At 44.9% G+C, this 121,896-nt stretch overlaps 2 protein-coding genes across 2 annotated transcripts in view; one reads left to right on the forward strand and one right to left on the reverse strand.

Annotated features, from left to right (window-relative positions):
• PTEN (phosphatase and tensin homolog) overlaps nt 1-10,363 on the forward strand; it is a 52,806-nt gene extending 42,443 nt beyond the window's left edge. The window contains exons 8-9 of the mRNA XM_059477620.1: nt 4,921-5,145; nt 6,765-10,363. Coding sequence (XP_059333603.1) covers nt 4,921-5,145; nt 6,765-6,950 — 411 coding nt within the window. The 3' untranslated portion in view covers nt 6,951-10,363. The remainder of the gene's footprint in view (nt 1-4,920; nt 5,146-6,764) is intronic.
• A 50,593-nt stretch (nt 10,364-60,956) lies between these two features.
• Nucleotides 60,957-119,748, reverse strand: RNLS (renalase, FAD dependent amine oxidase). The gene is made up of 7 exons (XM_059477308.1): nt 119,637-119,748; nt 119,421-119,517; nt 118,220-118,362; nt 117,430-117,588; nt 69,399-69,572; nt 64,521-64,696; nt 60,957-61,269 (listed from the first exon to the last, which is right to left on the reverse strand). The coding sequence occupies exons 1-7, from the start codon at nt 119,746-119,748 to the stop codon at nt 61,078-61,080; spliced, it is 1,053 nt and encodes a 350-aa protein (XP_059333291.1). The 3' UTR covers nt 60,957-61,077.
• Nucleotides 119,749-121,896: the final 2,148 nt, after the last annotated feature.

Genomic DNA, 121,896 nt, shown 5'->3' on the forward strand with positions numbered 1-121,896 from the left:
CCTCACATATTGACCAGTCTGCATTTTAACTTTAGCATAATAAAAAACCTGATAATATCAATTAAAAGTGTAATTCCTGATCCATTCTAAACCTCAGGCTGGAGAATAGCTGTGTCCCATCTCTGGAGATGAAGAAAATCTTTGCCCTGGCTCTGGTTTGATAACACTGATCTCAGCTGAAGTGCCCCAGATTCCCTCACCTGTATTTGCTCCCAAATTTCCCAATCCTTAAAAACATCACATATTGACCTGTGTGCATTGTAACTTTAGCATCATAAAAACGTAGGAATATCAATTTAAAGTGTAATTCCTGATCCATTCTGAGCCTCAGGCTGGAGAATGGCTGTGTCTCACCTCTGGAGAAGAAGAAAACTTTTTGCCCTGGCTCTGGTTTGGTGTTTGATAACACTGATCTCAGCTGAAGTGCCCCAGATTCCCTCACCTGTATTTGCTCCCAAATTTCCCAATCCTTAAAGACATCACATATTGACCAGTCTGAATTGTAACTTTAGCATAATAAAAACCCAGGAATATCAATTAAATAATATCAATTATCACCTGTATTTGCTCCCAAATTTACCAGTCCTTAAAGACATCACATATTACCAGTCTGAATTGTAACTTTAGCATAATAAAAACCTAATAATATCAATTAAATAATATCAATTATCACCTGTATTTGCTTCCAAATTTACCAATCCTTAAAGACCTCACATATTGACCAGTCTGCATTTTAACGTTAGCATTATAAAAAACCTAATAATATCAATTAAAAGTGTAATTCCTGATCCATTCTAAACCTCAGGCTGGAGAATAGCTGTGTCCCATCTCTGGAGATGAAGAAAATCTTTGCCCTGGCTCTGGTTTGGTGTTTGATAACACTGACCTCAGCTGAAGTGCCCCAGATTCCCTCACCTGTATTTGCTCCCAAATTTCCCAATTCTTTGAAGGACAGCATTATCTGCAGAGCTCTCTGTGAGGAGGGCCCTCCTCAATTTTGGATAAAATCATTGTCCATAAACCAGACCAAACCTAAATGACTGCAAACACCTAACAGTGCAGAGTCGGAGTGAGATTTAAAGCAGCCACGTGTTCTTTCTTTTAATGGCAAAAGTTAATTTAGGCAAATTCAGTGGCTTTTAGGAGCTGACTTCAGCCACAGGATCATTGGTACAGGGCTGACAGCCTTGAAAAAGTTCATCCCTTCCATGGTTTCTGCCACCTGGCATCAGTTAGGAAGTCCCCAGCTCTTGATCTTTTCTTGTCTAATCAAGTTGTTTACTTTATCCTCAGACTGTTTCTTCAGTGAGCTGTAGCTACTTCCTTTCAAGAATGAAATGCATGCCCACATGAGAACAAAATGGCTTGGGGCTCAAGTGCTGTGACTGTGGATGAATTTCTGATGGGTAGAAGTTTGTAATTTGGGAGATTTTCTTTTTTGAACATGGCTTTTTCTTGTAGCTTGACTGTTCTTCCATCTCAGACTGCTGCTGTAGTTTTGCTGGGGTTTTTTTGTAGTTTTTCCTCTGGTTTTGCTTCCATGGATCCCTGCAAAGCCTTTTTCTTCCAGTTATTGATGTTGACATGATAATCTGAAAGTATTTCAGAGTATCCTTAGATCACTCGGTTCAATGGGAGCCTGTTTAAAAATAATACAGAAATCTCCTCATCTTGCTGCCTCCAGAGCCTGGGGCTGGAGGAGACCTTTTTTTGGGAGTCCTCCCAGTAGAAATGAGAGGGAAATGTTGATGAGGGTTTAATTTGTGAGAGTCAGTGGTGTTTTATCCCCAGACTCCAGCGTGGGAGGGCTGACAGCATTGTTTGAGCAGTTGCATTTCATCTCTCAAGCCTAGAGATAAGTTCTGCTGCAGAGTTCAGCAAGACTTTGGGCAGTTGCTGTTTAGCAAACGCTGAGGAATGAACTCTGAAAATGTCAGAAGGACTCAGTGTTGATCTGCAAAATGGTACAGGAAGTTCCATCAGGGGAACAGGCTGAACCAAGATCCCATTCTTGGAGAGCATCCCCAGCCCCTCAGCGGGTGCTGCAGAGTCACTGGGACTGCCTGGGGATCTCTGCAAAATTCAACTCTCAGCAGGACATGGGAACTCCTGATTGATGCTTAAATCTTGGATTTGGATCCCAGTCTGCAGCCAGAGAGCAGCTCTAGAGTGGAGAGTGTTTTTCTGTCAGTCTGAGACACTGCACAAGGTGGGGACAAGCATTGTGGGATTAAATCAGCCTCTGTCTCAGCTGATACTGCACTGGAGATTTATGGCACAGATTTGGTTATGGGAAGAAGTACATCTGTGGTTTATTTTTTTTTTAAGACAGATGTCTGTGATGTAACTGGAAGTGAAGCAAAACACATTGAAAAACAGTCTCTAATACTTTTTTTTTTTCAGAAGTCTATTCATTAACTTGTGTTATGTGAGCACTTGGTCTGGTATTTTGATTTGCTATATAAAGCCTGAGTTCAGTTCATGCCTTGATTTTTAAAATTCCTATCTTTGGCCCATATTACATCATCTTTCCTCCTTGTCTCTCATGAAATATCTTGGGTCCTGATGCTTCAGCTAAATCCTCACTTTGAATAATGGATTTGCTCTTCAGTGAAAACAGTGACACACTTATCAGCCTTAAGAACTAATTCCAAAAAACATGACCAAGACTTCCCTTAATTTGAGTGGCCATGCCATGTTCCAAGACCCATGAACTCAGTTTATTAGGCTAATTAAGTTGTGCAGTGGGAAGGAAAGGAAAACAACTTGATGTTTTAAAAAGCTGGAGGGAGATAAAAGGAGAAATGACCAGCTCAGCTGAGTTGTAGTGTTTGGTTTGAGTCCCTGAGGACCTCTGCAAATTTGTCCCAAGGAACAGAGATTAAAAGCTGTCTAGGGAGAGGTTTTGAGTCCCCCCAGCCCTTAAAGTTCCAAGTAAATCCCTCCTGGCTCTGCACTCATGGAGCTGAAGGTGAGGCATGACAGAACTGTGCCTGCTGCTGGCACTGATCCCACCCAGGGGCCTCTCCTGTGGCACCAGAGGGGTTTCAGCAGCAAAGTGCTGCTTGTCTCTGCTGTGACCTGGGCAGGAGTGAACCTCTCACCTCTTTGGAGTTCTTTCTGAGGGACTCACTGTGTGGGTGAGGAGAAACCTGGGTTGGGGTACCCTGAGCTGGTCTTCACAGAGATTTTGTCTGCTGCTTCTTCCTCTGGGACAGAGACATCAGCAGAGTGAAGCCAGGATATTCATCCTCAACCCCAGACCCAGGCAGGGCATTTTTAAGGCTTTTCTTGGGGAAAGAGGAGGGTGTGAAATTTGTAAGCAAGAACCTGCTAACTGCTGCCTCCCATGGAAGGGCTCCAGCAAGGCTTCTTCAGAGTGGGGTGGCTTGGAGGGACTCAGTGGCACTGGGAAACATCTCTTAGACTCCCCAAACAACTCATTTGCTAGATTTGATTCCCAAAGTGCTGGAGAGAAGTGGGGAACTCAGCTACCAGAAGTGTTCCTGGCTGGATTTTTAATTTCTGTCCTGGGGTCTCTCAGGTGCTTACAAAAATGCAGACAAGCTGGAAGTGGTTTGTAGGCTTTACCTAAAATACTGAAAATGAGTCTGCTGACCTTTGGCAGAGAGGGACACTTGTGAATTCCCAGTATCCTGCTGAAATAAATTTTTGAGGAGGATGAGTGTGAGTTAAGTAGTCCAGCTCCTCCCTGCCTTCTTTCATTGGCTCAGGAAAATCCTGTGGTATTTTGCTGGTGCCAAAGTGCCTTCAGCAGGAGGCCTGCCTGTGTCACACACACTGGAACCACTTCTGTTCCACCTCTGATTTCCCCCCTGCATCCTTACCAGCAGAGATGAATGGGAAGATAGGGCAGGATGTGAATTTTCCAGTAAGAAACTGGAATTAGAGCTCCTTGGTAAACCAAAATATGTGAGTTAGCTCAGAAGGAGTGAGTTTGTGTTCTGTGTAATACCGAGGAATGTTAGGTTCTGCAGTGGCTTCCTTTCCCTGCAGCTTGAGCAGCAATAGTGACCCTTGTGGGAAGAATTGACCATTTACACCTTGGATCTTGAGCCTGAAAAGGCACATCAGAGTGACAGAGAAGATTTTGTGTGTAAAGAGCAAGTGGAGGTAGCTCAGTGTCAGAGGGAGAGGTTTGGTGTGGCAAGGAGAGCTGACCTTGTGCCAGTGTCAGAGTTTGGTGTGCCAGGGAGAGCTGCCCTTGGAAACAGCAGCTCAGGGCTGGCAGAAATCTTCAGGATCTGTGGTGCAGTCAGGGCTGTGGCAGAGTGGAGACTCAAACTGCTCAAGGTCATCTGTCAACTTCTGCTTGGGCTGAACATCCTTCAGCTGCCTTGGCTTGTCCCTAAAACCTTCCTGCTGGCCAGCAGGCACTGGCTCTGCCTTGCTCTCAGTGCTGCTCAGCAAAGCACCCAAGAATCCTTGGCTGATTTGTGGTTTTGCTCAGTTGTAGCTATTTCTGTATAAAAACAAGAGAAGCTTTCTGTTACAGGGGAGATTCAGTATTACTCACCTCAGCTGGTTCACACAGGTTATTTCTTGGGTTTAGGAATTGCTTGGCAAGTTGTGAGCAAAAAAAATCTAAGTTTAAGTTTATTGAATTTATTACCGTCTGCTTTTATTACAGGTATGATAGTTTTAAGCTTAGCTCTCTGAGTGACTTCTAAAAGCTTAATTGGTAAAAATTGAGCTTGATGAATGCAGATTTTTGTGTTGTGTCCAGGAGATGTGGTGAAAATGTCTTTGCATGCAATGTAACAAATGCCATACTGTTGTCCAAGCAAGTTTTGCCTGATATTCCAAATCTGTTTTTGACCAGATGCTGATAGCAGTCTAATTAACGTGCCATTAGTGAATACTAAAACAAGCTTGTTTTCTGTCTTCTTCCTCCCCCAGGACAAAATGTTTCACTTTTGGGTAAATACATTCTTCATAGGACTGGATGAAAATTCAGACAAAGTAGAAAATGGAAGTCTAGTTGCAGATCAGGAACTCGATGGTATTTTCAGTACAGAGCGCTCAGATAATGATAAGGAATATTTAATCCTTACATTAACAAAAAACGATCTAGACAAAGCAAATAAAGACAAAGCCAACAGATATTTCTCTCCAAACTTCAAGGTCAGTATATTTTATGTGTGAACAAAGCTGAAAAGCTGCATGATTTGTTTGTCTTGCCTTTGGAGGGACCATGTGAAACTGCTGTGTAGAAGCTGAGTTCATGTGTTGGTATTGCCATCAATTAGCAAAGCTTTGAGCTTTGTGCTTTTATCTGCTTTTTGGGGAGTTGATGCATGTTGAGAGGCTGGGGTTGAAGTCTTCAGGTTGTTCCATGTTTGTCAAAGCCATCAGAGGTTGGGAGAGCTCTGACCAGGTGCCATCTTCCCTGCCTGAGCTGTGGTCTGGGCACACTGAGCTCCTGAGCTGGTTTGCAGCTGTGCCTGTTCCATGGGAAGCACAGGGGGACACAAGGATGATCTGGGGGCTGCAGCATCTCTCTGATGAGGAGAGGAGCTGGGCCTGGTCAGTCTGGAGCAGGGAAGGCTGAGGGGGGATCCCAGCAATCCACACAGACATCTCCAGGGACTGGCAGAGGTGGTGCCAGTGACAGGATGAGGAGCAGGGGCCATACATCACAAGTTCCACCTCAACATGAGGAAGAACCTTCCATGGTCCTGGGGACATCAGGAAGGGCATGGCCAGCAGGTCAGGGAGGGATCCAGCCCCTCTGCCCTGCCCAGTGAGGCACACCTGGAGTGCTGTGTCCAGCTGTGGGCTCTGCAGCTCAAGAAGGACAAGGAGATGCTGGAGAGGGTCCAGAAGAGGCCACAGTGATGATTTGGGCTCTGCAGCATCTCTCTGATGAGGAGAGGCTGCAGGAGCTGGGCCTGGTCAGTCTGGAGCAGGGAAGGCTGAGGGTGATCCCAGCAATCCACACAGACATCTCCAGGGGCTGGCAGAGGGTGCCAGGCTCTGTTTGTCACTGCTCCAGTGACAGGGTGAGAAGCAAAGGCCGTAAATTAAACACAAATTCCACCTCAACACGAGGAAGAAATTCTTCCCATGAGTGTGCAGAGCCCGGGAGCAGCTGCCTGGGCAGGGTGTGGAGTCTCCCTCTCTGGATTCATCCCAAGCTCACCTGGAGGTGCTCCTGTGCCTGGGCAGGGGCTTGGACTGGATCATCTCCAGAGGTCTCTGCAAGCCCAGCTGTCCTGGGATTCTGGGAATGCCTTACTAACCCTGGCACTTTAGCTCTGGGGAGTATGAGCCATTGCCAGCAGTGTTTTAAACATTAAAAGGCATTTGTAAGAATTGCAGCATTTTCTGACTTCCTCACAAAAGATCAGCCAGAGCTCACTTGAAGGTGATGGTCACAGCTGTTTGGAGTATTGCTTGGATCAGACTTCCCACACAGGAATCACCCATTAGAGAGGGTTTTGTTCATTGCTGTGCTCTCTTGCTGCAATCTCTGGTGCTCTGGGAGGTGGGGAAGGCAGGAGGGTGTGCTGGGCTGTCCTGCTGCTGCAGCTCAGGAGCACCTGAGCGCTCAGCCAGACACAATTCCTGCAGCTGGGCTGGAAAACCCTGCTGCTTTGCCAGGGTGGAATTGAGAGGCTGGCAAACCTCTCTCTGGGGAGAGGAGCAGGGGTGTGACTCAGGGTAGCCAGGACCTGTGCTGTTAAAAAATTGCTCAGTTAAATCCGGGTTCCCTTTTTAAATGTTGTTTTTTCCTTCCCCAGGTGAAGCTATTTTTCACAAAAACAGTAGAAGAGCCATCAAATCCAGAGGCTAGCAGTTCAACTTCTGTAACACCAGATGTTAGTGACAATGAACCTGATCATTATAGATACTCTGACACCACTGACTCTGATCCAGAGAATGAACCTTTTGATGAAGATCAGCATACGCAGATTACAAAAGTCTGAATATTTTTTTTATCAGAGATAAAAAAGAACCATACAAAAACAAAAAACCATGAAGACAGACAAACTTGAATAAACTGAAAAAAAAAAAGAGGACCTTTCTAAATGGCAAAAGGACATAGTGTCAGATTACCAGTTATAGGAACAATTCTTTCCTGACCAATCTTGTTTTGCCCTACAAATCTACAGGGTTTGACACTTGTCCAGTCGGGGGGGTTAAAGAAAGGTTACGTAGCTCTTATGTATATACCTTTTTGTGTCAAAGGACATTAAAACTTCAATTAGGAACTATAAACATGGCACTTTCCCATTTTATTCCAGTTTTATAAAAGTGGAGACAGACCTAATGTGTATGCGTAGGAATTTTTCCTTTTGTGTTCTGTCACCAACCGAAGTTTCAAAAACCGAAAAGAAAAAAAAAAAATATTTACAGGTTCACATCCTGCCCCTTTTTTTGCACTTGTGTGGCAACAGAAAAGTCTGCAGTTGGCTAAGAGATGTTTCTAGAAGGTTTTTCCTACATTCTAATGCATGTTTTTTGGATGGGGGCTGGAAGGTGATGCTCGGAAAGGAGCGTGGCCTGTGTACCGTGTCCGGCTGTTCCATGCACCTTTCCTCAGCATGCTGCCCTAATTCATCCGGGACAATGGGTGAGGAGTCGCCGCTGTCACTGCTTGTTGTTTGTGCATTTTTCATTTTTTTTAAGTGTAATGGTGCTAGAAAAGGCAGCTAGAGAGAGTGATTCTGTCTAGGGGTACAGGAATGAACCTTCACGACACCCACGAGACCCGCGCTATGAAGGGAGACAAGGAATTGGGGTCACGAGAAACAAAACAAACAAAAAAACAGCAAAAGGAAACACAGCAACAATGACTTAACCATACAAATGTGGAGGCTATCAACTAAAGTAAGAGCTTGAAACAAAATGGTTACAAAATTAGACAATGATTTATTGGGATTTTTTTCTGAATTGTAGTGGCTGCTCCATCTCCTGTGTAATCAAGGCCAGTGCTAAAAGTCAGATGCTCTTAGTGCAAAAACATCAGTCAACATCTTACATTTATATTAGTAGTTTTTCAATCATATTCCTGCTGTGAATACTTCATGTGCTGCCTTGCAAGCTTTATTTTTTTTTTTTCCCTCTCATGAATATAAAAAGATTTTGTAATGGTGCACAGGAAATGTCATTGGAGATTCTCCAGGTTAGTGTTTGTTTGGAAGATTTCTGATGCATTTATTCAATCAAACCTCTGTCAGCCGTTCCACCCCTTTGACCTTACACATTCTATTACAATGAGTTTTGCAGTTTTGCACACTTTTTTTTTTTTTTAAGAGAAAAAAAAAAGTCATTAACTGTTAGGGAATTTTACTTGAATACTCATTACCTGCAATGTTTAAAAAACGGACATTACACACCAGAGACAGGAAACCAGTGTTGCAGTAAATTCTCAACGCTGTAAATGAAGATTAAAAAGCAGAACTTGTCCCAAATACATTACTGTCAAAAACAACCCCTCTCAACCCACCCAACCTTGTTTTTCTAAGCCAAGTGGCAGTGTTGGATTATTTGTTCCTAGGGTAGGGCTCAAAGTTGGCTTCTGGTGGATGATTGGGTGGCTCAGGAGTCCAGCTGCTGGCACATCCAGATGGGAATGGGCCATGAACAGCTGACCCCAAATTGATGCTTTTTTTAGGGTGTACTACACACATTCCCTCTCTTAATTAACTTCTTGGTGCTGACATGGAAGTTCATGAGCTGTGTTCTCAGCCAGAATTGTGAATGGGATCTGTCAGAGCCCTGCACAGCAGCATTAATGGTTGGAATTTGAACCACACAAGGCAGGGCTTCCACTAATTACAATTGGTAAACCAAGGTGTAAAGGGCTTTTAAAGAATTATTTTTTTTCTTACCTGGTTTCTGTTGGTCAATTCTGCTCCTCAGATTCACGATTCTAACTTGTAACAAAGCTGGTAATACGTTCTGACTTACAGGTTTAATTAGACTTTAATGGATCAAGGCTCAGTGCTCATTGTGACGAGCAGGAGGTGGTTTTCCCTTGGGAACAGGAATTTTAACTCTTACCCTTCCAATCGTGTTTTCACCCTGTCTGGTTTATAACAGTTGAAAGTTGTCTTGTGCTTAAATCAAGCCAAGTGCTCTGCTTGGGTAGAGTTGGGATCTTGGCAGTGCTGCATGTCCCACTTTGGATAATCAGGATTGGATGGTGCAGCTCCAGTCGGTGACGCCGGATCGGGAATCAGGACGCAAGGATGGGCTTTTGCACTGTTCTTTTTCCTTTGGAATGTGAAGGTTGGAATGAGGGTTTTTGGTTTTGTTTTTTTTTTTTTTTTTTTAATTTTTTGTTAATGTTTCGACGTCTTTGAGAAGCCTTGCTTACATTTTATGGTGTAGTCATTGGAAATGGAAAAATGGCATTATATATATATATATTATATATATAAATATATATTATACATACTCTCCTATACTTTATTTCAGTTACCACCCCCATAGAAGTTGACAAGAATTGCTATGACTGAAAGGTTTTTGAGTCCTTACTAAAACTTTATTTATGACAGTATTCATAATTAGCTTGAGCTGCATTCTGTAGGTAATCTTTCCTTGAGTTTCCAGACTGTAGGCTTCAGCCTGTTGGGATGTGCAAGAGCTTACGTGTCTGAAACTACTTGAAGGCATCACTTTGGTAAGAGCTTAACTGTAAAGGCCCTGAAGCATCCCCTGGGCTTGGGCAGCCCCAGTGGAAATCTTTGCCACAGCTCCTCCAGGGCAGCTGTGCAAAATCAGCCTCCAGATTCCTCCCCGGGGCACACATTGTAAACTGAAGTGGAGTTTACATGCAGCATCGAAATTAACTTTCCAAATTCAAAACAAAACAAAAAAAAACACCTTGAAATAATCCAAAAAGAGGATGCTGGTGTGCAAGTTCCATGTTTAGTGCTAGCAAATGTGTGCAATATGTTAACGATGCCTGTGGTTGCCACGAAGTGCCTCGTTTACCTTCTCAATACTGTTGGAAAGTGTCGTGCATGCAGATGGATGGGGTGGGACTGTGCACTAAAAGGGGCTCCAACTGCAGCGTTCTGGCAGAGCTGCCTTTCTCTGCCACTTCAAATTTTCCAGTCTGTTTTCATATAGCATATATATATATAGATACTAAAAGAAAAAAAAAAAATCAGTCTGTTAAGCAGCCTTACTCTGATTCAGCCTCTTCAAATACTATTGTGCTGTGCAACAGTGGCTCTGTGTGTAACTGAGAATACACAAAAACCAAGTATGACATGTACAGGATAATGCCTCATACAAATCAGATGTCCGTTTGTTATTGTGTTTAACAACCCTTTATCTCTTAGTGTTAAAACTCCACTTAAAACTGATTAAAGTCTCATTCTTGTCACTGTGTGGGTGTTTTATTGCAGTGCTCTGAGCTTGGCAAACAGCTGAGACGTTGTAAAGCTGTGGAATTTGGAGCCAGGGGTGCTCCTTGTGCATGCAGGGATTGGAAGGAGCTGCAGCTCCAAAGGCTGCTGTGTTCCAGAGGTTTGACCAGGGCAGCAGTGGAACTCCAGATGTGTGCAGGGATCTCAAACCCTCACTGTGGTGTCCTGCTGAGGGGCAGGGGCACCTCCTGGGGCAGCAAACCACGCAGGCAGTGTGGTGGTGCCTGTCCCCCGTGCTTGAGAAGCTGCAGGAGAGGTGGACTAATGACAAGGAAAAGGGGAATGGATTCCCACTGCCAAAGGGATACTGGGAAGAAATCCTTCCCTGGCACAGGGTGTCCAGAGCAGCTGGATCCAGCAGGGATCCCTGGATCCCTGGCAGTGCCCAAGGCCAGGCTGGATTTTGGACCTTGGAGCAGCCTGGGACAGTGGAAGTGTCCCTGCCATGGGACTGGATGAGCTTTGAGGTCCCCTCCCACCCAAACCATCCTGGGATTCTATTTCATCTCCAAGACAACTTAATTAAAAATTCACCTTGTAAATGAGGTAATGTTGCATCTGCTGCATAATGAGACCTGAGTCACACCTGAGAATTCTTTTCCTGAGGTAGCTTTACATTGACGAGGAGATGCATTTTCCTTATAGAATCAGGATTGTTGAGGCTGGAAAGGCCCTTTGAGATCATCAAGTCCACTCTCAGGACAGGTCAAGCAGGTGATTCTGGGGTTCTTCTGCTTGTTTGGCTGTTTCCAAGCCAGATTTTAAAGTGGCATTCCAATCCTAGGTGGAGTTCCCTGATCCCAGGGTTACCCTGGGCCTGCAGGAGCGTGAGAGGGATGGGGAGGTGACTTCAGTTGGCTCTTGTCACTCCTCCTTCCTTCCCTCTGCTGCTAACACCAGCCCTGGCCCACATTTGGCTGAGAATCTCCAAAAATCTCCAGTTCTGGTGGGACAGGGGAGGTTTGGGGTCATTGTTGGCCAGGTGGGGCTGAGCCCACAGGTGAGGGTTTGCACCTCAGCACCTGATGCTGCCCAAGCTGTCAGTGCATGTTGACATTGACAACTGAGCTTGGTTTGCATCCAAAAAATGAAATTAGGGTGGGAAGATGCAGAGGAAGGGCAGGAAGCTCAAAGGAGAGTGGTCTGAACAGGGTTCAACATGATGAGGAGTTTCTGTAAATTCAGACATCTCTCTATGAAGGGATTCTGCTCAGGAGACAGAAGTGCTGTGGACAGAGGATTGTATTTACTTGACTTTTACACTCTTGTCCCATTGACTGAAAGTCCCATGGCCCAGCCCCCATGAGCTAAATGTGATTTCTAAGCAAAAACGCTCATTTTTCCACTCTGGTGACTCTTGTGGTGACAGAGCTTCCCAGGGAGATGCTGGGTGCCAGCCCAGAGGACAATCCCTGTGCTCCATCCCCGTCCTGTGCTTTCCATGCCCTCTGAGCCCCTGAGCTTTCCCAAGCCCATGGAGCAGCAGCTCAGCTCCTTCAGGTCCCTTTCCATGTGATTAATAATTAATTGTGTCTTCTTTTAAAGCTGCAGCAGAGCTATAAATTGCACTCTTTTAAGAAGGAAAGTCAATGTTAGGAGAATTTTGAAGTGTTTTTCCTGCAGCTGGTTGGTTCTTCTTTGGCTTCTTGTCACCCTTATTCTTTGGTGTCTTCTCAAGCCTCATCTTTCCACATCTGCTAATTCTCTTTTTAAATTATTTATTTATTTTATTTTATTTTTTGTTTTTCCTACACAGTGCTGTGCTAAGCAGATGAGAAAATCTCTTTATTTTGAACTGCTGTGCCCACTAAAATCAAAACCATCACTTGTTTCTTTGCCTTGTGCTCTCTGCTCTTTGTGACTTTTCCTAGTTGGGCTTTTTTATGGTATTTCATTATTTTTTTGCATTTTCCCATGTGTTTCTTCTCATTTCCCACCTATCTTCTGTACTTTCAAACTTCTCAGCCACTGCTCTGTGTTGCAATATAGGACAGGTATTTATTTTCTGCATGGGTTTTTTTAGGGTTTTTTTATTTGTTTTGTTGTGGGTTTTTTTTTTCCTTTTTGTCTACCAACATTTATTCTGAAGGCATGGCAAGGAGAAAAACTTTTAGGTTGCTTTTTTTTAAAGAAAACAAGAAAGAACTGCTCTGAGAAGCATCAGGGTTGTGCAGGTTCAGCAGATGTGTTTGCCTTGGTGAGCTCCTGGTGCTCTGCACAAACCTGGATGGGTTTATCTGCTCTAGTGGGAACAATGGGACTTGTGATGAGCAAAATGAATTTAAAAATTTGCTAATGAACTGCTGGGCTACACCTTCCAGCTGCAAATGTTGCTGTATGGGCTGTACTGGCTACAAAAATATTTTAAAAAGGGGTTTAGTGTGGTTTGTTTTTACTTTTTGAGGGCTCCTGTGCTTGGTAATTTACTTTGTCTCCCATGGCTAAGCCCTGATATAAATTCATGATTTTTCTTCATGATTTCCTGTTCAAGCTGATAAAAGTTGATATTTCAGAGGCTGAGCTTTGTGCTTTAAATTACCCTTTGTGTAATTCAGGCTGCTTCAGGCCCTGAATTTTTGGTGGTTTTTTGGCCTTTGACAGAGTAATGGTGGCATGAAGGTGATGTGGGCTCTGGGAGAGGCTGGGAAATGCCGGATGGAGGAATTCCAGCAGCCTGCACAGAGACATCAGGGCTGCCCCATGGCAGGCAGCAGGAAAAAAATGGGAAGGGTTCTGTCATGGAAATCTGGAATGGGCCTTTAAAAGGGAAATTAATGAGTCTGGAGGAGAAGGCAGCAAAGGCTTTAATGTAAAGCAGGGTTTGGTAATGGGAGAGTGAAACCTGGTGGGTGGAGGCATGGAACTTGTGAGGAAAGGGGTGATGGCACATGTTTATAGAGATTTGCTGGGCTCCTGCAGGGATGGGATGGCATGGAGCAGCTGATGAGGGGTGGCTGAGAGGCAGCTGGAGGGAGGGAGATGCCTTTGGGAGGTTGGCTTGGGGATCCTTTGCTTTTAAAAGTGTTGGAAACTATGGAAACAGGAGGGCTGACAGCTCCAGACTGGAGTTGGGACTGCAAGCAGCTCAGGAAAACGTTGGGATTTGCGTTGGAGGATGGGAAGGATCAGGCAGCAGTGAGAGGAGACTGATAACAACCACTCACACACAAAAAGGAATTCTGGATATTCCCATTCCCTCAACAGCAGCTCTTGGGAAGGATTTGGTTTTTCCCTGACATCTGAATGTGCAGAAAAGCAGCTGTGGCCATGGTTTCTGAGTGTCTGAAGGTTCAGGGGTTCTCAGGCCTCACTCACCCTTCAAACCAACCTGGGGAGGGCTTGGGGCTTCCTGGAGAAGCTGCAGCCCCTGGGAAAGGGAAGGGCTGGAAGCTCCACTGAGCTGAGGAGCACAAAGCCGCGATAAAAAGCCAAATAGGAAGGTTGGAATGATTTTCACCCCAGCTAGCCCATCCTCTTGGCTTTTACTTTGTCTCTTTTGTGTCAATAGGAAAGAAAAGCTTTGCATGAGAGCTCTCAGCTCACATGTTAGTGCCTTGGAGCAGGAGAAGGGATGGCACCCAGTGTGTCTGTGTCCTTTTCTGGGGATGGGGCTGTGCTGCAGCACTCCAGGGAATGCTCTGCCTTCCCCTGAAGGTTGGGGCACAGAAAAAACTCTGCAAGGAGAATTTGCCACCTTCATATCTTTGTCAGATCCCCCTGACAGACTTCATTCCCTGAGAGTGAGATCTGGAGAGTTTATTGTAGAGGAGCATGAGCAGAGCTGCCAAACCCCGACATTCACACAGGACAAAGCTCTACCTGTGGGACAAAAGCTGAGCTCTGGCACAGCATCTCCTGGCCAGGATCTGGAGGTGGGAGTGTGAATGACCCCGAGCCAGCCCATTGTCCATGCTGTGTCCTTTGTGTCCCTGCTGAAGGTCCCAGCCTGTGATCAGGAGCTTGCTCAGCTTTGCAGAGGTTGCCTCCATCCATCCATCATTCATTCATCCATCCATCCATCCATCCATCCATCCATCCATCCATCCATCCATCCATCCATCCATCCATCCCTCATCCATCCATCCATCCATCCATCCATCCATCCATCCATCCATCCACCCATCCATCCACCCATCATCCATCCATCCATCCATCCATCCATCCATCCATCCATCCATCCATCCATCCATCCATCCATCCATCATCCATCCATCCGTCCGTCCGTCCGTCCAATCCTCTATGCTCTGTCCCTGCAGCTCTGGGTGGCTCTGGGGATTTCAGCTGGTCACAGTGACTTTGAGATGTCTTAGAAAGTCTCTTTTCCCAGCCTGGCTGTCAAAGAAGGAGTCAGAACTCTTCAGTTCTTGTTCTCAAGGTTGTTTATTGTTTCTTATCTATAAAATTCTTTCTCCTGGCCAGCTGAGGTCTGTTCAGCAGGACAGGCAGAGGCACACTGGTGTTATCTTTTTATACTAAAAACTACTTGTACATTATTTAGTTACTTTCCAATACTCCAATACCTATCATCCATGTTGGACAGTGAGCTTCAACCTTAAACCAATCCAACAGTGCCACCATCACCCAGAAGATGGAGGCCAGGAAGAAGAAGGAGAAGAAAGGCTGGGCATGCCCAGATCCCTCCATCTTGCCCCCTGAACCATTTGCCATTCTAAAAACCCCAAAAAATCTATTTTTCACCCCATGACAAACTAATAATTATTCTACTTGGACTTTTGTGGCTTGCAGATCCTCATATAAGGTTGGTAACTTTTTTCATGGGCCACAATCAGTCACAGGATGCAGCTCAGTGATGGAAGCAGTTGCACATCAGAGGGTTTGGTTGATGCCTTCTGCCTTCTCCAAGAGTCAAAGCAAGCTTGGCTGGACTGCAGGCAAGAGGAGAGGTGAGCAGTCTGGAGCAGGGGCTGTGAGGGAGGTAAAAGGAGCTGAATGTCCACATAGCAACATCTGAAGGGAAACTGAGAGGAATTGAATGGCCCAATGCTGAGTGCTTGCTTTGGGTGGTTGGTTTTGTGGTTTTATTTAGCTCAGTGTCTTGCTGTAAAGCCTTAAAGGGTAAAAGTGACAGTTTTGAATGTACAAGTGCGTAACTGCACAACTGTTTGGGGTTCTGGCTCACCAAAATGGGTGTCCTGCCCTGTGGCTGGGGGTGACTGCTCAGGGATGAGTAAGAGCAGGGGATGCACATCTGAGAGCAGCCCAGAACCAGCTGCTGGCCAGGGAACCAGAACCACCTCGTGAACCTTGGGGTGGTTTTTGTGCTCAGCAACCTCCAACACATTCATCTGCAAGGCACTGCTCCCATTTTCCCTCAAACTGATGCAGAAACTCTGGGCATCCTCTTGGGACAAGGTGCTGAGGGAAGTGAGGGAACATCTCCTGAATTCTGTCACACACTCCCAGTCCTTGTGCTGCAAGAGGCAGTGGAAGGACAGCCCTTCATCATCATCATCATCATCATCATCATCCTCTTCTTCCTCCTCCTCCTCTTGGAGATCTCTGGCAAAGCCACCTCCAGGCTGAAGTCTCCAAGCCTGAATCCTTCAGACATCTCCAGGTTTCCTGCCATGGCAGAATCCCCCTTGCAGGAGCCAGGCCCCCTGGTCCCTGGCACAGCTGTGGCTGCTGCATCCCCAAGAGGTCACTCAGTTTGTCACCACGCTTGTGACACGAGTTTGGTGGTGACACAGACCAGGATGGCTCTCCCAGGGCTTTTGTCCCACGTGGCACAAACGCTGTGAGGAACCCCTGAGGGAGCTGGGGGTGCTCAGCCTGGAGAAAAGGAGACTCAGGGGTGCCCTCATCACTCTGTACAGCTCCTGAAAGGTGCCTGTGCTCAGGTGGGGCTGGGCTCTTTCTCCAGAACCAGAGGACACAGCCTTAAGCTGTGCCAAGGAAAATGTAGGTTGGATCATAGGAAGAAGTTTTTTACATAAAGAGTGACAAAGAACTGAAATGCCCTGCCCGGGGAGGTGGTGGAGTCACCATCCCTGGATGTGTTTAAAACCAGACTGGGTGTGGCACTGGGTGCCAGGGTTTAGTTGAGGTGTTGGGGCTGGGTTGGACTCGATGATCTTGGAGGTCTCTTCCAACCCAGTGATTCTGTGAATTCTGTGAATTCTGTGATTCTGATTCTGGGATTCTGTGAATTTTGTGAATTCTGTTAATTTTGTGAATTCTGTGATTCTTTGATTCTGTGATTCTGTGAGTGCCCCTGCCCTCACTGCTGGAGCTCTTTCCCTCCCTGCCCTCTTTGTGTTGGATTTCAGATCACGAGATCAAAGTCAGCACTTTCTATCTCCAGCATCTCCAGCACGTGTTCCCTTTCTTTGAAGCCCATTAAGTGGTTTAATTGGGAGACAGGAGCTCTTGGTTGAGCATTTGGAATTAATGAGCTGCTTTATCCATGCTCATCCCTCACAGGGATTTTTTACCTCCCATGTCAGTCGCTCCTCACCTGTTTTCTCCCTCTTTGCTGCATTTGGGAGGTGACCAGGCTTCCATTCCTTTTGTGTGGCTGTGGCACCGTGCAGGTGGCTGGGGAAGGGTTAATCCCCCCTTCAGGGGTGTCCTGAACAGGGGTGATGTTTGTGCTCTGCTCCCAGCTGTCAGCTGTCACAGACATCTTCCATGAGAAATCCTTTCCTTAGGATTTTTCCTCCTGAGAAGCTGAGAAGTCTCAGGAACAAAATGTAAACATTGATTATCTGCTGCTGTGGAATGCAACGGGTGCATCTGGGATTGGTCTCATGTGGTTGTTTCTAATTAATGGCCAATCACAGTCAGCTGGCTTGGACTCTGTCCGAGACACAAGCTTTTGTTATCATTCTTTTTCTATTCTTAGCCAGCCTTCTGATGAAACCTTTTCTTCTATTCCTTTAGTATAGTTTTAATGTAATATACATCATAAAACAATAAATCAAGCCTTCTGAAACACAGAGTCAGATCCTCATCTCTTCCCCCATCCAAGAACCCCTGTGAACACCGTCACACTCGGCCAAGCCCCAGTGGGGATTTTCCTCTCTGTGTCCCCAGAGGAGCTCAGTGCTCTGGCAAGCAGGCTCTGCACAGCCTGGACACTTCGGTCTCACCGGGGCTGCAGCTTTTCTGTCTGTCTGTCCCAGCTGCTGCTGCCAGAAGCTGACTTTTATCTGATCTGTGGTCTTCCACCACGAGCTGATGTGGTCCCACTCTGATTTGTGCCTCGGCGCAGGTTGAGCTGTGGTCTCCCAGAGATGAAGTTTTCCTTCAGCCTTTGCAGCACAAAGAAATAAAAGCAGAGCCCCTCAGTGCCACCTGTGCTGCTCTCGCCCTGCTCACCTCCACATTTATCCCTCTGGGGCTGCAATCAGCTGCACCCCTGTGCTCTGACCTCTGCATCCTCAGCTTGAGCTCCAGAATCTTTTTAAAGGTTATTTTTCCTCCCTCTTTTCCCAAATATGCTGATATTGGAGCATTTCAGCCTGGAGGTGGCAAACACCTGGTTTCCATCAAAAGCCATGAAAGGCTTTGAGGTTGAATCCAGCAGCTGTGGGCATCAACCCTGTGCTGATCCACAGCAAATCCCAAATCCACAGGAAATGCCAGCAGCCTGGCTCTCTCCTCCATGGACATGCCTGTTGAGCACAGGGTTTGTCCTTCTTGATGTGGCAGCAAAGGCCCCAAAACGAAGCCACTTCCAATTCTTGCTGATCTCCCACCACAGGGTATTTATACTTCCCAAATTTTGGTGTCCTTCCCATCTTCCCCTTTGCTGTTTTTGATTGAGCTGGATTCCTGGTAGCACACCATCATTAATAATTTAATGAGTTAGACCCTAAAGAAGTGGCCTGAGCTGAATTTTTTTTCTCCTCTCCCTGTGACACGCTGTCAATGACCCCTCTGCTTGCACAGAAAATCCCTGTTCAAATGGATGTTTTCCCATGAGAAACTCTTGCCAAATCAGTGATTTTTTTTTTCCCCTCTCCATCAAAAGAAAAATAAATCCTGGTCTGGAAAGGTGGAAAGATTCCTCACCTGTTCTGCTCAACAGCAGTGAGTTCCAGGCTGTGCTGTAAGATCTGCCTACAAGTCTATTGAACAGAATAAGAGAATTTATTTTTTCTCCCCAGTAAATGGAGATATTTTCAGGAGGCATTTGGAGGCATTTCCTAGTCCACTTTTTATCCCAGATTCAGCTCAGATGAGGAGGGACCAGAGCGTGCAGAGCACTGCCTGCAGCCGAAGGGAGCTGATGCAGCAGGAGATTATTTGGGAATTAAATCCCCCAGAGTGGCCTGAGGGGACCTGGTGCTGCTGGAAACCACAGGGGTTTATCCAGGCACATCTGCCTGAGCCACTCTGAGCTCTCCTGGCCAGGCTTCCAAGGCTGCTCCTGCTCTGGGACGTGGCAATGCCCAAAGGTGGGAGCGGTGCCCAAAGGTGGGAGCTGTGCCCACACCTGGGTCACAGCTGGGATCCTTTCCCCCTCCAGCTGCCAGGGGAGGATTTTGCTCTTCCAAAGGTGAGATATTTGTGCCATGTGCTTGTGAGGCTCTGCCCAAGGTGTGCAAATCGTGCCTGAGGTTTTCCACGCTCCATTCAGTCTCCAGTTCTCCTGAGAACCCAACCTGCCTGCAGGGGTTTCAGAGTAGCTGGGGGTCAGTGAAATTTGGGATTTTCCCTTCCTCTCCCTCTCAGAAAAGAGCCCAAAGGATCCCCAAACACTGCAGATGTCCTTGAAAACAAAGCTCCCCGTTTGCCTTGATGCAACCCAAGCTCATGTTGCAAAACAAATTCAATTAAACTGAGAGCAGCTCCTAGTGAAATTCAAATTGGGTGATTTGTGACGGACTGGAACTGAGTATTTTCAGTTGTAAATTGGGTGATTTTTGATTGACTAGAACTGAGTATTTTCAGTTGGAAGGGACCTACCATGATCAAATTGAGTATTTGAAGTTCTCTAAAAAATTCCCTGAAAGTTTTTCCTCCAAAAAAACCCATTGAACACGGTTTCATAATTATATACAGTTTTGTTCACTATTATATATAGAATCACTCTTATAGGTAACTTGTGTTGCATACAGCCAGGTGAGATACTGTATGAAATATTCTAACAGGAAATCAAAAATGCTGTTTTTTACCTTGGTAAAAATATCAGTGTTGCTGACTGTGCTTAGTGAAGGCTTGTGCTCTAAACACCATCACATTCTAGCCGGGAGGCATTTTCTCTTTAAAATAAAAAATAAATAAACAAATTGAGAAGTCCCTGTGGAGAGCAGCCACCCTTTCTCATGGAAATCAGAAACAGGCTCCTCACTTCTGATTTCACCCCCAGAGTGGGAGGCAGAGGGATCCCAAACACTTTCCTGCTTCCCAGGGCACCAGAGCAGCTCTGGGATGTCACTGGTGTCTGTGAGACATCTCCTGACCAATGCTATTTGTCTGAATTCCCAGGAATGCTGCTGCTTGTTCTGCAGAGCGGAAAAATGTTCTATTTTTGGCCTTGACAACTTTTTTTTTTTTTTTAAATTCTGGGAATCAAATGATTCAAACAAAGCATGGCAAGGGTTTGTATAGGTCTGAGTGGTGTGGGATGGGGCAGAGCTTCAGGCAGGGACAGGAGGAATCCATTAGTGCTCTCCTCCCAGTTTAAGTGGATGGTGATGGAGATCCTGGCGTGTCAGAGCGGAGGCAGACGTGGATATGTGGGAAAATGTCTCTTGGAGCAGGAAAACAAAAAAAAGATCAAAACAAACGGGTAAATAAACACAGGAGCATATGTCTCAAGACTGGGGGAAGGAGGAAAAAAAAAGATTGGATTAAAATTCAGAGATTGAGGTCTGATGGGGGAGAAAAAATGAGATTGGATGAAAACTCAGCATCATTCCAGAGCTTGAGGTGGCCCTGGGTGAGCAAAGCACTGCCAGGAATTGTGGCTGCCCTGGATCCCTGGAGATGCCCAAGGCCAGGCTGGACAGGGATAGTGGAAGCTGCAGGGGTGGAATTTTGGGTCTTGAGGGTGCATGTCAGCCCACACCATCCTGGGATTCTGTGACTTTATAACGCCCAAAATTGCTTTAGGCTTTGCAGGTAGAACAGAGTTGGAATCCTGAGGTAACATTACTGGGAAGGACCAGCCTGGATTCCCCTTTAGGGAAGGATTTGGCTGATTTGGGGCTTTGCTGCTTCCCTCCCCTGTGGTGGGTGATGCCCTGTGTTACAGTGGTTTGTAGATGAACTTTTCCTGCCCACTTTTTAAACAAAACCAGCACCTGGAGAACATCGGGCGCGTTTGGCGTCGGTGGTGAATGAACCCCAAAAACCTCTCTCCTCCAGATCTGCCCCGTGCCAGCTCTGCTCTGGGAACCCTCAGGAACACTTTGAAGTGGGGCTGGAGCAGGAAGCTCACTGGAGCTGCTTTCATATGTCCCAGTGTGTTTGAACAGCTGCTCTGGAGGCAGCTCCAGCAGCAGGAGCGTGGTGGGATTGGTGCTCCTCAAAGTCCTCAAAGTCCAGCCTGCCCCTGCTGGAATTCCTCTGTGTGTCCTGGCATGGCTGCTTTCCTTCTTTCCTGAGAGCTCAAACTCACTTTTGTGGGGATCTGGGAAAATGAAATGGCCAAACTTTACTGATTGTGGCTTGTAAAACTGGTAATAATAATAATAATATTTTAAAAAATAAGTCTCTTGGTGCTGGGGTGTTGCAGCCACAGTCTGAAATTTCCCCGTTTCCCACTTCTGTTTTCAGTTGTCTTTCTCCCAAGTCCTCCAGCAGGCTAACATTTTCCATGGCTTGCTCACATCTAAATGACTTCCCAGGGTATTTTAAAGTGAAGTCATTGCAGTGAAGAGGCTCAAGCTGTCTCTTTGTGGTGAGGAACCTCTGAAAAGCCCAAAAGCAGAGGTTTTGACCCATTGGTCCCCCCTCTTGGGGGAGAATCCTCAACTGAACTCTTGCTGTGGTGATTAATGCTTGATTGGCAATGTGCTGCTCTGTCATGGAAAATGAACAGCTCTTCCAAAGGTTTTCCTCACTGCAGCTGTAACCTTTATCCTCCTTTTGGTTGATCTTCATTTTTGTGACTTGAGTTTTGTTATGTTTGTTAGGTTTTTGGGTTTTTTTTTTAAGCATAAAATCGTGGAATGGTTTGGGTTGGAAGGGACCTTAAAGCTGATCCCATTCCACCCCTTGCCATGGGCAGGGACACCTTCCCCCATCCCAGATTGCTTCCCTCAGTCTCAGCCCACATTGGGTTTATCCTAAGCAAGGCCAAGTATGGATTTTAAAGGAAAAATGAAATTATTTTGGTGGCTGGAGAAAGCAAAACAAATCGAGCAAATTAAAACAAAGGGGTTTCCAGCTTCCCACCTCTTTTAGCTCAGTGGATTCTACCTAAAATTGGGGAATGCACATTTGGGGGTCACAGAGTGGGACCTAAAACTGGGGAATGCAATCTGATATATAATATAATATAATATAATATAATATAATATAATATAATATAATATAATATAATATAATATAATATAATATAATATAATATAATATAATATAATATATGATGTGATATAACATAACATAACATAACATAACATAACATAACATAACATAACATAACATAACATAACATAACATAACATAACATAACATAACATAACATTATAATCGGTGGGTCAGAAAGTAGGATCTAAAATTGGGGAATGCACATCTGTGGGTCACACATTGGGACCTGAAATTGGGGAATGCACATCTGTGGGTCACACAAGGAAAGCCATGACTTGCTCCACCATGGAAGAGTGGGAGATATCCGGGCTTTCCCATTGCTCCTTGCTCTTCCTCTCTGGGCTTTGTGGGAGCTTTTAGGAGAATGCCTGGCCCAGGCTGAGCTGTAAACACGGGGCAGGCCAGTGGAGGCCGTGGATTTTTGGGTCTGTGCTGGAGTTTTCCCAGTTAGCAGTGGCAGAGGCCCTGGGCTCACAGGGATCCACAGGACCAAGGTGTGTCCCCATCCCTGGGCAGCCTTGGAGTGTTTCTCCTGGAAATGCCTCCTGAGGTGGGGCTGGAGCACAAATCCCACCTCTGGAGCTTCTCTCTTTCCCTCTTGGATCCCTCCTGCAGGCACTGGAGCAGCATCTGCTCTGCCCATCAGTGCCTCTGCCCTGCTGGCCCCCAGCCCACCTGGATTAAGGACAATTTCCTTCCCCAAGCTGGAAGCGCAGCCTGGATGGGGCTGAGGAGCATGGAGGATGTGTGTGTGAATGCCAGCCCTGGCAGGAGCCCTTCTCCCTCTGAATTTGGGATCACCTTCTAGGACAATTTACTTAATGCCCCTGCACCCCCCAAATCCAGTTCTTTCCACACTTTCCTCCCATTTTGCTCCTGAAGTCATTCAGCAATGACTTAACTTGCCTGGAGCCACTTCAGTGAGGCACAAATCCCCCCTGGAAGAGGCAGGATCTCCTGTCTGGCTGCTATTCCTGCCCAGCTATTCCTGGAGCCACAAATCCTCACACCTCGTTTGTCACGGGCCGTGGCACTGGTGTTAATTACTGTGGGGAAATTAAGGGATCCCCAGTAACCAAAGGCATGGTCAGGCAAGGGGTTTGGGGAGGAATGTGGAGTCTCTCTGTGCTGCCTCTTGGAGCAGATGCTTCTTTTGGGGGTGAAAATCAATGCTGCTCTTCCCAAGTGTCCCTGGAAGCTGCTGTGGATGCTCTGGATGGGCTCCAGCCAAGGCACTGCAGGGTGTGGGGGGGAAAAGGCAGGAAAATGAAACCCCTTGGAGCTGATCATCTCACAGAAGCCACCACTGCTGCTCCTGCAGCCTTCAAACTGCTCTTTGTTGCCATTAATTAGGAGCTCTCTTTGTTGTGCTATTTGTATTTTGCAGGAATCTTCACTGGAAAAGGAATGTCTGTCAGAATTTGTGAAACGTTTTTCTTCCTGGAAAGAGAAAGAATTTATTAAAGTCTAACTTGTTTTTTAAATAAACAATCTCTGGCACCTTCAAAAATATTTTTTCACCCAGTGCCACAGTACTGTGACCCCTTAAATCTCTAGGAAACCAGTTGTTTTCAGATGGTTCTTAAATTATCAGATGATTTTTAAATTATTGAGGAGTTTTGGCACATCCCCCATGAAGGGAGAGAACAAGAAGAATAATCTGGTGAATTGTCCAGTGCAGGAGAGGATGGGGCTCAGAATCAGAGAATAATTTAGGTCAGAAGAGCCTGCTGGGGGTCTCAAATCCAAATTTACCCAATGACATGCCAGCTGTGGGGCCTCATGGTGCCAGTGCTGCAAGGCTGTGCTGTGCTGTCCTGGGATTATTTGAATCAGGAGGAATGGTTTTCCTGGGATTATTGGGGTCAGGTGGGATGGTTTGCCTGGGATTGAGTCAGGTGGGATGGCTTTATTGGGATCAGGTGGAATGGTTTTCCTGGGATTATTGGGAACAGGAGGGATGGTTTTCCTGGGATTATTGGAGTCAGATGGGATGGCTTCCCTGGGATTACTGGGGTCAGGTGGGATGGCTTTGTTGGGATTATTTGGGTCAGGTGGGATGGTTTTCTTTGGGTCAGGGGGGATGGATTTCTTGGGATTATTGGGGTCAGAAGGGATGGCTTTCCTGGGATTATTGGGGTCAAGAGGGAGGGCTTTCTTTGTGTCGGGAGGGATGGTTTTCCTGGGATTATTTGGGTCAGGAGGGATGGCTTTCCTGGGATAATTTTGGGTCAGGAGGGATGGCTTTATTTGGATCAGATGGGATGGGTTTCCTGGGATTATTTGGATCAGGAGGGATGGTTTTCCTGGGATTATTGGGGTCAGGAGGCATGGTTTTCCTGGAATTATTGGGATCAGATGGGATGGCTTTCCTGGGATTATTGGGGTCAGGTGGGATGGCTTTCCAGTGGCATTATTGGGGTCAGGAGGGATGGTTTTCCTGGGATTATTGGGACCAGGATGGATGGTTTTCCTGGGATTATTTGGATCAGGAGGGATGGCTTTCCCCCTGCTGAATTCAAAGCCCTGCCTAGAAAGGCACTTGGCCTTCAGGATTCTGCTTCTTGCAAATAGAGTCTGTCACCAAACCACTGGAAATGTGGAGAAGGAAGGGAGAAAACCCTCTCCAATGCCTGCAGGTCAATGTCCTTCCAGGAAAATAAAAAAAGGGAATAATGGAATTTGGCTCAGGCTCGAGAACAAACACGAAACCTCCCCTAAATTGCCATCTGCAGGAGAGGGGCAGGGGAGGGCATGTTTACCATGGCAGGCTCCAGGGTGATGCAGGCTGTCAGCATTATAAAATATTCTTGGAATTGCTAACTGTTGTAGACAGTAATTCCACCTCGGGACGTCTCCCAGTGCAAATGAAACCCATTAAAGGAGGGCTCGGCACCAAGAGAGCCTGGGCACTGCTGCAGGAATTCGCTGCTCCTTGGGCCCAGCTCGTGGGGAAATGCTCAGGGAGGTTCCAGGGGAAGCTCCAAGGCCTGGGCAGCAAGGCTGGGCTGGCAGAAAAGCTGGGCTGGTGTGGAGGGGAACACAAGAGGGTTTGAGTTGCCTTCAGAGTGGAAATCACAGCCTGCAGGAGATGGAAATGGAAATAGGGAGCGCTGGATGGCAGTGGGGTCAGACATCAGGAGGGAGAAACTGCTTGGGGATATTGGGAATTAGGAATTGTTCCCTGCTGGGGCTGGGTGAGCCTGGGATCCAGGAGAGAGCCCAGAATGAGCAGAGGGATGGAGCAGCTCTGCTGGGAGGAAAGGCTGGCACAGCTGGGGGGGCTCACCTGGACAGGAGAAGCTCTGGGGTGACCAAACTGTGGCCTTGCAGGGCCTGGAGGAGCTACAGGAAAGATGGAGAGAGACTGGGGACAAGGGATGGAGAGCCAGGACACAGGGAATGGGTTCCCAGTGCCAGAGGGCAGGGCTGGATGGGATATTGGGAATTAGGAATTGTTCCCTGTGAGGGTGGGCAGGCCCTGGCACAGGGTGCCCAGAGCAGCTGTGGCTGCACCTGCATCCCTGGCAGTGCCCAAGGTTCTCGGGTTTCTGTGGTTGGGATGAATTCTGGCGTATCAGAAAGTCTTTTTTTCTCAGCCCTGTGACCAAAGAAGAAGTTGAGATTCATCAGTTTTACTTTTTGTTTATTTTTTCTTATTTATTCCATTCTCTCTCTGACCTGCTGAGATCTGTCCAGCAGGTCAGGTTGTGGTACAGGCCGTGCCTTTGGGGTGGTGTTAACTTTTTATACTACGAACTATGTGTACTTTATTTACAATAATTTTTCAATACCTATCACTTATGTTAGACAGTCTGTCTTTAAATCAATTAAAAAGTGTCACCATCCCAGTAGAAGATGGAGGACAAGAAGAAGGAGAAGGACAAGACACACCTAGAGTCCTCCATCTTGCCTCTTGGACTCCCATTCTAAAACCCCAAAACTCTACTTTTTCACCTTGAGACAAATTAACTATCATTCTACTCAAAATCTTGTGGCTCGTAAATCTTCACACAAAGTTAGTAATTTTGACTCTGAGCTTCTTGCCAGGATCTCAAATCACCCAGGGTGCCCAGAGGAATATCCTGGCTCCCACACAAGGCCAGGTTGGACTTTGGGGCTTGGAGCAGCCTGGGATGGTGGAAAGTGTCCCTGACATGGCAGGGGTGGCACTGGGTGGGCTTTAGGGTCCCTTCCAACCCAAACATTGTGGGATAAATTGATCAGGAAGATGTTGGAGGCCTTTGAAGTGAGAAAAGTCTCCTTTGGGAGGCTGTGGAGGAGCCTGTGGGCAAACACTGGAATGCCCTCCCATGTCACCACTGGAATGGAAACCAGCCCAAATAACACCTCTGGCTTTGGACAAGGAGATCCTGGCAGCTCTGAAGAAGGCTGAGGAGCTTTTGGAGAGGGATGGAGGGAGTATAAATATATAATATATAATATATAATATACAAAAATATAATATACAAAAATATAATATACAAAAATATAATATAATATAATATAATATAATATAATATAATATAATATAATATAATATAATATATTTATATATAATTTATATATAAAACATATATTTATATACAAATATATCTATGATATGTATATATAAATATAAAAATTTTAATATATAATATATATTATCTATTTATATATAAATAGATAATATATATTTATATTATATATTTTTTATATAATCTAACCATCAGAATCCATCCACAAACTACTTCAAAAACAAAAAAATGTAACAAATCAAATTAAAGCAGACAACGAATCATGATTAAACAACTTATTTAAACAATAAAATTTCACACCTTAACTTAAAAAAAACTTCACAAAATAAATTTATATGCATTAATTATGATAATAATATTAATAATAATACCTTATAAACTTCACTATGCACAGCAAACAATAAACAAATCGATCAAAAATGGTTTTTTCACTCAAAAGAAAAAAAAATTGGGCAGGGAGGATCCCTTAATGCTGACCTGGCATCTCCAGCAGGTGAGTCCTGAGGGTGGAGATCCCCCTCTCCTGGAAACCCAGCCAAGGGACAAATCCCTCTTTTCCAGTCCCAGGTAATAACAAATCAAGTCAGCACTTCAATTTGTGGTTTATATCCCACAAAGAGGTTAAAATTCCTGCTTGAATCTGTCCTCCCTTTGTGAAATCAAACCCAGCTCATGGAGTGGCAGCGCACGACCTTGCTGAGCTGGGATTCCCCAGGAGCGCCCAAACCACTAATGATGGACGTGTGGTTGTTTTGGGATGGGGAGTTCCTGGGACTTGGTTTGTTTTCATTTTTCTTGAGTGGATTTGGCCATGGTGATAAGTTTTTTGCTGGATTTGATAACAGGGACCAAATTGAGGCACTCAGAGCTTCACTGTTGAACCAGCACACTGAAATATTTCCTCTCAGAGGGAATTTGGGGCAAAGTAAGGGTTTGCCTTTCCAACACAGTGGTGATAGGGGATGGAAAATCATGGAGAGCTACAGACACACAGAAAAATCACAAAATATTCAGGACATTTATAGTAAATCATAGGCTGGCAGCAGCAAAAATCTTTGCTAAAAATGTTTGCTAAAATCTAAAGGGGCTAAAATCTAAAATCGAAATCCCTCTGGCTTGGTTTTGGCACTGAGGGTTCAGACTGGACTTGCTCTCCAGGAAGCTTGCAAGTCTCAATTCCACTGAGATGCTCCCAACAGGAGTTTGTCTTTAGAGGGAAAGCTGACACCATTTCTTACAGACAGGCTGGGGTGATGTGCACCCAGGGAAAGGTGGCAAGGGCATGGGGCTCACATGGGAAATATTGACAGGAAAAAAAGGGATGGGGAGGTGGTGGGAGGAGGATGATGCTGGAAGGTATTTGGGATCCCAGGGGGGAATCACAGAGCCATGGAACCCCAGACTGGTTTAGACCTTAAAGAATATTCAAGGTCTAAATGGCAGGGATGCCATTAGACCTGGTCTAGGAGGTGGCATCCCTGGATGTTGTCCAGGGATGTCACCCCTAGGCCAGGTTGCTCAAATTATTCTCCCTGCTCATCATGGGGATCCACATCTGGATCCTGGGAACATTTTAGTGCCCCCAGTACCAGAGAGGCAAACTGGAGCCAGTCCAGTGTGGGGTCCTGTGGGAATGGGGAGGAAGGAGAGCAGCCCAGGGTTTTGTTTCAAGGGAAGAGTAAATGTTTGGGGGGTTAAATTTTCAGGTAACAGGTCACAAGGAAATCCTCCCTGCAACACCAATTTCTCCTCCACAGAATCCCAGGAACCTGTAAATGCCCTTTTCCCCCTTTGCCATGCCTGGCAGAGGTGCCTGCAAGGATTTGTGCACAGCTGTAGAGTGGAGATGCCTCGTGGGCTGGCTGCAAGCACGGGGCTTTGAATGACTGATTTTATTTAGAAAGTTTCAAATCCACTTACTTTCCAACTGTGCTGGTTGTGCTCATTTATTAACTTCCTTCTCTACCTCATTTACTGCCTGTCAGATGTTCACACCCAGGAAATGTGTGCTTGCATAACTGAAACTTTTGCAACCTCAAGGTTCAGCTTAAGCTTCTCGTTATAATTTTTTTTTTTTCAAAAAAGGTGAGTTTTGCAGCCTCAGCCCTGTGTGCAAACCTGTAGTAAGTGTGCTGTTAGTTCCTAGGCTGAGTAAAACAGACCCAACAGGCTCTGAAAAACAGCAATGTGTGGCACAGGAACTTTCTGGTGGCTATTTCTTTTTTTTGGGGGGTGGGGAGGGAAATGCAAACAAAACTTTTTGATCAAAAATGTGAAGCAATGACAGGGTTTGTTTCTGATGCGGGTTTGTTTCTTGCACTCACTTGTTTCGTTTGTCTAAACACCACGGGGAAGTACCTGTGGCAGGCAAGTGCTCCTTTCAGCATCATTTACTGAGAAAAAAACCCCAAAAACAAAACAAAAAAAATATTAGTTCAATGTTTTTCACAGTTCTCAGGGAATGACCTTGCCCATCATTCATGTGAGGGTTTGGAGGGTGCAAGTACAGGCTGTGCCTGGCATTCTGTGCAGTTTTGCCTGTGCAGACATCAGGATGTGGGGAGTTTCATCTCAGCAGGCTGAGACAAGCCTCCCTCATTGGGGATACCCTAATTGGGAGGCATTTTTTAATATGGGCCCTGTAGGGTTGGGGGGCTCCACTTCCACATCTTGGTGAGCACACAGGACAGACCTGGAGAGCTCTGTCCATGAAGGAAAGGTGGGCACAGAGCCCAGGTCATGCAGAGACCAAGGGGATCTTTGTGATCTTTGTCCCCTTTCTCTGCTTGGGTAGAGGAAAATGCCACAGCTGCTCTGATTCTGTGCCAGGAGCAGACTCTGATGGTGGGGAGGTTGCTCAAGCCCATCTTGGGGCTCCCAGGCTGAAATTTGCTGCTGCCTGGCCAGGTTGGATTAAGGAGCTGTAGGAAAATGTGTTGTAGGGGAAGGTGTTGTTTGCCTGTGGATTTAGGGAAAGAAGGCATGGCGGCTCTCCAGGCAGGATGAGCGTGCTGTGGGAGCTCCAGAGAGTCACCAGGGAGGACAACTTCAGCTCCAGGCGGAGCAAGGGGAAAATCTTCTAATGGAGACCTGGTGTTGCTTTGCCTTGGGCAGCACATGGAGAGAGAAAGAGGCTGTAACCAGCTGCTCCAAGGGTGACACTGTGGTCTTCTACTGATTCCTCCCTAACCCAGGGAGCAGAGCAGATGCTCCCCCATGGACCTAGCTCATTTTTGGGAAGGTTACAGTTCTTGCATGCCATAAGAGCAAAATTATTTCTAAATTAAACACGAGTTAGTCAGAGCACGCAATTCTTTCTTTTTGCTTGGCTGCAATCTCAAAAGAAGAGATGGCCACAAAGATACAGGGTAAGATTGTGATCTAGCAGGGTGTTGAAGGTGTGCACTGGTGAGAGAATTACATGGACTGCACTGCCTTCTGTGTTTAACAGTTGGACTAAATTTGCAGTAATTTATCACAGATGTGGAGCATGGGCAGGCCCTGGCACAGGGTACCCAGAGCAGCTGTGGCTGCCCCTGCATCCCTGGCAGTGCCCAAGGCCAGGCTGGATGGGGCTTGGAGCAGCCTGGGACAGTGGAAGGTGTCCCTGCCATGGCAGGGGTGGCCCTGGATGAGTTCAAGTTCCCTCCCAACCCAAACCATCCTGGGATTTCCATGGTTCAGCACCAGTGCTTTGCTTGGAGAGCAGTGTGGGTGTTGCCTGCTCACGTCACACGCTGGAGAGCTCATCTGAAACCACAAACCAGAATTTGTGCCCTGGCCAGAAGAATGTGGAAACGAGAGCTCATGAAACCTTTGCTGAGGTGCTCAGGGTGCAGCGCTGCGCGTGTGACGCACGATGGGCAAATGCCATGGCGAGAGAAAACCACAAAGGTGCAGGGCTGGGACCAGAAACACCACTGATAACCTGGGCTGGGTGCAAAGGAATTAATATTGGTACTAGTGATGCCTTGAGAAGGCTGCCCTAGAACAGAGGCCAGATAGAGTTAAATAATAAATTAGGGATTTATTAAAAGGATCTCTTCAATGGATCCACCTTGGGCAGCACAAGAGCCCAGCCAGGGCTGCACCCAAGGTGAGCCAAAATGGTCACAAAATGCACCCAAGATGAACTAAAATGGTCACAAAATGAACCCAAAATGAACCAAAATGGTCATAAAATGGAGGAGTGGTCATGAAATCTCCCACTTTAATAAGTTCTGCTCCATTTGCATTTTGGAGTTCATTGTCCAATTCCAGCTTTAGCCCATGCAGTCCCATCCTGCTTGTTTTTCTCTCTTCATCCTGCTGTTATTTGTGCTCTTGGGCCTGAGATTTGGATCCTTGGTCCCCAGCTAGAGCAGGAATTGTTTTGTCTCCCTGCTCTGTGCACAGAGCTCACCATCCCTTAGTGTGAAGCCCAGACCCACACACTAAAGCAACACAGAATTTGAGAAATATAAAAGCTAAACCTGAGGCATCAGCAAGTCAAGGAAAAGTGTCCTCCAAACCATCCAGGTGAGCAGGGACAAAACAATTCAGTGTAAGCAGTTTCCCAAGGAGAAGGTGCAGAGCCTGGTGGGATTGACAGCGCTCTGCAGATGACAGCAGAGCCTAAGGGATTGTGAAGTGGGGCCACAAGCTGGGAAGTGAAACTGGAAGTAGGATCGCCAGCCAAAAGGTTTTGGGAACTTTCCCTGTGGTGATCAGAGGCCTCACAATGTGAAAATCCTGCGAAGGGAAATGTCTCTACCACCGGGTCATTTCACCTTGCCAAGCCAAATAATTTAAATGCAACCACAGGCTTCAAGAGGGGGTATCTCAGTCTGGGAAGAAGAGAAGAGAACCCAGAGAGAAAATATCCCAGATCAGGTATTAAACTGAAGGTGGAAAATCTGGGTTCAGATCCAGGGGCTGAATAATAGGGGGAATTCAAGTGTCATCCCAGAAGGCTTCCAAGCATCAGGGTTGTTTCTATAGGCTTCTGTGAAAAGCTTCAGTTTTAATACACATAAATTTTTGGTGTAAAAAAAATCCTCCAAAATACCTGAAATCATAAACTTGTTAAGGAAAAGCATAGATTCTTTCTAGAAGGGAGTGACTTCTAGCTAGAATTCAGTGGGTTGTTTTGGTGTGAGAGTTTGTTAACCTGGGGCCGTTCTCAGTCCTCACAGGTCTCCTGGCCACTTGTTTTGTAGTTGGGTTGGTCTGCTGCCTTCTCTGGAGATTTGTGAACTGCTCTTATCCTCCTCAGGAGTGTTCCATAAATAACCTTTTTTTGTTCATGTTGTTGTGGTTGGGTTTTTTGGGGGTTTTTTGTTTGTTCATTTGTTTGGTTTGGTTTTATGGTGAGTAGAGAAAATGTCTGTTCTCTCCAGAGAAATCCCAACTCTGGCTGATGTTACCTTGCATTTCTCCCTTATTGAAGTTTCTCAAGCTCATTTTGTGGTCCTGTCAGGGCATCTGGGGGTTGGTAGAGCACACACATCCTCTGCTTCTGAGCTGAGCTAACATGGAACCATGGAATCCCAGGATGGTTTGGGCTGGAAAGGACCTTAAATCCCATCCAGTGCCACCCCTGCCATGGCCAGGGACATCTTCCACTGTCCCAGGCTGCTCCAAGCCCCAAAGTCCAGCCTGGCCTTGGGCACTGCCAGGGATCCAGGGGCAGCCACAGCTGCTCTGGGCACCCTGTGCCAGGGCCTGCCCACCCTGCCAGGGAACAATTCCTAATTCCCAATATCCCATCCATCCCTGCTGAAGCTGGAGGGATTGGAGCACATGTGTGATGAGGAGCAGCTGAGGGAGCTGGCAAGGGGCTGAGCCTGGAGCAAAGGAGGCTCAGGGGGCCCTTGTGGCTCTGCACAACTCCCTGCCAGGAGGGGACAGCCAGGGGGGGTCGGGCTGTGCTGCCAGGGAACAGGGACAGGACAAGGGGAAAGGGCCTCAGGCTGGGCCAGGGGAGGCTCAGCTGGGACAGCAGCAGCAATTTCTGCATGCAAAGGGTGCTCAGGCCTTGGCAGGGGCTGCCCAGGGAGCTTTGCAGTGCCCAGCCCTGCAGGTGTCCCAGGCAGGGCTGGAGGTGGCACTCAGTGCTCTGGGCTGGGCACAAGGTGGGCACTGGGCACAGCTGGGACTCCAGGGGCTGGCAGGGATTTTCCAGCCTCAGTGGTTCTGTGATTTCTATTTATTTGGTACACTTGTTAATTTTTGCCTTCCCCCCTCCCTCCTTTTCCTTTTGCTGGTGGCACTTTGGGGCTGGTTCCTTTCTCAGAGCTCTCTGGGGTCCATGGCAGGAGGAGCAGCCTCTGCAGCAGCAGCTGCCAGGGCAGGGAGATGTCCCCAGCCCGGGGAACACGGTGTCCTCCCTGCAGCACAGAGCCTGCCCCTGCTGGAGCTCGCTTCAGGCGTCTCCACGTGTGTAGGTGCCACCAGTGACTCACAGATGAGCACACAGCTGAAGGCTCCGTGCACGGGGTTGATCTGAGGTGAGGAGAGAGGGAGGAAGGAGAAATCTTGCATGACTCTCTCAGCTGGTTCTTCGAGGCTGCTGGGGAAGGCACTTGCCTGTGAAATTCTCTCTCTGGCAAAGCAGCTTTGCAGCAGATCATTCCCAGAGGTTCTTCAGTTCTCAGCAACCACAGACAGGACACAGGGAATGGCTGGAGCTGTTCCAGGGGAGGTTTAGGGTGGAGATCAGGGAAAGGCTCTTCCCCCAGAGGGTGCTGGGCACTGCCCAGGCTTCCCAGGGAATGGGCACAGCCCCGAGGTTGCCAGAGCTCCAGGAGAGCTTGGACACTGCTCCCAGGGTGGGATTGTTGGGATCAGGAGTGTGATCAATGATCCCTATGAATCCCTTGCAGCTCAGGATAATCTCTAAAGCTGGGAAAGCCAAAATGACCGACACATCCAGCAAACAGAACCTTTCCTGATGTGTGTTTGATTTTATATTATTTAATGAGCCAAACTGCTGTTTGAACCACTCCAAAACAAGAATTAGGCCTGTGCATCCAGGCCATCTTGCAGAAACTTATTTATGTCTACGGGAGCTCTGTCTTCAAGCTTGTCCTACTGTCTCCTGCTCACATCTCTCTTGGAGGATCCAAAGGGTTTTGGAACAGGTGGATGTGGTTCCTGTGGTTTTTAGAATCAAAGAATCCCAGAATGGTTTGGGTTGGGAGGGCCCTCAAAGCCCATCCAGTGCCACCCCTGCCATGGCAGGGACACCTCCCACTGTCCCAGGCTGCTCCAAGCCCCAAAGTCCAGCCTGGCCTTGGGCACTGCCAGGGATCCAGGGGCAGCCACAGCTGCTCTTGGCACCCTGTGCCAGGGCCTGCCCACCCTGCCAGGGAACAATTCCTAATTCCCAATATCCCATCCAGCCCTGCCCTCTGGCACTGGGAAGCCATTCCCTCTTGGCCTGGCACTCCATCCCTTCTGCAGAGTCTCTCTCCATGTTTTCTGTAGCTCATTCAGGCTCTGCAAGGCCACAATTTGGTCACTCCAAAGCTTCTCCTCTCCAGGCTGAACAATCCCAACTTTCTCAGCCTTTCCCTGAAAAATGTGATTGAATAAAACCACATAAAAGCTCAAGATTCCCCAGAGTCCTGTGGGATAATCTTAGAAAATTCTACCTGTTCTTGCAGCCCTGCATTTCCCAGGGTCTAAAATTCCCATTTTCCTGCAGTGGCCTGGATCTAACCTGGACACCAGCTCCCGCTTTGTCAGGCCAGGCTTTGGGGATGGTGTTGCAATGTCCTTTGGGCTGTGGGAGCAGAGAGCCCTGGAAATCTGCATGTTTGAGCAAGTCCAGTGCAGTTGCCTCTGCTGGAGCCTGACTTCCTTCCTTGGAGCAGGCCCGAGGTCTGTGGGCTCCAAGAAGGTGGCAAGTCACCAACTTGGCATCCATAGGGACGAGGAGGGTGCGGTCCTGCTCCCTTTGCACAAAAATATCAGGGACTGCAGAGAGGAGATGAAGGTGGAAGCAAAACCTGGTTTATTTTCTTTCCTCCCAAAGCCTGTTGGGTTTCTGGCTGCTGAGAACCATTCCATAAGTGCCAGCATACAGGGAAAATTTTGGGTTTCTGGTAAAGAGATGGGGTCTGAACCTGTGGTGTTGAGGGTGGGGAATTCCTCTTGTGACAAAACTTGTTGGCATTTTAACACCGGGAGCAGAGGGGAGAGAGGCTCGTTGTGGTGGTTGGCATTGATTTCTTGGTTGAAGGAGGTGTCTGTCTGTGGTCACCTCTGCCCATGAGGTCACAGGCCACAGAGCTGGCGTGAGATGGGTCCTCATCCCTGCCAGCCCCAGGGTGATGATCTCCAAGGACAAAATTCCTCCAGCATGGGCTGATCTTTGTTTTCCAGCTTCTTGGCACACTCAGAGCCATGTTTTTGAGCCATCCCCAGTGGCCACGTGGACCTTTCCTTCTGACAGCAAGAATGGAGACTGGTGCAACTCCTGGTTTTCTTAAAAGGAGCTTTAAAACAAACCATCAGGAGTGGCAGAACTTGTTGTAAAGCGGAGGCTCCATGTTCTACTCATTACCGTGGCTCCAAACGTCAAAGCAGCGAGCACTTCCAGCATCATTGTCACAGTGCTCTTCCCTGGGAGGAGAAAATGCCCTGGCTCTGCTGGGAATGACAAACAATGCTGGCACAGGGAGAGGCAACAGGCCTGAAATCAAAATGCTTGTGTTTATAATAACTGCTTTTACAGTGGTCCCTGTAAGGCTCAGGGTCCTGTAGGGTGAGGGGCTGTTTGGGTCATTAAATAATATAAAATCAAACACACACCAGGAAGGGTTCTGTTTGCTGGATGTGTTGGTCATCTTGGCTTTCCCAGCTTTTAGAATCACAGAATAAAACAGGAATAGAACAGGGCATAATCCCAGTCCCCAAAGGGTTTGAGGGCTGTCAGGCTCCTGCACCAGCCAGACTGACACCACCACGCTTGGAGACCATGTCACAGACTGATTCTAATTGGGGAAAACAAAAAAGAAATTTATAGGCTTCTTTTTCAGCTGCAAATTAAATTTCTTCCGTCTTGTCAACGGCTTTTGGATGGCCGCTGCGGAAGGATCCTTCTGGTGAGACAAAAAGGCTGCAGAAATAATAGAAATGAGCGTCTGCAGCTGAAGAGCTTGACTGAGACTTGAAAAGTTTGCTTTGGGTGGGAGCCAGGTCCTGCTGAGGTCTGCAGGAGTTTTGCTCTTGGCCTCGGTGGGGCCGAGCTTTCACCCTCAGAGATCATGTCCTGAGGAAGAATTTAGTCTAAAATAATCCTCAAAACTTGTGTTGTTTGACTCCCATCCAGGGGTTTTTTTGGAGGCTGAGTGGCTTTGTGTTTCTGATTGACTCAGGTCACTCCCCTTGGCATCTCCCAAGGATGGGCTCTCAATAGAGAGCCAGGAGGCACAAGGGAGGGTCAGGCCTCAATCTGGGTTCCCAAACCAACAGATTCTTTAATTTATGGGGTGTAGGACTTGTTGAGTGTGCTGAAGCTGCACATCTTTGGAGGGAGAGAGCCACACCAAGGTGACAGCCAGGACCTGGTGGCACCATTGGGGATGGGGGATCCTTCCCTCCCCTCTGCTGATTTGCCGTCAAGCAGGCTTTGGAAAGAGGAAAGAGGGAAATGGTAAGAAGCAGTTGGATTCCTACTCTATGTGCCTGCTGTTCTTGATGATTTTCCCCTCCTTTTTTCAAGACATGGTGGCAGGAAAAGCAGCTTGTCCAGTTCACAGCCCTGCTGGAGATGCAACCCTTTCCCCCAACCTGCTATAGTATCCCACTTAAATCATACATAATTATCAAGATTAAAGTTTTCCTCCTGAACTCGATTGATTCCACAGCAAACCCTCAGAAATTAATTTCTTTTTATTTTTTTTTAACTGAAAGAGGGTGTGAAATTATTTTAACAGATTCCTTTTGGAAAACCTTGAAAACTGTCTAATAAATAGATCTATAGTGTATAGGCTTTCTTTGGTTGCACTTGAAGTTGTCCAGTGTGAAGTGCATGACTTAGACTCAAAAAATAAATTAATCTGTGAATCACTGACTGCAATACAGGGACTATCAGCCACCAAAAGGCTCCTTGAAATCTCTGCTGAGCTGGCCTCTCTGAAAACCGTGGCCTTGCGTGGGGAAGAATAACAAGAATAAAAGGAAATCTGAGAATTATTTGTCTTGCGATTATTTTTAGAAAAAATAATTTCTCTTTTTTTGCTGGGAGAACTTTCATTTTTCCCTGCTCTCAAATAAAGCAGTGAGATGGTCCTGCTGTGCCTCAGGCTGTCCTCTTAAAATAAAGGAAGGGCTAAAAAGATGGACCATCTGGAAGCCTGTGCAGAAGGAGCGTGCCAGAGCAGGCTGACGTGCAAGACCATCCTTTGGATGTATTTTTGAACACTGGTCAATCCACTGAGGGCTTTTTTTATAGTTGTTTTTTTTTTGTGATGAGTTGATGGCAACTTCTCAGAGGCTTTTGCTGCATGTTGCAGCGCTGGTGGTTATTCCATGAGAGGCTGAAAGGGAATTTTGGGATGCGTTGTTTCTCCCTGGAAGCAGCCTATGACTGGCACCAAAACCTCCCCCAGCTGAGTTTTGGGCTGAAATTCCAGCTGGGACTGGCTATTCCTCCAGGTCAGTGGTCTCCAAACTTCTTTTTATTATGCTCCTCTCTGTGCAAAAAACATTTTTAAGCATAGACCTCACTTGTGTGTGTGTTTATAAATTACATAATGTGCTACTGCCATCCAGGCATTTCCTCCTGCTGCACTTTGGATCATCTTGTGCATCCTACTTTGGAATCACTGCTTCAAGGGATGATGGCACAACCTTCACAATCTCCTCTTTACTGACACCTTCCTCCTCCTCCCATTTTGTTTTTTGTCTTGAGAGGCCTGGTTCCTGTGACTCCAAAGGGTGAAGTGGGAAGTTTTTCATTCTGCTGGACTTGCAGGACTGATGCATTAATCAGCAGGCTTTGCTTCATTTCTGCCCTCCAGAGATGGGCAGAAATTTGACCATATTCCTGGGAAAAGGGATGAATCTCTAGCACAGGCAGCACTCTTCTTCTTAGGTTGTGTTCTCAAGTCTCAGCCCTGGAGTTGACGCATCCCTAGGGAAACAAGGCAAATTTTAATATTTATTTTTTTAGGAAATGTTGGGGAAATCTGTTTTCTTATAATGCTGCTGGTTCTGGATTGATGGTTGACCTGGACAATCATAAAGCTCTTTTCCAACCTTAATGTTTCTATAATTTTTGGTGGAAATTTTCATGCCAAACTGAAATTTTGGTGGGAATTTTCATGCCCGACCAGCTCCACCTCCTCAAATACTCCCAGTGCTCCAAGCAGCCTCCACAAGGAGATGGTTCCTGCTCCTTTGGAGGGTGGTGGAGAGGGGCATTTGAAGGCTGGTGATTTTTTACAAGGACAAGTGATGGCACTTTCCCTCCTCTCATCGTGGCCCCTGTAGAAAGTGCTGAAAGACTAAAGGGCATCACAGTGTGGGGGCACTTGTGCTGTTTGTTTCTCCAGCCATATGTACAGCTCAGTCCTTTTTATAGTGCCACATATAGCACAACCAGAACTCAATTTTTCATCAGAATTGATCTGACCTGTATCATCCTGTTGGCTTTAGCAGAGCTAATTCCAACAGTCTGAGATTAGGACTGAAAATATGGCCCATTTAGTGGAGGTGCAGATTCTTTGCTTCTTTTTTCTGCCAAGGTCAGGATTAAATGTGTGAGATGGTATTTCTTGTTTGAACTCAGATGTTTATTAGCTCTTATCCATGTTACAGCCTCACAAACCCTGAGTTCTACAGCGCTTCACTCTAACAAACTAAAAATGGAGCTCCATCTTTCTCTCTAAAAGGCCTTTTAAGGATAAACTGTCCAATTAAGAAATGACACCTGAATTATTTTTACTTCTAACCCAATACCCAACCACCCATGGCCTGCAATGTGGACTTTTTATCCAATTACACAAAACCACCCAAACCCATGGAGAAGAAGGTGAAGAAGGAGGAGAAAGAAAAGAAGAAGAAGAAGAAGAAGGACCAGCCTCTGCCCTAAAACCTCCATCTTGTTTATATATATTACTGCATTCTAAAACCTTAAACTACTAACTCTTCCACCACGTGATATCACACACTTCTATTCAAACTCCACACCCACAATCCCAGTTCTACCATTCCATTTTGGAAGCTTCTCCATGGCCTCAGGTCAATGCAGTGTTCTCTTGGGGGTCAGGGTTTGTCTAAAACCTTAAACTCTGAGTTTCCCACCATGTGATATTACACACTTCTATTCAAACTCCACACCCACAATCCCAGATCATGGCAAGAATTGAATTCTACCATTCATTCAGATAGAACTGAATTCTGTTATTCAGTTTTGGAAGCTTCTCCACAGCCTCAGGTCAAATGCAGCGTTCTCTTGGGGGTCAGAGCCTGTCAGCACAGAAAATCTGAAATCCTCAGCAGCCAGGGCTCCAAGAACTTTGCCCAGTTTGTGCTATTCACACATGGCACGTGGTGGAGGCTTGGATTGCTTTTGTCTTGCATGGGATGTGGTGCAGGGGGGCAGGTGGCTGCCTCTGCCCACAGCAGCCAGGAAAGCAGCTCTGCAGTGCTGGGGCTGGTGGCTCTGGCTGTGTTTTATGGCAAACAGGAGGCTGAGGGTGCAGCAGTGGGATGCTGAAGGCTCCTGTGTCACACAGCAAACTGGGGCAACAGCCATGCCAAAATCACTGCAACCGGTGAGCTAAGCCTGCCCTTGTGCTCAGAGGGGGGAAAAAACCCTTTTGGTGGTCTCTAAATCTCCCCTCACTACGGCCAGAGCTTCTCCCTTCATCTTGGACTCTCAAAGGAAGAAACAGCTCTGATGGGCTGCTGACAATTTGAGAAGATTAGAAACTGTCCTACAAGATTAGGAAGCTGCAAAAAACGGGCTGTAGCTACTTTCTTTCCCAGTGTTCTCAGCTGCAGCTGAGAATCTAGACCAGACTTTATTTTTGGCAAGGGGGAAAAAATAAATCTCCTTTGATACTGTGCAAAAAAAAAAAAAAAAAAAAAAAAAAAAAAAAAAAAAAGGAGGAGAAAAAAAAAGCAAGTAAATGTTAAGCCTTGTGCCTTGAGCAAGGATCTCTTCTGCTGTGCAGCAGCAGCATTTTTAGAGCTGAAATCCACTTGCTTTGATTGCTGATGGGAAAAAAAAAAAAGACATAAAAGGGATTTATTGCAAAATAATGGATTTGATCCCTGGTAATCCTTTCTTTGGGATTAGACTTGGAATATTATTTTTGTGATCTCTGGAATTAGACTATGCTGGCGTAACAAACCAGAGCATGTGAGTTGCTCTGCAGGATGAGGGTGAGCTGTGAATAGAGAATTACTTGCACAGAACAAAGCAGATGATGAATTTACAGTTCTATTTTTGATTACTCAAGGCCTACAGGCAAGTCTAAAACCCAGCATAAAACCAGCCCCAACCCAAGGCAGAAAAGACCCAGACCTTCTCTTCTTTGCTTTAATTGTTGGTTAGAGCTCATTTTTTGAGGATTTTCCCATTCATTGGGATTTAGGAGCTTGTACCCACTCCTGTTGGTGTTGCTGTGGACATGAGATTAAAAATATCACTGGAAACCTCCTTGGTGCAGGTTCTAGTGCATGGCCACAGTGCTCTCCAGAGAAATTGGGCAAACTTGGCTTTCTCTGCCCAAAGGGTGAATCACAGGTAAAGTGCTGAGAAATCTCCCTGGGCATGTCGTTTATGGGGCTCTTAAAACAGAATAGGTGCAAAATGTGCTGTGATGCCTTGATGTGGAACTTTGAACTCCCAAATCTTTCAAAGGAAGCTGTTTCAAGGAATTTATCCCAGTTTTTCTGCCAAATTTCAGCTTTCTGCATTCAGGGGTAGCTTTTAAACTGGGGGGAAATTCTTAAGTGTTGGGGTTTGAAACAACTGATATTAAAAAAAAAAAACACAACAAAACCACCAAAAAAAGCTGTGGTCAGAGAGGAAGCTGTGGAAAGGAGAAATATTCACTGCCTGCCCCATTCCTGGGTGTGCTGCTGGAATTGCAAAGGTCATTTTGTCTCTGAACTTTGCCCAGGCTCCCAACCTCACCCTCAGCTGTGATCCCAGGGTGGCACAAAGGCATGGCTGATAAAGGAAATGAGCTCTGGAGATCCCCTTGGCATCAGGGGCTGCTGCTGTGGTGCCCTGTGCCAGCTGCTTCTCCAGGGCCAGCTCCTCTTTTGGGAGCTGTGGAGAGCCCAGCACAAGTTATCAGCTTCCCCAGCACTGTGTTTCCTGGCAAAATGTCACCTCCTGGAAGTGCTGGGGGTGGGATCGCTGCGCTGGCTCTGTGCATTTGGGGAATTATTCATGGAGTGCTCGGATGGGGATCCCTCCCAAAAACCACTTCTGGGCAATGTGATCCCTTAGGAAGCAGTCAGTGATTACAACTCGTTTTCCAGAGGTAAAACAGTCTCCTGTTCCCTCTGGGGGATGAAAAATGTGCTAATCCTTTCCATTTTTGGCTCAGGGAGGGCGAGCTACCTTTCCCAGCGTTATGGATGAGGAGCTTGGAGCCCATCCTGCTTGGCTGAGGCTCAGGAGCTTTCCTGGAGCTCTCCGTGTCTGGAGGTGGTGCTGACAGCCCTGGGCACAGCCTGCAGCTGGCACCACTCCCCTGGATCTGGCTGTGCCACCTGGATTCCCCAGATCCAAGGGCTGGCAGCACAGCAGCTCCCCTTGGAATGCTCAGGGAAGGATGATTCAGGTGGGAATGGGATGGGGGGTGTGGTGGTGACTGTTTTGCCTGCTGGCACAGAGCTGGGGGCTTTGCTGGGGATGTTGCTGCTGACGGGGAGTGCCCAGCAGGACCCTCATCCTCACTACAAACCCTGGTGGTGATGCCTTTGGTTTTAACTTTTAAATTTTTATATTTAACTTCTATATTTTTCAGATTCTGTGCTGCTTTAGTGTGTGGGTCTGAGCTTCACATTAAGGGATGGATTTGTCTCTGTGAAGAGTAGGGAGACAAAACAATTCCTTCTCTAGCTGGGGACCAAGGATCCAAATTGTCATGGACGTATTTTATGAAAAATCCTTTTGCTAGGATTTCTTCTCCTGAGAAGCTGAGAAGCCTCAGAGGAAAAGAAAACAATAATTATCTGCTGCTGTGGAATGCAACAGATGCATCTGTGATTGGCCCATGTTGGTTGTTTCTAATTAATGGCAAATCACAGTCAGCTGGCTTGGACTCTCTGAGAGTCACGAGCTTCTGTTATCATTCCATTCTATTCCTTTCAAGCCTTCTGATGAAATCGTTTCTTCTATTCTTTTAGCATAGTTTTACTATGTAATTTTCTTTTAATATAATATATATAATAAAATAATAAATCATCCTTCTGAAACATGGAGTCAAGATTCTTGTCTCTTCCCTCATCCTGGGACCCCTGCAAACACCACCACACAAATCTCAGGCCCAAGAGCACAAACAACGTGGGCTGAAGAGAGAAAAACAAGCAGGATGGGACTGCATAACCTAAAGCTGGAATTGGACAATTAACTCCAAGATGCAAATGGAGCAGAACTGATAAAAGTGACAGACCCCGTGACCAGGTGTCCATTTTGTGCCCATTTTGGTTCACCTTGGGTGCAGCCCTGGCTGGGCTCTTGTGCTGCCCAAGGTGGATCCATGGAGGAGATCCTTTTAATAAATCCCTGCTTTATTCTTTAACTCTGTCCAACCTCAGTTCTAGGCCAGCCTTCCCAAGGCATCAGTGATGCTCCAGCTCTGCCTGTCCCCCTTCCTGTCTCTCACTCCTTCCTTCCCTTGCAGCCCCCTGCATGGAAAACCACAATTAAGGTGATATCAGCTCTAACTCAGCAAAGGATCTCAGCTCCAACCTTCATTTGCTTTCTAGATTTGGACTCCTTGATCCTAAATTCCCTGGCAGCAGAGTGGTGATGCTTGGGAATATTCTTGGAGGTGATGGCAGAGTAGCCTGCCTGCATCAGGGGTTTGTGCCAAGCCAAGTCACACCTGAAGGATCAGCAGCTCATGGTTTGGGCTGTCTGGAGTAGAGACCACACAACTATTTACAAGAATGTGTAGCAATAGGACAAGGGGGAGCAGCTTCACACTGAAAGAGGGGAGGTTTAGAGTTGAAATTAGAAAAATATCCTTCCCTGTGGGGGTGCTGAGGCCCTGGCACAGGGTGCCCAGAGGAGCTGTGGATGCCCCTGGATCCCTGGCAGTGCCCAAGGCCAGGCTGGACAGTTTATTGGAAAGGGTTCCTGTTCACAGCAGGGGTTTAGAATGAGATGATCTTTCACTGATCTTCTTTACTTTCAGGGAGGGGTGTGTGTTCGGGCTATTTGTGGGCACACCCTTGCAGAAAACCACCTGCCTCTTGTGCTCTGAGCTCTGAAAAATTTTTGAGAGCTGAAATCTAGAGAGATTTCTTTTTTTGAGAGCTGAAATCTAGAGAGATTTCTTTGGTTTCCAAAGAAACCTTCACCTCTGGCTTTTATTTCTACCTTCACTTGTTTGGCTCTCAGAGCTCCTCCCAACAGTGGCTTGAACCAAAACCACAGACTCCAGAAAAATCCTAGGAGAAATAGCACTTCAACATCACTATTAGATCTCTATTGTCTTCACTCTCTAAGTTCTCTTTCCCTTTCACTGGATCCAGGAGAAATAAAATGTTACAAGCAGTTGCTTTGTGTTCTTCCCATTCTTTTTTTCCCTTCCTCCCCTTCAGGGTGAGTCAGGGTGCTGAGGTTCTCAGAGAGGCTGGGAAGAGGAGAAGAGGAGAGTGCCTGATTTCCAGGGGCATACAGAGATGTGTGACAGATGCCAACATCTGGCCACAGCTACAACAAGCAAAAATTACAGGTGGTGTTTGTGGTTAGGAAGAATCTCCATTTATTGGCCATATGAGGCATTCATGGATCCTGTAAGAGAGAAAAAAGGCTCAGTTTTTGTTTTTGTTTTTTGGTTTTTTTTATTAAAAGTGTTTGTTAGAAGAATAAACCCAGACCAACCCCCAGGGAAGGACACTTGTTTTCCAAAATCAGGCCCAGTTCCAGCTAGGGATGGAGATTTATGCCACAAACTGAGGTTGTCTTGATCCTGTGATCTGAGGGTTGCCAACCTTTGCCATCTCTCAAAATATCCATTAATTTCTTTTTTATAATATTTTATTTATCATTATATTTTTTATTTCATGATTTTTTAATTTAACGATATTTCATTTATTGTGGGTTTTTTTTATTTATCATTATATTTTATTTATCACACTGCTTATCTGGGTTGGTGAATTGTTGAGTATTATCCCATTATAAGTAAAGGTAGGTCTGGCTCCTACTCTGGAAACACCCAAAACAAATTGCTTTTAATTAAAAATGACCTGATAGAGAATGAGTGTAGACATTGTCCCACCTGTCCTCATCCTGTGAATGCCTCAGAGCACAGGATAAAGAGGATATAGGGGAGATAAAAAAATCCTGTCAGGAAGACTCCATGGCCATAAATCCATTGATTTAGAGTCAGAGTCCTCTTTAGCATCAGCTGAAGAAAACCCAGGTGAAGGAAACAGACTGCAGACCACCACGGCTGGTGGTCCAAGCTCTAAGCCCCATCTAGGAATTATAAAAAACCTCCCTTAGCTGATGGTGCCAGGCTGCAAAATGGTATCAGCTTCTGCAGGGGCAGAGGAACATCTGGGTGCAGATCTCCTCCAACCCCCCAGGCTCCTGGGCAAGCTGCTCCTGCCCTTGAGGGTGTGTTTCAATAACTGATACTGAAAACCCTCCATGACAAGGAGAAGCTGATGGGAAGCGTTTCTTCATTCTCACAAACCATCACCCCCCCCAAGATACATTTTATGAAGTGTGGGAACGCAAAAAGCTGAAGTTTAGTTTCCATTGCTCGTTGGTTGAGTTTTGCAGAGTCATTTTTCTCGCCTAAAAGTGGAGCAGTTCTCTGCTCAAAGCTGTGCTACAGACCTGATTCCTCTCTGTGGCCTGCTCACCTTGCAGGCAAGGGCAGAGCTTGCTGATCTAGCAAGCCCTGACTGCTGCCTTTCCCCACCCCATCACTTGAGAGGGTTTCTCAGACAAACCTGTGTCATGACCTTGATTTTATAATCATTCTCATGAGGGGGTTTTCACAGGGAGGAGGAGGAGGGGAGGTTCTGCTCCTCTCAGCCCCAACCACAGCCTGCAGAGCACCCAAGGCTGCTGAGGAACCCTCAGCTGGTGGAATGTCAGAATAATGGCACAATGGAAGTAAAATTACTGATTTCTGAGTGAGCCCTTTCCTTTGGAGTAACACTGCCCTGCCAGGGGAAACCTTGGGGTTAAAACAGGGGATGTTTCACAGGAGGGACCTGGAGCTGCTGCAGAGAGCCCAGGGCAGGCACCAGCATGGGCAGAGGGATGGAGCAGCTCTGCTGGGAGGAAAGGCTGGCACAGCTGGGGGGGCTCACCTGGACAGGAGAAGCTCTGGGGTGACCAAACTGTGGCCTGAAGGAGCTGCAAGAAGCATGGAGAGAGATCCTTTAGAAGTGATGGAGTGACAAGGGGGGATGGCTTCCCACTGCCAGAGGGCAGTTCTCTTCTGTTACCTGGGCAGTTTTCTTTATCTCTTCCACACCCAATCCCCTCCAGGAGATCTCTGCTGTTCATGGGCCATTAATTATTAGTTATCTTCTGTTCATAGGCCATTAATTATTAATTATCTCCTGTCCATGGCCAGTGAGTGTCCCTGCATGGCTGATCCAATCCCACCATCCCATGGGGAGATGCTCCGCCCAGGGGAGGAGCCAAGCATTCCTGCCTGGATCCAATCTGAGCTTTGGGACCCCACAGCAGCCTTTGCCCCCTGCATTCCCAGAGGAGCAGCTTTCTGCTGCCCTGCATTGCCAGAGGAGCCCAGGCCCATCTCCAGCAGCCCTGGAGCTGCAGAGGAAAACTCCCCCTTGTGCAGGATCCCTGCTGCAGCAGAGCCACAGCTGGCACTGCAGGAGGGCTGAGCCCCCCTGGGATGGGGCTGGGACACCGCCCTGACACACAGGGGGCAGGGCATGCTCTGGCTCTGTTTATCTTTTTGTACTATTGCATCTGTATTTTAATTTTCCTAGTAAAGAACTGTTATTCCTATTTCCATATCTTGCATGGGAGCCCCTTAATTTCAAAATTACGATAATTGTGAGGGAGGGAGTTTACATTTTCCGTTTCAGGAGAGCCTCCTGCCTTCCTTAGCAGACACCTGTCTTTCAAACCAAGACAGATGGTCTCTGGAAAGAACTAGTCCATTGCTCAGGACCATCCAAAAGAAGCCAAAATGCTGTGAGGAATCACCAGCAAAGGAAGGGAGAGCACCACGATGCTGCAGCACAAATCCACCACGCCCTGGGAGCAGTTTTAGTCTCCCCAGCTCAGAAGGGAGGAAACAGAGCTGGGAAAGCTTGGGGAAGGATGGAAGAACTGGAATGGCTTCTGTAGGAGGAGCTTTTTAAGCCAAGTTGCCTATGACTGTCCTGCTGTAAGAAATTGGAGTGTAGCAGGTGGCACCAACTTCAGCTGGAGACAGGCTCAGATTGGGCAGGAGAAGGGTGCTGCTCTCAGGACACACATTTCCCCGGCAGAGTCCCCTGGTTTTGGGGATGTGAAGAGTTTCTGTGAGTTTAAAAGGGTGATGAATGAGTTAATGAATGAGCAGAGTGCTGATGGCTTCCAAAATGACCCACTTCATAAAACCCCTGAGCAGCAAAAGAAGCCGCAAGAGTCTCCAGGTGAAATTTCCCTGTTTTCATGTTTCCCTTGTTCCTACACCTCTCCCCGGGTTTTTGGGCAGAGTTCAAGGCAGGGTATGGCCTCAGGGGATCTGCAACAATGCAGACATTGTCACGCTCTCCTGGCACAGGAAATCAAAGAGACCTTCCCTCTTGAGCACGGATGTGATGAGCAAGTGATTTCTGCTTTACATCCTCATTCAAGCTGAGCACCTGATGATGAAGCCCAGAGTTCAGAGACTGAGGGATGGAAAAACTCAACTCCCCCAAACCATTCTGTTTCAGGACACCTGTGCCACCAGGTTTCTGAGTAAAAGAACTACTCACAGGCTGCCTCAGGATCCAACCACGGAGCAATGTTGGCAGGATAAAAGCCAAGTAAACCAAAATGCTGAATAAGCAGAGAAACCTGTGCCACTTGCAACGTGTTCTCAGCTTCTTTTGCCAGCAGAAGAGGGTCCTGGGCTTGTGGGTGATTCACTTTGTGTCACTTGGCTCCACCTCAGAGGTGAGGGTTTCAGAATTACTCACAGCCCCGTGCTAACGGAGCGGATCGGGTGATGCTGCTCAAGTTTTGCACCCTTTGAACCCAAAGAGGTTCTGAGCAGGTGACTTCAAAACGAGACCTCCACGTTCTTTTTTTTTTCCCCTCCCCCAGTTTGAGGCAGGTTTCATTCCAGTGAGTCCTTGTTTAGACTGGGTGGCTGGTATTGATTGAGCCTCAGCACAACAATCTCTGTTCTTCACTGGGAAGGGACAAGTGGGCTTCAATTATGGATGACAGAGCTCTTAACCATTACCCAGGCATCACAAATTCATTTCCAAAATCCTAGAGCCTGTCTTTTCTAATCCAACTCACACAAGGAAGGAAGGATTCTGCTTTGGTACAGACTGCTTGGAGGCCTGGGCATGATCTGGCAGAGATGGAACCAGCTGGAGTGCATCTAAAAAGTACAACCCTCTTTTGACTCCTGAGATTTTACCTCCCTTCCCTCAATTTCCTCCCCAAGGAAACTAGAATCTAACACACAGGAACAAAAGAGAAAAACCCCCAAGCCTTGCTTAAGCCATATATCCAAAACTCTTGTAAATGGAAAGTTTGGAAGCCAGAGAAAACTGTTTGTTGTGCCAGATAGGGCTATTTTCAAAGTCCCCAAGTGTATTCCTTTGCCCTTCTCTCATTAAAAAGCTACAATGGACCCTGCACAGATGTGTTTTTAAAGGTGTAAAGAGCTGCCCAAGTAGCTGGAGGGATCACAGATACTGTTGTGAGGACTGTGGTGCCTCAGCCTGGCTGGGATGCAGCTGTAGGGGAAAATACCCACCTTGATCAGAGTAGATGGACTTAGGAGGTGACTGCAATTGTGAATTCTCCCTCAGCTTGTGCTTTCTGCTGAGTGGAGGCTTGTTTTATTTTCCCCCACTTCTCAACTACATGGCCACCTTTGTTTCAGCCATGAAGCCTCCTTGGCCAAACAAATATTTTTATTAATACTCATCAGCAAAATTATAAACAGATACTGAGAACCACGGGCTCAGCTCTGATTGTTTGACCTTTAGTTTCTACTGACAACAGCAAAGTAAACAATTTCTGTGGGGACTCAATGCTGATTTCTGCCACAAATAAATTAGAAAATGAGATGAACATAGTGAACTTTAATTTATTAAACAGAGACATGAAGCCATTGAAACTGGGAGCTGCCCTGGAAGAATTGATACCTGTGGAGCCATGAGTGTCCCTGGCAAAATGCTGCTCTTTGCTCATCTGGCAGGTTGGATTAGGATGGATCTGCCCAGTGGTGTGGACTTGAGCTTAAGTGGACTTGAGAAGTGTGTCTGCCCTCCTGAGTAGTGCTCAGGGTGGGTTTTCAGAGCCAGCAGCTCCCTTGGGGAACGTGAATGGGCAGGGAAGTTCCTGCGCACAGTTCTGGTGTTCCAAGAAAAGGAGGATGTGAAACTGTGGGAGCAGGTCCAGAGAAGGCCATGGAGCTGCTGAGGGGGCTGGAGCACCTCCCTTGTGGAGCCAGGCTGGGAGAGCTGGGGCTGTGAGAAGGGTGTGTGGAGACCTCACAGCCCCTTCCAGGGCATGAAGGGACACAGGGAGGCTGGAGAAGGACTGGAGGGACAGGATACAGGGAATGGCTTCCCACCTCCAAAGGCAGGGTTGGATGGGATATTGGGAATTAGGAATTGTTCCCAGCAGGGTGCCCAGAGCAGCTGTGGCTGCCCCTGCATCCCTGGCAGTGCCCAAGGCCAGGCTGGATTTTGGGGCTTGGAGCAGCCTGGGACAGTGGAAGGTGTCCCTGACATGGCAGGGGGAGGAACTGGACTGTCTTTAAGTTCCCTTCCAACCGAAACCATTCTCTTCATCTGTACTTTTATGATCCAAGCAGAGCGTGGAAGTAAAACCCCAGATCCCACTGCTTTATCGCCAGATAGGAAAACGCTGAAACCTCAAACACAGACGAACCTGCAGAGAAAGTAAAAGGCAAAAAGCCCTGTTTTTAGCATAGCTCCTGCCCTCAGCAAAGAGCAGGAGGCAGGTGGAGTGCTGCTGAGGCTGTGTGGGGATGGCTGGCCCAGCAGGCAGCCCGGGCCTGCTGCAGTCACAGGGTTACAGCAGCCCCATGAGCCGTGCTGACCTTTTGGGAGCTCCCATCCCTCCCCCACAGCCTGGGACAGCTGTAAACATCCCCATCATAAAGACACAATTGTGAGATCCCATTTATTTGCCATTAGGAGCTGGCCTGGCACGGCCCTGGGTTGCCCGAGGGGCTGGGCAGGCCGGGCCTGTCCCTGCCCTCCTGCCATGGCCTGGGACCATGGCAGGCCACAAACGCCTCTGGGCTGTCCCTGAGCCCCTCCTGGCGCCAGCCTCGCTGGGACAGCTCCTGCCAGATGGAAACAACAGCCCAATTCCCTCCTGGCCTCTCACCAGCTCTTCCCATCCCTTCTGCTCCCCCGGGTGCAGGCGCTGAGGCTGGGGAGGAGGGCAGGAAGTTGCTGACGCGGGCGGTTGGATTTGGGTTTGAACACCATCCAGAAAGGAGCACCAAATATTAGTAAACAGATCAGGAAGCGTTTCCGTGTTGGGCAATAACTCTGCTTTTCCATGGCAGCCATCTTCTCCAGTGGTTTTTCCACCAGAGAAAAGGACCCCACTTGGTTGCTTTGCTCAAACATCAGCGGAGCGGATCGGGTGATGCTGCTCAAGTTTTGCACCCTTTGAGCCCAAAGAGGTTCTGAGCAGGTGACTTCAAAACAAGACCTCCACGCTCTTTTATTTTTTCCCCCCTCCCCCAGTTTGAGGCAGGTTTAATTCTAGTGAGTCCTTGTTTCAGACTGGGTGGCTGGGTTCACTGGGAAGGGACAAGTGGGCTTCAGTTATGGATGACATAGAACTCTTAACCATTACCCGGGCATCACAAATTCATTTCCAAAATTTCAGAGCCTGTTTTCTTTTCTCCTTGAGCCCCTTTAGGTCCTGCCCTTCAAAGCCAGGTCTCTGGGCAGGTGCTGCAGCAGAGGATTCTGATTTGGGCATGTGTTGTATTTGTGGGGTTCCCCACATGAGGAAGGAACGATGAATCTGACTCCATGTTCTCAGAAGGATAATTTATTATTTTATGATACTACATTATATTAAAGAAATCTATACTAAACGATACTAAAGAATACAGAAAGGATACTTACAGAAGGTTAAAAAGATAATAATGAAAACTTGTGACTCTTTCCAGAGTCTCAACAGTGCTTGGCCCCAACTGGCCAAAGAGTCAAAACAACTCGCACCAGAATCCAGTGACACAATCACCTGTGAGTAAACAATCTCCAAACACATTCCACATGTGAGCACAACATAGGAGAAGCAAATAAGATAAGAATTTGTTGTCCTTTTTCTCTGAGGCTTCTCAGCTTCCCAGGAGAAAAATCCTGGGCAAAAGTATTTTTCCAGAAAATGTGAATGCCACAGGCACGGGTCTGATTCTTGCAGAGCACAGGGTGCATGCTCCTGGACATCCCAGGGGATTACAGGATCCTGCAGCCATGTCCAGCATCTCCACTATGATCCAGGCTGAAAAGGAAAGGATCAGGATGCTTGGCCTATATTGCTTGGGAAAAGAAGATTATGAAGCAGTTTCCTGGCCGTGTGGTGAAGAGGGAATTACTGAGTTCCGTGGGCTCGTCGGGGCAGGGACAAAAGGCCTGTCAAGTCCTGCTGCTTCAAGCTGCAGTCAGTCCCATTAGGAAAAAGACACAGGAATGAATCAAGCACTGCATGAAATCCTGGTTTTACCCTTCCTCAGCATCCAGGGATGAACCCAAGCTGCTCCTCTTGGAACACGTGATGGAAATAAAACAGTCTCTGATTCAGGAGGACTGAACTGCCCCAAATCTGTGTTTCTGTGCTCTCCACCATGACCTCCACTCAACAAGTTCAAATTTAGGGGCTTGGATAAGAAACCTGTGGTCAAGGGCAGGTTTTGGAGAGAAGACCTCAATTTTGGGCACAGCACCTCCCACTGCTGGTGTAGAGGGATGCTGATGTGGGATGGAGGTGGCACCAGCATGAAGAAGAGGAGCTGAGAGGATAAGGGTAAAATCATTTCAAATGAGACAATCCTGACCCACAGCCATCAGCAACCCTAAAAGCTAAGGAGGAAGAAGCAACAGAATTTGTCTTTTTTCGTGTTGAACTCCATGAGATGGTGTGAGAAACCATCTGATCTAACACCTCGTGTGACCAAGGCACTGTGACTGCATGAATCATCCCACATAAACACCTGGTGATGCTAAAGGTGACACTGTGACACCCACAGCTTACCACTTGTTTTGCCACTGGTGGTTTTCACTGATACCATCAGTGCTGCCTGCAATAACTAACACATGGCATGTCCATTTGAGAACCAGGGTCTCCAGGGAGATGCCACCACATCCTTGTGCTCTCACCATTTCAGTCTCCTTCCTACACCTTTGTCCTGCTTTTTCTGGTTAACAAAGATAAGGGGCCTGTCTCACTCCAACCTCTGCCATGGACAGGGATACCTTCCACTATCCCAGGCTGCTCCAAGCCTTGGAAACTTCCAGAGATCCAGGGTGCCACAGCTTCTCTGGGCGCCCTGTGCCAGGGCCTGCCACCCTCACTGCCCATCCTGGGCATCCCTCAGCCCCAGCAGCAGGGAGAACAAAGGGAGCAGGAAAAGTGAGTCCTGCAGGACCAGCTTTGTTACAAAGTGAGGGAGCTGGCAAGGGGCTGAGCCTGGAGCAAAGGAGGCTCAGGGGGCCCTTGTGGCTCTGCACAACTCCCTGCCAGGAGGGGACAGCCAGGGGGGGTCGGGCTGTGCTGCCAGGGAACAGGGACAGGACAAGGGGAAAGGGCCTCAGGCTGGGCCAGGGGAGGCTCAGCTGGGACAGCAGCAGCAATTTCTGCATGCAAAAGGTGAATTAGTTCTTATCCATGTCACAGCCTCACAAACCCTGAGTTCTACAGCACTTCACTCTGACAAACTAAAAATGGAGCTCCATCTCTCTCTCCCCAAGCCCTTTTAAGGATAAACTTAGGAAATGACACCTGAATTATTTTTGCTTTTAACCCAATAACCAACCACCCATGGCCTGCAATGTGAATTTTTTTATCCAATTACACAAAACCACCCAAACCCATGGAGAAGAAGGTGAAAAAGAAGGCGAAGAAGAAGGCGAAGAAGAAGGATCAGCCTCTGCCCTGAAACCTCCATCTTGTTTATATATATTACTGTATTCTAAAACCTTAAACTCTAAGTTTCCCACCATGTGATATCACACACTTCTATTCAAACTCCACACCCACAATCCCAGTTCCATCATTCCATTTTGGAATTCAATTCCAGGCTTGGCAGGGGCTGCCCAGGGAGCTTTGGAGTCCCCATCCCTGGAGGTGTCCAAGGAAGGGCTGGAGGTGTCCCAGGAAGAGCTGGAGGTGTCCAAGGAAGGGCTGGAGGTGGCTCTGGGCTGGAGATAAGGTGGGCATTGGGATTCCATGGGCAGTGAGGGCTTTTCCAAGCTCGGGGATTCTGGGGTTCTCTAAACACCACCCAAAAGCCCTTGGAGGGAATTGCTGGTTCAGCCTCCTTGCCCAGCTGGGAAGCTGATGCCAGGTTTAAGGAGTTTTTCTGGCTGTGGGCCGGAGCTCAGTCGTGTGCTCAGCTCCTGCAGGGCTCCTCTCCAGCTCTCCTCGCTCCGGGGAAAGCGCCGAACGTGCCGGGGCGTTCTAACGAGCTTTCCAAATGGTTCCTACCCCTCTGCTCCCAGGCCAGGCCTGCATGGAGCAAACAGAGCTGTGCCGAGGCGTGGATGGAGCTGGAATCCTTCCCCAGCCGTGGCCAAGTGGGAATAAGAGTTACTTCTTTATAGCAGATGTGTAGCTCAAAGTTCACCATAAGGGCACTCACATCGAGAGCACAGCGTGTATTGTTCTGCAAGAAGGCTCAGCTCAGCCCTTCAAAAGGCTCTGGAACAACTAATTTCATTATTCAAAGAATAAAGTGAGGCAGAGGGAGCCAAAATTAACCCTCTGGAAGCAGGAATTTCTTTAGCACCCTGTGCTTACAGATGCAGGCAGAAAATCTGCCTTACAGTGTCCCAGCTCTGTTTTTCTCACTAGTTTAGGAGTTGGATGTCTTATTCCTCTCAAAATGACTCCCTGGACCCAGGCCAGGCTGAGCACCCCCACATTAAGCCCTCTGTGTGTACACTGCAGCAGCAAATATGGTTCAGGATTTTCATCTCCATTTATGACTTCCAGGGAAAATCAGAAGCACATTTATTTTTTTTAAATTATCCATACAAAAATGGTCGTTCTTTTACTGACCAAATTAAAAAATAATACTTGCAGACAAGAAGGAGAGAAGAAGACAAGTTCCACAAAAAAAAAATTCACCTATTTTTAGGCAGATTTGAGCAAAGAAAAATAGACTCCTTTAAATTATGTCTCCTCCTTGGCCAAGGATCGCTTGACCATGTGGCTGGGGCAGGAACCATTCCTGAAATTCTCCCTGCCTGACCAAATTCCTCTCTCTGGAGCTGAGCTGCTCGCTCAGCATCAATCCTACCTGTGAGTTAAGTTCTGAGGGAAAAGCCCAGGACACCTAAAGGAAATCCCCCCATAGCATGGGTGGATAAAGGCTCAGTCAAGGACCATGTGCAGATGGGTCCCTTTCATTTACTGCTCCACTTCCAGCACACGGAGCAGGGGTGGAATTGAGATGGGGCAGAAACCCCGGGCTTCTCCCCAACCCAGAGCTGCTCAAAAATCCTTTGGTGAGTCCCTTGGCAATGGCCAGGGACCGCCTGGGGCTGTGATGTGTAACAGGGATTATTTACACTTGCTCCCATCCTGCTGTGCCTGCAGCTTGCATTCCCAAGCTGGCCCCCAGGACTGCCTTTAAATCAAAGGAAAGTGGGATTTGCACTACCCAGGTGCGCTGAGGGAGGCAGCAAACCCCAAATGACCGGGATGAGGGGTGCTGATGATCTGATTTGGACCAGACTCGCTCCAGCTCTCCCTGGACAGAGCAACACCCGCGCACAGCCCGTGGCTATTGCAGCATCACATCTGGGAGCAGCTCGAGAACAAAAATCCCTTTGTCCCGGCGTGTTCCCGAGGCTCCATCCCTCCCATGCCGGGGAATGTGTGAATGCTTTGCTGCAAACGGGAACTGGCTAAATTCGAGGTGCTGAGCCGGGATTTTCTGCTGTGGAAAAGGTGGAGAAGTGTGGGGAATGGATTTATAGAAAATTTAAAAAACTTAACAGAAGGCTCATATGTCAACTTTGAGATAAGAAATGCTGGCTTAGAAATGTCATGGAATAGGATAGGTATTGTTAAGAGAGGAATAGTGCTAGAAATCCAGTTTTAAAAGGTAGTTTTCTAAATAAGACTAGATACTTTAGAGAAATAAAATTATGAAACATATTTTGTAAACTATTTACGAGGGGTAATTTTAGATGATTAGTTTTAAGGTATTTACAGCATAGTGCAGCTAAAGCTGATCGAGAGATAAGAAACACTTATAGTGTATTGTAAAAGATACAGAAACAGTTTCTGATTGTGATGGTGTGAACGATAACATCTGTATCATCTCACTCTTCTCATAGGACTAAAAATAGAATGAAAAGTTTAATGGAATAATAGAATAAATAATAAAAGAATAAGCTGCCCCATCTCTGGGTCAGAAAAGCACATAATCCGACAGCACAGGAGAGTGGCCCATCCCCTCCTCTCCCTCCAGCTCATCCCCTTTCCCTGCTCTCTGGCTCGGGAGCCAGCTGCCAGGACAGAGACTGACCTATATCCAGCTCTGACTGCCCACCACGTTTTATTTATTTATTTTTTTTTAAACCCATTTTCCCCCAGATCTGTTCTGAAAAAGCACGGTCAAACCCCTGCCCGTGGCGCTCGCATCCCCGCAGGGAGCCCTCGGCGCGCAGCCCGCGGCACGGGGGAGATGCGAGCGGCTGATAGCGCTGAGAAAGGAAGGATGTCGGGCCCGGCACAGGTGAGGGAGGAGGTGCAGCGGGGCTGGGCTGCAGCCCTGAGCACGGCAGATAATGTCACGCTGAGCTGCGGTTCACCGCAGCGGCCCCGTGACCGGCCCGGCGGTCGGGCGGCGGGGGAACAGCGGAACGGGCTCGTTTTCCCACAGCGCGGCTCGCACGGGGCTGGCTGAGAGCCCTCGGCACTGAAAACCCTTCCCCAGAGCTTCGGGGATGAGGGACAGACACACACACCCAGCTGGGTTTTTCCGTGGGATGAAAATTGGGAAAGGACAAGAAGCCTTTCCAAGCATCACCACAGCCTCCAAGATGACAGCAACCTGTCCTGCACCCCTTTACACGAAATTTCTCTACTGGGTTAAACACTGTCTCAACCATGCAAGTCCTCGGCACTGAAAACCCTACCCCAGGTGTTTGGGGATGAGGGACAGACACCCATCCATGGGGTGAAAACTGGGAAAGGATGAGAAGCCTTTCCAGGGGTCTCCAGGGGTTTTATCACCACAGCCTCCAAAATGACAGCAACCTGTCCTGCACATGAAATTTCTCCACTGGGGTTGAGCCAGTGCTCAACCCATGCAAGCCCTCAGCACTAAAAACCCTTCCCTAGATGTTCAGGGATGAGAGACAGCCACACACACCTGGTTGGGATGAAAATTGGGAATGGACAAGAAGCACGAGGTTTTCCAAGGGTCTCCAGGGGTTTCATCACCACAACCTCCAAGATGACAGCAACTTGCCCTGCACATGAAATTTCTTCACTGGGGTTGAGCCCTCATCATTAAAAACCTTTCCCCAAATGTTCAGGGATGAGGGACAGCCACAAACACCCAGGTGGGATGAAAATTGGTAAAGGACAAGAAGCACAAGGCTTTCCAAGGGTCTCCAGGGGTTTCATCACCACAACCCCCAAGAAGACAGCATCCTGTCCTGCACCCCGTTTACCCAACACAAAATTTCTCCTGAACACTGGTTCAACCCATGTGAGCCCCTGGCACTAAAAACCTTTCCCCAGATGTTCGGGGATGAGGGACAGCCACACACACCTGGCTGGGATGAAAATTGGGATGAAAACTGGGAAAGGACCAGAAGCCTTTCCAAGGGTCTCCAGGGGGTTCATCACCACAGCCTCCAAGATGACAGCATCCTGTCCTGCACCCCTCTACCCAACACAAAATTTCTCCACTGGGGTTGAGCCAGTGCTCAACCCATGCGAGCCCTCAGCACTAAAAACCCTTCCCCAGATGTTCAGGGGTGAGGGTGTGCCCTGGTTCAGGGAAAATGTTGGAGAGCATAAACAGAAGAAGACGATTGGAAATCAAAGCATCATATAGTCAACCTGAGACATTGTGACAGCTACACACACCCAGCTGGGTTTTTCCATGGGATGAAAACTGGGAAAGGACTAGGAGCCTTTCCAAGGGTCTCCAGGGGTTTCAACACCACAACCTCCAAGATGACAGCAATTGTCCTGCATCCCTTTACCCAAAATGAAACTTCTCCACTGGGGTTGAGCCCTCAGCACTGAAAACCCTTCCCCAGATGTTCAAGGATGAGGGACAGCCATACTCACCTGGCTGGGTTTTTTCTGTGGGATGAAAATTGGGAAAGGACAAGCTTTTCCAAGCATCACCACAGCCTCCAAGAAGACAGCAACCTGCCCTGCACCCCCTTTACCCAACATGAAATTTCTCCACCGGGGTTGAGACATTATGGGGATTTTTGAATGAGTTAGAGATGGGGCTTCTGAATTGGTTTTGATGATGTGGTTTACTTCTTTTACATAAATAGGAAGGGTGAGTTTGGCTCACATATTTATTGTATGGTTTAGAAGGTCATAAGACCCCTAGTTATAAGACTTCTTAAGGATTTATTGACTAATAAAACAAGGATATTTACATTTTTTACTTAATCTTTAAATATTTTGTCTTATGGACTCATGTTACAGTGTAAGCTTTCTTAGCCAATCATGTTAAGACACACAAACCTACAGTACTGCGTTCTAAACTTCTTGTTTACCTTTGTAACTACTTCTATTTTTATATCTTTAAGACTCTAAACTTTCTTCTTTTTAGTTAATGTGTCTCTGCTTTAAACTACAAATCCAAATTCTCCCTTCTAGCACCTAAGTTTGGAAGCCTTTTCTAAGGTCTCAGATAAAATCCTGTGTTTAATTCCAAGCTTGGCCTTACAAATTTCTGAGAGCTCCTTGCATTTTGGATTCCACAAGCCATAACTCTCCCCCTGTTTCAATTTATTTACCTCCAGGGGAGAAATTTTACTTGGAGCTTCTTGAAGATGAAGCCAGTCACTCTCCCTCCTCATCCTCCTCAGCAAAGGGGCTGCTCTGTGCCCATGGGGCTGATCCTGGAGGTGCCACCTGAGAGTGGGAATGAAGCACAAATCCCAAGGAGGATGATGCCAGGGAGGAGCTGCAGTGATCAGGGCACAGCAGCAGCAGAAGGCTCTGGGATTTCAGCTCTGCCTCACAAAGCGGCTTAGGGACAGCACAGCAGAGCCAGGGGATGGATTAGAGGCAAAACCGGCTCTGGCTCCGGGGAAATCTCTGCACGGGGGCTCAAGGTGCTCACAGAGTGCCACGGTCCTCCCCTGGGAGCAGCTGGGTCTGTCACAGCCTCCCTGTGCCCTGTCCCCATCCCTTGGAGCTGGTCACTCTGGCATTTGCAGCCCAGCACACGCTGCCCTGGCCCAGGCAGCCCCAGAGCCCTCAGTGCCACCTGGGGATGGTGACCCAGACACAGCCAGGGTGGCACACGGCCAGGTTCCTCTTCCTTGCACTGACCCAAGGAGGAAACTCCTCTGGCAGTGTCACACCCCACGCTGGTGGCACTGCAGCAGCAAACTCTGCTTTGAGTCTGGGGCTGCACCAGCACAAGGCTGCCCCTCCACCCAGAGGAAATGTGGTCACAGGGATGCTTTCAGCTGGGCAGCACCTCCCACCTGCAGCTGACTTTTAAAAATAATAAAAAAAAACAAACTCAACACAAAAACCCCCAAGTCTCCAAAACTAAATTAATCTCTTAAATTATTTTCATATGCTTGCACAAAACCACAGCCTGAGTCTCTGGAGACAGAAGAGACTTGTCTGGTTGATTTCCTGGGATTTTCCCTGCATGGATGTGAGTTTTGATGGCAGATCCATACATTGCAGCCCTGTTCCCATATTCCCTGATCCCAGAGTAAGAGCAGTGGCTGCACAGGGTGCCACAGGCCAGCCCTGCCATGGGATGTTCCCTGGTGGAAATTACCAGAGCTGGGAGCTGGAGGGCTTTGGGAACCCATGGCCCTGCCTTTCCTTGTGATGAGGAACACAAGAACATCGTGGTCTGGGAGCTGGGAGGCTCCAGCCCCACTTCAGGCAGTGCTCATGGCACAGATGAGAGCAGACACAGCCAAGCCCCTTGTCTGGGAACAAGCAGAGAGAGGCTGGAATGGATGGATCTGCCACTTTATCAAAAATCAGGAGAAATCCCAGGAAATCAACCAGACAAGTCTCTTCTGTTGCCACCCTTCTGGATACAGAGGGCTCTTTGAAACATCACCCTGTATGGGAATTCCACATCTCCCTGCTCCCAGCATTCACAGAATCACAGAATCACAGAATTTTCAAGACTGGAAGAGACCTATAAGATCATCTAGTCCAGCCAATGTTCTAACTGTTCAACTAGATCATGGCAGCAAGTGCCACATCCAGTCTTTTTTTAAATTCTTCAAGGGATGATGCCTCTACCACCTCACTGGGTAAATGATTCCAGTTTCTGACCACTCTTTCTGTGAAGTATTTCCTTCTTACTTCTAACTTACACCTAGCTTGACGCAACTTGAGACTGTGTCCTCTTGTTCTATCCATTGTCGCCCGGAGAAAGAGGCCGACCCCCAGCTCACTACAGCCACCCTTCAGGAAGTTGTAGAGAGTGATGAGGTCACCCCTTAGTCTCCTTTTCTCCAGGCTGAACAACCCCAGCTCCCTCAGTCGCTCTTCATATGGCTTGTGTTCCAAGCCCCTTATTAGTTTCGTTGCTCTCCTCTGGACACGCTCAAGTAACTCAACGTCCCTCCTAAAGTGAGGGGCCCAGAACTGGACGCAATACTCCAAGTGAGGCCTCACCAGTGCCGAGTACAGGGGAAGAATGACCTCTCTGCTCCTGCTGGCCACTCCATTCCTGATACTGGCCAGGATGGCATTGGCCCTCTTGGCTACCTGGGCACACTGCTGGCTCATATTCAATCGACTGTCAACCAGCACCCCCAGGTCCCTTTCCACCTGGGCACTGTCCAGCCACTCCATCCCCAGCTTGTATCGGTACAGGGGATTATTATGGCCGAAGTGCAATACTCGGCACTTGGACTTATTGAAGTTCATCCCGTTTGATTCTGTCCATATGTCCAGCCGTTCCAAGTCTCTCTGCAGAGCCCTACACCCCTCTAGTTGATCTACACTCATACCCAATTTGGTATCATCAGCGAAACTACTAATAAAAGACTCTAATCCCTCATCCATATCATCAATAAAAATATTGAACAAAACTGGTCCCAACACAGAACCCTGAGGGACACCACTGGTGACTGGTCGCCAGCTAGATGTGACACCATTCACCAGCACTCTTTGGGCCCGGCCATCCAGCCAGTTTTGAACCCAGCAAAGGGTATTCCTATCCAGACCACGGCCAGCTAGCTTGTGTAGGAGTATGCTATGGGAAACAGTGTAGAAGGCCTTTCTGAAATCCAGAAAAACAACATCTACAGCCTTCCCTGCATCCACTAGCCGGGTTACCTGATCATAAAAAGTGATCAGGTTAGTTAGACATGATCTACCCCTCCTATTCCTGCTGCCCAGAGGAACACATCCAACAACTCTTCCTCTCCACCTTAAAAAAAAACCAAACAAACAGATAAAACCAAGCAGGTTTTACCTAAATCATCTTAACTGGAGGGATGCTGCAGAATTGGTAGCCTGGCATGATATTGTCAGGAAAATTTCTGCATGCAAAGGGTGCTCAGGCCTTGGCAGGGGCTGCCCAGGGAGCTTTGCAGTGGCCAGCCCTGCAGGTGTCCCAGGCAGGGCTGGAGGTGGCACTCAGTGCTCTGGGCTGGGCACAAGGTGGGCATCATGGGCTGGCAGGGATTTTTCCACCCCATTGATTCTGAGATATGAGGAAGGAGCAATTTGAGACTCACCAGGACTTGAAAAAGCTCCAAATTGAAAATCTCATGACTCAAAAACCATCTCTGAATCTGTGATTTGGGTACTTTGAGGCATCAGGGTGACCAAAGCTGAGAGATTGGTGAAAGGAAAAGTCAGAGACATCTGCACTGGTCTGTCACTGCTGCTGCTGATACAAAGCCCCTGAAAGAGCATCACAGCCCTTCAGAGAGCAACCATTGAGCCAAGCACGCCTCACATCCAGTTTTCTGCCTACTTTTAAAATTAACAAGTCTTAAATTCTTAGAGTCACTTAAAATACTCCACAAGAAATGGCCAAAGGCAGCAGTAAATCACAGTGGTCAGCTGGTGTGACACAGAACGTCAGATTTGGGTGAAATGAAGAGATAAAATAAGAAAAACAGAGGCTGAATTGTACTCCCCTAATGGTTTAAATCCTGTCTGCTGTATTTTGTTATTTTCAGTGCTGTGGTAGAGAGGTACTGGATTTGTGACATGTGACTGAAGAGGAAGAGCAAGTTAAAATGCAATTTAGAATAAATAAATTTTTTCTTGGTTAACTTCTGAGTAATTTCTGAGCCCATCCAGTGCCACCCCTGCCATGAGCAGGGACACCTTCCACTGTCCCAGGCTGCTCCAAGCCCCAGATTCCAGCCTGGCCTTGGACACTTCCAGGGATCCAGGGCCTGCCCACCCTGACCACCCTAATTCCCAATATCCCATTCAGCCCTGCCCTCTGAAGTAAGAAGGCATTCTCCTCGTCCTGTCACTAGAACAAGGAGAAAATAAGGAGTTTCCAGTGAATAAACTCTGCAGCTTCATGGATTTTTGTGCTGCTTCAAGTCAGGCTCCTCTCCTTGACATAATTTTCATGGGCTGTAAAAGTATCAGGAGACCTGGCAAGAGTGCTGGAGCTCTGTGCCTCTGCCTACAGCCAGGGAAAGTCTTATTTTAATCAAAGCAACCACTCTGAGCACAGATCCTGGAAAATTCAATTTAATTCCATCCCAATAATTATTCCAGGGCGCCAATACATTTTCCTTTATTTGTTTCTTGCAAGATGATGTTGATGTTAAACTCAAATTCAATCCATCACGGCAAAAATTCATAATTAATCTAGAGGAATTTTAGCAGCCTGAGTTTGAAATTGCTGTAAATAAGGCTTCACAGCCTCTGCAAGGCTCATGGCAGACTCTATGCAGCCATCAAAGTTGGAACGAGTGAATCCATCACCCCCACAGATCAGGAGAGGCTGAGTGTGAAGAATCATCTGTCCTGGACAATTGGGCACAGCTCTGGTGACCTGAGAATGACAAACATAAAGGGAGTGGGGAGAGAAGTATTTCATTTACCTGAATTTCACACACACAGAAAGATCTGAGTTCCTGAGAAGCACATCACAGAACCACAGGATGGTTTGGGTTGGAAGGGACCTTAAAAATCATCTCTGCCATGGGCAGGGATCTTCCACTATCCCAGGGAGCTCCAAGCGCTGTCCAGCCTGGCCTCCCACTCCAAAAGATCCAAACATTAACCATCAAAGCACCACAGTAAAATATTTACTTCTGGGAGATGAATAATTAGAGTAAAACTTGATTGTGTGTGGAAATTTAGAAACTGTACAGTTTGTTGTGTTTTATTCTCAGTAGACATGACTTGTCTGAGATCCGAAAAGTTGTGAGGGTGATCTCACATCAGCAAAGTGGGGCTTGCAAAATCCCAGACAGGTTCAACCTCCTGTCTCAGGATCACAGAACCCCAGGATCCCTGAGGCTGGAGAATCCTTGCCAGCCCCTGGAGTCCCAGCCGTGCCCATGATGCCCACCTTGTGCCCAGCCCAGAGCACTGAGTGCCACCTCCAGCCCTGCCTGGGACACCTGCAGGGCTGGGCACTGCAAAGCTCCCTGGGCAGCCCCTGCCAAGGCCTGAGCACCCTTTGCATGCAGAAATTCCTCCTGCTGTCCAACCTACTAAAAAGCATGATACTCTTACAAATTTCTTTTGATCATTTCATGGATTTCCACCCAGTAAGCCATTGCTGTGTCTCCTCATGGGACTGTCAGCTTCCAAGGAATTGTAACCCCTCACCCTTTATTCAGCTGAACAGAGGACTCTATCCAGGTATGGCAAATCCAGAGCTTCTCCCTCATACCAGTTTTAAATCAGTACTTAATTTATTCCTGAATTTTTCTCACTGATCGAGCTGAGTACAGACAATGCAGAAAGACATGGCAGAAAAAGTCTTTTTTGAGTGTCCCCTCTCTCTTTAGCTAGCCAGTGTTTATTTGGTGCTGGCTGTGCCAAACAACTCCTACCCCTCCTGGTATTTGGTCAAAGATCTCGGAGGTGTTTTCCAGCCTCAGCAATTCCATATAAAGTGACTGTGCCAAAGGCACACGGTGGGTTGGGAAGCTGCTGGCTCTGAATGCTAATGGTGCCTTCCCCATAATTAGAGCAAAGGGGATCCAGAGCTGCAGCTGTGCTGCTAAGTAGTGTCAGTAGAATTTTGGAAGTCCTAATCCCTCATCTGCCATGGATAATTGTAATGTCTGCATTTTAATCCCAGGATTGTGTTTGGCCATGTGAAGGATGTTACAGCCGGATTTAATTAACGAGTAGGATAAATCCCAACTAAAAGAGTCAGGGGAAACAGGCACCCATCTTATCAGTTCCCTTGGCCTCTGTGGCAACAGCTTATTATAATTGAAAGTAAAGAGAGCTTTAGGAGAAAGAGGGAGCTCTGCCCCAGATATTTCATTTAGGCACTGATTATTTTATAGGGTGGCTTTAGAGATCTCTTTATCGAGATAACGGGTCTGACCTACACGGACTTATCTGCAACCTAAGACATATTGACATTCATCCACCAAATTACAGGCTGCTGATAATTCCTCTTGTGGCACCAGCAGCTGCTGGACTCAGAGCCCTGGCTGGCAGCAGGAATTGGATGGGGTTTGGGAGCCCTTTCCAGAGCTGGATATATTGTATTTGCAGGGACTACCCTGACAAAGGCAGGAATGATGCATTTGATTTTAGGGTTTTTAGAAGGTTAATTTATTACTTTATTATATTAAAGAATATTATAATAAAGAACATAAAATATATAAAAACTATATTATATTAAAGAATATTATATTATATAATATAATATATATAATTATATATTATATAATTATATATATTATATGTAAATATATTATATTAAAGAATGTTACATAAACAATTATATATATTATAATTGCATATAATATTATAATTACATATAATATAATTACATTTATATTATATTATATTATATTATATTATATTATATTATATTATATTATATTATATTATATTATATTATATTATATTATATTATATTATATTATACGATCCTAAAGAATACAGAAAAAGACATTTACTGAATGTTAAAAAGATAATAATGAAAACTTGGGACTCTTTTTAGAGTCCTGACACAGCTTGGCTGTAATTGGCTAATGAGTTAAAACAACTCCCACCAGAATTTAATTAGGTAATTACTTTAGGGTAAACAATTTTTAAATACATTCTACACGAGCAAAGCACAGGAGAAGCAAATGAGATAAGAATTGTTTTCCTTTTCTTTGAGGCTTCTCAGCTTCCCAGGAGAAAAATCCTGGGCAAAGGAATTTTTTCAGAGAATGTGAGTGCCACATGGATCCAACTCTCCCCTGAACTGATAAAGAGGAACTTAGAGAACACACCACAACTTTTGTAGGTTTTATATAAGTATTAATACCAGTGCTGAGGTTGCTTTTGCAATCCACCAGTACTTTACTTGCAGAAAAATAAACTTTGTGCTAACAAGACCAGGTTCCCAAATTGGATGCAGATCAAGGGGTATGAGCAGACTCCACAACAGCCATCCACAGCAACTTCAAAAAAGGAAAAAAATTTAGGGGACTGCTTTAAAAGTAAATATTTTGCATCCACCTCCACGTTGAAATTCACCAATGTAAATTAACTTGAGAGGCTTTGGGTAAACATGGAGATACACTCCAGTACTTTAGGAAATCACCAGCAATTTCCTTGGATTTTTAAAAGAAGACTGCAAAATATGCACATTTTGCTATTGTTACCCTTAGGTAGGTTACTTTTAAATACATTTTGCAAAACATTCTGTTAAACTGAGCTGGGCCAAATCAAATAACAACAGTTAGTTCGTCTGTACTTCTGCTTTTCTGTGGCAGGGTGGGAATTTTGCTAATAATACCACGTACTTTTGGATGCACAGAGATGTATTGAGTCATGATTTTTAAATACCAGCGAAAATCCCACCGAATTACGTGGGATTTACTTCCTTCCTGTACACTGCTCCTACCCCTGCTTACCAGGAGAGCTGCACAACTCACTGCTGAGCCAGGCCAAAGGTGTTAAAAAATGGCTAAAAGTGACCTGGCTGTGCTGGCCAGCCCTGGACGCTGCTCATGGCTGCCTGGAGGAATTTGTTATGGATGCTGAGCAACCATCCCCTCTCCTCTTGCTCCCTGAGGATGGAAAACGCGGCCCCAGCAGGTCCTCCCAGCTGAGTACCTGGGAGTATCTCCATCTGTGGCACTTGATGCTGCTGGGTTTAGGCAGGGAGGGCACAACCCTCTGCAGGTGGCTGAGGATGATCTGCTGCACCTCGGCGGGGTCTGAGTCCAGGTGCTCGCTGCCAAAGGACACAGTGGTGTGCACCACCACCGAGGGCCCAATTTCAGCAGAGTCTGCAAGAAAGAAAGGAAGAGGAGAGGTGCTTTTGAAGCATTGATCTTTCACATCTGCCTTCCACACGTGCTGACAACTGTGCCTCTGGCCTGGGAGTCAGTAAGAGCAAAAATATCTGTGGTACCACTCTTTTCTTCCAGATGGGGAAAAAGCACATGGAATGAGAACACAAGTCAGGGAGGAGAATCTCTGCAACAGCCTGGCCTTGGATACTTCCAGGGATCCTGGGGCAGCCACAGCTTCTCTGGGCAATCTGTGCCAGGGCCTAACTGTAAAAAAATTGGCGGTTTTATCTCATCTAAATTGACCCTCCCTCAGTTTAAAACCATCAGCCTTTGTCCTATCAGAAAAATTTGTTCTCATCTATGAAATCATAGCTCAAGTGCTGACATTGATCCCAGCAGACTTGGAAAGGGCCAGGCTTTGTTCTCTGCAGCAGATGATTCCTGTCCCCTTGGCATGTTGGCTTGTCACCTTACAGACAGCCTAACAACCAGCAGCCAGAGAATTTGCCTAATTAGGGGATTTTTGGGTGCCCCAATGAGGAGGATGGAGCAGGACACGATGTGGGTTATGCTGCATTTCAGCTGAGCTGGTTGTTCAATCAAGTGATTCCCTCAAATCCCTCCTTGGGAAGCCTCTCCTGGTTAGACCTTTGTTTGGACTAGCACATTCTCAGAAGAAGATTTTATTTTCAGCAAACCAGTGTTTTCTGACCCAGGAATCCACAAAGAAAGAGGTGCTTGAACACTTGCTGATCATTCTGGCTGTTAAGCACCAAGCTTGATGAACTCCTTATCTCTGCCCTGCCACTGAAGAAACCAGATCCTCAAGATCCCCTCTGAGAAGGTGACACATTCCAGCTTTCCAAAACGATTTGTTGGAGTGCCCAGGGTCATCCAAGGGTCACAACCTGGTCTCCAGCAGAAAACTGTCCATGGATGTGACAGCCACACATCTCCCACAGGAGTGTTCTCCTCATTTTAGGGGAACAGCATTGAGTATTTTTCTCACGTTCCCGCCCAAAACCTGGAGCCGTAACGGATCCCGATAAAAACCGCAGTGCTTTTGTTTCCTGACCCTCAGGGATTTCTAAGCTTCCTGGGGAGATGTGTTTTGCCATCTGAACCCCATTCTAGTCCAGGGTAGCAGGAGGGGAAGGGTTTTTCCACATCAAACAAACTCTGGAAGAAGGGAATGCTGCTGGGGCAGCATGGAGAGCGGCAGAGATGGACACCTCCAGACAGGCTGGAACTGCATCCCTGCTCCCTGGGAGGCTTTACACAGTGCCAAAAGAGAAGTCAATGTGCAGGCCTCATAAACCCTACCTAAAAGTTAAAAATGAGCAGTGATTAACTTTACTAACCTAGAAAGCAAGAGAGGGGGAGGGTCACTTTCACAATGCCACGCTGCTGTTTGGGAAGAGGGCCAGCAAGCTTCCCCATTATCCTCAGAAATTCCTGTGGTTCCTAAGGTCCTGTATTCTCCCTGGAATAAAATCTACTCCATGAGAAGGCACATTTGGGAGGAGTCATGGAAAGAATGGCACTAACTTTTTCATATTCAGAAACTCAGCATTTCATTAGCCTTACCAACAGTTTCTGATTATTTTTCTAAAAGGCAGGCAGGGCTGGCAGAGGATTACAACACAACCGGCTGCATAACAAGGCAAGAACTTAAATAGTTCTTTAACTCCTTCATCTTCCTAAAAAATCTTATTTCAGGAAGGAAAGGAATCTCTATTTCAAAATTGAAGAGGATAGTCAGGAATTATACAATGCCAAAAAACCTGCAAGGCAGATCTTCCCTTTAAATTACATAACCCCACAATCCTGGAGCAAAAGAAAGGAACCACTTCCCCTTTGATGTGTCATCTATCTTTAGTCCTCCTGGAATGCAGAGAGATGCAAAGACTGCAGTATTCCAGAAATAATTGATGCTGGAGAATTCCCACTGTCCCCCCCGACCTGGTATAAATATGGATGGGGTGTTTGAGGCAGCCAATCCCACAAAGTGTTTAATATTCATGCACGCCACACGGGGAATTCAGCACACGCTTCTGGTGGGCTCTCCCTTACGTAACATCACCTCTGCAGGCAGGCATGGGATTCTGCCCACAGCAGCTGGGATCCTCAGCTGCTGGGAAAAGCCTTCCCTCCTGGAGGCTCATGGTTACACCAGGAATTGAGGCATCAGGGATAATTGCTTTATCAAACCCTGCGTGATGACAGCAACAAGGCCGGTTTGGGTTTCACTGGTGCAACGCCCACGAGTTGGATGTCTCTGCTTTACTGAGTCGAGGCAGGGACTGCCACATCTCACACAAGTGACAAGGACACTCTGGGCTTCCAACAGCCTTTGCTGCTGGCCTTTGAGGGCTGGACTAGCTGCTTTAGGGAGATGTTATATCAGTCCCTCAGCAGAAAGCTCAAGGGATCATAGAATCATAAAATGGACTGAGGATCATCCAGCTCCACACCTCCTGCAGGGAACAACTACCACCTAGTTATTTTCTCTGGATCTCTACTGTTCAAGGCTGTTTATTAAAAACCTACTATTTGAAGAGGCAGTGAGGGTGAGATAAGCCTCCATTTATTGTTGGATACATCAGGTGAAGAAACAACTGGAGAAAGTGATGGCTTTTAGGGAATGATGACTGCCCTGGAAGATCTCAGCTGCCTTACCCAGCAATTCTGCTTGCTCTGAACGTTTACTTTTTGGTTGTCACCATCCTCTTCTTCAAATGAGTCCAAATAATCAAGGTTGAAGAATGAAAGAGTGGGAAGGTGATGAGTGGAGTGGAGTTAAAAGGGACAGAGAGGTGCTCCTGTGCCTCCCACTGAAATCTTCTGCAGGACACTTAAAAGCACAGGAAGAAAAATGCAGATGCAAAATACTTGCATATGTGCTAAAAGAAGCATAAAGGAACTTTTTATTCATGTGTTTTCGTTGCAGGACTTCACATGTAAATAAATTTCACACTCAACCTCCCTTGCCTGTGCTGTCTAAAGCCTGTCTCCTAGGAAGAGACACACACACACAATTTGTTCTTCTTGGAAAAATTTGCTCATATAAACAGAACTCTCCCACAATTCAAGGGAAATTTTCAGTGAGAAAGGTATGTGTCAACACTGATGTTCTGGTACTTTCTATGTATTTGTCAACAATATGCCCCAAATAATGTGCTTTGTTCTTGGTTCAATTGCATCTGGAGACAGCAAAGCTGTTTGATAATTCCATCACAGTTCCATATTTGCTGGTTTTGGTGCTGGGGCTTTGAGAGACCACATGTGCAGAGAAGTGGGGAAAGTATGGGTGAATTCCTGCTTGACAATGGTAAGGATAATATCAGCAGGTCCTATTAACTATCAGGTATTTTTCATTGAACACAACAATGGAAACAGAATCTCAGATGCAAGAAAATCTCCAGCTGAACGCTGTCAGTAACAAGGAGACAATGCCAGAAGAAAAAAGATCACTCTCTATTATTTGGCTTTCCTTAGGCTCTTTTTTCACATATTCACCTAAGTCCCTGCTGGAGAAAGCACATCAGGGCGTCTGCATCTTTATTTTGGCCAGTCCAGCCATTCTTCTCTTTTGTCAGATCAACAGGCTAAATTCTTACGGTAAACAACAAATTTGTGCTTGCACAGAGGGAGGGAGAATCTCTCCTACAAGGAAAGGCTGAGTGAGCTGGGAGTGTTCTGCCTGGAGAAGGGAAAGCTCTGGAGAGATCTTAGAGCCTCTTCCAGGGCCTAAAGTGGCTCTGGGAGAGCTGGGGAGGGACTGGGGACAAGGGATGGAGGGACAGGACAAGCAGGAATGGGTTCCTAGTGCCAGAGGGCAGGGCTGGATGGGATACTGGGAATTAGGAATTGTTCCCTGGCAGGGTGGGCAGGCCCTGGCACACGGTGCCCAGAGCAGCTGTGGCTGCCCCTGGATCCCTGGCAGTGCCCAAGGCCAGGCTGGATGGTGGAAGTTGTCCCTGCCTATGGCAGGGGGTGGAACTTTGTGTCTTTAAGGTCCCTCACAAGCCAAACCATGCTGGATTCTGTTACTCTGATTGGTCTGCAAGTGTTTTTTCTTGAGCTATTCTATGCTACCCCACTCCTGGCAGGTGAAACACATTTAATAAATAAAACACACACTTCCCCAGCTGCCATCCTCCAGAAAGACAGGAGAAGGGTCTGTCTTGGGGGCATACTCTCCAAGCCCACAAAGCACGTGCAGCCATTTCAGGGGCTCTCCCTGGTCACAAAAGCAGCCTGGCCAACTCTGAACTGGGCTGAGCAGCTCCAATTACCCAAAGTCATTCTTGCTTCCAAGCCTTGAGGAGAGAGCAGGAGCTGGGTGACGGGAGACAAACGGGCGAGTGCACAGACCAGTGTTTAAACAAAGGAACCCCAGCTCTTTCCTGGAATAGCAACATTTTGATGTCTCCAATCCTCTGACACCGGTCTCATAAAGGCAGTAACATAAACCATGTGCTGGGGGCTGATTTTCTGAGGGCCAGCCCGCTCTCATTGTGTGCTTCATTACAGGCCAAAGGCGACATGAAACACCATCCGCCGCGGCCGGGAGTTGAACACTGGAGTTAAACACTGCCTCTGTTCAGAGCAGCAACACTCAATTAAACAGCATTTCTCATGCTCTGCACCCTCCATTGTGGCTGTGTTTAAGGGGAATAATGGGAGCACTGACCTATATTGCGCTTCTTGTTATCGATGGAGATGAAGCGCACGCAGGGATTATCGGCGATGTAGCGAGCGGCCCAGGGGACACCAATCCCCGTGCCAGCCTCATAAAACAGTCCCAGGGCATAACGGGATGAGTAGCTCACAGATTCCAGTTGCTGCTTTTGACTTTCATTAATTACTGTGAAAAGAGAGGAAAAATTAAATAAATAAAAAAAGGGAAAAGGAAATCAGACAATCCCTCTCCGCTCAGAACATTAAATATGGGAATGCTGCGGTTAAGCTGATTATTCCTTCCTGAAAATGACCAGACTGCTAAAACTAAGAATTTAATATTAAGCCCAGTGCTTTGTAGTTTTTTTCTGGTTTGGGGGTTTTCCTGTTTTTTTGGTTTTTTTTTCTGGGACACCTCTTCATGAAGTTTTAATGGTGCATTATGTGGAGTGTGTCCCTCCCCCAGCTGCTGGGGGTTCATCACCCAGCTCTCCCTTCTAACTTGAAATTTTGATGATTTTGGTGACTTTTTGCTTCAAATCTTGTCTCAAAGGGTGAATAAACAGCAATAAAATGCTTGGGTTGCCTCAAGGACATCAAGTAAATGGTCCTATGGCTCGACAAGTACCAAAATGATTTCACATATCAACAAAATGAACTCAGAGCCTCTTGAACCTCTGGGGAGAAGAGCCCTGTGACTTCTGTGCTGCAATTCAAATGACTGAAGAAAACCACACTTCAGCCTGCAAAAGGTTTGTAGTGAAGTTCAGCTCCTTCAGCTGAAGGAATTTTAAAGCAGCTTGGAAAATTTCAGAGCAAGCATGAATCCTAATTCCTTCCTACAATTAACTCTTCTATCTTCTAATTACAGCAAGATCTGCTTTTTTGCTGCAATTTTGTAATCTTCATAAAAAGCTGCACAAAGTAGCATTAGCCCCATGGTGAGCATTCAAATACTATTTAATTTCATGCCACAGGGAAATCCACCAGCTTGGCTAATTGTGGAGTTCAGTCCCATGTCTCTCCTCCTGTGACTGGACGGATGTCCAAGGCTCCTGGAGCTGGAGCAGCACATGCAGAGACAACAGCTCAGCTGATGTTGCATGAAGAAAGGAACAGCTCACCCCACAATGGGGCAGGCTCACCAAACTCATGGCACAGGATTGTATCCTGCCAGCTCTCCCAGCTGAGGGGCTCCTGGTGGGCCTCCCCCACCAGCCTGATCTAATGCCCAGCACACCAGAGGATCACAAGTCAGATTCTGTCACAGGCATCTTTATGAAAAATCCTTTCCTTAGGATTTTTCCTCCTGAGAAGCTGTGAGGCCTCAGGAACAAAATGTAAACATTGATTATCTGCTGCTGTGGAATGCAACAGGTGCATCTGTGATTGGCCCATGTTGGTTGTTTCTAATTAATGGCCAATCACAGTCAGCTGGCTCAGACACAGAGCCCAAGCCACAACCCTTTGTTATCTTTCCTTCCTATTCTATTCTTAGCTAGCCTTCTGATGAAACCTTTTCTTCTATTCTTTTAGTATAGTTTTCATGTAATATATATCATAAAATAATAAATCAAGCCTTCTGAAACATGGAGTCAGATCCTCGTCTCTTCCCCAATCCAAGAGCCCCTGTGAACACCGTCACAAGATTCCACTTCAAATCCCACCAGAAACCCACCCTGAAATGTCCCCAAGGGGAAAAAAACCTGAAAAAACTTGGGGTGTTTTTTCACACATTTTCCCCATAAATTTGCTGGGGAACAGAGAAATTGAGAGAGCAGAAAGAAGCAGTGACCAAGGCACAAAACCTGGGGAGAGGAAAGGAGGAGAAACAGGCATCTGTAGGTGGTGGTGGAGGATGCAGGACTGGCTGAGCATGAAGGGCTTTGAAGAAGCTCCCTTTGCCTCTCCAGTTCTCCCTCTGAGAAGGAGCTGAGGGGTGCAGCTGCCTCTCACCCTGCACTAGATCTTCCCAAGAAGGATTTACCCCAAGGTCACTCTGCTTTCTTCCTCCCCTGGGACCCACCCAGGGCTCCTGGGTGCCATGCCAAAGGCCCAGAGCAGCCTGGCACACCCATGGCAGGGCTCTGGCTTCCATCCCAAATTTCTGTGCTGCTCAAAGGCTGACCCAGGCTCCTCAGGCCTGTCTCGCCTCCATCCTCTTCCACAGCTTCCCTGCAGCTCCTGCAGCCCTCAGGACAGGGGGATGGATTCACATTCATGGGGATGGATTTCTTGGCTTGGAGGGGAGGCAGGGATTAAGCAGGGCTGTGGGGCAGGAAAGGATGCCAGAAGGAGAGGATCTTGCCCATCCCTCCCTGCTGGAAGTGTTCCCTGGCCTAAATTCCTGAGCTTAATGTGGTGCCAGCACCCAGGAACATCCAGGGCTCTCCTCCAAGCAGCAGCAGAGATTTCCCTGGGGCTTGTCCCAGCTGAGCCAGGGCACAGAGCTGCTGCTGGACACATAAACCCAGCCCAGGGGACAGATCCCACACAGAACCCTCCCTCTGTCCCCTCTCAGGAAGGAGCTGGGCCCAGCTGGGCCCCCAAATGTCCATCACCACTTTCTTACAGCCACCACAAATAACCACACTGCATTGCACATCCTTGCTGTGCTCCAAAAGAATAGAAAAGTCCTATAAGCAAGCAAATGTAAAGTAAAATCCCATCTAGAGCACCACACTTTGTCCAGGTTGCTCTGGCTACTCCTTTTCCCTTGGGGAAAGGAACATAAACAAGACCTCCTCCAAATTCCATGCAATGGAGCTGAGATTCTCTGCTCCTCAGGGTGGGAATCTGCTCCGGGTTTGTTACAGGGAACCCCTGAGCAGGTACAACCTTCACAACACTCAGTGCTGCCGGAGCTGGGGTGGCCAGCTGACTCTGCAGCACCTGGTTTGAGAGCCACCCTGTCCTTATGGAGCTGCCTTCAGGAGGTGTCAGAGGTCACCAGGATGTCTCTGGGGTTGAACAGCCCCACGTTGGGCACCAAAATATTGGAATTAAATCCCAATATTGCCGAATGGAACGTGCCTGGGCTCGTCTGACCCTTGCTGCTTGACCAAGGGTGGCAGCTGTGGTGGCTTCACCTCAGAGACACCTTTGGCTGGCTGGATGTGTGGTGTTTCACTCCAGAGACACCTTTAGCTGGCTGGATGCTGCAGCTGGGTGCTTGGGACAAGTCCAGGCAAGCAGGAGCTCAGGTTTACCTCTGGTGGAAAGGCTTTAGGGGATGGTGAAGGAAAAAGGAGTTGGGTTCTGCTGGAGGGTTTGGATCCAGAGCTTTATTGCTAGCACTCAGGCCTCAGAATGCAGCAACAGCTCCAACAGAACCAAGAACCGCGTGGTTGCAGGGTGTTTTAACCCCAGGGAGAGGGGGAGGGAAGGGGTAGGGATGCCACCAACCAGGTAAGGGGGGCGAAGTCTCAGGGAACAAATGACACCTGGATGGCCCAACGTCCCTCCAGGACTGAGAGGCATCTTTTGAACTTTGCTGATTACACAGCCCCTTTCTGGAATGCCAAGATTGAGGGACAGCACTCAGCAGGGGCAAGGGAGGGGATGGGAGAGGTTGTTGGCACACCTAGGGAAAGAACCAGGATAACTGAAACAGGAGATTACACCACACTGCAACAAGGATGGATGCTGGATAGCTGGATTGAGGATAAACTGAGATTTTTTCAGGTGTAAACAGGCCCCTGAAGGTGGTGCTTGGCCAGGGGATGATGGGGAAGTGCAGGATGGAAGGAGACCAGCTCAGCTGGGCAGGCCAGGACAGCAGAGAAGAGGGAAGGGAGGCAGCTCCAGAGCTGAGACCTCCCAGACCCAAGGGCTGTAACCAGCCAGGGCAGCTCATTCTCATGGCCAGGGAAGGAACAGCTTGGGGAAGAAGTGACTTTTCCAAGCCTTGGGGAGATGGATAACAGCCAGGCTGAGGACGGGCTGCAGTGCCCAGCACCTGCAGGTGTTTGGGGACAGTGACAGGCTGCTCACCTGGTGACATATGAACCCCAGAGGAGCTCACACAGGATCCTTGAGGCTGGAAAATCCCTGCCAGCCCATGGAGCCCATCCTGTGCCCAGTGCCCACCTTGTCCCCAGCCCAGAGCACTGAGTGCCACCTCCAGCCCTTCCTGGGACACCTGCAGGATGGGGACTCCAAAGCTCCTGCCAAGGTCTGAGCACCCTTTCTGTGAAAAAAGGCTCCTGCAGACCCAGCCCTGCCCTGTCCCAGGCTAAGCCAGAGCTGGGAGGGAACCTGCAGACTGGCAGCAGGAGGGCCCTGGAGCCCTGGCCAGGCTCAGGGCAGCTGTCCCAGGTCACTGGGGCCACATCAGGGCATCCTTGGGCATGGGGATCCCCCAGCACCCCATCCCAGGGCTGCTCCCCTGGGGCTGCCTGGGGTTCTCTGTGCCCCAGCTGTGCCTCTGGTCTCTTTCTGACCACACCAAAAACCAGAACTGACTAAAACCCATCATCCCCAGCAGTCAGAGTTACACCCCAAAATTTGAAAGTTCATTAATTCAATTACTGACATGTGTTTGCCAACTAATTTCCTTCGCTACTGCTTAGGTTCTTAAAAAAAAGGTCTGTGGTTCACTGAGTTCTGAGCAGCTGTGCATTTACCAAATGGAGGAAGTTTTTATAGCTTGAGAAGACAGGCAAGAAAGTGACGTCAAATTTGAAATCCAGCAGCTACAAAAAAAGCTGAGCTATGTGCAAAAACAAAGCTAAGAGTTGTAGGATTGAGGTTTTTCCCCTGCTCCATCCATTATGCATTTCAGCAAGGCCAACAAGTTGATCTAAGGACATGGAGAGAACCTTCATTTTGAATTTCCATACTTTTATTGGTTCAAATGAAAACCAGACTGTTGTTTTAATGCTGGGTATGAAACCACAAAATAACTATTAACTTTTCCCCTTCCAACAAAAACGGTTACGATGATTTTAATAACATTTTGGAAATAAAAAACAACAAAACAACCCAAGCTTTCAGAACACAGTATTGCCCAGCATAGAGCCATAGTGATATTTTTAAAGCAATGCATGAAGACATGAAAATCTTGTATTTTCCACTGCAAGACTCAGCTCCAGCTGCACTGTGAGCCACTGAAGTGAGTGTCCTCTGGAGATTTCATCACATCAAAGCAAGGGCCATGTATACTTTATTTGCTGTTTCTGCAGACACTGACAGCAGAGTGGATTACTTATCTGTAACACTCAATAAATACAGCCAGGGCCTTTTATCTGCTGTTCCAGGGCTTTAATGTCACCTCGCTGCCTCGCTGGTGCTGTGGGAAGGAGAGGACACAGAGATGCCACCAGGGCCAAGGCTGGAGCTGGCAGGCTGGGAGCACGGCACCGTGCCATGCAGGAGGGAGCCCAGCCTCCCACACAGAGCCAGGGAGGCAAAAATAAACCCAGCTGTGCTAAAACAGCCTGGAACTGACTGGGCTCATCAAGGTTTCACCCTGGGCTCTTTGCTCTTTTCTGCCAGAAAGCGCAGGAGGAGGTTGCAACATCACGGAATCACAGACTGGTTTGTGTTGGAAGGGACCTTAAAAATCATCTCTGCCATGGCAGGGACACCTTCCACTATCCCAAGCTCCATCCAGCCTGGCCTTGGGCACTGCCAGGGATCCAGGGGCAGCCACAGCTGTGCCAGGGCCTGCCCACCCTGCTCGGAACAATTCCTAATTCCCAATATCCCATCCTTCCCTGCCCTCTGGCAGTGGGCAGACACCCTGCTCTGCAGAGAGGCACAGCTGCATCCCTCACCACCAGCTCCTGGCAATTCTCACAGAATCCAGCAAGGACTGGGCTCCCTGCTGCACCTTTGAGCAAGAACCACCAAGGCTCAGTGCAGGACTCAGGGGGCTGAAACCACGTCAGAACTGCAGGGAACACCAGATGCTGCCATGTGAGAGGTATTTAAAACACCACTTGTTTTGGAAAGTTTCACTATTGCTAATTCAGCACGGCTAAAAGCTTGTGGGGACCGTGTCCCCATGAAGTCACCCCATGACATCAGAGCTCAGCTGGCACGCCAGGAGCCAGCTCCTGCATGACCCCAAGGGTGTGTGGGCAAATTTGGGCAAAGAAACCAAGATCCTGCTTTAAAGGCTTCCAGGGATGAGAGGGAAAAGCCTCATTTTGTCTCACCAGCTGAGTGGCAGAGGGGATTTTGCATCCTGACAATCAGCAGCTCCAAAAAAGGGTGACAAACAGCCAGAACTATCTTCTGCTTTAGTGCACAGCAGCCACTGCCTAGAATGCTCAAAATCACTTATTAAGGTATTGCCAAGGTGACTAAATCTAGAGCTAATAGACATGACCAGCCACCAAAGCAGTAAGGATAAAAAAAACCCCTTTGGCAGTACTTGAAGGAATGAAAGTGCTGTAAAAACTGCAAAATATGAGGATGCTGGACTTTTTACTTCAGGAGAAGATGGCTCTTTTTCAACTTAACTTCTTTCACTTCTTAAAATTTCTTATTCTAATAATTCCATTTTGATGGGAATAGCATTAGGGCCTGGCTTGAACTTTGTGACTTTGTCACTGCCTAGCCACCCTGCAGCTTCCTCCACCTTCTTCATTTCTTCTCCCATTTTATTTCAGTGACCACCTGCCTCTCTCACAGCTATGCCCTCAACAACCCCACCACTGACCCTGTGCCCCAAGAGGTTTTGTGGCTTCCTTAGCCTGCTTTGCTTAAGATTTTAGTTGCAGCAAATCCCCACACATCACCCAGACCCTGCTGGTGGCAGGGCATCTGTGAGTGCCCAGTGACCACCACCACTCTGAAAGCTGAAAAGGAAACTGTGGTTAAACGGCTGCAAAGATATTTTCAGCTCAGGTATCAGGCTGAGATTCACCCAGCAGAATGGACAGCTCAGATGGTATCTGCAGGGACAGTTTAATATCACAGCTCTGCTCAGGAGGTGACTTGGGCTGGCGCGTTATCACAGCATTCATGCACACACAAAGCCTGCTTGGATGGGCACCTCTCCTTGCCCAGCAGGGACCTCTCCCGCTGCTCTCCAGAGGCAGGAGCTGCTGCCCTGAGCTCTGCAGCTGTGTGGGGACAGAGGACAGGCCCTGCAGGCCAGGCCCTCAGCAGTGGCCATGCCACTGGCCCTGTGCCACCACCGCGCTGGCCGCAGCCCATTCCTGCTGCTGCTCTGCGTGGGAGGGAGCAGAGGTTATGAGAAAGGCTCCACTTCTAATCCAGCTTCCTTATCAAACAGCTCAGAAGTTTGTTGGGTTGTTTTTTTTTTTATTTTTAAAAAGGCAGTGTAACAGTTAAAGCCGGCCATGGCTATGTCTGCACTGAAATGGTCACTAAATGCAGTTATTGCTGTGATATTCTTCCCACTGCTGGAATAATCCTGCTCACCTCTGTGCGTGTGTGTGCAACAAAAAGGATTAATTACTAAATAATTACTTCAAATCACAGCAGCCCTGGCTCACTTGGCACAAAGCTTTGTTATCTCAAGTCTGTGGCACATGAAGGAAAGGCACATTTAGAAATATAGATGATGTAAAGGAAGAGATGCTGGGGGAGAAAAAGGCAGCACAACTGAGTTTTTTTTATGAAGTTCTTATTTTGAGAACTAAGCTTGGGTAACTGTCCATCAGCTGCTCTGGATGAGATGATTAGGAATTCACAGAATCACAGGAGAGGTGGGGCTGAAGGGACCTCTGGAGATGATCCAGTGCAGACAGGGTCACCTGGAGCAGGTGACACAGCAGCACCTCCAGGTGAGACTGGGATGAATCCAGAGAGGGAGACCCCACACCTTCCCTGGGCAGCTCTTCCACCCTCATGGAAAAAAGTTCTGCCTCCTGTTGAGGTGGAACTCCCTCTGTTTATGGCCATTGTTCCTTGTCCTCAGTATCTCACTCAGTATTAAACTAAAACCTTGCATTTTCACAAGAAACATTTCCATTCATCTTCTGCTCAACCACACGAGTTCAAGTTCTGAACCACCAGAGAAATGGAACTGCTCCTTTCCTAGAACAGGGGGCAAAGCTGGCACAGGGGCTGGGAGCCACCCACTCCTGTCTCCTGGAGGATGGGAAAAAAAAAAAAATAAAAAAGAAAAGAGGAGGGATGAGGAACTAGGGGAGAAACTCAGTGGCATCTTCGCCAAACACTTCAATGCTCAACTCATACTTAAAAAAACATAACAACAAAACAGCTCCGATCTCCAAAGCAATCATATTTTTGTTACTTTTAATAGACAATTCAATTTTTAAATCTGGCAAAGCAATAATATTTTTTGTTGCTTTTAACAGACAATTCAATTTTCAAATTTGGCAAACCACTATCCTTATCCCCAATTCCATATTTTTACCCTGCATTACACACAGCTCCACACTGCTCTCTCCACCCAGCATGCTCACTCTCAGGTGGGTTTAATGCACATGCTGACATCACATTCACATTTCCTTGTGTGTGTATTCATGAAAAAAATAACTTTTCAGCCTGGTTATTGGGAGGGCTGAGCTGTGAGGGCAGAGGCTGAATCTCAACCCAAAATCTGGTCGTGCAATGCCCACACACCACAGCATGGAAATGCAGCTCCCTGTGGGTTATTGCAGACATGGTTTTGATCCAAAATTAATGACAAGTTGAAAATGTGAACCTCTGCTAAGCTTCCACCCTGGGAAGAACAGGATGTGACATTTATAAGCAAGCAGAACTAAAGGAGAAGACAATAACTGAGTGTTTCTCACCACCCAAACCCTTCCTGTGGTTACAGCACAACCTGCCTGGGGAAAGGAAGCCAGTCCTGTCATGGTTCTAAATGCCCACATTTCAGAAATTTCTTCCAGTTTGGTTTGGCTGTGCAGCCTCCAGTACAGAGTAACTCCTTCCAGCAAGGAATTCAGAACCCCAGAATTTTCCAGGAGATTTTGGGCATGCCTGGAAATTAGATTCACTCAGAAAGAACCCTGAGAAATTAGTCAATAAAGCTCAAATAAAAAATAAAGGCTCAAATAAAAAATAAAATGCATGTGTGCACTCCAGTTCCTGCTTTGTAAGCATTCAGAGGGAGATGCTGATGATACACATGGCAGATTAGCAGGACTGCAAATCTATTTCCATACAAAACCACATTTTTAGTGTGTTATTCTCACAGAGCCCACTAATTCCTGTAGCTGGATGTTGACAGAAACCAAAGACATCTTAAGAAAATCTGATTTATTCAGGGATCTCTACATAGATGTAAGACCTTACCTTCGAGGTAAGAGACTTGGAAAAGCCTGGCTATAAAAAATAAAGCTCATTGTCACATTTCCCCCGGATTAATCTGCAAATTAATTTGCAGAAGTTACTCTGTAACTTGATGTAGGAAGGAAGCTCCTCTAAGTCCTCTGTAATGACAGGGCACAGCAGGAAGATGAAACTGGATTAATTTGCAAATTAAGCTTCCTTCCTACATCAAGTTCCAAAGTACTCCACGCAGTTCTGGTACTCTCTGGTGCCAAAACGTAAAAGCTCATTACTTACATAATCACCATCATAAAACATTTAGCAAATAACTTCTTCACCTACTGTACACACAGCATTGAGCTGAATAATAAAGCCAGGAGGATTTATTTTCTTTAAATATTCCACCAGTTGCTGAAATAGCATTAAAAGCTTTTCAAGGCAACCAAGCAAGAGGTTGGAATATTGCTCCGCGCTGTGACTCAGGCAGAAGAAACACATCAATAAATTGAATTAGATCTGCCTGATGTTTGTGGTTTCTGTAGGGCTGGGACACAGCAACTGGGATTCTCCCACAAGGTCCCAGGGAAGGCAGACTCCTGGAAACCCTTCCCTGTTTCCCCTGGAACACCTTCCCCCGTAAAGCAATACCAGGCAGTGCAGTGCAGCTCCACAATATCAGACTCCAAAGCTATTTCCATTTAAATAAGAACTGGAGGAAAATGCTTTCAGGCATTAATTATTGAGGAAGGATTCAGCTGGCCTCTGGAAATTTCCACTTAAGAGGAGATATTAACATATTTTCTTCACTTTTTAAAGTGCATCTGGTTCCTTACCAGGAGGATGCACAAGCAAGGAGTACAGGGTAGAGCTGTGCACATAAAAAGTCAAAGAAATTGCATTTAACTTTGAAAAGAACCCCCTTGGGGTGACTTGTAGGGGATTTTCCCCCCCATTCAGGCCAGACTAGTAACTTTCAGTACTACCTCTAGTTGGACCTCTGCTTTTGGAAAGGCAGAGCTGGAGAGGAAGGCACAGCCAAGAAGGGTTTTGCTGCCATCCCCTCCTCCCTGGCTGTCCAGCTGTGCTTCCCATGAGGATTTTACTGCTAAGGAAAGGCTGTGTTAAATACTGAAGGGTCTGTCTGCTGCCTCACTTAGTTAAGAAAAATGCTTGCTGGGGAGCTGAATGACCTTGCACATCTGTAGGGAATTTCTGGATGTCTGTCCTACTGCTCATTCTCAGCATTAAGCTTTGTTTTCTCAATTCATCATAAACAGCCTCCCCTTTTTTGATATTATTAATGACTGTGAGCTTCTATCTGTCACACAATTTAGCTGAAATGCTTCCAGGCTGCTTCTCCTCCTTCCAGGGGTTTGGCCTGGAGTTGTCTCTGTATTTTACCATCCTCAGATGGGTCCTCTACCAGCTCTGCTCATTTCCATCCCCTCCTGAGCAGAACCTCAGTGATGCTGATGGGGATTTTGCAATACCTTGAAGTACTGGGGCAAATCTTAGACCATCCTCTTCCTGTTCGGAATCCTATTGTTTATATATTTTTATATTTTTATATATTTTATATATAAAAATAAATAAAAATATTTGTAAATATATTTATATATGTAAATATATAAATATTATTTATTCCTATATTTATTTATTCCCCAGATCCTCCCTTTTGATCAGGCTTAGACAAAAAATTAACAAATTAAGAGTAAGACAAGTCTTGAATGGTTTTTTTTGTTGTTGTTTTGTAAGCATTGTATTTTACCATCTGTATTTTACAGATTCTCTAAAATACAGATGTCTCTGTATTTTACCATCCTCAGATGGGTCCTCTACCAGCTCTGCTCATTTCCATCCCCTCCTGAGCAGAACCTCAGTGATGCTGATGGGGATTTTGCAATACCTTGAAGTACTGGGGCAAATCTTAGACCATCCTCTTCCTGTTCAGATTCCTATTATTTATATATTAATATATTAATATATTAATTTATTAATTTATTTCTATATAAATATAAAATAATATTTATTTATATAAATATATAAACAAATATATAAATATTATTATGTATTATATATAAAATATTTATATGTGTATTATATATTTATATTATATATAAATAAATATATAAATATTATTTATTCCTATGTTTATATATGCCCCAGATCCTCCCTTTGGAACTAGTTTAGACAAAAAATTAACAAATTAGGAGTAGGACAAGTCTTGAATGCTTTTTTGGTTACTTAACAGTAAGACATTTATGGTCTCTTCAGATAGATGCATCAAAAAGGTGTTTGATGGTTTATAATGTTCTGTGCTTGAATTAAAACCTGATTAGTAAATTTGCAATACCTTGAAGTAAGTTGGACACCTCACTTCTCCAAGAGATGCAAGCCATGATGGTACAAAAAAACCCAGAATTTAGTATGGATTTCTTTCATTAAATCTGCAAAGAATGATCCCCTTTATGGAGGTGATTCCTGACAGGAAATACCTTATCAGCTGTCCAATCTATCCTGCTTCCACCACAGGAAACCACAGAGCAGTATGAAAGCAAAGAAAGGGGAAAAAAATGCTGCACAAAACAAATCCCAAAGAGAAAAGGGGTTTGAAAAGGGGTTTCTTAGTGTGAAAGGCTGGGAGAGCTGGGATTGTTCAGCTGGAGAGGAGAAGCTTTGGGGTGACCAAATTGTGACCTTCCAGTGCTTGGAGGAGCCAACAAAAAAGGAGGAGACTCATTACAAGCGCCTGGACAAGGGGGAATGGCTTCAAACTGGAATAAAGCAGGGCTGGATGGGATATTGGGAATTAGGAATTGTTCCCTGGCAGGGTGGGCAGGCCCTGGCACAGCTGTGGCTGCCCCTGGATCCCTGGCAGTGCCCAAGGCCAGGCTGGAGCAGCCTGGGACAGTGCGAGGTGTCCCTGCCATGGCAGGGGTGGCACTTGGATGGGCTTTGAGGTCCTTTCCAACTCATGATTCTATTCCTGAAGCCCCCAGGAGGGCAGAGCTGCAGCAAGAATATTTTTCCCCATCTGATGAAGTTCTGTGCTCTCTCTTGGATGGGTGAGCTGAAACCTCACTAAATACCAAATCCCACTGCTCATTCATTCCACCTGCTGTGGAATGTGTCTAAGACAAAAGGATCAGGATGACAAAGTCACCAGTGAGAAAGGGGGAAAGGCACTGACACAGGGACATGCCAGTGGTGCTAGAAAATTCATGACAAATCACACACAAATATTTGCAATATAAAAAAAAAAACAAACCCTAAATTATATTTGGAGGAAGTCTGTGATTTTCTACTGTTGGGAGAAATCTCATCACGAGCTGAAACACTGAATCCATTTAAATGTAATTTAAACTCCCAATGTGGCTTTCAAGCTTCCAGAGGCATACAAATGATGTCAGAGGGTAAATTCTCATCCTGCTAAGACAGAGCCAAGAGAACTCAGTCTGGTTGGTCAACACCTGTAAGACAAGCAGGAGGGAGGGGCAGCAAGTTTAAAGGGAAGAAAAAGGGGGAAAAGGCAGAGAGGTGACACAAGGCAAAGACACTCATTTCCCTCCTCATCACCAGAGAAAACAAAGATTTGCTTCATACAATCCACCACAACTCTGTCTGTGCAAACACAGGGCTCCACTACCTGGCACTAGCAGCTTTTTGTGATTATCTTTCAATATATTTATATATCTATATAAAAATCATATAGATATATATTTATATTTATATTTATATTTATATTTATATTTATATTTATATTTATATTTATATTTATAATATATACAAACACAGAACATTTATATATTATATACACAAATTAAAAATTATTTTTATATATATATATATATACAAACACAGAACTCCACTACCTGGCACTAGCAGCTTTTTGTGATTATATTTATATATTTTATATTAATATATATTTATATATAATATATGTAAAAACAGAACATTTATACACATAAATACATATTATATATATATATATATATACACACAAACACAGAACTCCACTACCTGGCACTAGAAGCTTTTTGTGATTGTCTTTATATATAATCATACATATATATTATTATATATAAAGATTTATATATATTTATATAAATATATATAATATATAAATATATATTTATATATAGTATATATACAAACACAGAACATTTCTATATTATATATATAAATAAATATATATTTTAATATATTATATATATATATATTCAGAACTCCATCACCTGGCACTAGAAGCTTTTTGTGATTGTTGTTATATATAATCATACATATATATGATTATATATAAAGATTTATATATATATATTATATAATCTCATATATATAATATATAATCACATATCTATATATAAATACATATATATCTATATCTATCTATCTATCTATATATCTATCTATATATATATATATAATCTTTATATATAATCATATCCAAAAGTTCCCTGTCCCATCCTTTACTTCACCCTAAACACTTTATTTTTGTGCCTTTCTGCCTTACCAGTATTTCAGGGAGTTAAGGGGAAGGAAATAAAGCCATAAAGTGTATTCTTCCAAGAGGAAAATACAACTTTACTGAAGAGAAAAGTTGTTATAAAACCTAGTAGCTAATGAGGAAGTTTATTTTTAGGAGGTTTCTGCACTGTAATAATTAGTCCAGGAGAATCTGGGACACACAATTTCAGGGATCCTCATCCTGAGACAAAGCTACATAACACTGGAGCATCTCAGGGCTGGGGATCTTTATAATCACCTCAGAAACATCTACACATCCAAATTCAGATGGAATTTAAAGTCTAACATTCATAACATTGTGTACAGGATGATAATAATAAAAAAAAATCAAATCCATTTACTTTCATCTGAGAATTATCTCAGCAGTCTTACAAAGCAAATCCTCTTGCTGGGGAAGAAGAAGGTTTTGGACAATGGAAAATGCCAGCCTGGACAGACATTTCCTGCAGGAAGAAATTCTCACCCATCAGATCTTTCACCCTTTACATGACTCTCATCTCCTCTAAGAATGGCCCTGACAAACCTTTCCTTTTTTGAACCCACACCAAGTTCTGCTGGGTTTCATAGGAGCTACCCGAACTGTGAAAAACACAATAAACCTCCTCAGAGAAATCAAGAGACAGAAATCAGGGGTATAAAATGTCACTTGGGATCACACACGCCACACTGACACAGAGCACACATGAAATTTGGGGCTTTTGTTTTATTCTGGGTGGTTTTTAATCAAATAAGTTGTGGCCAGATTTCTTTCTAGGTTTTATTTTGCTGCTCTTTCTTTGCCTTTTTGGTTTTTTTTTTGTTCCCTGCAGCTGAATTAGTTCTAGACTTTCTGAGCCCTTCCTGCCAGAAGTTCTAATAAAGCAAAGACTGAAAAGCTGAAACAAACAGTTTTATCCTTCTGCTATTTTTAGAAGCCCATTTGAATTCTTATGTGCATATTTCAGTAACTAAAAGGGCAAGGGAGAGGGGAAAAACATAATTTCTGCTGTGTTCCAGCAGCAGAAGAATCTAAAGTGGATACAAAGTGAGAGAAAAGGGAAAAAACTGGGACTGGATAAAGGAGCAGGGAAAGAAGCAAAAGGGCAGATGAGAAAACCAAGGCAGTTTGTGCAGAGGAAAAATAACATTAAATGCAAGGCAACAGGACAGGAGGAAAAGACAACAGAAAACTGAGTAGGGGCAACAGATTTTCAAATAAAAAAAGTTCAAGGAAAATAAGGAAAAGTGTCAAACTTTTAGGGAACAGTTTTCAAAAAGCAAGTGAAAGATGAATCAAGGGAAACCCAACTAAAGGAGGAAAACACAGAACTGAGGTTTCCAGAGAGAGGCAGCCCAGAAGGAAGGCTCACATAATAACTGGGATTAACAGGCACTTCTGCCAGATGTTCTGTCTCCCTGAACTCAGCAGGAACAATGGGATGGCTCCCCTTACTGAACTGGCAAGGAGTTTTATTTTGGGTTACACACTTCAAGAATTCCAGTTGCCTTGGCCGGTGCAGAATGCCTGAAAGTCTCTTTAAAGATTTCCACTGCCACTGCTGAAAAGAAGCATCCAGAGAGATGCTGCTCTCCTCCCAGATATGCTCTGTGGGTTTTATTTACTCTTCTGAACAGCAGAACCGTAACACATCTCTCCATCAAAAGCAGAATAGCTGAAAGTCCCTATAATAACCTAAAAAGTTGCTGTATTCTGTAACTGAATGCTCAGCCCCAAGCAAGCTCAGAGCTCATTCCACCTTTTCAGAAAAGGCTGAGACAACACACAATCCAACCTGGAAAATTATTCAGGCCCACCAGGAGCTCAGAGATGCTAAAATACACTAAAAACACAATAAATGCAGAAATTTTCAAGGCCAGCTTGAACAGAGCAACCAGCTCTTGTGGAAAGTGTCCCTGCCCCATGGTAGGGGGATGATTTTTAAGGTCCCTTCCAACCCAACCATCCTGTGATTCTCTGATCCTGTGAAATGGGTGAGGAGCTGCCAGTGGGTATTTTTAGTGGGCTCCTGCAGAGATGGGTAAGAAATTTTAAAAATGCACAAACAATTAAGTAAATGTCAATGGGAAGTTACTAATGGCACAAAGTGGGCAGCCCTGCAGGATCTGTACCTTCCATGCAGGAAGCTGGAGTAGCAAAAGAAGCTGGAGCTTAAATTTCATCCTGAAATGACAAATTCTGACCTTAAAAAGGAGCTGGAGGAAAAAAAGTTGTCTGGGAGATGGGATAATTAAGGAGGCTCAGCACTTCTCTGGACAGAGAATTCCCACCTCTAAGAGGATCAGAAAAACACTTCAAGAGGCAACAACTGGAAAGGAAAGTTTTCAGAAACAGGTGGTTCACTACCAGGTGTTCCATCTTTGAGGGTTTCTGCAAACCCTGAATGTGATTTATTGTCATCTGAGAGACCAGGCTCCACTCAGAATGGGAAGGGAGGGATGGCCTGTGGAGGGCAGGGAAAAGACACTGACTGAACAATCTTCCAAACTTTAAACCATCTGTGAGACCTGTGCAAAGTCTCTCCTGCCATCTCAGCAGCCCAGAGAGAGCTGGGAAAGGACTTTTCCTATGGGAATGGAGTGACAGGACAAGGGGGAATGGCCTCAAGTGAAGAAGGGAAGGTTGAAAGTAGATATTAGGTTTAGATTAGATATCAAGAAGTAGTTCTTTACCCTGCAGGCTTGGGGGGAGCACCATCTCTCCTTCCCCAGCCTGGATGGGAGCCAAGACCCAAACAGAACATCCCCAGCCTAAGGTAGCCCAGGGACTCCCTCAGCCCTGTCAGCAATTCTGATCCTTCCTGCAGCACAGCAGGAAACACAGAGATCCATCCCTGATGTATATATACAATATATAATGATGTATTTATATGATATATATAATATAATACAGAGACATCACAGCCTTGATGGGTTGGCCAGGGGCTGAGCCAGGCACAGAGAGCTTCAGGCAGGACAGACAGGGCAGGAGGCACTGGGAGCACTGGGAGCACTGGGAGCACTGGGAGAACTGGGAAAATTGGGAGCATTGGGAGCATTGGGAGCACTGGGAACACTGGGAGCATTGGGAGCACTGGGAACACGGGGAGCACTGGGAGCACTGGGAGCATTCAGAGCACTGGGAGCACTGGGAGCACTGGGAGCACTGGGAGCACTAAGGGCACTGGGAGCACTGGGAGCGCTGGGAGCACTGGGAGCACTGGGAGCATTGGGAGCACTGGGAGCACTGGGAGCATTGGAAGCACTGGGAGCACTGGGAGCACTGAGGGCACTGGGAACATTGGGAGCACTGGGAGCACTGGGAGCACTGGGAGCATTCAGAGCACTGGGAACACTGGGGGAACTGGGAGCACTGGGAGCATTGGGAGCACTGGGAGCATTCAGAGCATTGGGAGCACTGGGAGCACTGGGAGCACTGGGAGGATTGGGAGCACTGGGAGCACTGGGAGCACTGGGAACACTGGGAGCACTGGGAACACTGGGAGCATTCAGAGCACTGGGAGCATTCAGAGCACTGGGAGCACTGGGAGCACTGGGAGTACTGGGAGCACTGGGAGCACTGGAAGCATTGGGAGCACTGGGAGCACTGGGAGCACTGGGAGCATTGGGAGCATTCAGAGCACTGGGAGTACTGGGAGCACTGGGAACATTGGGAGCACTGGGAGCACTGGGAGCACTGGGAGCACTGAGAGCACTGGGAGCACTGGGAGCACTGGGAGCACTAAGGGCACTGTGAGCATTGGAAGCACTGGAAGCACTGGGAGCACTGGAAGCACTGGGAGCACTGAGGGCACTGTGAGCACTGGGAGCACTGGGAGCACTGAGGGCACTGGGAGCACTGGGAGCATTCAGAGCATTGGGAGCACTGGGAGCACTGACCATCTTTCCCTTCTGACTTTTTCATTCCCCTCAACTCCTCTCACTAGCACAGAAAATACAATATTTAATTTCCCAGACATGGTCAAAGCAGCTCAGTGTTTAAGGTGGCTCTTTAACTCTGGATTAAAGAAACCCCAACAAAAATCAAACCAAAACCAAATCCCCCAGATGCTGCAGAATAAAACTGATACCACTGTAACCACATGAAAAATACTATCATGATAGCTGTAAAAACAGCATTTCCAGTTTTGAATAGTTGCATGATACAATCAAAGCTCTCTGATAAAAACTGCCAAAAATAAAAAAAAAAAACAACTCTTGAAGCCCCAGTCTCAATAACTAGTATTGAAAACTGCTTATTTTTGACAAATCCCTTCATTCTGTGGAACTCAGGATTGTCACAAAGGCCACAGAAACCCATTAAGTGAGTGGTCCAGGCTTCCAGGGTATTAGGTCTCTTCCTTGGATCAAGTTGTATATGCCTAAATATAATCCAGAATAAGCAGCTAAATGTTATCACATTCATGGTAAGTAACAGCAGAGCTTTTCAACTTAAATAGCCAACCCCAAAAGAGGAAACTTCTTCTGGAGGAATGAAAACACCAGGAAAACCTTGTTGAGTCTCAGAGCACAGGTTCTGGTCCTACAGAAATCTCTGAAGAGATTCAGAAGGGAAAATGAATTACAGCTCAGTCCTTTCTGCAGGACACTGAAGGGATTTTCTCACCTGATTGACCAGAAAAAAAACCAGATCAACCAAAAAACCCACATAACACAACAAAGAAATCCTGTCCAGTTATCTGGAAACAAATTCTTTCCAAAAACCATGTCCTGCTCTGCTCTGTTAGCTCATCCATAATGCACTTCCCTCATTAAAAGATGTTATTCTGACTCTGGCCTTTGGCTGAAAACAGAGCACAGCACGACAAGTGCATCCTAAACATGTGGAGAAGTTGCAGTTTTGCTTGGCATTAACACACTGTCCCTTCCTACACTTGTGGTGATTTACAGGAAGGTTCTGACCAGGCAGGAATTCAAAAAGCCCCAGCCCTAAGTGAGGCTTTTTACTTTTCATCACACACACACACACACACACACACACACACACACACACAATCAGATACATCAGTATTCAAATTACAGAATGACCATCATGGATATTTCATGGTTAAAAATACCCCAAGCAATGCAGTCAACACCAGCCACTCCAATTGTTTACAGGACTGCAAACTCTTATTTTTATAAATAAAGATTTCATCTATATGATCAAAGAAAGATTTCTTTGCAGCTACACTATTTAAAAAAAAAAAATAGCTTTTCAAGTTCAGAAAACACTTAAAGAATGAAGCTTCCCTAGTCCAAGTCTCAGCCTGCAGCAGATTTTACAGTTGAGTAATAAACCCTTTTAAAACATGGTTTATTATGGAAATACTGTCAGAGCCCTAATGAAAGCAGGCGCCACAACAGCAGAGCTGCCTCTGCAACAAATGGGCTCTGCAGAGAACACCAGGCAGCCCCTGCCCTGCCCATGGGGGGCTTCCCTGCCATCCCACCCTTCCCTTTCCCTGGGATGGGATCCCTGGAACTGCAGCTCCAAGGTGCACACACCTCCTGCCATGCCACGGAATCACTGCAAAGTTAAAGAGGGATTTTAAACCAGACTTTAGGGTCTGAGGTTTAACTCAGATTTGGCTCAAAGAGATTGTGAAGAATTAAGATCCCGTCTCAGCAATATGTCATGATTTTCACTGAAATATCCTGGACTCACTAAAGGCAGTTTTGCCCACAGCTTCAGAGCCCAAGTTTTACTCAAAGTAAAGCAGAGAATCACCTGCTCACCAGGAAAAAAAATATTTTAAAAAAAGGGGAAAAAATGATGACAAGAATTTGGTATATGCTGGCAAAATGGATCAAGACTGAGAGTTTGATAAATGTAAAAAACACCTCAGCACCCCAGAAATTCAGAATCTGTGTAAAACACACTGAGGGCACCTATCCCAAGCAGGAATGTTCCCAGAGCCTCCCCTCCTTCTGCAGCCTTCCCTCCAGTTTTGACCATACCTTCAGAGCCCAAGTTTTACCCAAAGTAAATCAGAGAATCACCTGCTCATCAGGGAAAAAAAAAATTTAAAAAGGGGAAAAAAAGATGGATTATGACAAGAATTTGTTATATGCTGGCAAAATGGAGCAAGATAGAGAGTTTGATAAATGTGAAAAGCACCTCAGCACCCCAGAAATTCAAAATCTGGGTGTAAAACACACTGAGGGCACCTACTCCAAGCAGGAATGTTCCCAGAGCCTCCCCTCCTTCTGCAGCCTTCCCTCCAGTTTTGCCCACAGCTTGAGATTCCAAGTTTTACTCAAAGTAAATCAGAGAATCACCTGCTCACCAGGAAAAAAATATTTTAAAAAAAGGGGAAAAAATGATGACAAGAAATTGGTATATGCTGGCAAAATGGATCAAGACTGAGAGTTTGATAAATGTAAAAAACACCTCAGCACCCCAGAAATTCAGAATCTGTGTAAAACACACTGAGGGCACCTACTCTAAGCAGGAATGTTCCCAGAGCCTCCCCTCCTTCTGCAGCCTTCCCTCCAGTTTTGATCATACCTTCAGAGCCCAAGTTTTACCCAAAGTAAATCAGAGAATCACCTGCTCATCAGGGAAAAAAAAAATTTTAAAAAGGGGAAAAAATGATGGATTATGACAAGAATTTGTTATATGCTGGCAAAATGGATCAAGATAGAGAGTTTGATAAATGTAAAAAGCACCTCAGCACCCCAGAAATTCAAAATCTGGGTGTAAAACACACTGAGGGCACCTATTCCAAGCAGGAATATTCCCAGAGCCTCCCCTCCTTCTGCAGCCTTCCCTCCAGTTTTGCCCACAGCTTGAGATTACAAGTTTTACCAAAAGTAAATCAGAGAATCACCTGCTCATCAGGAAAAAAATATTTTAAAAAAGGGGAAAAACGACGCTTTATGACAAGAATTTGATATATGCTGGCAAAATGGATCAAGATTGAGAGAGTCTGGTAAATGTAAAAAGCACCTCAGCACCCTTCTATCAGAGAAATTCAGAATCTGTGTGTAAAACACACCGAGCACTGGGATATAAATATAAATATATATTTATTGACACTGAGGGCACCTATCCCAAGCAGGAATGTTCCCAGAGCACAGAGCCTCCCCTCCCTGGGTCTAGGTTTAATCCCACAGTTCCTTACCCCGAGGCAAGCAGGATTTTTTCTTTCCCACTCAGTTCTGTTCATTGCAGAAGAACTTGCCTGTCCCTGGGGAAACTGTGGGAAGATCCTGCAGGGCCAGCCAGGGATCCTGGCCACATCCTCAGTGTCACTGAGTTTGCCTCCTGATTGCTCCATGTCCTTCAGCTCCTCTCACCAGCACAGAAAATATTCCATTTTTAATATTTTTAATTTAAAAAAAAATATTTAATTTTACATATATGGCCAAAGCAGCTCAGAATTTAAGGTGATTCTTTAACTCTGGATTTAAAAACAAAACAAAACAAATAAAACAAAACAAAGTGCAGGGGAGGAGGGAGGAAAGGGGGTTTCTGCCTCCAGGTTTAAGGAATGCTGGCTGTGCCACGAGCCTGCTGGGAGGAAGAGGATGAGGATGAAAATTCTTCAAAGAGAGTGTGTTTTCTTTGTGTTTTTATTTCCAGGGTACATAATAGGCACAGCCTCCTCTTAATTTCCTCAAATGGCCACATTACCAATTTCTTTTTGTAAGAATAAGACCAACTTCTTGGTTTCCCCCCAAAAAACCATCAGGACAGCGGGGATAATACCAGAGGAAAAGCAGACATAGAAATACACCATGTATGATTTAAATCCGGGTTTTTCCAGTAAATGAATCTTTAAATCCAGGGAGAGGGAGGCAGAGCAAGGAGCCCTGGTGGGGACACAGGAGGAAGCAGTGCTGCAGATGAAAAGCTCATGGGCTGAGCTCTGTCCAGCCCACGCAGAGGAGGCCAAGGAACAGCTCAGTCCCACAGGGATTGCAGAAATCTGGGAAGCAAACACTCACCAGAGCACTTTCCACTTGCAAGCCCAGCAAGGCCTGCTAAACCCAGGCCTCTCTCAAGGCAGGATTTAAAGGGGGAGATAAATTTATCAAAGGCAAGGAATGGAAGAGACCCCTTGCCCTTCCCAAAAAGCTGAAAAATCACAAACCAGAGCGATCCCCACTCGAATGTACCAAGCATCCTCTGGCTCATCCATCACTGGAAGTGTTCGTGCCAAGACTGGATGTTCCTTTCTAGATTGGCCCCAATTAAAACAGTCCTGTGGCCTCCAGGGCACTGTTTTATCTGGTCAGAGTGGTCCCTCTGGGCTTTCTAATCTGTAATCTGATTTCCATTCATGGAACAGCACTGCAGTGTGCTCTCCTTGGTTCCATCCTTGGAAGTGTCATGCGGTGCAGGATGTGGTAAATAAAAGCACATAGCTCTTATTTTTAAAGCTGGCTGGGCTGAGATAGGGAGGAAGGACTATTTGTGGGTGGTTTAAATGAATGTACTATATTTAATTCATGGCATTCATCAGATGACACAGCAAGAGGCACAGAACAAGGATCAAACAATTAAGATTTACTGAGAAAATGCAGTAATTCCACTGCTTTGGAATGGCTAAGGAGGGCCAGCTCTTCAGCCAGCCACGAGATTTTCCTTTTCCATTTATCAGTCTCCCCCCAAAGCCTGGCAGTGAAATACATATTTATTCCCATTAGGTTTGGTGACATCATATATTTAAGAACATACCAAATCTCCCCGTCCCACTGATGAATTCTGGTGTGTAAAATGGGAACAGAACTGAAAAATAACCTTGTCTGAGCATGAGCTCTCAGCACTGCACTGGTCCCAGCTTGCTTCCCATCACTTTGAATTTTTGTGGATTTGCTAGAGTGGAGGCGGCCAAGTGGCTCTTCTTATATATATATATATATATATATACACATATATAAAATATTCTTTATATATATATAAAATAAATTATATATAATATTATTTTATATATATAAATAATATATAATATAATATAATATAATATAATATAATATAATATAATATAATATAATATATATTATATACAGTATATATAACATATATAACATATATTTTTTATATTATATATATAATTATATTATGTATATATATGTGTATATATACATATAAATATATATATATAATATATGTAATATATATAATATATATAAATATCAGGCCACTCAAAAAGCTTGGTTAGATTTTTATGATACATACAATTAATAAACCTACCTGGCCCAAGAATGTCTTTTTTTTTTTCCCTGAGTGCCCTATTCTCTCTCCAATTTTCCACACAACCAACAGACAAAAGAAGGTCTCGTGTGTTTCCTTGAGAGGAATTCTGTAATTAGAAAGAAATTTGACTGATACAAAGTTAGCTCAGGGGAAAACTGCAGGAATTGTGAAATGATCAAAGTCACTTGTAAAAACAGACAGAACCAAACATTTGCTCATGTTTATCCAATGGGGCTCCAGAAAAGAAACATTAATGAACATTTTAATGGGACATTTCACAGCCTAGATAAAAGCTGTATTAAAAAAATAGTAATTCCAAATCTCAGGCAACTTAGGAGTATAAATGAAAACAATGAGCACTCTCCTACTTTTTATATGATAAGCAAATCCCTGTTTATTAAATATCAAGAGCCCAATTTCCATTCCACAGGAGCTGCATGTCTAATTCCTCCCAGCTTTTCTGGAAGACAGCACTGCAGGGACAGACAGCCATTCTCTAAAGCCCTGATGTCTGTGCCTCTGAGTGGGACCTCCTCAAAAAGGGGACATGAAAGAACTAAACACGCACAAAGGGCAAAATGCACAGCCAGACTAACAATAAATAGCACAAAAGAATAAATAGCACAGAAGAATAAATAGCACAACCAGGCTGTGATAGCACAGCAAAGCCTTGCCTGGCGTGTGTGTGCCTGTTCCTTCAAAGTTCACAAAGTCACATCCATCTTTGATAAAGCAAAACCACACACGATGGGTTCATTGCTGCTGAGCCCTCAGAGCTTGGTGCACTGGAATAACAACCCCAAGCTGGAGTTTGGGAGGCTCCAGGTCGTTTTCTGCACGGCAGATCCCAGCCTCACGCAGTAACCAAACCATTCCCGGCCTCTGCTCGCTCAGCCCGGCATTCCCAGGGATGCAAACTTCCCCCAACACAACCAACAGAAAATAAAACACCACAAATTTATGCAAATCTCCCCCCAAACACAAAGGGTTTTTAAATTTGGGGTTGTCCAGTGAGAGAAGGCAGTGCAAGGAGCACCTCAGAAAGAGAAAATGAAAATAAAAGCCATACTGCCGCTCAAATTCTGCATATTTATTCTTTCTCATTTCAGCCAGAAAAACAGAATTTTTTTTTGCTTTGCACAGATTGCTCCGTGGAGAAGTTGTGATTTAAAAAACTTGCATTAAAGTTAAATAAAAAACTTGCATTAAAAAGTTGCATTTAAAAAACTTCCATGGTCCCTGCAGCGGATTTAAGGCTGTGAGCTGTGTTCATGTTGAATAAGAAATTACAGAGTTTTCAAAAAAAACTCCTGAAAACAGAGCCAGGGTGGAGGTGGCCAAGTGGTTGTTGTGCCTGCCCCACACTGCCAGGCCAGTCCAAAAGTTTGGTTGTAGTATTAGTATTACTGTTGTTATTATTATTGTTGTTGCTATTGTTATTATTATTATTACTACTATTATTACCATCATTATAATTATTATCATTATTGTTGCTATATTTATTTTTAAATTTAATTTTTATTTATTTAATTTTAAAGTTTTAAATATCAATTAATTAATAATTAATATATAATAGTAATAATTGTAATAATAATAATTTGATTGTATTATTATTATTTTAAGGATAAATACTAATGTATTACCCTTATAAATACCTATAATCAATTATTATAAATTATAATCTAAAACCGTGATAATCATCAATTATACTATTAATTAATAATATTAATATTATCAATAACTACTAATTATAATTATTTTTACAAATATTCATCATTCATATATATATTATTATATATTCAGTATATAATGTATTATATTTTCAACCTATAATTATATACTATATATTATTATACATAATAATAATATAATATATATTATTATATATAATAACAATATAATATATATTATTATTATATTATGTATATTATATATCACTATATATTCAATATTCGTATATATTTTTATAGGATTTATTATTTGATTTTTATATTTATTTTTGTTTATATATTTAATATATTTAATAATAATAATAATAATAATAATAATAATAATAATAATAATAATAATAATAATAATAATAATAATAATAATTTTTAAATTATAAATAGAGATCCAACTGAAAATGAAGTTTAAGTCCTGCCCTCCCAGATAACATTGCTGCTACTTCCAAGCTAATATCAAGTTGTGCACACCTGATGGAGGGAACAGTGAGGCAGCTCAAAGTTCTCATTCTTTTCCCCAACAAGCTTTTATTTAAAAGCTGCATGAATAAATCTGATAGTGATCCTTCTGTATCACTTTTTTTGGGTTTTTTTTCAAACAAAAAAGTAATATTAGTTCCAAATCAAAACACAGAGTTTTAAAAAATACAATTTCTATCATGCTCCATATATTGGGATTGGCAGAATAAAATTTAGCAAAGAGCAGACAGGATTTGCCCTTTTTATTCATCCCAGATTATGAAAAATAACACAATGCTGATTAAAATCTGAGGAAATTTTGCAGAATATGTTTTGGGGTTCTTGGGCAGCGGGAGTCTTGAATAAACTGGGATGAATAAAACCCCCAAAAAAACAAAACAAAACAAAAAGAAAAAAGAGAAAACAAAACAAAAAAAAAAAGTCAAAAAAACCCCAAAACAAAACAAAAAAAATTTAAAACCACACACACAAAAAAAAAAAAAAAAAAAAGCCCACCAAAAGCAAGAAAAACCCCAGAAAATAGGTTTTGCAGAGCTCCCAGAATGCTGGTTGTGCACAGGGACACAGAAGATTCTCCCCATCCTCCTAAAACCACTTTGAGGAAGTCACAGATGCCAGGGAGAGCCTCTCCAAACCCCGTATAAGATTTCTAATCCTAAAACCATCGGTGACTCAGAGCTGCAGCCGAGTGAGTGAAAGTGCCGACACCAACCCCAGTGCCAGGGGTGAGCTGGCATGACAATGACAATTCTGCACACTCACTTTCAGCCAGCCAAAATGCCTCCCAAAAATAGCACCAGAGATATGAGCCCTCATTGGAAGTGTCTGAATTACCAGCATTCCTAATTTGAAAAAAAAAAAAAAAGAACTTTATTGATGACAACTCAGCAGGTTTCCATTCCACTGTAATTAATCTAATGAAATATTCAGAGTATTTAAAGGGAAATTAAGGATTGCCTCCACAAAAAGAAAATTCCTACCTGGCAGCTTTGTTTTTTGTTCATCATACAGATTTACAACCCATTAATTAGCTTTTGGGAGATGTTTTAGGTGCCCTGCAATGAATGCACATCTCACACTGTAAACTGCACTGGGATGTTTTGGAGCACAAAACCCAGAGTGGTAATGAACAATTAATTTGTAAAGGGATGCTAAAATTTAGGGCTGGCTATTTGACACATAAAACATATGACACTACACCTGTGCAGCACTGATTTTTACTTTACTCTGCTCTTTGCTAAATTTTATTCTGCCAATCCCAATATATGGAGCACGCTAAAAATGATATTTTTTAAAAACTTTGCATTTTAATTTGGGAACTAATATTACATTTTTGTTTGAACAGCACTTTACTTCCTAAACTGCTGGAAAACAACAGAGAAAATGCAGAATTGTGGGGGAAATCTGGAAGGTCAACACACATCCAAATTAACTCCTCCAGCAAGAACCTCATCCTGTGTCTGTGCTTTGCAGCCCTCTGCATTAAAAACACTGAATTTACACAAAGCTGAATTTATTCTCCCTAATTTTCTTCTATTCCCATAGCTCCTCTTTGCAGAGGTCCACATCTCCTCTTCTATTACCTAAATAAAAGGAATTAAATGCTTCCTTAGACATACCTGCTCTCCACTACCATATTTGAAAAAAATCCTCACAAAGTGCTGAAATTCAGTCAAAGCACAGCATTTACACTGCCCTGAAATGAACATTTTTACACAGTAAAATGAAGCATTTTTGGTACCAACTGTTCCCACAGAAAGGGAACACTCAATCCAGTTTCCCCAAACGGGAAAAAAAAAAATAAAATAAAAAGGCAAGGAAAGCCATTTTTAGCCTGTACAAAAATACAAAGAACTGATATAACCCACAAGGAAGTGTGGCTTGTGTGCACCACTATTAATCTATCTTGACTGAACAATATATATATATTTTATTTTTTTTTAATTTCACTCTTCCGCCTCCACTTTTTGTTTGCTGTTGAGGACAGATAAGTGCTCCTGGCAGTATCACTGAACAGGAGCTATTGTAAAAGCAAAGAAAAAAATAAATAAATAAAAATAAATCTCAGTCCCTCAGGTTCTGAGAATTTCACTTGGGGCTGAAAGGTCTCCAACTCCAGGTTCATGCTGGAAAAACAAGAAATCTTTCCTCTGTAGAGGGTGCTAACCCAGTCAATGAGGGGGTTTAAAATTCTGATTAAATCCTGAAAGGTTCTGCCACTGCTGGGCAGACAAACATCACCAAGACAAAGAATCCCACTCCTGGATGGTCTTTAAGATCCTTCCCACCCCAAACCAGCTCGTGGTTCTGTGATTTTGCCAAAATCAAAATAACCCTGGGGAGGAGGGTGCTGGAACACCCAGGGATGGAGAGCTGCCTGCACTGGGAACCTTGCAGTGATCAAGGCTGATTAAGAAATGCATGGGGAGTTCTTGCCTTACCAATGTGGAAAACAAAAAAAAAAATTTAAAAAAAAATCTGACACATTAGGAGTTTTCACACAGAAGGGACTGGCTCATCCTAGTAAATATTCCGAATTACTCTGTGCACATTTTGTTTTTAAAGGGATTTTTTAAATCAGTTCACAGCTGTGTCATCTTTTGTACCAGCTTTGTCAGGCCTACTAAATCAGCTTTTTTTTTTTTTTTTAATTTATTTACTCTGAAGTGTCTTTTTAGGGAAGGTTTAGAACTGTGCCAAGAAATAAAAGTGCTAAATCTTCTCAGACATGAAGGTATCTTAAATAACTGTGTGGCTGTGCCTTTGATCATTTCAGGGTATAAGCTTGGCAATGCCGCTGAGAGGAGTTATCCCCTCTGTTAGTTCAGCAGGTCCTGCACTGAGAAAACAGAAACACTTTGAGGATCACCAACATTTATCAGGAATGAAGCAGAAGATGTAACTGGCAAACCAAGGATTAATTGAGAGCAATTGCTCTCTCTGTAACTTGATTATATTAATCAAGTAACAGTTAGGGGGGGAAATAAAAGGGAAAAAGAGATTGTTAACAGTAATTATCCCTCTCTTCTGCAAAGCTGATACATGCATCATCTTCCTCTTTGCTAAAACTTTGTGCTACACAGGCATCCACCACTTTTTCTTTCTTCTTTTTCTTTCCAGCTAGCTAAAATCCTGTCTGTGGAGGCAGAGCTGTGACACAGGTGGCATTCAGGTTTTGGAGGCCACATTTTCTAGACTTTAATTTAGCTACTTGTTTTCCTAGGGGGGGAAAAAAAAATCAACACTTTTTTGGGATCATCCCCTCTGTTAGTTCAGCAGATCCTGCACTGAGAAAACAGAAACACTTTGAGGATCACCAACCTTTATCAGGAATGAAGCAGAAGATGTAACTGGCAAACCAAGGATTAATTGAGAGCAATTGCTCTCTCTGTAACTTGATTATATTAATCAAGTAACAGTTACGGGTGAAATAAAAGGGAAAAATAGATGGTTAACAGTAAATTTGATACATGCATCATCTTCCTCTTTGCTAAAACCTTTTTTCTACACAGGCATCCATCACTTTCTTTTTCTTTCCAACTGGCTGAAATCCTGTCTGTGGAAGCAGAGCTGTGACACAGGTGGCATTCAGGTTTTGGAGGCCACAGCCTCTGGACTTTAATTTAGCTACTTGTTTTCCTAAGGGGAAAAACAAATCAACACTTTTTTGGGATCATCCCCTCTGTTAGTTCAGCAGGTCCTGCACTGAGAAAACAGAAACACTTCAAGGCTCACCAACCTTTATCAGGAATGAAGCAGAAGATGGAATTGGCAAACTAAGGATTAATTGAGAGCAATTGCTCTCTCTGTAACTTGATTATGTTAATCAAGTAACAGTTAGGGGGGGAATAAAAGGGAAAAAGAGATGGTTAACAGTAATTATCCCTCTCTTCTGCAAAGCTGATACATGCATCATCTTCCCCTTTGCTAAAACTTTGTGCTACACAGGCATCCACCACTTTTTCTTTCTTTTTCTTTCCATCTGGCTGAAATCCTACAGAGCTGTGGCACAGGTGACAATTCAGGTTTTGGAGTCCACAGCCTCTGGACTTTAATTTAGCTACTTGGGGAAAGAAAAAAAAAAATCAACATTTTTTTCTTGTCCCCACCTTCAGCTGGATTTTTTTATCCCCTTACTATTCCCAGCAGCTCTGCAGAACTCATTTCCCTCATTCTTTTGGCTTTCTAGGATAAAGAGGCAATTGCACCCTTCAAACCTCATTATGGGGGAAGAAACAACTGAAGCAAAATCTACTTATGATAAAAGGGTCAGTGGAAATTTGGCAATTAACTGTGAGCAGGATGAGCTGCACAAACTGCCAGATCCAGGGTTCCCTCTCTTTGCGGCACAGTTTTAAAAGTAAATTTAATTAATTTTTTTAATACACTTTTCCAGGATTCTTTTACCCCCACTTCATCAGGGTTCTGAGAAGGCATTGCTGCATATTCATGAAAATATCCAGCACACACTGGCAAATCCTTCTGGGTTTTTTTCAGCTGCTCAAATTTTCCATCAATTTTAATACCCAGCCTTTTTTTTTTCTGCTGACTGCTTCTCACTTCTTCCTTCTATTCCTGAATTCAGGGATTCAGGGATTCCATATTTTATTTCCTCTTCTTCTTTATGTGGAGACATTTAAAATTTTTTTAATTTGCAGGATAGTTCCTGAATTTTATTGGAGGGCTTTTATTTTCATTTACCAAATTTCTCACAAGATAAATAAAGGAATTCATAGTTGTCTCCTACCAATTTAATCTCAGACAATTGAAGGCACTCAATTTAAAAATTAATTTTTGAGTCAAACAAACACCCAAATTGCAGCTAAACCTCGCAGTGCTCTCTTCTGGTGGAGGATGTGCTCTAAGTGACAGAGAGATAAAAGAGAGGCTCAAAATACCTTCCCACAGGAACAAAACTTTGCTTTTTTATTGCTGTCCAACCTAACCCTTGTCTTTTGATTCAGGGAGCTTCAATCAGCTTACTTCATCAGTATTTTGAGCAATAATTCTAATTAAACCCCACTAATAATGTTGATGGGGAAAAAGCTTCTCCAAGTATAGATTTTCCTAGAGCTAAACCCATAAGATTATAAAGCTGCAAGCAGCCACTGTGACAAAAGAAGGTGAGGTGCCAGAAGTTCCAAACAGAAATTGATAAATCCTTCTCAAGATCCCATTAAAATCTCCTCTGGGAACAATCTGCAATCTGCAAATCACACTCATTTCTTTAGTCATTCTGCAAAACCATGATCACAAATCATCAAGCAATCACCCACCAAATTTTATATTCTTGTAGCTTTTTATAAGCTAATACAATCAAATAATTATTATTACTATTGTTAATAGTATTATTAATAATACTAATTAATATTATTAGTAGTATTATTAATAATACCATTACTATTATTGTTTATTATTATCTATAGTATATATTTATTATTATATAATAATATAATAAATATATAAATAATATAAATACATTAAAATTATAAAGAATAATTTTATTATATTATATGACATTATATTACATATATTATATATATTATATATATTATATATTTTATATTATATTATATTATATTATATTATATTATATTATATTATATTATATTATATTATATTATATTATAGTATATTATAGTATATTATAGTATATTATAGTATATTATAGTATATTATAGTATAGTATATTATTTATACTATATTATATTATTTATAGTATATCTAATAATCATCATTATCATTATTGTTATTATTATATTTATATTTTATTTATTTATTTAATTTTAAACATCAATCAATAACGAATAGTATTATTAATAATAGTAATAACATTATTATAATATTTTAATGGTATTATTAATAGTAATAATAGTGTGTCCCCATGTCAGCTGCATTTCAGGGCAACCAAACAAGGGCAGGAGGCACCTCAAAAAGAACAATTTGGTTTTACTCATCCCCTTGGGAGATGCTGGGAAAGCTGAGCCTTGTCTCCCACTTCCCTCTTCCCCAAGGGGAAGGAGCAGAACCTGGGACAGCAAACGTGACCCCTGCAACCACAGAGCCACAAGAGCCCAGCTCAGAAAAGACCTGCCTGCTGCACCACAGCCCAAAAAACCCAGAACAAACCAAAAAAAAAAAAAAACCCAGGGCAGCACCAAAAAAAGGCAGAAGCGGGCAGAGGGGAGAAGTACGGAGTGAAAAGTGGAAGTAGAAAGAGAGCGTGACAGCTCTGGTGTAGCTGTCTGTCCTTCTGGAGTGTGACTCAGCAGAACAAAGGGTTTTGTCCTCATGCAGAAACAAGAGTCCATTCTGCACAGGAAGAGGCAAAAATTCACTGTCTGGAATGTGACTGCAGCTCCAGTGGCTTCCCTGGGGAACGCCCTCAGCTGCAGACCAGCACCCTGCTCCACATCAGCTGTGCAGACTCTGCTTTCCCTGCACTCAGTGGAAATAAAACAGAAATTTGCAGAAAAACTAGATGAGTGTGAGACTGTCACAGCTGAGAAAATTCACTTTTGCGTGGAATAAATCTGGAAATAGATTTATTCTGTTTATAAATGGATTTATGAACTGGAATACTATGGAAGGACACAGGTACAGGACAAACCCTGTGCCTCCACCACCCTGACCCAACACTGAAATTGTCACCATACAGAAGTCACCAGGTTTAAGACCAACATCTATATTTGAAATACTTGTACTTCCCTTTTTGCACCAGTTCTGTCACATGCATGCATGTTAAAGGAGGCTGAAAGGGGAACATGAACAAACAGCTTTTAAACCATCAATTTTAAAAAAAGATGTTTTTAGCAGTACCGAGACATGCAGCACTTGGTGATCAGACCCAGCTTATCAGCACTTGGAGTTGAACACCACGTGGCAGAAAAAACAAGACACCTATAACTTTATCCAAGGACAGATTTTTCTGCAATATCTGTGTTTGGAATAATTTCTGTCACTCTTCCTCTCCAAGCATTCCCATGCCATCACCAGTGGATTTTCTGATGAAAACACAGCACATTATTCTACACCCAGAAATCACCTGCTACCATGCAAAGCAGCATGCTCTGCGGGTGTCAAAACATCAAAGTTAATATAAATTAAAATTAAAAATAAAAAATAAAATTTAAAAAAGTTAAATAAAAAGAAAACAAAAGTTAATTTTCTTGGTTGAGTGAAGCCATGCTTAGCCTCACTTTGATGGAATAAATCTCCACCTCCATCCATGCACTCTTCCTGTTTTTATTAAAAATCCTGAGTGCAGTTTTCCTTGCAGAGTGGGTGAGTGGGAGTGTGGAGCACAAGTAAACCCTGTCTCTGCACGTCACAGTTGTGAAACACATTCTAAATAAAACCATATGCTCCCAGAAGGAAAATTTCATCTCTCTCCCCTTTTGCTGCCTGCTCAGGTCGGCCCCAGTGCAGGGCTGAAGGACTGCAAACGCATTTATAGAAAGGTTTGATGAGAAACTGATAAAATTCATTCCTTTTTTTCATTCATTTCTTTATTCATTCTGCAGGGTGAGTGCACAAGAGACTTAATTTTAAGAATTCTGTGATTTGGCTTCTCCTCTTGAAAGAGTTGGGAATTGGTGCCAACTGGTACCTGTGATGTTTTAGAGTCTGAAACTTCAGTGATTTCCAGATCATCTCATGATGATGAGGAGGAAACAAACAAACAAAAAATCACAAATCCACTGTTCTAGCAAAAAAACCCTCTTAATAACAGATTTATTCTACAGCTGGTTAGAAAATTCTGTAGTTTGTCCTCACATTTAACACTTCAGTGATGCCCTGTGTGGCTCTCAGCTATGAAATTTAACAAGCCATTCTGTCAATTCTTTGTAACATTTTACAAAATGTGCCTGTCATGCCACAGAAATAACTGACCCCATGTTCTTCTCTTCCATTCCTTATTTTCTGTCCAAGCAACTGCCTTGGAGACACAGGGAGGCTGATCCAGGAACGTGGGGAGCAAAGATAAACCACTTAATTTCTCCCTCCTATCTTCTTTTGCTGATCAAAAACACAGCAAAGGGGAAGTGCCAGAACTTTTTCATTTCTCTGTATAATATTTAATTTCCCATTCTGGGTTATGCCATGAGCAGCTTTCCTCCCTGGGTCTGCACTAGGTATTTTGGACACATATAAAGTGTGTTACCTTTTTTCCTCCCATCCTTTGGCATCTCAGCTGTTGCTCAGGTTGCTCTGAAGGAAAAGGGCAAACCCAAAAGCAACACCTTCCAATGCTGCAGTTGTGGAATGATGGGGAAAAAAGGAATATTGGGAAAACAAGCCAGAAAGTGTAAATAGCCAGGGTATTCAGGAGTGCTCATCAAACCCTCATCTGTGTGATCAGCACTGAACCCCAGGCTCACTGATAAAAGGGAAGATAAACTTCCCCCCCAAGCTGAGGCTGCTCTGTTGTGCAAACCACAGCCCCACTCCACAGCTCTGACAGATAAAAGTTGTTTAATGACTAAATTTCCATTAGTAATAGGGATTTTTGCTTGTTTTCCAAGCACCTTCCTCGCCTGGTTTTCAGATCTATCTAAGGCATAATCACTACCAGAGATGGCTAAAATAATAAAAACTAAATTAAATTAAATCTGTGTACATTTGTAATGCTTCACCCACAATCGGTTTCATGTGGCTTGGAGTGGATCACATGTTCTGGGTGTCTTGTCTGGTTTATTTCTTTTGTTTTATCACACATTCTTTCATTCTGAGTCCTGTCTCTGCTGTCAGGACTCTCCAAAGGGTTTAGACACGCAGCCAAGCATGCAGAGCACGTGTTCTGGAGCACAGATAAATTAAACAAGCTGTACCTGATTGCAACTGGGCCCTCCTCTGCCAGCATTTTGCCAACTTTCATAAATCAGACACGCAATCAAGTGCACAACTTAAAAAACCTGGATCTCCACTCTCCTTTTTTTTTTAGCCTGTGAGAAGGGGAGCCACAGCTAACAAATCCTAATGCTCAAAATGTGACACACAGTGGAGAGGGGGGGAAATAAAAATATGATTCCTTGAAAGTTATTGACAGATCAGCTACAACCTACCAGAGGCTGAAAAAAGATACCAGATGGAATTAAAAAATCCTTGCTATTAGTGCATCAAACCAAACGCTGTATTCTAAAGCCAAACTCCGCCCTCCTCCTGCTGCAAGGAGCTGCTTCTTGGAAAATTGCTTATGCCTTTATTGGAGGTGACTATTGACTCTAATAGATAAATGGGACAAAGAAAAAAAAATAAAACAAAGCAGAAATACTGTCATAAAACACTGTCCAGACTTATCTGCCTTGCAAATCCCATTAAGATAAAAAATGATACTAAACCTCACTTAAAATTGAAGCTTAAACCTCCACAAATTGTTATTAATACTGAGTACCTTGATGTTTGACTTTACAATAAAATATAAGAGATAACACACATACAAGAAAAAAAAAAAAAAACAACAAAAAAAAGGGAGATAGGATTTATGGCTGAAGGAAACATGACAGAAAAGAAACAGAAAAGAACAAATTCTAATTTAAAGTACACCAAGTAAGAATGTCTTTCATTGCCTGTAAACACATAATATAATATGATATGACAGATATGATATGATATGATATATGATATGATATGATATGATATGATATATGATATGATATGATATGATATGATGATAATATGATATAAGCAGCACAGCTCCTCTGGCAGAAGATTGATGCAAGCTTAAAAAACACAAACCCAAACCCCTTAAAATCAGCATTGATGTAAACCCCAGTTCAGGCCAGCAAACCACCTGGAAATCCCACATAGGATCCAAAACTCTGACAATTTTTTGAGCACTTCCAAGACATGAAAGCCAAACTTTTTCCCAAACAAGCCTCAAACTGCTCCCAAGGAACTGTCAGACCCCTTCCCTGTGGGATTACTGAGGCATTCTACCTCCTCCTGAGGGTTTAAAAAATGAAGAACTGATGTGTTACATTTATTTTCCAAACACCTGCTGGTGTTTCAGGGCCTGAAGCAGCAAAGGCATCGTGACTGTCACCAACAGGCAGGACAGAGCTGGGAAAATCACATGGAATTCTGAACCAAGGGGCAAAAACTTGGAGAAGTGAAGCTTTAAAAGCCTGGCATAACCATGGGCACTACCAGGATTTTAAGCAGAATACAAATTGAGACTGGGATGCCTTATTGGAATAATTCTGATAGCGCCACAGATATGTCATTTATTGGTTATATATGTTATATATAAATAAATAATTATATTATATAAATATATATTAACATATTAACTATATAAAATAAAATTAAAATAATATATAATAGATACATCCTAGATAATATATTACATAATTATATAATAATATTACTAAATAATATATTATTATATGTATATTACATAACTATAATTATGAAATAATTATATATTGCATAAATTTATATATTTTTATTCATATTATCATATAAGTTTTAAAAGCCTGCCATAACTATGGCCTATTATATATAAATATATATCATAATATAATAATTATATTAAAACAATAATAAATTCTATAGATAATAGATACACCATAGGTAATATATTATACAGTATATAAAAATATCAATTATATATTACATAATATATAATTATGTAATAATTATATATTACATAAATTTATATATATTTTATTTATATTATTATATGAGCTTAAAAAGCCTGACATAACCATGGGCACTCCCAGGATTTTAAGCAGAATATAAATTGAGACTGGGATGCCTTCCTGGAAGAACTCTGATAGCACCACAGACGGGTCATTTATTGGTTATATATACTATATAAAATATATATTCCTATATTAATTATATTAAAAATAATGAAATAATATACATAGTAGATATATCCTATACATTATATAATATACAATTATATAATAATAATATTGTGTAATATATTATATGTGTATTATATAATATATAATTATGTAATAATTATATATTACATAAATTTATATATTTTTATTTATATTATTATATAAGTTTAGAAAGTCTGCCATAACCATGGCCTCTCCCAGGATTTTAGGCAGAATACAAATTGAGACTGAGATGCCTTCCGGGAAGATTCTGACAGCAGCACAGATATGTCATTTATTAGTTATAAACATTATATACAAATATATATTAATACATTAAATGCATTAAAATATAATATTAAAATAATAATAATAATAAAATTATATATGTAATAGACACATCCTATATAACACATTATATAATATATAATTATATAATAATATCATATGTATACTATATAATGATATTATATAAATTTAGATATTTCTATTTATTTCTATTTATATTATTATATAAGTTTAGAAAGCCTGCCATAACAATGGCCTCTCCCAGGATTTTAAGCAGAATAAAAATTGAGACTGGGATGCCTTCCTGGAGAAATCCTGATAGCATCACAGATATGTAATTTATTAGCTATATATATATATATATATATATATATATATATATATATATATATATATATAATATATAAATATATTTATATATCAATTATATAAATAAAATAATACATATTACATACATCATATATAATATATTGCAATAGATTTATAATTATATATTATATATAATATAATAATTATATATAGTTTATATATTATATTATGTAATTGTGTAATAATTATATCTATTATATATTTATATACATTTATATACATTTACATGTTTCTATTTATTTATATTTTATTTATATTATTATATTTATTATATTGATATATTATATAAAATATAAAATATATTTTATAATATATTATCTAAATTATATATGAAACAATTGTATAATACAAGATATAATTAATAATTTTATATAATTAATAAGTATAAGAAAAATATATATTATATTATATTGTATTATATTGTATTATATTGTATTATATTGTATTATATTATATTATATTATATTATATCTTATTATATCTTATTATATCTTATTATATATCATATTATATTTCACCTGTTTCCAAGTGTGCAGATGCTGACATGGCCAGGATCCTGCAGCACCAGCCCGAGGCAAACAGACTTACACTGACATCTAAAGGTGTCATTTACTATCTGATGCCTCATAAAATGTCTGAAAAGGGCCAGCATCTTGTAAAAAGGTAACAAGACAGAAAAATATCAGTATTTCATTCTTACAATGAGGGTCCCAGTATTTAATTCTCACAATGCGTGTCCAAGGCCAGGCTGGATGGGGCTTGGAGAAACCTGGATAGAGGAAGGAGTCCCTGCCCATGGGATGAGATGAACTTTAAGATTCCTCTCAAACCTACGTTCATCTGCACATAAAACCCAATTTTGAGGCAAATTTCCTTGTTTCAGTAAGAATTATGTGGTGTTTTCTTCCATCTAGAAAACTCAGTTTTTGCTAAATTCTGTCTTAGGGAAAAGGATGCATCTTTTCCTTGGACTTGGGCACAAATCCTAGCTGTGATTCAGCGACTTGAAAGCAGGTGGTTGTTTCAGAGTTAATATTTTTCCCTGCTTTTAAGTTGGTTTTGAGCATAATTCCCATTAGAAAATGTGAATGCTGGTTTTGCAAGCAGCATGGCTTAAATCAGAATATATGACAAGGTCTCTCATCAGTGATCCTAAACACACCTCCTACTGTGCCAGAGAGAAATGGGCAGGGAAACAGACGGCAAATCTATTTCTTTTGTGCTTTTCAAACCTTGTTGTTCTGCAGTCACTCCAGAGCCTGTGAGACACTTAAACCTGCACACAGTTCACAGAATAAAATTTATTTTCCTGAATTTCCATAGGCATCCAGCCTGTTCTCCCTAAAGTACAAATGCACTGGGAAGGGAGCAGTAAATCCTTCTTCAAGCAGAGGTGCACACCCATCGTCTGTGCCTGTGCAGAGCCTCACATCCTGGCAGAGCTCTGCTTCTGAAGGATTAATTTGGGAATAGAACTGGAGGCTCCTGGTGCTGACTCTGGGAAGCCTGATCTGCATGTCCCTTGTTCTGTGGAATAAATCAAGTGAAGAGATAGCTTTAATCCGTTTTAGCAAGGTTCTTTAAACTTGAAATAATTTGTGGCAGCAGAGTGGCCTGCTGCAACAGGAGGTGCTTCATCAGCTGAGTCAATAAAGGTGGCCAATCACACCATTTCCTAAATTACACCAGCCCTTCAACAGAGTTTGTTTTTAAATAATTTTTTTAATAGTTACAGTGCTTTGAGCATCCCAGGCAAGGTGGGGAGAGGAGGGAATTAAAACCCTAAGGAGCAGCAAGGCCACCAGTAGTGAACTCAGGCTTTCAAGGCAGCACAGGTAAACCCAAAACCATCTGTAACATCTCACCTGATGGCTCAGGAAATCATTTCTGATTTCTACAAAAGGTGTCTGAGTTATTCCTAAGGCTTCTTTAATCCAAGAGCACACCAACATTCCTGGAAATTACAAAGCTGAGTGGGGAAAGCTGACAGCAGGCTCCACAAAGAATTCAGGTTTGACTCAATGCAGCCAAAACCTCATTAGGTTTAAAATTAGTATTTTTCCTCTGCTTTAATCCAGATGTGGACTGCAAAAATAACTGAAAAGGTCACAGACATGTCCGTGGGAGGTAAAGATAATCTTTGTAAAGAATGGTCTCAATTACAGTGATGGGAGTGGCCAGCAACCATTAAAAAATCCTCTAGAAATCCACAAAACCCCATCCAGTCCAGAGGCACTGCCTAAACTATGAGAATGCATTTAAAAAAACATTGTCCAGTGAAGGCTTTTGTCTGCCTACTTGATTGCAGCACTAAAAAATAAATAAATCCCAAAGCAAGCAATTAAATGTAAGGACTGCTTGCAAACCTGCACCAGACTTTTCAAGGGTTCGCAGCTCTATAAAAGCCACAGTTTGAGTGGCAGATTTCACATCAAAAAGAAGGCTGTAAAGTCCAAATCAGCCTGTGGTCACCTTTGCACATTTCTGTCTCTCAAGTGTGCCCAGAAGGTTTGGTAACAGGAAAGCAGAGAGAGCTTTCCCAAATATATTTTTCAAAAAAAAAATAAATAAACCCAAGTGAAAAACTTCAAACAAAAAAAGAGAAATATTTTACTGAAAGGTGACACATAACATTATCATATATCCCAAAACCAACCATCAAAACCATTTTAGATTCAGGATCTGAAAATTCAAGGCTGGTAAAATTGCCCTAACTGGACTTCCTGAGGAATGAGATCTTACAGCACATCCCAGCCTCCTACAGGACAGAAACCAGCAGCTCATTAGACACACGTCCCACAAGACACAAATAGAGAAGTTTCAGAATTGCTCAGTTTGGTCTCATTTTTTGGCAAGGAACTTTTTTTTCCCCCAGCCCCCTTCCTTTTAGGCTCATGGCAGAAAAAGCAGCTTTGGAAAGATTTCTCCATCTGAGCCTAACCCCTGGAGAGAACCAAAGACTGGGAAAAAACTGAGAGGTATCTGTGTTTATTGTTGGGATAAACAAACTTCAGAGCATTTATTTGTTCTGTTCCAAGTATGTCCTGTGCTCAAATACCATCACCTTTATTATCCAGAAAATAAAAACCCCACTTTGTGCACAAGGCTGATCCTTCTGCACGTTCAGCTGATCCCATGTGTCTGTGGTCCCATTCTCTATTTTGGGTATTGGAATGACACAAAAGAGCTAAAAAAGCATCAGATAAATCTGTGACCAAGAGCCCTGGTGCTGCTGGACCCTGCCAAGCCAGCCCAGACTGCAGTGGCAGGAGAAGCACATCCAGGTTTAAGGAGTTACAAACAGCCACATCAGGCAGACTTGAAAGTGTCAGCACACAAAAAAAAAACCTTTTTTTCCCCAAACCAGCCCAGCTAAATCAGCACAATCTGCTGCCAGTTTAAGGTGCAGGTGCTCTGAAATCCCTCCTGGGACTGCACAGGAAAGCTGAGCTCAGGACCCAAACCACAGAATCACCAGCACTCGCTGAGAGGGCTCAGCCACTCTCCAGCCCCTGAGCTGCTCCCTGCCCTTGCTGGAGGAGCAGGATGTGCCAGCAAGTCTGTGGGCCACATGGTGAGCTGAGGATCACACCACTGAGGCTGCTAAAAATAACTCCCCCACCCTTTTTTGGGGGGAGAAAGGGTGGGGGGAGCGTGTCTGAGGTGCCACAGCCAGCTGTGCTGCTGCAGCTGGAGCTGGGGCAGGGACTGCTGGAGAAAATGCTTCTGCCACGTCCCCAGGCACTGCAAGGTGATGCTGTGACAGAACAGGACTCACTTTCTCTGCAAGGTGACTTTTTGAAGTGCTGGTACCCATGTCTGGTCAAAGGATGGGCAGCCATGGAGGGGGAACCAAGCTTGGAGAGAAGAAGCTGCATATTTTCCTCTTCCAGCACATTGCATCTGGTTTTCCTTCTGTTTTACCCTGACATCTGTCAAATAAAGACTTTCAGCTCTCCACCCAAGACAGGCAGCCTCAGCTGACAACACCAAAATGCAGAGCAGCCCTTTATCTAACACAGATTGGATTTCACTCTCCTTTCCAGGCCTCCTCTCTGCTCACACACGTGGGGTTTCTTCCCCACACTCCCCACATGGAGAGGGCCACTGGCATCAGTGTGTTTGACAGGTTTCCAATGTGCTCCATAACTGCAGAATAAACCATTACAAGCACTGTAGATATTTTAAAAAACACCTAAAAGAAGACCAGGTTTTCAATGTGCCAAATAAGCGCAGGATAAGATCATTATAATCACTGTAAATATTTCAAAAAACACCTAAAAGAAGACTAGGTTTCCAATGTGCTCAATACCTGCAGAATAAACCCATTATAATCAATGTAGATATTTTAAAAAACACCTAAAAGCAGACCAGGTTTCCAATGTGCCCCATAACTGCAGGATAAGCCCATTATAATCACTGTAAATATTTTACAAAACACCTAAAAGAAGACCAGGTTTCCAATGTGCTCAATAACTGCAGGACAAGCCCATTATAATCACTGTAGATATTAAAAAAAAACCAAAAAACTAAAAGAAGACCAGGTTTCCAATGTGCTCAATAACTGCAGGACAAGCCCATTATAATCACTGTAGATATTAAAAAAAAAAACCAAAAAACTAAAAGAAGACCAAGTTTCCAATGTGCTCCATAACTGCAGAATAAGCCCATTATAATCCCTGTAGATATTTTAAAAAACACCTAAAAGAAGACCAGGTTTCCAATGTGCTCAATACGTGCAGGATAACCCATTATAACCACTGTAGATATTTTTAAAAAAACCTAAAAGCAGACCAGGTTTCCAATGTGCTCCATAACTGCAGAATAAACCCATTACAATCACTGTAAATATTAAAAAAAACACCTAAAGGACGACCAGGTTTCCCATGTGCTCAACAACTGCACAATATGCTCATTATAATCACTGTAAATATTTTTAAAAACACCTGAAACAAGACCAGGTTTCCAATGTGCTCAATAACTGCAGGATAAGCCCATTATAACATTATAATCACTGTAGATATTCAAAAAAAAACACCTAAAAATACACACTGAAGAACACACACGGCCTACTTTGATATTTTTTTTTCCTTCTCCTGATGTGCAATTCCAGCTCTGGCAGCCTTTATTTTTAGCAGTGCTCCCTCAGAGAGGCTCTACCCGAGCTGCAGTGAGCCCAGAGGAGCTGTGCCCTGCTTTGAGGGCTGGCACAGAGCTTCTGGTGGCACCTGCTCCTCCTCAGACACTCCCCACGTGTGCAGTGCCACCTTCTCCTTCCTGCCTCCCTCACGCCTGCCACACCATCCCAAGGGCAAAACCCTTGACAAAATCCCAAATCCTCGACATGGAATGGACAAAACCAACAAAAACGACCTCCCAAAATCTCAGCAAAACAACCCCCCAAGAGGAGGGCCATGGAATGGACAATAACAACAAAAAAGACCTCCCAAAACCAAAACAAAACAACCTCCCAAAAGGAGGGCCATGGAGATGGTCTGAGGGATGGAGCAGCTCTGCTGGGAGAGCTGGGATTGTTCAGCCTGGAGAGGAGAAACCTTGGGGTGACCAAATTGAGGCCTTGCAGGGCCTGAAGGAGCCGACAAAAAAGATGGAGACATTACACGGGCCTGGACAAGGGGGAATGGCTTCAAACTGGAAGAAAGCAGGGTTAGATGGGATATTGGGCATTAGGAATTGTTCCCTGGCAGGGTGGGCAGGCCCTGGCACAGGGTGCCCAGAGCAGCTGTGGCTGCCCCTGGATCCCTGGCAGTGCCCAAGGCCAGGCTGGACTTTGGGGCTTGGAGCAGCCTGGGACAGTGGAAGGTGTCCCTGCCCATGGCACAATGGTTTTTAAGGTCCTCCCAACCCAAACCATTCAGGAATTTCATGCCAGAAATCTCCATCTCCCTGCTGGAATGGTGGGATCTCCTCTCAGGAGGGTCTAAAACGCTGCTGGGCAAAGTTTGGGGCAGAGCTGGCAGCAGCAGAGGGACACAGGGATGGGCAGCCTGGCACTGCACTCACCCTGAGTGCCCAGGGGTGAATCCTGCCCCAAATCCAGCAGGACAAGAGGGTTTCCTGCTCAGGGATGGATACTCCACATCCTGCTGCAGCCCCAATATTGTCTTTGACACCCCCATGCCAGGGATCCCCCCAATTCACCACTGACCCTTCCCCTGCACAGCCTCAGGCAGCACTGGGGGCTCTCCAGGTTTTAAAAGGAGCCCAACCAAGAACTCCAAATATGTTTCCAAAAAAGCCCAAATATTTCCACATTGAGGCCTCAGCTGCCTGATAAGCAACTAACAAATCAGTGTACATGTTTACAGTGGACATTTCAGATCTGTTAGGTAATGAGAGCTCCAAGCTGGATAAGCCCTGCTCGGATTGCTTGGAACTGGAACCACAGAATTCCGAATTTATCGTGGTGCTATCCAAAAATAAACACATTCACTCAGCAAGGACTTGTGACTCGTGAAAAATTATCAGGGTTTTGTGCTTTCCTAACTCACATTATAAAGCCTTCCCACGCAAATGCAGCCCTGTTTCACTTGTATCTTCTCATCAGCTTGTATTATTTAAAACATGTGGGACATTCACACAGATGGAAAAGGGAAAAAAAAAATAGGTCAGGCTGGAAACAAAAGCCAAGCCATCCTGTTTTATTAGCAGCTTAAACATGCAGAACTGTAATTTGAAATTCCAAGGAAAGCAACATAATGAAAACATTCTGAACACACAAATAAAAAAATAAAACCTACTGCAAGTCGCTGCTACGCTAAATTGCCATGTTGCCAAATGCCTTAAACCAAAAAACAGAACTGATAAGAAGGCTTCTCCGGCTGATATGAAAATGCACAGAAATAACTACACTGCTCAGTGATCATATGGAATCTGGGCTATAAATCCAGGATTTTTCTAACATCAGCAGCCTGTGTAACAGCCCAGCACCTTTGAAATACTGTTGGACAATGAACAATTTGCAAAATCTTGTCCTTTCATTTGCCAAGATCCTACTTTTAAGTAAATTTATTCTTTTCCATGAACTGACATCACAAACCTCAGAAACATTTATTCATTTCCCTTTTATCTGCTGCACAACCCCAGTATTTACTACCAGAACACGTAAAGCCCAAATCAGTGCAGTGAATTTAATTTGGTTCTTCAAGCTGAATGTCCCAAACATCATTTGATTGCTGCCACCTATTGTTGTTCCAAACATGTTGCAAGGAGTTAACCCTTTATCCAGCAGCTACTGGAAGTCATGCTGGAAATAATTCTGCCTCTGCTGCTGCTAAATATGCAAATAATTATGCAAATAAATATGCAAACGTATAATTAGCATCTATTTGGGTGTGATAATTGTAGAAAGAATGAATAAAGGTTGAAAATTAAGGTGAATTATATATATATTTATATATATATACACATATGTAAAACCACACACTGTTACATTATTTATTTTATATCTATTTTAAAATATATTAATATATGTTTATATTATATTATATTATGTTATGTTATGTTGTTATATTATATTATATTATATTATATTATATTATATTATATTATATTATATTATATTATATTCACACACCATTTATTGCATTATATATTTTATATCTATTTTTTTTAAATTACACACTACCTTCTCCATTAATCTAAGACTTGGCTTTTCCCTCACAAGAGATGTAAATCTGGAGCATTCATTTCTCACACAGCCCATACAAAATGGTAATTTTAGGTTGCCAAAGGCCACTTAATTCTGTCTCCTCCTAAACACACACAGCTTCACAAGGACATCATGTTCAGGCTCATCTAAGAGGTTAAAGGACACAAAAAATATCCAGTCTAGTTTAGTCTGCTGAGTTTAAGTATTTAAACAGCAATGTGAAATTTGAGGGGTTGTTTCAAAATATTAATTTTCCAAATATGGTGTGAATAAGTGAAAATTGTTAAAAAAAAAAAAAAAACCAAAAAAAAACAACACATTGGGGGGGCAAAAGACCTCCTCCCTCAAACAGGAAAATGGTGAATTCCAGAGTGGTAAATTATTTAGCTCCAGAATCCCTCTTCTATAAAATAAGGGCCTTCCAGAGCAGCAGGGAATAAGGGAATATTCCCAAATCCTGTCCCTTTTCCTTTGAGAGGAATGAGGGATTTGTCATTACAAACAAGCTGTGGGTCTGCTGGTAAAACCAGCATTGGGAGATAAAAGAAACAATGGGAAGGATCCCACTGATTGATGAATGGAAAAAGAGATTTGCTTTTACAAATAAACATTAGGTGGGCTGATAAATGAAATTAGGTATGAAAGATGAAAGAAACAGTGGGGAAGAAAAACCCCTAAATTCTATAAGAATCAAAAGTTAAAGGGGAGGGTTATATATTAGAGGGAAATATTTGGTATCAGGCATATCAGGGAGTCTGAACCTCTCAAGTACCTCAGAAATGGGCAAAAAAACCCTAAATTCCATAAGAATTAAACATTAAAAGGGAGGGTTATACATTAGAGGGAAATCTTTGGGATCAGGAATTCTGGGAAGTCTGTACCTCTCAAATACCTCAGGTAATGGGGTTCTGAGTTTTAGGGATTGTTGGTATTGGGTTTGTAACCTTTGTTATTTTTGGTTTTTATAAGTAATACTGATAAATAATGATTGTTGTTAATGTTATATGAATACTTTGAAAAGCTCGTCTTAATCCCTTCAAACACTTCCTGTTGATAAGTTGATTATATAATGTGAGTTCTCGGATTTTTATGGTAAGAATTATTATTAAGGTATTGTTGTAGTATTTACAGCCAGCTTTCATGTGTTTTACTGTTTCTTTATATGATCATTTACAAGACACGTGTCTCTTCAGGATCCTGTATTTTTGTTTCTTAAGTACTCATATGTTTGGTTTGTTTTTTTTTTTAAATCCAGATTGCCAGTTTGGTGGTTTTCTTCAGTTATTATTACAGACATACTCCAGCAGAGAGTTCAGCTGTAACATTAACTTCTTGGTTTTTTGAGTTTCAATTTTGTACTAGGTAATCAATCTTTCATTCAGCTGCATTTCCTCCACCTTTACACTCTCAGTATCCAGATCCGGGCTCACAACCCTGACTGTGACCACTTTCAGAGGAAAATGTGGCTGGGAAATTGGGATAAATGTGGGAATCCACAAAATCAGAGGGTTTTGGGAAAGCTGCAAAAGGCAGGCCCCAGAGACAGCAGAACTGTGATTAGAGATAAGCAGCAGCCATGAGATTGGTCAGCAGAAAAATTATTTAGATTGTAGAAAAGTAAGGACAAATAGGATAATGGTCTGTGTGTTAACACTTGTCTAGAATAACTCCCTAAGCTGCAGAAAAGTTTATCTAGCAAGATATTAGGAAGGTTAAAGCTTAATAATGGAGCTCTGTGCGTTGTGTTTTAAGGCGTACAAGCAGGTATTGTATTTGAAATAAGCAAGAATTGTTTTAACCAAAGGTACCTGTGCTTATAGTGGTTGGATGGAACTACTGTCAATGTGCTTTTGCTTTGTGTGATTGGTCAAGAAGCTTATAAAGTGAGTTGTAACATTAAGTTCTTGGTCTGCTGCCTGGGATGTGAGCTGCTGGCATCTTCCCATTGTCATAACCAAGTAATGAGAGTGATGCTGGAAAACAAAACAGCTCAAGGCACATTCCCAGCAGCCCTGTCCCCTGTGTGGTCTGTAAATAACCCCCTTGTCAGCAATAATAAAAAGGAAGTTGTGTCCTCCAGAAATCTGAGAGATCCCAGGGGAATGCCCCATGGTCTCTCCCTTTATTGGAATAAAGTGAAAGCACTCCTCTGTCTCCTTTTTGGACATAAACCTCTGGTGTTTGTGGATTAATTTTCCTGACACCTTTAAGCCATGAGTGGCCACACGTGACCCTTGGCTGGCCACACAGGGGGAAGCCCTCCCCTTCCTCCAGCTCTGCACATCTCCTGCTGCATCCCAGGGCAGCAAGAGAGCCCTGTCACCCGCAGTGACAGCCACAGGGAAGTTCCAACAGGCAGCAGGGACCTCCCCTTCCAGGAGCAGCTGGAATCGCTACCGGGAGGGAGCGCACAAACATGGCTCCTGCAAGAATCCGATTTCTGCCCCTGGATTTGGGAAAGCAGAGCATAAAAATGACTAAAAAGTGTCAGTGTGGAAGGGAGAGAACACCTATTCCTTCCAGCAGCTGACAGGAAATTGCACCTTAAATGCCAGGCGAGGTGAATCCATGGAAAGCTCCCTCCTCTGCCAGCAAAACTCGGCTCTCTGACAAACAACCAAAACATCCCTGAGATTTACACACAGAGATGCACCCGAGCCTCTGCAAGCCAAAACAGAGCTGAAAGTGCACCCTGCTCAGGCTCTGGAACACCCTCCTCATCTGCTCTTACCCCCACTCAGCTCTTAGCATAAAGAACCAGGGGTAAAGATGCCCGTGGCTCCAATGCCAAGGAGCTCTGGGGCAGGGGGAGTCAGAGATGTCCATCAGTCCTGCAGCCTGAGATGCAGAATTAACAGCTGGATGGACATCTGGAAGCTGGGCTCACCCAGGGAACAGGCAGACAGGGGAAGAGAAACAGGAAGAAGGGGAGGAGAAGACAAAACTTGCTGGATTCCCTCAGAGAGAAGTCAATCCTGCACTTACAGAGATTATGAAGAGAGGATGTTGTGGGAAGCACCTGGCAGCTCCAGCTCTCCCAAGAGCAAGTGAAATGAGCTGTTCACCTTAATTACACCTTCTGAAGGGGAGCTGCCTGCTTTCTGGACAAGAAACTATTTAATTACCGCAAGAAAAACTATTTGCAAAGACATCAGTGCCAGCTCAGCAAGGCCTTGAGGTGCAGACAGCAGAACCTTGGGAAGGCTCTGAAAAAAAACCACTCCCTCTACTCCTCTTCTATTTTTATTTCTAATTTTCTATGCTATTTCTTATTTTATTTAAATTTCTTTCACTATTAACCAGACCACCTCACCTGGGCCAAACTCACCATTATTTTCCAGGGTAAATGGGAGGCCTCATAAAACAGCAACCAGCAGAGAAATCCTGTTCTTACAGAATATTTACCCATTTAGGCACAAAGCTTAAAATCAGAGGCTGCAACGAAGACACTTCTCTTTTTAGAAATGCCCAAGAAAACCTGTGCAATTCAGTAACTATTTGCAAGCTGCACAAAGACAAGCCCTGTTTTAGAAGTCAGCAAAAAAAAAATCAAAGATCAGATTCAAAACTGACTCAGCCATTTAGATATTTTATGCTGTCAAAGTGCCTCGAAGTTACCCACCTCTTATCATTCTCCAGCCTGTCCTGATGGAATAGTTAAGCAGCTCAGACTGCTGAGTGTTATTTTTTTGCTTCACAAGATGCTCAGATGCTATTTTAAATTCGACACCTACCATGCTGAGGGCTGAACTTACTGTTGACAATGTCACCCTGCAGCTGGAGAATCTGTGGGACAGGCATGGTGAGAATTACCACATCAAACTGCTCCGGGGGCCCAGCTTTCCTGGAGACTTCCCACCTGCCATCCCGCAGGGAAATGTGAGTTACGTGCTGCTCATAGGACACGTCTGCACCTGGATGGGGGAAAAAGCAGCAGATAAATACCTCAGAGCAGGGAATTCCACAGGGAAAATGCCCACAGAGAGAGTTATTGCAAGGGGAACAAGGGGGAATGGCTTCCCACTGCGATTATAGCTAATTATTTACAAGATCAGGGTTTTAAAACAATCAGCTGATTAAAAATAAAAATTAAAACAATTGCATAAAGGGATCACAGTTTGACTGCTCTCATAGCTCAAACTTTGCTAAACAGGGTTAAATTAGTCATTGTGGTTGTGGCACATGACATCTAAAGTTAGAAAGTTTTAACTTATTTTCCATCCAAGGTAGTAGTTAGAAAGTTTAAACTCATTTTCCTGCTCCACCCAGCAGGCTCACATCCTTCCCCCAAAACACAGGGTGTTGCTCACCCTTTTGCTCCCAGTTACACATCAGATATTCTATTTGCATAAAGACTTTTATACCTGCAGGACATAGAAATTCACCGAGCTCACAGACACGTTCATCCATCCGAGCGACTTCCAGACACACATAAACCAACCAGGAACACAAACATCCTCATCAGGGATGTAAATTCCAAAGGCACCGCCAAAAACACGGCCATTAAAACCTTTCCCTTCACACGAGGGCACCCAAAGGCATTACCTGACTGCTCCAAGTAGTACTTGACAACCGAGGAGATGCCCTGGGGTGCCACGAAATTGCGGGAGCCTTCTCTCTCCACCAGTCCCTCCACGGGAGCCGTCAGTGGCTTCAGGATGCCGTGGGTGACAAGCTCCTCGTAGAAGCTAGAAAGGGACAAATCCACAAGGAAATGGATTGAGAAATCCACGAGGAAATGGGTTGAGACACCCACGGATGAATGCACGGAAATACACATGAAAACTGGCTCCGTTTCTCACAATCGAAGTTAAGACCAGCCTGAATTTTAACAGGCTGCGTTTCAAGGCAGGTTATGCATAAAAGCAGCAATAAAAAAAACAAATTACCTTGCTAATTGCATTGGGCCTGGCCTTTTACCTGACAGCAAAGCTATCTGTGATGGAATTGTCAGCAGCTAGACCCGGAGGCAGAGGAATACACAGCGGTTCCCTAAATCTCTTAACATCACCACGAACTCCAAAGCCACTGAGGAGCGCAGGAGTATTCCAGGTGCCTGAAACGCTGCTTTCCTGCCTTTTCGCTGCTTTCCAGGCAAAATTCTGCATTTTCAGAGCGCTGCAACACCTCCGTCCCCTTCCCCACGGTACCCCTACACCTTTCATCCCAACCCACGCGAAGTTTCCCGGTTTTCACCCCTGCATTCCTGCCCTAAATCCCGCAGGGAGGGCAGAGAGTGAGCGGCTGCGGGGGTCTGGGTATGATGGGGGTTAAAGCAGCTGTGCACCAGCAGCGGGGTCCCTAAGCGTCCCCACGGGCCACCAACCCCGGCGACACCTCGGGACGGGCGGGATGGAGGCGGAACGAAGCGCTGGGGGCGGGATGAGGCGGGATAGGGGCGGGATGGAGGCGGGATAGGGCGGGATGGATGGGGCGAGATGGGGCGGGATGAGGATGGGATGGGGCGGGATGGGGGCGGGATGGATGGGGCGGGGTGGAGTGGGATGGATGGGGCGGGATGAGGATGGGATGGATGGAGTGGGATGGAGCGATATGGGGGCGGGATAGATGGGGCGGAATGGGGGCGTGATGGAGCGGGATAGGGAGGAATGGATGGGGCGGGAGAGATGGGGCGGGATGAAGCAGGATAGGGCAGGATGGATGGGGCGGGGTGGCGATGGGAGGGGGACGGAATGGAACGGGATGAGGGCGAGATGGAGGAGGGATGGGATGGGGCGGGTCTCACCTGAGCCGCGGCCCCGCCAGCTCCGGCTCGCAGGTGACGAACTGCGCGCCCAGGTCGGCGCTGCCGTGATCGGAGCGGGTGGTGCTCATGCGGCCCCCTGCGCGACAGCGGGTCACGGACCGCCGCGACACACACGACACACACCACACCGCACATGACACCACACCAGACACGCCGGGCCCGGTTTCCCTCCCAACCCCGGCCCGCCGGACCCACCTGCGCCCCGCGCCTTGTCCCACACGGCCAGCTGTCCCCGCGGGGCCCCGCGCAGCAGCGCCGCGCCCGCCGCGCCCGTCAGCCCCGCGCCCACCACCAGCACCCGCGCCATGGCCGCCGCACCGGCACCGGACACCGACAGCGACAGCGGCACCGGCACGCCCCGGACACGGACAGTGACACGGGCACGCCCCGGGACACGCCCCGGACACGGACAAGGACACGCCCCGTGGTGGGCGGGGCCTCTGCGCCGCTGCGCGTCCCCGGTGCGAGCCACGCCCATGGGCGGAGCGGGGAAAGGCCACGCCCACAGGCGGCACGGGTGCGCGCGGGAAACCGCCGAGACATGGACCGGGCGCGCACCTCTGTACAGACACATCTGTGCTGGGCGCACATCTGGACTGACACCTCTGTATGGACACACCTGCGCTGGGTGTACACACCTGGGCACACATCTGGACTGACACTTCTGTATGGGCACAGCTGGGCTGGGCACACACCTGTATGTGCACACCTGTACACACGCACACACACCTGTACACACACACCAGACCCGTACGTGGGAGCCTGCCTGGTGCACACACCTATACACACGCAGACACCCCTGTGTCACACACCCCTGTGTCACACACACCTGTGTTACACACACACCCGTGTCACACACACACCTGTGTCACACACCCCTATGTCACACACATCCGTGTCACACACACACCTGTGTCACACACACACCTGTGTCACACACACCCCCTGTGTCACACACACCTGTGTCACACACCCCTGTGTTACACACACACCCCTGTGTCACACACACCCCTGTGTCACACACCCCTGTGTCACACACACCTGTGTCACACACAACCCCTGTGTCACACACACCCCTGTGTCACACACCCCTGTGTCACACACCCATGTGTCACACACACCTGTGTTACACACACACCCGTGTCACACACACACCTGTGTCACACACCCCTATGTCACACACATCCGTGTCACACACACCCCTGTGTCACACACACCCCTGTGTCACACACCCATGTGTCACACACACCCCTGTGTCACACACCCCTGTGTCACACACACCTGTGTCACACACACCCCTGTGTCACACACCCCTGTGTCACACACCCCTGTGTCACACACACCTGTGTCACACACAACCCCTGTGTCACACACACCCCTGTGTCACACACCCCTGTGTCACACACCCATGTGTCACACACACCCCTGTGTCACACACCCCTGTGTCACACACACCTGTGTCACACACACCCCCGTGTCACACACCCCTGTGTCACACACACCCCTGTGTCACACACCCATGTGTCACACACACCCCTGTGTCACACACCCCTGTGTCACACACACCTGTGTTACACACACACCCGTGTCACACACACCCCCGTGTCACACACACCTGTGTCACACACACCCCTGTGTCACACACACCCCTGTGTCACACACTCCTGTGTCACACACACACCTGTGTCACACACCCCTGTGTTACACACCCCTGTGTTACACACACACCCGTGTCACACACACCCCTGTGTCACACACACACCCGTGTCACACACACACCCGTGTCACACACACCCGTGTCACACACACCTATACACACACAGGCGCCCCTGTGTCACACACACCAGTGTCACAGTGCCCTGTGTCACACACACACCTATGTCACACACCCCTGTGTGTGACAAATCTGCCCACCTGGAGGTGCCACCCAGCAGGAGCCGGGGCGGTGTGACACTGTGACACCTTCCAGAAGGTGCAGCTGGATCGCCCCCAACACCTGGCTGTGAGGAAAGCGGGGTGCTGTGCCCGGAGCGAACAGGGCTGGCGGGTGGTGACACTACGTGGTGACACCGCGTGGTGACACCGTGTGGTGACACTGCCCCAGGAAAACATCCTCCCGTCCCCAGAGCCCCGAGAGTGGGCAGCTCCGGGGAGGATCCGGGTTGCTCCCCTTGCCCAGCTGCGGGGCTGGGAGGAGATGCTCCAGAAACCGTGTGACAGGATCGCTGTGGTATGGGGGACACCAGGAGGCGACACTTTTGGCACAGGTGTTATCAGCGGAGAGCTGTGAGGCGCTGCAGGGCTGGGGATGCTCCTCTCCAGAGGGAGCTCCGAGCTGACCTCAGGGCAGGCGCTGTGACACGAAGCAACGCGACACAGCGCACACGCTGCTCTTCTCAAGGTGTGAAAAATCACTTCTTTTTAAAATTTAAAAAAATTTAATAGCAATAAAAGA

Source organism: Ammospiza nelsoni, chromosome 8 (genome assembly GCF_027579445.1).
Source record: "Ammospiza nelsoni isolate bAmmNel1 chromosome 8, bAmmNel1.pri, whole genome shotgun sequence".
NCBI classification, from domain to species: domain Eukaryota; kingdom Metazoa; phylum Chordata; class Aves; order Passeriformes; family Passerellidae; genus Ammospiza; species Ammospiza nelsoni.

What these genes read in the sequence shown, in the direction of transcription:
- RNLS (XM_059477308.1), bottom strand. Translation starts at nt 119,748, where the DNA reads ATGGCGCGGGTGCTGGTGGTGGGCGCGGGGCTGACGGGCGCGGCGGGC. An exon ending in GGACAAGGCGCGGGGCGCAG is followed by an intron (nt 119,518 to 119,636) that starts GTGGGTCCGGCG and finishes GCTGTCGCGCAG; the next exon opens with GGGGCCGCATGAGCACCACC. An exon ending in ACAGATGGAGATACTCCCAG is followed by an intron (nt 61,270 to 64,520) that starts GTACTCAGCTGG and finishes TGTCATTCTCAG; the next exon opens with GTCACCAGAGCTGTGCCCAA.